Raw genomic sequence first — 144179 nt, forward strand, 5'->3', positions numbered from 1 at the left:
TAACCAAATTCTATTTTGAAAAGGACTGTGCTGAAATCTATGTATAGGTGACTGTCACGTATATTTTCATTTACATATTCCAAGAGCGAATACTGCTTTGCTAAGAAAGCTTTTGAGATTCAAAGCTTTAGGTCTCTCTCTTAGAGTTAGAGGTTGTGTCTTCATCCACAAATCCAAAACAACCAAAGCCTATTGTTCCTGTAAAGGATATCACATAGAAGAAACGTTCCAAAGGTTCTGGGATAACTACTGCGGTAGCGGACATAGTACATGGGATTGTTAGTTGCAAAGGTTGCTTTGACATTGTGTAATTTCTCGTTATTCTATTGTGAATAATTTCTTAGGTTTGGCTGCACCAGAGAGCTTTTACTTTTAGAGAGTTATCTAAAAAGTTTTCTCTTTGTAATCAAATATTTGTGTCTCCTTGATTTACAGCTTTTATATATATTTAATGAATTGTTGCATGCTTAATAGTTTTAACTTCCGTATATTGTTGGTGAACACCTATTCAACCCCATTCTAGGTGTAGATCGGAGTTTATTAGGTTTCTGAGAGACTATTCCCCAAAAAGAGAAAACGAAAAGACAAACTTATTTTTTGTTGGGAATGAGTGACGCTGGTCTCTCTCTTTTTCTCTTTCACTATCAAGCCTCTTTTCTTTACTCTCTTGTTTCGACTCCTTCAAAACCAAGAAGAAAAGACGTGTGTGCTATCCTTAGATTCTCTTCTCTTGTATCTATTGTGATCCCACTAGCTCATTACAGATAGAAGGGTGAACCCACAACTCAATAAATTCAAGCAAACTGATAAGTTATAAATTGAGAACTCTTTTGTATTGAAAAATATCTCATTACAAGTGTTTACTAAACAACCACATATGCAAGTTTTACACAAAGGAGTTTTAATCAACTTATAGCTATTTCATAAACCATGTGATAGACAAATTGATACATAGTAATAAAATAGAATAATCTTTCTTTGTATTTTCTTACTACATAATTAATTCCACATTTCATAATATGAAAACAGTAATTTAAATCATAACGTTGCATATTATGTTTTAAACACATAGCATTGCAAAGCACACCGAAACATATCAATGAATTTACACTCTCACTTATCTTTAGCGGTTTCTTAAGCGATACCCCCTAAGTCCTAACCAATAGAGGTTATTAATAATTTATTAGCTTCAAGGTGGTAAGTGTGTAGCCTCGCTTAACTCTTAGGTTGTTAGACAACGTTATTTCTCCCTTCCTATCATCGGAGTGTCGGACGTATAATCTCTCCTAATCGTTAAGCTTTCACATGCAATCATACAAAAAAACATTATATTTTTCTCATAATATTTTCCTCTTCACAAATCACATTGTTCTTCCAAAATTCAGCCAATTTTCATAAATCTGTTTCTTTGAGAACACATTTTCGTTTAACACGTGTAAAATATCTAAAAAATACATTCACGCCTGTAATCAAAAGAACAAAGCTCAAGGAAAATATACAGAATGTGCTTTTGTAAAATAATGCAAGACCAGTTGCATTTACAGTTTGAGCTTATATTTTCATAAACAAATTTCACAACCCCGTACACTTTCTGCATAAATATTGTATCTGTACATTAGACTCTACACTCTACTTTGACTCTTAAATTATTTTTTAAATTCTATTGTTCTTTCAAACTTCATTTTTATACTTTTGTTGTCTTGTTGGCAGCATGTTCGAACTACGTATACTTTCCCTAAACATTGGTTACGCTACTCCCTAAACATTGGTTATGCTACTGTACTACATAGTACATTGGGTAGTGCTTAGAGCATGTTTGAAGAAGTTGCGTTTAAAAAATAGAGCTTTTAAATCAAAATAAGCTTTTGGGCAAAATCTTTATTTTTAAACTTTTGCCAAAAATGTTTTTTTTTTTTTTACTATTTTTAGGCTTTTTGATCTTTAAAAGTGCTTTTTAATTTTTTTTACCAAACGAGTGTTTTTTTCTTCAAACGGACTTTTTGAGTGTTAAAAGTACTTTTAGGCTCTTCAAATGCAATCTCAAACAGCCCTCTAGCATTAGCAGCAAACGTCCAACAATTTTTTAAAAATTTAAGAAATCATACTACTTTTTACTTTCCTACCCAAATATACATCACAATAAATTTTCCATATATTATTAAAATAATATTTTTAACTTTTTATTTTCCATATATTTCAGAAAAATCTTTTTTTTTTTTTTTTTTTTTTTTTTGACATGGCCGCACAAGAGGGGGAGGGGGATTCGAACTAGTGACCTCCGCTTCATTAAGCGTGGTCCAAACCGATTGAACTACCTCTGGGGACAGAAAAATGGTTTTTATTTAGTCTCTTAATATCTCTTTCTCTCGTCCCTGTCTTCTCTCGTCTCTATATCTCTCTCGCTCAATCTCTCTCTCGCCTGGCAAATTTGAGCTGCTCTCATAAAAAAGCCTCACCATATAAAATGCCAGATCTGAACAAACATGCTCCATTTATTTATTTATTTTTGTAGTTTTTCTGACATTTTTCCTAGGTTTGGCTCTTAGCTTCTTTATCCATTAGTTTTAACATAAAATAATTTCGATCACCTAAAAGTAACCCTAAACTTTTGTCAATAACACAAAAGTACTCTAATAAATTCAAAAAAAAAAAAAAAAAAAAAAGGAATTCTTTTTAAATTCACACCCTAAAAAAATTTGTTTTATTTGTTTTATTTGATTTTATTAAGAATATTTTCATCATTAAGAAGACATTGTCATTTATTGGTAATTTGAGAGAACAATGTCACAATTGAATTATGAAAAATATTGTCAATTGTGTGGTAATTTGAAGAACTTTCCAAAAAAAAAAGAAATGAGGATACATAGGATACTTATAGTTTTTTAAAAAATAATATTTTAATAGTATAAGAAAAGATTAAAAAAAAAGTTATTATGAAGTGTATTTGGATAGAAAAGATAAAAGGAAGATGGTAAGAATGCTTTGACGAAATGGACTGTCATTCATTAATATTTGTGCACTGTGTACAAGAAAGATTATCAAAACCACTTGAAATCAAGGATGTTAAGAGTATTTTAAGATTCTTGGTTCATTTTCCCTACCCAAAGTCTAAATAGCACTCTCATTTTCCCTACCCATAATCCTATAGAGTCTAACTAGCACTCTCATTTTCACTACCCATAATCATAGGGCAACTCTAAATAGCAATCTCATTGTCCCTACCCATAATCATAGGGCAACTCTAAATAGCAATCTCATTGTCCCTACCCATAATCATAGTCTAAATAGCACTCTCATTTTCCCTACCCACAATCATAGAGAGTCTAAAGAGCAATCTCATTTTCCCTACCCATAATTCATAGAGTCTAAATAGCAAACTCCTTTTCCCTACCCATAATCATAGAGAAAGTCTAAATAGCACTCTCATTTTCCCTGCCCATAATCATAGAGAGAGTCTAAATAGCACTCTCATTTTCCCTACCCATAATCATAGAGAGAGTCTAAATAGCAATCTCACTGTCCCTACCCATAATCATAGAGAGAGAGTCTAAATAGCACTCTCATTTTCCCTACCCATAATCATAGAGAAAGTCTAAATAGCATTCTCCTATCCCATCACCATCTCAGCATGCTATCTCAACATCTATCATTAGATCAATCTTAATTAAAAAGGGTCGATCTTAATTAAAAAGAAAAAAAGAGTAGAATTGAAGTATGCTATATAGAATGCCTCAATCATATTCTCCTCTCAGGATTTTTTCTTTTCTTTTTTTCCTGCGCAGCTTCTTTCCAAATCACTTCTGTTTATACCATACCAAAAGAGAAGAAAAATGAAGGATAATGACACAAAACTAATGAGAAAAAGACAAGAGAGAACCAGCTTTGGCATGCTATTACTCATAATGAGTAATGCTAGAAATCACTCGTGTCCTTTTCTCACTCTAAGAATGATGTGGCTTCTAAAATTACCATTGGACTTGTTATTAATTATGATTGAATTTTGATCAAATGGTAATTTTAAAAACTACCTCATTCTTGGAGTGATGCAAGAAAAACATAAGAATGACTTCTACAATTACTCATAATTCAGCCCTCAAGACCTAGTGAACCACAAAAATACACGTAGCTTTCCTCAAAATCAAAACATGCTTACCTGTGCAAATGTTGAGGGAAGGGAGGGCTCCAGCCAGACCAGATATAACAGCAACATTTCCCACACAACAACAAAGATCATAACATTACATCATCGCTTCGCTAATAAAACAAGTTTGTCTGGAAAACGACAGGTTTTGATTAAACTTTACTACGAAACAGGGTTAAGATAACCTCACGAGGGACCCCCATTAGATTTCTGTGACTGCGTGATGGACCATATTTGCTCATATGCTTCAGAACTGGCATGAGCATAATCTGACATGGCACGAAAGAGCTCAGGTAAACGAGATTTGAGACTGCCCAGTGACTTCTCTCTCACCTGAATACAATGTTTCTGGTGAGCTTCCTCTTCCTCTTCCAATCTCTTCTTTAAGCTGTCAATAGCAAATTGCTTCTCTGACATGGGATCCTTGGGATTTGCATCTTCACCCCTTTCAGCTTCTATTTCCTCTGGCCCCCTCCGCTGCATATACTTTTGGTACCAGTCCTCAAATGCTTGTTTTTTGCGGTAGTACTCCTTCCTGGTCTCCTCGTACTTCTCTTTTAGCTTCATCTCTTCCTCCTGTTGAATTATTATGGTTTTTATCACAGCACCAAAGGAGGAAATTGCAGATTTCACAAGCTCATCTGGAAGCTTTTCAAGATGGTTGTGCCACGATTGGAGGAGGGCTTGGATTGGAGGATGCTGGGCTCTAGGTGGGGATGAGATTTTCTCCTTTAAGGTGCTTTCAATGGGGATGAGATTTAATTTCAACCAACTGTGAAGAGCTCGGATGTATTGTTTTTGATGGGTCACCAGCTTTTCAAATTCTGAATGCCATTCTTGGACAACATTCCAGAGTTGGACAGTGCGGTCATGGTGGTGTTTCGTTGTTTCCTTGGAAGTATCTACAATGTCAAGGGCTTTGAGGTCTATAACAAGTCTCAGCTGATCGTCATGATGCAGGCGCATGCTTTCCCACATTTTGGCCATCCTGTGGAGCAGATATCATATTTATGCCCATCATCCAAGTTGCTTTAAGGGAACAATTTTGTATATTGATAATGCCATAATTTTTGACAGGAGGAATGGAAAGGTTAAACACCAAACAAAAAAAACCAAAAACTAGTAAAACTAATCCTTTGGGCTGCATTTTTTGATGGACTAAATACAAAAGATATAATGCACAAGTTTTATACATAAAGCATAGCATGCAATTGAAGAGGATGGCAAAATATGGCACCGCAGCATACATGACCTTTTCCAGTTAGCAACATGAGAATCAATTGGAAGATAGACCTAATGCAGCCCAGAGCACATTTCATGATATATTAAACATAAAAAAATCATGGGTTATCTCAACACAGTACTGCCACGGCGAATTAGCATTAGTTGTCATTAAATGGTGACAAGACAACCTCAAATGGACATTAAAAAATTTATAAGAAATAGATTTAATAAATAAGCATAGGTAGTCTGAGTTGAAAACAGCCACCTCAAATAACTAATTCCCTCCCATTTGAGTTCAAACCTTGACAATAATGGAAGGGACTTGAAACACACCTTTACCACTTAAAACATCATTAAATCCATCACAAGACTATACTTTCTTATGCTATATCAAACAAAAAGCCAAGTGTACCCATGACAGTGAGCCCAACCAGACCATAAAAAAGCCTTTAAACTGACCCCGAGAGTTGAAATACAACCAAGCCAGTTTGGTGTGACTAATGAAGAGGGGAAATGTAAGCTCAAAAAATGGTCCTTTGGAATATAATTAAGGAAACACAGAAAGAAATGTTTCTAGAACACAGCATTACAACATTGATACAAAACTAAAGAGCAGACAGAGCAGAGCATATATGTGTGAGTGTGTGTCTGCCTGTGTGTGTATATATATATATACAGTGTTGAATACCTTGAGTAGAAACAGAGCACATCTAATCTATTGGTGGCAAAAGAGAGAAGACCTGGTCGATGTCAAATGGTATTGAGTCTATTGACACTGAACCAAAAAAAAAATCTGGCTTATGACTTCACATTTCAACAAGCTTAACTAAGAAAAAAGACAATGAGGCAACCAAACAGGAGTTTTGGGGGTGTTCTTGGTCAAAAAAGCAGGAAGTGCATAATGGTAAAGAGAGAACTTCTGAGTCCACTTAACAAAGATCTTGGGTACTGCAAAAAGCTAATGAACCATAATTCAGAAGTGCAAAAGCAACCACACTAGAAAATATGGTGGCCTCTTTTGGCATTCTTAGACCTTAATTTGCCACACAAAAGCTGGAGGCAGGCCCCTGATGTGAAACCAAACACATCATAAAGATAAAAGAGAGGTTCGGCAAGGATAATTTTGCGAGGAAAATTAAATCGAGTACAGCATTATAGAGATTTCTCAGTAACTTTTTGCTAATAAAAACTTACCCCTCAACAAGAGCAACAAGTTTTGGGTACAACTGCTCATCACGTAGGCGATTTACTTCCAAAACCGTTGAATCCATTGACTGCATGTCGACTATATATCTCGTATGCAAATGACTTACAGCTGCTTTTGTTTTTTCCAAGGATTCAGGACTCAAACTTCGTTTCTTCTGCCTGTTCAGCAGAGCAACCTTCCTTTGATACTCAAGCTTCATTAGCTCACCTTGCTGTCAGCATGATGCAAATATCAATTAGATTCAGCATAGGTAATAACTTTTCAACATAAAAATACCCATGAAACCACAATTACCGGCTAAGCACAGTTATGTATCAGAAAAAAAATAAAAAATAAAATAAAATAATAATAATAAAAGGAAAAATCTAACTCTGCTTCACAATTAATCATACAAAGAAGCTGAAAATTTTCATGCCCATGATTATCACAAACAGATTTTATTTATTCACATGCTAATAAAAACAATTCAAACCTGCACAAGACTCACCCACCCACCCTTTCCCCCCACCCCAGAACTTGTAGTAGCTCAACATACCTTGACTTCTTCATAAAGCTTCTTTTCCCAGGCTAACAGCTTATCCAAAATAGTGGCATGAGTTTCGTATTCTTCTGAATCAAAGTCATCCTTCCCACCCTCACCATTGGATACACCTCTGAACGACTTATTCCAGGTGATAACGCGCATGACCCTTGCAGAATGATCAATGTGTCCTGCAAAATCCTTAGAGCATATTAGTTTGTTCATTTGTGCAGCATTTAGAAAACAATAGGAAAAAAGAAACCATTGCTACAAATAACAGTTTGAATGAAATAAATCCAGAATTTGGCCAAGCGGATCCACCATCCATCCAGTTGCTTGGACTGGGAATTTTGTGATCATCACACAATAACAAAAGGTATGGTAAGATATCTGTAACTCAAGACTGGTAAAAACTTTGAAACTCACAAGGGCACCATTAGAGGAAAGTCTTGAACTTTTCCTACTTTTGAAAAGAAAAAAGCAACAAAAGATCTGAGATTGATGTGGGATCCAATAAAAAGTTATCATCTAAATATTGTAAACACGTCATGCGAACATGGAATGAGATCTTACTTCAACGAATTACTGAATTGGGCAGATCGATGTATGATAAAAGAAAATTGAAGCTTTGTATGCAATTTCAACAATTAATTAATTGGGTATGACAGAAAAACCTCGAGTATGACACACAACATAAAGAATCGCAAAAAACAAAACACATCCCACATGAATGATTCTCAGTTTCTTCGCTAACCAAAAACTTTGAAATGTAACACAATTAATTGTTAACCATAAAAAACAACAAAGAATTACCCCGATTATCAGCGAAATTGGAGTGGTAATGCAAGCGAGTTGCCTCCAGCATCTTGGAGACCTCTTGGGCGCTCTGGTAGGCCTTGAGGAAATGATCATCAAGCTCACCCAATATCTTCAATAAACTCACACTCCCCACCGCCTTCGCCATTCTCCTCATCTCCGGCGGCGCCGTGTTGGCGTGCTCTATCTGCTTCTCCGGCGTCTTCGGCTCCACCGCATCTCTAAAATCAACCCCATTAGCCTCCACCGCATCTCTAAAATCAACCCCATTAGGCTCCACATTTTTGGGTTGTCCGCCAAATGCCACACCTTCGCTCACATTCTCAGCCTCAACGTTCTCGCCTAGAGATGGCCCAGGGGCCATACCCTCCTCCACCATAAAGAAGTAGTCCCAGGCCATGCCCTTTGACTCCGGCATCGGTGGGACCGCCTTCATGTCCGGTGTCAGTGGGGGGTCTACTTCTCCGACACCATTTCTTGTACCACCCTTTGCAATAATACCGTTCTTTTCCTCCATTCCAACATTGCCCTCATTGTCTTCTTCCTCGTCTTCTTCGCCTTCTACTACATCATCATCTTCTTCTTCTTCCGCAATGGCAATGGCCCTGACCTTTCGGGGCTTCGTGGGCATGGCGGGCATGCTGGTGGCGCGCTTAATGGGGATGGGGCTCGGCGAGAAGTTCGGGAGCGGCGGCGGCGGCGGAAGATTTTCCATGTGCGGCGGAGGCGGCGGAGGCGGTTGAGCGGCGGTCGGGTCCGCCGGAGGCTGGTGGTGGTGTTGGTGGGGCTCTTCGGCCTCGCCATGACCATAGTCGCTGAGCGCGGCGCCGGTGTTCTTTAAGCCCACGGCGTAGCCGGAATGGCCAGCGGAGAAGGCGTTGCGGGCTATTACGGCGTCTTTGATGAGGTTCTTGCGTTCCTTGCACCGCGACACCGACTCCTCGTTCTCTATTCTAGACTGTGCGCAACCCATTTCTTCTGGGTCTTTTTGTTGGGACCGTATACTTTACTCTTAAGAGCGAGAGAGAGATTCAGATGTGGAAACTTGGGTGCTTTGAGGTTTCGAAACAGCTAAAATGGTGGCTTTGTGAGAGAATCATGCATGTTAGTTGGGTACAGAGAGAGAGTGAGGTTTACAGAGCAATGAGAGCGTGAAGAGAGAGAGAGAGAAGGATATACTGCCAAGTTTTGCGCAGGGATGGAGGCAGAGAGCGCAGAGGGGATGTTTGTGTACTCGCTGAGAGTATGGGAACCAGACCCTACTCGCTGGATTTGATTCCGAAGTGTCCTAATCAAGATTTTTAAAATAATAACGGTCACATTTTTTAAGGTGAGAAAACGATGTCGTCCTTTCCGATCGTTTGAGATTACCATATATTTAACCACAAATTAAACGGTGGTAATTCCTGTACATGGCATGGAATTTACCACTGGCTGTGGCTGAGAAGTGAGAACTGAGAAGGTGAAAAAATCATTTACTCCTGCTTTCTATGAGAACAATTAGGCCCTGTTTGGCAAGACCTCTTTATTATTCATTTAAAAAATTTAGCTCTCAATATTTTTATTTTTTACATCACATTAAGCACTTTTTATTTTATTTAAATAAAAAAATTAGTACAAAATAAATTTTTTTTTATTTTTTTATGCCAAACATTTTTACCTTTTTTTTTTTTTGGTACCAATCAATTTTTACTACAATTGTTATATTCAACACCAAACCGAGCCTAGAAGGATGGAGTAATGGAATACTCCATAACGGCGTTAATAAACAGTAATCAACAAGATAGTGATGATTATATTAGAGTCAAGTTAGGTACAGCAAAGTGGACGGCACTCAAATCAAAGTGCACGAATTTGAAAATTTGATGGTCATTTCCGCATATCACCATGCACTCACTTTTCTATTTTAATTACTATTCCAAAACTCCATGCTTTTCACTTAATTTTTTCTATTTATTTTTTATTTTATCTCATTTTTATATATATCTCCCCGAACATAAAAGGTTTAAGAGCTTTTACTTGGAGCTGATTACTCTAATTTAAAAGTCTAAATTAATAGAGTTAGGTCCACCTATAAATATTATGTACTTTTTTTTTTTTTTTTTTTTTTTTTTTGGAAAACTTCACTTTCACCCCCAGAACTTCTACCTGATTTTACAAACCCCTGAACTTTAAAATCTTTCATTTTGGACCCCTAAATTTCTAATTACTCTCAATTAGAACCTTTCCGTTAATTTTAGCCATTAAAAATACAAAAAAAAAGACCAAAATGTCTTTGATTTTCTTTTTTAAAAAAAAATAAAAAAACGTTTTGAAAGTTAAAATTTTATACAAAAGTCAGGGGTATAAACGTCATGTAACGTTTAAAATTTGACGGAGTGGTCCACATTAAGAGTAATTAAAAGTTCAGGGGTTTAAAATGAAAGGTTTGGAAGTTCAGGTGGAGTTTGTAAAATGGAGTGGAAATCTAGGGGGCCAAAGTGAAGTTTCCCCTTTTTTTTTTACTATCTCAATATAAGACACGACACTCATAACACTGTGAAGCTTCACAACGAGTATCAAATTTCAAGACTAGCCATCCAAATCTTATTTGGCATCTAGATCTTGCTCATCATCCAGATCTCGCTAGACAATAAAGCTCGATCAAAGACAGATTTAGGGGGAGATCGACAGTAGTCTTGATCCCCCCAAATTACAAGAAAAAAAAAATTAATGCAAAAAATAAATAAATAAATAAAAATTAAAGTATTTTTTGTCAATTAATTTCTTTTAAATTCAAAGCTAGTTCTGTCCTTGAGCTCGACGTCGGTGGTTGTTGTTCTCATCTTTCACCTAGTCCATCATATTGCAAAGGAGATAGAGAAGGAATAAAAAATTATTATTATTTTTTTTTTTAACAAATGCTATAATAATCAACAAAAATTGTTAAGTAGTGGGATATGTAAAGTTGCATTGGATAGCCAAATGAAGGTGTTTTTTTGGTGATTTTTTTCTATATAGCAAAGCTAAATAAAATGAAAAATATTAATTTGTTAAATGGGATATGAATGCTATATATAATCATTGAAAGTGTACGTGCTTGGTAAAAGTGGTGAAGCATTGCTCTTTCTCGCACGGATTCAATCAAAGCGAATGACAACTCGCATGCTGTGAGGTCCCCTTCATTCGCTTGCTCAATCTTGCATTCATGCAATTTTTCGGGTCAAAAATTATTGTGAAGGCCCACCCGGAATTAATACAAAGGCACTCCGAAGATATGGAATTAGGATTATCTCATGATTAAATAAATTACAAAATATTCAGTTAATTATATTAAATGAATATTTTTGTTATTTTAAAAAGTAAAATAACAAAAATATCCTTCAAATATAACGAACTGAACATCATGTTCAGAGGATTGATGTCTTATTATATATATACAATATTAAATATATTGAATGGGTATTTTTATCATTTTAAAAAAAGTAAAAAGACAAAAATACCCTTCAAATATATCGAACTGAACATTCTGTCCCAAGGATTGATGTCTTATTATATATATACAATATTAAATAATCTAACTTTTTTTATGAATTTCGTATACAAAATGTGCAACCGATAAGTATCACATATATTTAATATTATGATATATAAATCTGAAACGTGTGATGCAACCGAAATACATTTTATAATTTATCTAATATCATCATACATAATTAAAAATAATTTAAATTCTATACTTATTTGATGAAATGAGATACCTTAATATTCTATATTCACTTGTTCAACTAATGTTGAGATAAGCTGATAGTGAGTGGTTTAGGGTTAATTAGAAAAAACAAAAACAAAAAACAAAAAAAGAGTGGTTGAGTAAGCCAAATAACAAAACCTATGTACGTCAACTTTGGGCCAAGAGTCAATGGTGCATATTTCAAATGCTTAAGTTTAAGTAGGACTTTTGTTGGTTCTCATTTTATCTTAAAATGAAATATAATTTTTAAAATTACTATTACATTAAAATTTATTAGTGATTTATTTCAAATTTAGAATCGATTCATCATAAATTCAATGGTAATTTTAAAAGTTACATGAGTTTTAGGATACCCATTACTCCAAGTCTAATGGGGGTCAACTTTATTATTATTATTATTATTATTATTAGAAGAAGAAACTACATTTTGCCTCTATGAACTATAACGTCTTGACACTTTCTTTCATGAATTGCTAATTGTACTACTTTGCTCCCATGAACTACCATTTTTGTGTTCAAAACCCTCTTCCGTCAGTCAAAGCCGTTAACTCAAACGGTCAACCCGTCACTTTGCTTCACTTTGCCCCCATGAACTACAACGCATTGTTACTTTGCCCCTATGAACTACAACGCATTGTCACTTTGACTGTCTTAGTTATCAGTTTTAACTGATGAAAGGGGATTTTGAGCACAAAATAGTAGTTCATGGGGGCAAAGTAGTACAATTGACAGTTCATAGGAGAAAGGTACCAAGGCGTTGTAGTTCATGAGGGCAAAAGGTAATTTCTCCTTATTGTTATTATGATTTCCCAAGTTCTATTTGGGATTTTGAGACTAAAATTTTTGATTAATTCTGTTTTTTTTTTTTTTTTCACCCATGCTTTTTGAATGTATATATTTTTGGTCGTTTTAAAATACCTTTCCATTTTTTTTTAATAAATATATTTCAATTTGAGTATGTTAGTATATAAGTTTTGGACAGTTGAAACTTGAAAAGCTTTAGGAAGTAGAAAGAGTATACCAAGAAATTTGTTGAGAATATTGCATTCCACCTACATCTTGGACACTTAGCAAATTAAAATGACAAAATGATAATTATAATTCTTCAAAAAAAAAAAAAGAACATTTATTTATCATTTAGGGTTGTTGAGTTTAGGTAGGACATTGTTATCATGTATTGGATTCCTTTATAAAAACCATACATTCATTAAATAAAGATGATTGATGTTTCCATTGCTATTTCATCTTGCATGAGAAACTTTGGTTTTCCTTCTTTCCAAAATTTAACCTACCAACATAGGTCCTACAACTTCTAATAGCTCATTTGACTAGCCAAAATAATCCAAATATTATTTGAACTAATTAAAAATGTTAAGCCAAAATAATCCAAATATTATTTGAACTAGTTAAAAATGTTAAGCTGCATCCGGCTTAGCAAATTGGAGAAATGTTTGGTGAGTTGCTAATATGGTGAGCCATGTTCACTCACCAAATGTGAAAAATTAAAAATCTCTAACATCCTCTCACTTCCCAAAGATTAATAAAGAAATCATTAAAAAAATAATTTTTAAATGAAATATAAAAAGTTAATAGCTAAAATAGAAAGTTGGATATAAGTGCTTTGAAAAAGTTGGTAGAAATATGATTTTCTAACTAAAGTGGAGAGTAAATTTTCGGACCCAAATGTAAATGCTCTTTTCTAAATACATACCAAAAAGGAAATTCAAATACAAGCAAAACATGAAAATGTTAATCTCTATTTTATTTTTTTTTTAGCAAATTTCTTCTTTATTGATAATAGGTAGATCAAAGAATCAAACAGGAGCAGTTTGCTCCCTGATTACAATACCATAGATACAATTTGGAATTTCTCCAATCCAAACCCTATCCATGACATACTTGGTGGCTTCTCTAGCCAAACTATGAGCTGCTGAATTTGCGCCCCTTTTGACATGTTCAATTCTGCATGATTTTAGCAAACACATACGTTCTTGAATACCATTTACAATATGCCCAAAATTGCTCCAATTTTGTTTCTTCACTCTAACTGTGTTAACAATTTGCAGGGCATCTCCCTCCACAATAACATCATAAAATCTCATCTCCCTACTAAATTCCACCGCATGTAAGGTTGCTAGAGCTTCCGCAACAGTAAGTTCAACCAGATAATTTTTTGTCGTGCTACATGCGGCTAGAATGCTGCCATCATGGTCTCGTACAATAATCCCAATACCAATTCTTCTAAGTCCCTTATCCATGGCAACATCCCAATTAATCTTAAACATACCTATGGGAGGTCACTTCCAAAGAATGAATGTGCCAATTTGAGGAATGCCCTACACTTCATGTTCCTTCTCGTTTACCCTCCGAAAATCATCAAGAGAGATTGTAGCATCATGGAATACCTGGTTTGGGTGAAGGAATTCCCCTCCATGCACTACATTATTCCTTCGAAACCATATTTTTCTAGCTATTACCGCCATGAGCTCAATTTCTGCCCCTTCACATCTTGCCATCATCACCTCTACCACATGAAAAAAAATCAATCCATTTATCAATGCCTTTTTGCAATTTGTTTGGACCACAACTCCACACATCCTGAGCAGATGGACAACTCCATAGGATGTGTTTTGTTGTTTCTTCCTCCCTTCCACAAATTAGATCTTAGATGTACCACACCTATATAGAAAAGAAGAAGAAAAAGTGGAATTTGGATGGACTTTATGTTTAGTCGGAGAGTAGGGAAAAAGATAGGAAAATAATTGGGGTTACACTCTCCAATTTGGATTAAAGAATTAGGAGAGATGATACCATAGCCCCTCAAAACACATTTTCAATTCCCTAAAATTGGAAGAACTTGGAATGAGTACCAAATAACTATAGTTTGGACTTTTCCCTTTTACTTTAATAATCAAATAAACTTTAAGGAAAAGGAATAGGTATTGGTATGGGTATGGGTATTCCATTAGGAAAATGAATAGGCATTACTGGGAATAGAAGAGATTGGAATGAAATAATTAATAATTATTCAAATTCTTTAGTTTGGTAGCAACACATATTTCATAATTGGGATTAGCCTAAAATTACTAAAAAGTCCATTTGATTTCTAATTTTTCTAAAACTCAAATTAAAAATAAATAAATAAAAACAGGGTTGAATGTGCGATGGCAATGGGTGGCCAGCCACCCACAGCATGCAATGGGGATGGCCGCGCCACCCCCAAAGGACCTCATTGTGGCCCTCTGGGGGTGGTGCGGCCACCCCCGATTCCCATCAGGGGTGGCCGCAACCACTCTTGGAGACCAAACAAAAATAGGGTTGAACGTGCGGTGGTAATGGGTGGCCGGCCACCCACAGCATGCACTAGGGGTGTAATATCCGGATATTTTTCTTATTTTATCTTATAAATAAATTCAAGTGTTACGCTGAAATAATCTCATACAGCGGAAAAACTGTAATTATCAATACAAAACAATACTGTTAAAATACTTTTCTTTATACAAAAAATACCCAAAGCTATGTCGTACAAGGCATTTATACAAATCTATCCGACTGTCTAACTCTAGACAAACTTCACCAACTTGAAATCTCTGTACCACTCAAATATGAATCTCTAATCACAACTGCATAATTACCTTAATTTTTTCATTCCTGCAAGCAGTACAAAAACTGTGAAATAGTGAGTCAATTGATTCCCGATAATATAAATTATTGTTAATGCATTTATATCAAAAGCCAGACATTTTACAAAACAACAAAGATTTGTATTATTGAATATCAATATCACTTTCAGTAGGTAAGAATACTTACAGTGGGTTACAGGAATGAATCATCGAAAGTAATTATTTGTCGAAACTCATTCTGCTGCAATTGATCATTACCCACAAATTTCCAAAATACTGACTCTCTCTCTCTCTCTCGCCCAACCTCTCTTTCTTGCCTTCTCTCCCTCAATCTCCTTCTTTGATTATCTCAATCTCTCTATGTGGTTATAAAGGAAAAGAAAGATAAAAATATTGAAAGTGAATAGGGAGTTGTACGTGTGTGAGTGGAGGAAGGTTAAAAGAGAGAGAAAAAAAATAGGAAGTGGGTTGGATTTCACTCCAATTTATTAAAAACAAATCTAATAAAATCCTAACTTCCATTAATAACTTGAATCCAACCAATATCACTCAAAACACATTAAATCAATCATCAATTATCATAATCATACCCCAAATTATCATCATATCTCATAAATCACCCAATAAAATGATCAAGATATAATCTCTCATACAAAATCAAAAATCATGATATAATAACCTCAAATCAATATTCATAAGATCTAATAAATTTCTCAAGAATAAATATCATTACCTCATATCATTAAATAAATATCTCCAAAATAAGACTTTTAAATTCTGGGGCGCTATAGTCTTCCCTCCTTAAAGGAATTTCGTCCTCGAAATTAAAGCTCATAAATTTTCATATATCTTCAAATTGAGCGACCCAATTAAAACAAATCACGCTTAAACCATAACTTATCCAATTCACCATATAACTTTAAAATTCAATCCGTTCATAAAATAAATATCATAACATGTTCTATACCCAGGCGATATGAGACGCCACAAGCACTCTTCTTGGGCACCAATGTCACCGTTGGCAATCCTCAAGAAATTTTTTCATTCTCGGCTTTTAACATTTGGCCCTTATAAATTTTATAAATCTCTTGGCGTCTTAACTGATACCCTTATAATATAACCCACTTTTGGCATCCCAATGCATGTCCACTAATGACCCTCATAGGCTTGTGCACGTTTCCACCATCCTAGGCTAGGTAATGCTCTAATACCATTTATAACATCTCGATATTTCTCTTCTTTTATCTTGTAAATAAATTCGAGTGTTACACTGAAATAATCTCACATAGTGGAAAAACTGTAATTATCAATACAAAACAATACTATTAAAATACTTTTCTTTATACAAAAAATACCCAAAGCTATGTCATACAAGGCATTTATACAAACCTATCCGACTGTCTAACTCTAGACAAACTTCACCAACTTGAAATCTCTGTACCACTCAAATATGAATCTCTAATCACAATTGCATAATTACCTTAATTTTTTTCATTCCTGCAAGCACTACAAAAACTGTGAAGTAGCGAGTCAATTGATTCCCGATAATATAAATCATTATTAAAGTATTTATATCAAAGGCCAGACATTGTATAAAACAACAAAGATCTATATTATTAAATATCAATATCACTCTCAGTAGGTAAGAATACTTACAATGGGTTACAGGAATGAATCATCAAAAGTAATTATTTGTCAAAACTCATTTTGTTACGATTGATCATTACCCACAAATTTCCAAAATATTGACTCTCTCTCTCTCTCTCTCTCTCTCTCTCTCTCGCCCAAACTCTCTTTCTTGCCTTCTCTCCCTCAATCTCTTTCTTTGATTATCTCAATCTCTCTATGTGGTTATAAAGGAAAAGAAAGATAAAAATATTGAAAGCAGATAGGGAGTTGTACGTGTGTGAGTGGAGGAAGGTTAAAAGAGAGAAAAAATAGGAAGTGGGTTGGATTTCACTCCAATTTATTAAAAACAAATCTAATAAAATCCTAACTTCCATTAATAACTTGAATCCAACCAATATCACTCAAAACACATTAAATCAATCATCAATTATCATAATCATACCCCAAATTATCATCATACCTCATAAATCACCCAATAAAATGATCAAGATATAATCTCTCAAACAAAATCAAAAATCATGATATAATAACCTCAAATCAATATTCATTCCTATAATATTCATAAGATCTAATAAATTTCTCAAGAATAAATATCATTACCTAATATCATGAAGTAAATATTTTCAAAATAAGACTTTTAAATTCCGGAGGGGTGGCCGCACCACCCCCAGAGGACCTAGCCGTGGCCCTCTGGGGGTGGTGCGGCTACCCCCGGTAAGAATCAGGGGTGGCTGCAACCACTCTCGAAGACCTCCGGGGGTGGTCACGGCCACCCCCAAGGGCCGTTGGGGTTGGCCGCGATCACCCTAGAATCTCACCAGGGGTGGTCTTGGCCACCCCTGATGGCCTTGGGGTGGCGCAGAGGGCCTCACCGGTCCACTGCGAGGCCCTCCAAGGGCGGCAGCAAGGCCTTCTGTGGGTGGCTGGCCACTCATTGTGGTGGTCGGCCATTGACATTTTTTTTTATATTATTATTTTTTTTAATTTTAAGTTTGAGAGGAAAAAAAATGATTTTTTTTTTGGAAAATCTTGTCCTTGCACTTAGGAATAGCTATTCCTTACCAAACAAAAAAATGACTATTCCATAGGAATAGCCATTCCATTACAAAGGTCTATTCCACGAATCAAACGGGCCCTAACTATTTATAAAAGGACCTTATACTTATCTTTCTCTATTTTCCTCTTCCACTCCCCCTTCTCCTTTCATTTGCCTTCAAACTATCAATTAGTGTTCACTGCTTATTACAAATGTAACACCCCGCTTAATTAAGTGTGAATTATTTTAAAATAATTATCAATTTACAACTTATAGGAAATTTCTTGTTTAAAATATTTTAAAAAGTATTTAAGAGTCAATTTCTTTAAAAGTATAAACACAAATGAACCCAAGATCAAGTGTCCTATAAAAATGTGTTAATCGGCTTTATAGTTTTTAGGGTTCTTTGAGCACCGAATGCTAATGCTAGCATCGATCAGTCAATTAAAACCCTAAGACGACGAACGTTTGACTTGAAGAATGAACATTCGATAGGTAGTCACATGCAAAATAAAATTAGAAATCCATTTTGTTGCAAGTGTGTTTGTCATTACAGTTTCGCATATCAAAAGTACGATTTTAAACCAAATCCCAAAAAATAGATTATTGAGAGTGCATTTTTTAAAAATTACAATTTGAAAATGTAGAAAAATCTACATTTTTAAATCATAGGTAATAGAGCATGTTTAAGAAAACGCACAATTTTAAAAGTTAAGTTGTGATTTTAAAAGCTAAAACGCAATTTATTCAAACTCTTAATTGCGTTTTTAAAATTACTCATTTTGCAATCACTGTACTTTGCTTACAACTGTTTTAAGCAACATACTCAAGCTCAAACAAATTTCCTTCCCTAAAAATAAACCAAGGTAGAGCTTTCCTAAGGGTCCAAGAATTGCTTCTCTTCATTGTCTCTTCCAAATTTTTTTTTATCTTCACGAGTCTTTCTTTCTCTCTCAACCAAATCTTCTTTGTCACATCCACTGAATTCGGAGTTGGTGACGAGCATCAATGGGTTGTTCCAAATACAACCAAAACAAGAATAAAAAGCCCGTTTGAGTCTACGATTTTTTATTTATTTTAAATTGTTAATACTGAAAAAAAAAACAAAAACAAAAAAAAAGTTCCGAAATTATGTTTGGGTGATTTAGAGATAGAAAACAAAATTGAGAAAACATTTTTGGAAAGGCAAATTATAGTTTTAAAAAATTGAACTTATTTCAAATTCATGTTCGGATGAAAGTGATTTTTTTATGGTTTTTGTCCCCTTCTCCTTCATGATGGCTTTATCTCGTTTCTTCCTCCCTGTCTTCATTCTTCCTCACGAGAGAGATGGTGAGAAAAAGAGAGTAAATCCAAAACCTAAGTCCGTTGTGACCTCATTGAGATTGGGCTCCACCTCAACGGTCGGGTCTTGTAGATCCAAAACCCAAGTCCTAGAATCAATGGTAAGCTCTTATGTATAAATCCACTGTTGAGACTGATTTTCTTAGGGTGTTATTTTTGTGGTGATTTAGTGCTTAGAGTTAGGGTTTGAATTTGTGGGTTTCAATTGGTAGTTGATTTCATGCGGAAGTTTATACCGATTGGGTGTTTCGGTTGGTTGAGGATGGCCTAATGGGGGGGTTTTCATCCCCTTGAATGGTCGAATAGATAGATTGTGATTTGTTTAGGTTTGGGTCTTAATTACCAAACCCTCCAAATTCCAAGAAAAAAAAAAAAAATGAGTGTACACATGACATTCAAGAAAAATTGAGAAGAATTGAAAAAACTTCTGTGCATCCAAACAAGCATCTTAATTCTTACATGTACCACGCCAATATAGGAAGACAAAAAAAGGGGGTATTAATGTACTTTGTATTTAGGCTCTGTAAAATGGTTTTCGTCGGAAAATATTTTCAAGAAAGCCATTTTTCCTGAAAATATTTTATGTCGAAAACATTTTACAATGTTTACCTTGCACACGAAAAATAATTTTTTTAATATCTTTTTTTATATATATTTTTTCCAATAAGGTCCCCGCCGGAACCTACATGGGACTTCAAATTTATTTAACTCGAAAGTGCACGAATCAATTGTAGTTTAATGGATTGCAAGTGCGAGGTCGATCCCACAGAGAATTGTATTTTTAAAAGAGCAATTTATATCTAAACTAATTAAATCATAATCTAGTTCCAAAAGGGTTTTGATTTTTGAGTTTTGAAAATTAAAGGTTAAACATAAACTAAATAAAATAAGTAAATCTAAGGATAAAGGTACTAAGGTTTGGAAATTCACACTCACCAAATCATAACAACATACTTTATGTTCATCAATATTAATCCGAAGTTCTCACAAATTAAATCATAGATATGTTTTACTATGCTTCAAAGAATTAATCAAAATCATCTCATGTATCCATTCATTGACCAAATCACAAAAGGAATCCAAATTCAATTGAAACACCAGATATATCCGTAGAACAAATCACAAGGGATATCCAATTTTTATGAGTTAAAAGTCAAGCAATCAATCATATGAAATTATCTTAAATCATCACATGTATCCTTGAATCACAAAAGATATCCAAGAATCACTCCATACAATTGATTAAAAGTAAAACAATTGAAATATAAAACCAAATAAAATCATAATAATAAAAACTTACATAAAAGTGATTTTGTTCTTTATCGGTGAGGCTCCATCCTCAACTTTAGTTGGGAATTTAGCTCCACATAAAAATAAAATCTAAACCTAAACCTAAACCAAAAGAAAAAACTAAACTAAAGAGAAAAGCTCTAGAACTTTGCTATCTGGGATTGTGTCCCCTTTCTTAAATGCAAAGAAGTCTATTTATATGATTAGGAAAGTCCTAAAAACCTTATTAAACCTAAATAATTCGGAGGTCTGTCTCCCAGTCAAAATAGAAGTCTGAAATCGGAATAGGATTCGACCAGATTTGTATCCTTTAATTACGGGGCGATGTTGGCATAGAAACCTTCCGAATTAGGAAAATCCTATTTCAGAACAAATTGTAGTATTTTGAGTTAGCTTTCCAATGACATTTGAATCACTTCAATCCGATATTTGAACAAAAAGTTACGGTCAAAATACTCAGACATATACCGAATCTGAATTTGAATCCGATCTAAAATCTTTTCCAATCTGATCTTTTATCCAATTTAATCTGATTTAACCATTTTCTTGGATTTGATTAGACTTAACCACATCATCTAGGTCTTCTCAAAGTATGCTTTCTTTCAAATTTTGCATTTTTTCCTTTAAAACTGTAGTTTTTCTTCAACGACCTACAAAACACTAAAAACGCAAAACTAACACAAAATATTAAATAACGACACAACTAAAGGATTAACTAATGTAAATAAAGGGGTCCAAATATGCAATATTTGGCACTTATCACTTGTTCGAGACTCCGCAGCAACCTGCTCGGGACCCCTTGAAACTTAATCGGGACTTGTTCGGGACTTGCTCGGGACTTAATCGGGACCCGCCCGGGACTTGCCTACGACTTTACCGGGACCTGACCGGGACTTGCTCCGAATCTGCTCGGGACTTGACCGGGACCCCATTGGAACTTAACTAGGGCCCACCCAGGACCCCACCGGGACTTAACTAGAACCCACTGAGACTTGACCAGTACTTGCCCAGGACTTGCTTGGGACCTCGCCGAGACCTGCCCGGGACTTGACCGGGACCCGACCGGGCAAGTCCCGAGTGAGTCTTGGGTAGGTCCGATCAAGTCTCGAGCAAGTCCTGGCGGGGTCCTAAGCAAGTCCCGGGTTGGTCTCGGTCAAGTCTTGGCGGTTCCCGAGCAGGTTCGATCAAGTCCCGAGCGGGTCTCAGTCAAGTCCATAGCAGGTTCCAGGCTGGTCCCACCGAGGTCCCAGGCAAGTCCCAAGCGGGTCCCGCCAAGGTCCCGAGCAAGTCTCGGGTAGGTCCCGGGCATGTCTTGAGCAGGTCTCGGTCAAGTCCCGGTTAGGTCCCAGGCAGGTTCGGTCAAGTCCCGAGCGGGTCTCGATCAAGTCCAAGGCAGGTCCCAGGCGGGTCCCGCCAAGGTCCCGATCAAGTCCAGAGCAAGTCCAGGGCGGGTCCCGGTCAAGTCCCGAGTGGGTCTCAGTCAAGTCTCGAGCAAGTCCCTGGCGAGTCCCGATCAAGTCACGGGCAAGTCCTAGGCGGGTCCCAGTCAAGTCTCGAGAGGGTCCCGATCAAGTCCCGATTGGGTCCCAGTCAAGTCCCGAGCGGGCCCCGATCAAGTCCCAGGTGGGTCCCGATCAAGTCCCGGCGAGGTTCTAGGCAGGTCTTGGTAGGGTCCATCGATTTAAGAATGAGATGCTCGTAATCGGAAAATAGTTTACAGTTTTCTAAACCATAAACCATTTTCGAAAATTAAAGAAGAATTTTCGGTCAAAAGAAAAATATTTTCGGTTGACCACTATTTTACGTCGAAATAAACACCGTAAAATGCAAAAATCATTTTCTGAAAACCATTTTACGTCAAAGTAAACAAAGCCTAAGTCGGAGAGGAGAGGAAATTATAGGAAAATAATTTGCGTTACACTCCCCAATTTGGGTTAAAGAATTTAGAAAGATGATACCATAGTTCCTCAATACGCATTTTCAATTTCCCTAAAATTGGAAGAATTTGGAATGAATACCGCTATAATTTCCCTAATTGTGATATGACTTTTAAAATTATCGTAAAAACTTTTTCGCCTCATATGTATTAACTGGCAGAGTTTCATTACTCTCGGGCAGCAACTGATTGATGAACTCTAGGAAAGCCGAGAAAATCGAGTTACTAAGTCCACCAACGCACTTCAAGTTGTACAGGTGAATAGTCGCACTTAGTTTGCTATGTTTTGTCCCAGTATGAAGTGGTTTCTCCGCCTTTTTAAAAAGGTTGTAGTACTTTAGTGCGTCGCCTTCAGCGGCTTCTTCGGTTACAATTTCCTCACCCCCTTGCACCACGGCTTGAGGCTCACAATTGTCTTCCCTGACTACTTCGTGCATGCCGAATAAATCACGCAACATTCTGTGCATGTCTCCACCCTGATTTGCGCTTGCACCCGCATCTGAGGCCGGGCGATTGGAATTAGACCCGGTATGAAGACCCTGTACATGCTTCTCACCGTGATAGAACCAAAGTGTGTATTTCGGCATCATTCATTTTCCCCCTGTCAAGTGGTCGAATACGAAACCCGGCAGGTGGCGCCGGTTATTTCGACAAACCTTACAAGGGCAATAAATGAATCCATTAGGGGTTCTACAGTTACTAACTGCAAACTCCACAAACAATCTACACTCGTCTCTGTATTCCCTCGTACCCCTAGACTTTGTCATCCAACTCTTGTCCATTTTTATCTACGTACATAAATTAGGAATAAATATATAAGACTTAAAAATTGTATACCTAATTTCAAGCACATGCATGTATATAAACATAGACCAAAACCTAAATATTTGAACCACATTAAAAATATAAACCTATATATTCTCATATAGGTTTAAATTGTTTATGTCCAAAAATATATACATATTCATGCGTATCTACATTCATCCGTACCAAAGGGTGTATTTATAACCCTTATCTATTATAATTAATCTAGAAAAACCAATAAAAAAAAAATACTTGATCCAAATTTAAGTATTTTCTTTGGTGGAAACCCTAAACAAATTAATTCTAGCTAGGTTATTTTATAAGGTTGTTCTAGTACATCTACCGAGCTAGGTTCATTATGAGGACCCTAAATACAATAAATATAGCTTAAATGTCGTTAGACTTTGGCATTAATTAGTAGGTGATGACATGCATGGGTCATACAACTCTTTTGTTCGGTGTATTTATTTATTTTTTATATAATATATATAAAGGTTAAAAGAATTTTGAGTGTCTTGCAAATATGGTAAATGTTTTCATAATATATATTTTTGGTCCGAACGTTTCTTGGGTTATTGACATATTAGATTAATTTCTTTCATATTAATCACAATTTTAACAAAATTCCAACTAGTTTTTAGGTAATATTAATTTTAATGCGTTATATTTCAACTTGAACAAGCTTATAAGTTCTTCAAACTAACCAAAACTTTAATCCATTTTGTATGGTTTTTTTTGTTGGAAAAAATAATATATGTGAGATAGAATGAAGTAAGAATCGAATTGAATATATTTTGCAAGTGTTTTAGGTTATGTGTTTAATTATGATAAAATTTGTTAAAAAAACTCAAAACAAAAGTGTGAAAAAAAAAAAAAAATAGTCTAAAAAACAAAGTCATGACTTTTTACTTATTCATTTGAAGTCTCTCTAAGTTTGACAAGGTTTACACTAAGGTTGCCACGCCACCACTAAGGTTGCGTGGTGGTTTTCTCTCTAAGTTGCCACGCCACCGCTCCACACCACACCCCTATCCATCACGACAACCTATCGGATCTTCCCACCACATGCTAAATGAAAATGATGCAAAAACCAACTTGATTATTTTTGACCTTCCGTGTCTGTCTGCGTCCTTAATCTTTACAAGTTTTTGTTTAGAGTTGGGCCCCACAAAGAGTAGAGATGTATTCATTTGGTGGGGGTGGATTGGACACATTGAGACATTTATTGTCTATGGACCCCAAAATTAGCTCACAACTAATACTCCCATCACATTTAAACTTTTGATTGTTTCTTTCTCTACAACACATTCTTCTCGTTTATAAAGGAGAATGATTCTCTCCCGTTCAAATGAATGGGAGGTGATCTAATTAAGGCAAAATTATTATTTTACATTTTAAAATAAAACTAATTGAATTTTCTTTGATTCATTTGAATTGGAGATAATTCAAATTCGTTTATAAAAGGAGGAGAGATAACAGAGAACACCTCATTATATGTTCACATTGCATAAGAGTTGCTTCTATGGGATTGTGACAGAAATTCACCTTTTTATGCCATTTAATGAGAGATTGATACCTTAGCTTAGTAGTACTTAAGAAAATAAAAGAAAAAAAAAAAAAAAAACCACATTCGGGATCACATCCGGTTATGTGAAGTGGGATTTTTTTAATTTTTAGAAGATTTAGATGTGATCGTGTGTGTTTGTTTTATTTTCTTTTATTGGAGGACACAAAATGATGGGTTTGTGCCTATTCTCAACTTTTAATTTTGGTGACTGAAAATGGATTATATAGAGGGAATTAGATTTGGTGGGATAGGAATATAGGATAATGGACTAGATCAAAGGCTAAGAGATTGTAATCTCCAAATCAAATTGAAGCCCATTAATGATGGGCTAATGAAAAGAAAGGAAAGATAGGCCCATCCAACCCATTTTTTAAAATTTGTTAAATAGACTGAGATATTGAATGAGGAATTACTAATCAAGTGATTTAAATTTCAAAACCTTATATAGCCTTATAAGTGATGTCCAAGATTTTTTTATTGAGTGGGACCAAAGCAGGAATGAGAAACATATTAAGTTTTAAATTTTAATTAATATATATAAAAAATAAAATTAACATTTATTCATTGAGAAAAAAACACATTTATTCGTTAATAATTATTTTAGGGAAAATATATTTTAACCCACCGAATTAGTATCAATTTTGTAATTATGTCTTCAAACTTTAAAAAGTGATATTAAGACCCCATATATTACCATTGCGTGTCAAATTAATCACTTTTGCATTTTTCTTCTCAAAATGCCCTTGAAGTTATTAAAAAAATAAAATTAAAAATTATATAAAAATAACCGTTTGGAAAAAAATAAAAATAAAGAGCTAATATGAAAAGGGCCACACCTTTTTGGTATTTTCAGTTTGTTTTGTTCAATTTTTTTTAATAATATTATTTTGTTCAGATGGTTATTTTGCCAACTCTTTTTCCCGTTAAATCCATGTAATTCGGATTGAATCCTCGTGTGTGAATTTATAACTTACAAATTAATCCATAACGTTTATGGTTAAAAGAATATTAAAAAACACATTAACTTTGAATATTAATTAAACAAAGACTTAAATTAAATCTCTATAAATATTATATGTCACCACGCACTACACGTACTTAATTAGAAGGTCAAACGATATTGAAATGAATGATAGATTAAAATTGACGTAATGTGTTATAAATTCCTTACTAATAAGCCAACCTTTTCATTTAAACAAACCTACCAAAAAAAAAAAAAACAGAGCCACATTTAAAAAGCAATTATATTTTCAAACAAAAACCTACCTAGCATGAGAAACATCATTTTGCATGCATGTGCATATCCAACGTACAATAAGTAATTAATTAATAGATATTCCAAAAAAGAAAAAAAAATTTCACCTCAATTAGATGCTCACAAATACTCAATCCCGTACATTATTGAAACATCATGCGAATATATAACAAAATAAAACATAAAATTGATAAAACAACACAATGTATATATATATATATATATATATATATATATATATATATATATATACGTGCAGGAGAGATGGAGGAGATTGGCGGAGCAGATTCGGCCGGAGAATCGCCGGAGACGGCAACGGCGAAGTGGAGGTGGCCGCCAGAGATGGGGAGTGAGCTAGCTAGAGAGAGTGGTACGTACTGCGCGCCAGCAGAGAGATAGAGCTGATCACAGAGAAAATGAAGGAGAAGCTAGAAGAAAATGAGGAAGAGTGAGGGAGGAGATAGAAGAAAATGAAGAAGAAAAAATTGTAGGGCTGGCGGGAGAGAAGAGACGAGTGATGAAGCAGGGGAGAGAGGGAAAATAAAAAAAAATAAAAAATAAAAAAGAAATATCAGGGGTAGGTGCGTGCGATGGGACGGCCAGCAGGCGCTGGCCTTCCCAAGGCACGCTCCTGACGTGCCTATGTGGCACGTCAGGAATATATATATATATATATATATATATATATATATATATATATATATATATCATGCATATATGCATGTTTACATGTTTATATAGTATTAATTATATTAATACTAATATAATTAATGTTTTTCTGTTTTGTATTTCATTTGAGTTCCCGTGTATTTGGTTTTATTTGGTGTACGTGAAGAGTGCAGTTAATCTTACAAACAACAATTTCATTTTAACGTGCATGGCTCAAACCTAAATGATATATAGTGTGCATGGTTTATATATATATGTGTCAAAACTTTAATATCATCGATCACCAATATTGTTACTTTAATTATTTTAATTAATGAGATACCAAATTTGGTATCTCATAATTAAAGTACTGGTGTTTGTTTTTTAAAAATTAATTTTATTGAATGTTAATTAGGATCGATCATATTGTACAATATTAAATTAACCTGATAATGTTGGGATCATATATATTATATATTACTTATATATATAAAATGTAAATATATATTATAGTTAGTGACGTGCTAAAGTGACACGTCAATAGTTAATGACGTGTCACTTTGACGCGTCACTAACTGTTGACGTGGTATACTGACACGTCAAAAATTTACTGACGTGTCAGTATAACCCGTCATTATTTACTGACATGTCAGTATTTGACACGTCAGTAAATAATTAATCAATTAGTTATTAATTTTTAAATGATGTCAAATTAAATTGGGTTCAAATTTACTGACGTGTCAGTATTTGACACGTCAGTAAATAATTAATCAATTAGTTATTAATTTTAAATGATGTCAAATTAAATTGGGTTCAAATTTACTGACGTATCAAGTATGACACGTCAGGAAATACAACACGTCAGTAAATGTTGACATGCAACTTTTAACACGTCAGCAAATAATTTGTTGACGTGCCAAAAGTGGCACGTCAGCATATACTGACGTGGCAAAAAAATAATACTGTTTGCCACGTGAAAAAATGGCCTTTTTTTTGTAGTGACCTATATATATCAAAATTAAACCCACGCAATTTGATTAGAACACGGTTGCTACATAAGACCAAAAGCCAAAATGAAATAAATAATATGATATAAAATAAATAAACAAGAAAACGGCTCTTGTTGTCCGATAAAGAAATGAAAACCCATTCTCAACTCTCATTTCACTAGACCGATGTAATAGTGCTCAACGGCCCAAGCTTGAATCAAGCTTCATTAAAAAAATGCATAAAAATCCAAGAGCCAATAAGCATTGCTACATCAGTCCAGTAGGATGAGAGTGAGATGAACACCGAGTATTTAGAATTACTCCTAAAAAGTTGACCCATATTTTCATTCGTGAAAAATGGAGGCGGCTGGTAATGGGTGGTGTGAGGGCAGTATGGTAAAGTGCAATAAGAAGTAATGCAGTAAACCTGATTGCCGAACGTATTTATACAATTGCTAAGATATGATCATTTTACACTGTCCATGATGCACATAGTATAGAAAGTGGTGAACCAGCTGGCTTCAAAAACGCTCTTCAAATTCCCAACAAGCCAGAACGACCCTCAACTATAATATTTACATACGCTCAAAATTTGCCTGAATCCTGATAAACAGGAAACCTGCTTCATTTATATCTACTCCATCTTCTTCCTGCCAAAAATAAAAAATAAAAACAGGCAGAGCTTTCACCATGTTAAATTACACCAAATGGCTAAGCTGTGATCAATTTTTTTTTTTTTTTTTTAATCCTCGAGGAGCTGATGAATGATGAGGATAAATACGCAACTCAAAAGGGATCAAAGTTTGAAAGAAGGAAAAGGGTGGAAATAATTACTGATATATACTAGTCAGACCGTAGGAACCCTCTGGTTTGATGCATCTGGTAACCATCAAGGCATGAACACAAAGGCCATTGTTTGCGGTGCCTCAGGAAGAGGAGATTCAGAATGCATTAACAAAAAACGGAGGTACTGTACAGAAGAACAAGAGCCAATAAATCCAAGTAAGGAACAATTACAGAAACTTTTAAGATGTTCGGAAGAAAGGTCCTTTTTTGTGTTGGAAGTGCTTACCAGGAAGAGGACGTGCAGAAAGCCACTAGCGCCATTTGGACTTGAAGCTGCAGTTAAGTTTTTTCAACTCCTCCCCTTGTCGCTAAAGAAATACAACATACCCAGTTAAAGAACAACAAAGGAAATAGTATATACTGCCGAATGCAAACTCCAATACATTACTAAAATTGGAGAATTATAGATCAGTTGAGACCTTATATAACTTTTTCCATGAGAGTTCTGATCTTTCTTGCAGTAAGCACCATTCCATGGCCATCTCATATTCAATTGTGTTAGACTGAGAACAATGTGAAGTAGATACAGCTTCTCTCTGAGCAATAAAACCACCCAAACACATAAATAAGGGGCAATGCAACAGAGAATGGAACCTCAGAGTCAAAGTTGTGTGTGTGTGTGTGAGAGAGAGAGAGAGAGAGTAAAAGTTGCACCATTCCCCGAGCCATCTGATGTCTAACTTTATCAATAACATAATGGCCAAAAAAAGTTGGTTTCTTTTCTGGGAAGCAAGGAGTTCCAATACTTCCAACGAGAGGCCTGCAAATTATTGAGAAGGTAATGAGAATGGAAATCAATGAGCAAGCATTCTCTATGCATAAAAAGCTATAGTTTCAGATACAATATTGAGAGACTTGATAGAGCAAGACTCAGGGAGGCTAGCCTTGCCTCCTAGTTGTATAATAGTAATTTACAAATTTAAGACACTTGACTAACATTGAGTGGAATAACCTAATGTCATCTAGACTTGAACTACTTTATCTTGGAAGACCAATGTTCATCCCCCACCCCCCTTTTTTTTTTTCCTGATAAGTAGAAAATTAGCAGACGTAACATACAGGCCACACAGTCGATTAAAAAAGAACAAGGTTTCATCCATTTCGCAAATAGCACAGATGGCTAGCTAGAGCTGACATGTCCTTCAATGATGAGAAAATGATCCTCAAATTCCACGCAAGCTAATGATTTTTCATTAGAAAAACCAAAGCCAGTAATAATTCTATTGAAATCCATATTCTGAAATCAAGAAATTAATTTCAAAGGCCCAAGGTAAAAAAAAAAAAAAAAAGGACCGGTTCACAGAAAACGGGCTAGTGAGATCAAATTCAAGTGGAAATATGAGCACAATGGAAAGGTGAATAAAAATAGCAACATGCAAATTTCCGGTATTCCAACCTCTGACCTGACGCCAAACCAGTTCTGACCCACCCATGTCGACTTCCAACAGGGCAGAGGCTGGATCAGATTTAAGTTCGATTTCCAACAAAAGCCAGATTCAGCAACGGAAAGTCTAAGATATCCAACCCAACCTTTTTTTTTTAACAAATAATAAAAACGATGTTCTTTTGATTGTTATAATAAGATTTTTTTTCCAAGACAAAAAGACATTATTTGAATATCTATATATACACACAGTCGATGCACCTTTGCCTTCTATCTCACCTCAATCTGAATCTTCTCTCTTAGCCACTCAAAATCTCAGTGTCTGATCTCCTCTCTCAATCTCTCAGAAAGCACATTTTCCCCTTAATATCACTGTTCTCCTTGTCGCCTTTGTTCTCCATTTTTAGTATCACCACCATAGAAGAACAGATTTTCCTCAAAGATGAAGACTCTGTTCGTCTTCGAAGAGAAAGATCTATTCTTCATCGTCTTCATTAGGAGTCATTCAGTCAAAAACAAGTTCATATTCATTATTCTTCATCTTCGAAGACCATTTATGACAATTCCGACTTACTACAACTCCAAAATTTCAGTGGCGGGGTCAAACCAAAATCACCACCATTGGAGGTGGAGTCAAAAAATTTCCAACTCTCCCAACTCTGGCAGCGACAGAAGCCAGAAGAGTAGTTTCCAACTCCGACAGAGTTGGTGCACAGCCCTAAATAAAGGTTGTAGAAGACCTGATAACGATGAGCTAACTAAAATGAATCCCCACAGAAAAGGAGACAACCTTGAATTTCTTCTTCTTCTTTTTTTCCGTTATTTCTTTTATAACTTAGCTTAGTTGAACAAAATGCTAAGTATAAGCTAAAAGCTATGAGTCAACTCACGGAGCAAAAGGTTCAAATTCCAACATGTTTTGGAGGGCCAATCCCACTGCAAGAATTTCAACAATTACACAGGTATTGTTTGTGCAAGAACCCACAATGACCTCAGGACTGCCTTCCAAGCAAGAGTTCTACAAGAAAGGGGATTAAAAGGGCTCATCGGTGGAATCCGGTGAGGCCACTCCAATGCTCAACTTAGCAAAGGTATGAAAAGAGAGAATTCTAACACTGTTTGGCTAAAGGTTGGATTGCATACCTAATAGTCGCTCCTGAGCTCCTTATATAGGTCGGTGTACCTATAGGGATTTGAGGGGCTTCCTGCCAAAAGTTGGTTTCCTAAAGTGGAGATTCTCCCCTCAATTCGTTAGAGGGGTAATCATGGCATGAGCGTTTAGTTAGCTAAGTTGGCCAAGGGGGGATTGTCTATCTAATTGCATCCTTTTGGTGAGGGTGTGCCCACATTTTGACGATTAACTGAGCTCATGAGCCGTCGATTTGGTGATCCGCTGGGCCCTCTAGCTGTCCTTTGCCTTGCTGGGAGTCAACTGAGACTTTTGAGGGTTAGGCCCTCTTAAGGTATGTTAGTATCTAGGCCCCCCAGTAGCTCCCTAATTCCCTTAGATAATTAGTGTACAAATCAATCCTTGGGAATTTGAGGTGAATGCCCTTGAGCTTGCCACAAAGGTTTTTTAGGGCCTGCTAGTAACTGCTTGTATCTAAACCCTCCAGTAGCCCTCCAATTCCCTTGGATGATTAGTATGGGCGACGAAGTGGCCTCACCGGATTACACCAATGAGCCCTTCTAAGCTCCATTCTTTCTTGTAGAGCTCCATCCTAAAAGGCGGTCCGCAGGTCATTGTGGGTTCTGCACCAACAGTTGGTGCCGACGGTGGGAATTCCAACTTTCCTTTATTGTGAATTTCAAATTTCGACAACAAAAGGCTTCATGTCGTTAACCAGGTTGAGGGAGTCACTAGTTGAACACCAAAACCTCTGCCTTTGCTGAAATAGCAGGCAATTCTTCTAGGAATCCACTGGTTTCTTCCCAAACAAACTCCCATTCCTTCTCTTTCCCACCACTAGTAAACCCAATTGGAGATCAACAGATCAATCCCCAGAATGACTCCCAAACAAGCCCACGATCATTTTCCTCTTCGCATCATATGAGTCCATTTGCTGGTTTGTACCAACAACAATTCACCTCCCTTTAAGATCAATTAGCCCATCTTGCCCGGAGCATGAATTTTCTTGTTCAACAAACCGCAATCTAACCCATGATCCAGAGTTAAGACACCACCACGAAACCTCCCCACTCAAAAACCTAGCAACCAAAAACACAATCCCACCACTTCACCATTCACAAGACAACCACCGTGAAAAGCCCTTCCATGGTGAATGGCCTCCTCACAACAATGACCAAGAAGCCGATGGGGAGGAAGTAGGCAATGCCAAGATTGAGCCGACAGTACGTCAATCCAGGGTGGCTGAAGATCAATCTGAGGGCCCTCAAATGAATGCATGCATTAGAGATCTACAAGCTAAGTATGACACTTTGGTGAAGCACTTGTAAGGCCACAACTCCTCCACTTTCAACGACAAGGAGTTTCGAGAAACTGACCTCCCATTAACAAAGGCGGTCATGGAGCTCCCCTTTCCAAAGAAATTTAAGGTACCAGTAATTGACCCAAAAGAAGAATCCAAAGACCTGGCAAACCATGTTGAAACATGTAAAACCCTTATGGCCTTGAGGGGAGGGTCGTATCAAATCAGGTGTAGGGCCTTCCCAGTGACTCCAGAGGCAGTTTTAAACTCAGTATGTAGGAGGCCATCAACAAGGGAGATTAGCAACATATCTCCTTACATTGAAACAGGGAGACTTGGAATCCCCCAAGTATTATCTTGCACATTTTAACCGAGAAAAACTCAGTCAATGACTGGGGGGTGCGTATGGAATCAACCTTTATGAGGGAGCTTCCTCGAAGACCACCAAGGAGCCAAATAAAGTATGGAATCAACCTCCCAAACCAAGCCAAAATAGGAAACTGAAGGCCAGCCAGCAAGGGGTCCTCTAAGATACAAACCTTGTCATCAACACCTAGCTCTCCCTTAATTTTTGACAGAGCCCTCAACAGTCTTTGATCACCAAGTGCCCCCGCAAAAATAAGCCACCACATCAACTGTAGAACTCTACTCACCACCTTGTGAAACAATTGTCTAAGCCAGAGGATCGAACATCACTATCAGCTATAGGCAATGAAGAAAACTAGACAAAGGTCTTCCAAGCTTACCACCGCCTCAAACTAACTACAGGAGAGAAGGAAAGAAAACAAAATTACATAAATAATTTTTTTTTACTAAAAATTTTAAGCCCCTAAAAGAAAAAAGAAAAAAAAAAAGAGGAATGTTCAGGACCCGCTTTTTATATATGCAAGGCACGCAAATCAAAAAAGCATCCCCCACCAAACATTTTTGAAATTCGAAAAGTTGTCCTCGAAACTCATGCTAGATCAATAGGTATCAACCTTAGGAGAAGATAGTGTGCCCTTCGATTCCCAACAATACGAACATTATGGCACTGCCTAACATAATTAGTTGTCACCTCAACACTCGCCAACTCTGAAAAAGGTTGGTGGCCCTTACAAAATGCTCATCAACCGAGAGCCCGACTTTGTCTAAGGCACCGGGCCTCATTATTGGTACTCAAACAGGCGACCTTCGACCTCTCGTATCCTCAAGACTCCTTGGTGAACCTTAATCCAACCCATCACTATCCTCCAACGAGTCTACCCGTTCTTCCACAGATGGTTTTGATTCAAAGGAACAACTAGCCAACCTGTTGAATGGCTCAGTGGTCAAAGGAACCACTTCACAGGGAAGCTCTGACAAGCTTAACTCTTTGAACAGTGATGGCATGTCATTCCCTAAGATAGAATAGCTACGTTCTACCTCACAATTCGATTCCTATACCTCTTTTCAGATGCTCAGATCTTCAAAATCCAACCCCCGACAAGCCCCCCTAGGAGGTCTTAGAAGAGGTCTATATGCCGCCCCCACTCTCCTCATATGAGGTTTGCAGTTGTTGGCACTTTCCTCATTTGACAGAACCACAACCGGTTTGGCCTTGAGACGAGTGGCAAACCTGGTGGATTTTACCATGGGCACCTCATTAAGTGTCCGGTTTACAAAGGCCCTATCGGCTCCTTTGTCTCTTCTTTGTTGGGGTAACTACCCCCTAACCTCCCTCGGCCGAGATGTCGACACCCTCTTTTAAGGGCAAATTGAAGACCTACTTGCCTTCCCAACCATCAATGCACCCTACGAAGGGTGGAATGTATGCCTACCTCCCTAGTCATCAATGCTCCATCCACGGGTAGCTTTCTCTTCCCGGCATGCTTCCTAGCCTGTCTGCGACTCAAGCAAACCGACAGGGTAAAGCATTGGTTGTGCCATAAAAGAAAGGCTTACCCACTGTCTCTCCAGCCCTGCGTTCCCACAAGGCCTTCTCTTCCTCCGTGGACTCGTCAAAACCACAATACGATAATGACTACTCCAAGTGCCACAATGGTAAGACCCAATTGGGATTAGTCCAGTTGTTTCTTTTAACTTCTCTCTTTTGCCCATCCAAGAGCCTACTCTACTCGTCGTCGGGCATCAGCAAAAAGGCAAGGACATTCGGCATAATGCCCCAATGCCAGTTGACAGGAACCTAAGCGGCACAGTCAACAATATCTTCAATGAAGCATTCCTAGCCCTAACAAGACATGAAAATTTGTCTCCCAATGCTTCAAGCTCGACTAATCCTTGGAGATGTTGACAAGTTTTCGCTTGTATCGCGAGTGAAAACCACACGATCCCCCATTGCAGCGATGGGAAATGGACATAAGAATTTGTCAGCCATCAACTGAGGGTGGCCAACATTCTTGAAAGTTTCGGCCATAATGCAATTAGCATATAGCATCATATATATGCTAAACAATAGCCAGGTTAAGCCTCGCTAGCACCTCCCTGGCAGTGCGTGGGAAAAGAAGGCAGAGGCCCACCTTGAAGTGATCATGTCGGTGCAACTAAACAGGAGCCAGGTTAAGCCTCGCTAGCACCTCCCTGGCAGTGCATGGGAAAAGAAGGCAGAGGCCCGCCTTGAAGTGATCCTCACTAAGGCATATTTTCAAGGAGTCATTAGCCACCATGGCCCCTTCAATCTTAGTAGAGCTCGCAATTCAAGTGTGTCCCGCATGCAAAAAGTCCGTCAAAGATCTGCCAAGCGTTTGGGAGTGGAATGTGAATACCACACACCAACAAAACCAATCATGTGAAGAAACCTCAACGAACTGAGCAAGTGTTTGAGCAATTACAACTAATAAACGACCATCACAATATATGAAAACAAGAAAATTACTCTAAGAAACAGTGTGGTGCTAAAAATAGCAACCAATGACCAGAACGAAGAGAAAGAAAGATATACGTGGTGAGAACACCAAAAAGAAGGAGAAATTGCAAAATAATAAGCAACAGAGAAGAGGGCAGAACATCCAAAACTCCCTTATAAAAACTCTTGAAAACGCCAAACACCCCCTTGAAAAGCCCAACCCTCAAAAGGCCCAACTGACTCGCAGCAAGGCAAAGCAACTAGTCCTTGAGGTCCCGACAGATCACCATACCGATGGTCCATAAGCCCAACTAACCATCAAAATCGGAGCGCACCCTCACCAAAAGGATGCCATCAAATAGACAATCCCCCCTCTATCAACTCAGCTAACTAAACACCCACATCGTGACGACCCCTCTAAGGAATTAAGGGAATCTCCACGTCAAGAAACCAACTTTTGGCAGGAGCCCCTCAAAACCCTAAAGGGACACCAACTAATATAAAGAGCCCGAAAACACCAATCAGGTATGCAATCCAATCCTTAGCCAAACACTATTAAATTACCTCGTTTCATACCTCTGCTAACTTGGGCGTCGTAGTGGCCTCACCGAATTCCATTAGTGAGCCCTTCTAACCCCCTTTATTTCTTGTAGAGCTACTCCCTAAAAGGCGGTCTAGAGGTCACTCTAGGTCTTTGCAACAAGAAGTACCAAATACTAGGTGAATGAGATAATATCATATCCATGTTGATCAGCAACAAGATAATCCACATTTATAATTTTCAGCATATTACACGGATACCAAATACTAGATGATAAACTAATATCATATCCATGAATGTCAATAGCAAGGTGGCCTATAGATGGGGAAACATAAAAAGCAACCATGCCACAATGATAAAGGCTAGCAGGCCAAGAAGTGCATTCATCACAAGATGATATGAGGTTGCCAGAAACAAGACCAGAGAAACTACCACCAAACGGGGAGTACCACCAAAAGAACTACCTCCTCCCCCCACGACATTATTATCTCCACTCAGAGATTCAGGCCCAATGCTATCCTTGAAGATAGACATTGGTCATTGAGGAGATGGTAAGTTTACCAAAGTAGTCGCACGTAAAGTTAGCCATAGGTGTTAAATTACCACTTGTCCCAAAAGCTTAAGCTGATAGGAAGAGGTAAATTTAATCACTTAATCAATACTTTAACACTCTCACTCACGTCTAGGCTTAAACTCCATTTTTAATAGGTGAGGTCCAACGCATGGAATATTTTATTTAAATGGGGGGTGATTTGTTGGAGTTAATATTCGATCTCAGGACCTTTGACTCTGATACCATGTTAAACTACCACATATCCAAAAAGCTTAAGCTGATAGGAAGAGGTAAATTTAATTACTTAATCAATACTTTAACAGTGGCACTTCTAAAATTCATTAAGTTCTCATCAAGGGAGGTCATAGAAGAAATTAAAAAATAATAATAATAGGATTGATACCAATACAAGAGATGTTTACTTCATGCTTCACAAAAACATCTTGTGACAAAGGAATATGGAAAAGGAGGAGTCTTGTTGTTGACACCAATTAGTTGATATAAGGCATTAATGATTCATTGGAGTTACATAAGTACCTCCCATTTGATAGTAATAGGCAGCCCTCATCTAACCTTCTAACAACCGTCTCTGCCGCTTCCCTTGTTTTGAATATAACAAAAGCTTGACCTACAACCCCAACAAACTACCATATCATGATTGAGTTATAGACAATCTGACAATGTCATTTCATTTGTTGGCTATGTCTATTAAACTTTTCAAAATTGTTAAAAGAAAAAATTATTTGAAAACATTTAACAAAACAATTCACTTTTCAAAACACAAAATACTTTTCCAAAAACATAACACAACACAATTTTTAGAACACTCGATTAAAAAAAAAATTGAGAAAACAGGTTCTTAATTTTTTTGTAGGGGTAGGCTAACTTTTTCTAGGCTCAGCCGCACAGCCATCCCAACCAAATAGGAGTAGCACCCCAACCATATAGGAGTGGCCGCGCAGCCACCCCAACCATTTAGCCGCGCAGCCATCCCAGCTGGATAGAAGTGGCCGCACGGCAACTCCATCACATCAAAGGTGGCTACGTGACCACCCCAATAGGACAAAGGGTCGTGAGACCACACCATCAGTTCAGATGTGGCCGCACAACCACCCCCTCTCCTCCATCAAGGCTGACCATGCAACCACCTCTTCTCTTCCTTTGGGGTGGCTGTGCATGGCCACCTCTCTTTTTTCATACGTAAAAAGTCAACCTCCACACCTGAAAAGATAACCATGTTTTTTTCTCAAAATAAATACATCCGGTGTTTGTTTCTTTGAAAACACAGAGCACTTTCCAAAAAGTTTACCAAACAATTTTCTTCTGTGGACTCCATAGAAAATGCTTTTCAAATGTGTACCCTATCGAAAACAATTCTCAACTTTCTATCATATCAAAAACAGTTTCAAATCAAAACATAAAATACAACTTTCAAAAGCAGTCATTATCTTTCTTCATACCATAGTGAGGGCTAGAAATTGAAGTCCGCTGAATCATCTTTGCTGTGCAACTTTCCTTGAAGCCATGCCAAACAATATCCTGGTAAATAGTTTAATCTATTATTGAGATAAGATAACACATTCTCAAAATGGAGGAAAAAGAAAAACAGCAGCAATGTAAGACGTGCCCACCTTAACTAAAAAGACGGAACAACTACAAAAACACAACACAACAATTTATTTTGCTTAAACATATATGACCGAGGAAATGAAAGAAGTCTCTTGCAAAGAAAGAGACTTGCATTAGAAGGTGTATATTTCTTTTTCCTATGATTACAGTACCAAGAAGATATAACCTATAAAAAACCAAAGTTCCAGAATGAGTGGTACCTCCACTTCTGCCGAAGTATACACTGGATCCAAATTTTGAAGAAGAACTAGTGTTCCTTGCTCATTAGCAGTTTTCATTCTTTCTTCCCAGGGCTGATGATGTATTAGAAAATTCATAGATTAGTCTAAACTGTCTCACTCAAGATTTAATTAAGGTCATCCATGTCACCGCTTCAGATTCTAATGCTTACTAAATCCTGTTTCTCTGCTCAACGTCAGAGAGATATGGAATTATGACAATGAAACCAACATGTCTACAACAAATATGAAATTTATTGAGCTTCATGAGCAAAACTATTAAGTAAATGAAATTTGAGAACAAGCAATTTGAAGGAAAAAGAATAACTTACAAGTCCCCTAAACCATTTGCTTCTATCCTGCCAAAATGTAGGAAATGACAATTGTAAGAACTGGATCTCATCTTGAATAGAACTTTCATGTAAAGAACAACAAAGCAAGCACTTAAAGGACATCCATAAGCACATCCCTAGACAAACTATAATGGCATAAATAATATTGCCTGAAGCACTCAATCGCTATAGGCAAGACCCATGTATTTGCTGAACAGGAAAGCGCACACGAAAAAAAATAAATTATATATGATGAAGACGATTCAAGTGATAGGTTCCTAAAGAGCTTATCAATCAAAACATCCAGTAGGGAAATAGAATCTATCCATCCTAGGATCCTATTAAAACAAATATTTTACATGAGAAAGTGATGCAACTTACTGCATCTGGTCTTCGGGTAACTTCCATTATTTGGTAAACCATTTTTTTGTCCACATCTGGAAACTGTCTTGGAGATGCTTTAAACAACTTCCCATTAGAATGTTTTGTCTTCTCATCAGGCACCTTAAAAGGGCTTTTTCCAGCCCCTTGAGAATCCAGTCTGGGTTCATCTTCAGAAGTAGTTAAAGTTGCTAATGCCTTTGGATCTTTACCATCCAAACCAACACTTAACTTCAGCGCATTCTTCTCATTCTTTTCATCAGATGCTTTAATAGAACTATCAAATTTTGCCTTCTTAGCTGGCCTATCCTCCAGATCAACACAATCCTTAGCAGATTTTACTTTCTCCTCCAAAACTACCTTACCAATTGTGCCCCGTCTCACAGGAATATTACCAACTTTACCCTCGCGCTTGACAGAATCATCTGCAGACCTTGATGCAGTATTGTCACTGGGATCCTGTCTATTGTTAGTTTTAGAACTTTCTGACTCTACAACTATCCTAGAAGCAGGATGCTCTCTAAGTGAAGATTTCTGTTTATCAAGAAAAGCTTTTGAGCCTGTATTTTTTGTAACTTTAGACCTTGATTTGGTCTGGTCAGTGAAGATATTCTCCATTTCATCGTTACTTAGAGGCAATTCACCTATTTCTACACCTACGCTAGAAGCAGGGTTCTCTCTAAGTGAAGCCCTCTGTTTAACCAATGAAGCATTTGAATCAGCATGTTCTTTCCGTACAGTATCAACAGAAATTCCATTTGTCAATAGAGTTGTGTGCTCTTTAGATGGGTTTCTCTTGGAAGGAACCTCTGTTTCATTACTTGCTACAGCATTTCCACCAACTCCTTTCTTGTCTGAATCAAGATTCAGAACAATACCGGGCTTTTGAAGACCTGGTCTATTAAACAAACATTTAACTGCAGAAATACAAGCCAATGAACAAATAAGAGGTTGGTTCAACCATAGAACAACAAACAACTAATTTGAAACTACAAGGACTGTCAAGGAATTAAAAGAAAAAATTATATAGCAAACAAAGAAGCAAGCAAGCAAACAAAGAAAAAGTTATACCTTCAATCCCAGCTACTTTTTCTTCTATTGTATCCAGGACTTTCAAGTCCTTAACGTCAAAGGCACGGTAAAATATAAAGTCAGCTTTTTGAAGTTCTTCATATGAAGGTTGTGGATTTCTACTGTCCTTTGATGTGCAAACAACCTTGCATTTTCCAGCAATTGCTTCCTGATTTATGGTATAAACAATTAGTAATAGCTGATTCACTTCAACTGTAACATGCTAGTCACCTCCAAGGCACTATATATATATATATATATATATATATATATATATATATATATATATATATATATTCATGTCATTAGCTTCTATACATTGTCATACCCAATGTCAAATTATAAATACATGTTAAAAATTTAAATAGTTTTTAATTTAATTGAAATGTCACGACACATCGGAAAAAACAAAAATTAACTGCAGAGACATACGAGACCTTGCCCAAAAACTTCTCCGATAAAGAAAGAAGAGTTTCAATTAATATAGAAACCAACCTTTTCTAAAATAACACTAGAACCAGCTATGTCGTAGAAGTGCTAAAGGCAATAGAGAGCGGATAAACAGGAAAAAGGGATATAAATGCTAAGATCTTTCCATAATTCAATTACCAAAGGATTCATATTTGCAAGGCCTGCACCTTCGCCAGATGCCAAAAATAATTCATCTTCGGCTGTGTCTACAACCACCCCAGGATACTTTAGCACCTCGCAAGGGCGGAAAAACCATAGAACCTTCACTCTCTTTTTCTTGTCAGGAGTCTCCATTATTTTTACAAGTTTACCAATATGAGGTTCAGGTTCGCCATCAACCCACAAATAAACACAATCATAAAGTTCATACTCCACACCATCATAAGTAAAAGATTGATAAAACTGGAAATCTTTCTTTTTCCCACCAACTCCTTTCTTTATACCCCACTTAAATTCAAGGTCCTCCTCGCCTCCGTCTGCTTCCACCATACTCTTATAACAGGCCTCTTTCCAAGAAGAGTGATAAAAATACCTGAGAGAAAGCAATAAATTCTTTCATTTGGAGTACACTACATTCCAAAAAAAATTCAAACTATTAAACCAAAAATATTAAACATAAACTAAATGCAAATACCTAGATGCAAATAGTCATAATTGTTCCAGCTTAACTCTAAAACCAAATCAGAAATCACTTGAATAGAAATATCATTTCTATCCAGGAGTTAATAAATCTAAACTCCCACAAAAATAATTAAATCTTCACAATTCATTTGCACAGAATTCATTAAAAAAAGAACCGTTGAATTGTCTCCCTTTTAATCCATAGGTTTTTCAATGTACTAGATTCCAACAAAACAAACAGAGCTCCTATACAAATGGGTATTTGTCGTACATTATAAACTATTGCTTAAATTTTGAGGAAGACACCAACCGGGATATAATAACCATAGCATCAAAAGTAAACCAAAAAACCCCCTCAAAATCTAATTTGACCGCAGAGCATTGCTGCATCAAATTTTTCGAACAAAGAAAACATGCATTTCCCGTGAGTTTAAACCGCCTTGCAGTAGATAAAAATAATGTATTCCTTCGGTAAAATTCCTGAGGAGCTTCATTCCATTGAAACGAATACAAACCCTGATTTCCTAGGCAAACCTCCTCATAGAGAAATATACAAAACCCACAAATTATCACACAAGCCCAGAATATTTATAATGCGAACCATACTTCCATATCCTTAAGTGAATGATAAATCCAGGAAACAAATTTTCCAAGAAAATCTTCAAATCCAGGTGAAAAAAGAGGACATTTTTTCCGCAAAACTGTTGAAAATAAAAAAGTAAAAAATAAACATCCACAAAGCCTGGCACAAAATGGTTCAAAAAAATATGAATATGGTAAACCCCAAGAAAAATGAACCACCCGTAAGATTTGAACAATTATCCTCAAAACAAATAACGCCTTGGCGAACCCTAGAACAGCGAACGAAGAGCAATGCCAGTGCAGAAGGGCACTGAAAACAGACGATCGAAGAGAGAATTTTGGGGGAAAACTTACTGTTTTGGGAGAGTGCAGAGTGCTTTCCTTCTTCCACTGAACCCCAAAAACCCTAGCGATGGCAAGCGGCTGGATTTTTCTCCGGAGCTTTTGGTGACGTTCTTTCTATTTGATTTTGTCAAGTTTGCCCACCTTCTCTCCCCCAATGCTTTGGGAAATCACGACGCCCTTCTACTCTCTCGCATCAATATTCGTGCTTTTCGACAACTTCGAAGCGCGACATAGAAATTATGATAAACCCGACGGTTAGTTATAGTGAACAATTTCTCAAAAAAAAAAAAAAAAAAAAAGTTATAGTGAACAAATATTTTTAAAAAAAAAAAAAGTGAAAAGGAAAAAATTATTTCTCCACTGTAATTAAAAATTAATTTGCGTTTTTAAATCAAATCATAATTTTGAAGTGTTTGAGATTGTTATTTTAAAAACGTAAATTTTAAAATCGTGAAAAAATTCACGATTTTTATAAGCTGACTAGGAGGTACTTATTTGAAAATGTGCAAATCTAAACAAAAATTACCATTTCGCTTAAAACAATATTTGGCGCAATATTTACCTATTTGGTCATGAAACTGCAATTATATGCTAATGTTATCCAAACACTCAATTGATAAAAAAAAGTATTTCTTAACATGTTTTACCAAATGCCTATGCCATTTTAAAAAGTAGCGATTTCAAAAATGTAATTTTTAAAATCGCATTTACTGAAATCGCACTCCCCAAGAGACCCTAAGAGATGTTGTTCTGAAACTTCTAGTTTTGTATGTGAGAATAACTCCTTTCATTAGCTTTTTATTTTTATTTTTTTTAATCTGACAATAAAGTTAAATAAAATAAAATTAAAATATAATTTTTAACATTCGGATACAATGACAAGTCCTAATTTAGATTTTCATAACCATAATATTGAAAAGGTTTTAACTTTGCATTAATTACCAATATGAAGTATAACTGTTTCTTGAAAATTATAATTACGTAGAATTTTTAGATGTATTGTATTTGTATATATGTGAAAAGAATGATGACCAATAGGTGTTGAGTTTGGTTGGTATTTAAGACATTTTCTCATTTGATATAAATTTTCTACTTAGAAATACAAGTCAGATTCAAATTTGAGAAATTTTAATTAAAACAAAATGATTTTTTTTTTTTTTCAGAAAATTTCATGTACAACTGTTTTATGTAATCGGATAAAGTTTGAGTAATCGATTCCAGAAGCTGTGATATATATATATAAATGAAAGTAACCTTAAAAATATATATTCACCAAAGCATATAATTAAAAGCGATTCATAGTTTGGGGGTTTTGTACTTAAAAGACTTGTAAACCATCCCAGAGCATCATGTTGAATTTTTGTAGCTTAAAACTTCGAATTTCACCAAAGATTAAGGTAAGACTCAAGACCTTAGTTTTTGTCTAAAAATTGAGTTTGTGTTTTGAGTGTCTAATCCTAGAGATTATCTTTGGGTTAGTGCTATAAGTGGAGTAAAAAGAAAACCCTAAAACGCTATAGGTTACCTTGTGGAATGAGATATTTGGGTTGTTTAAGGCTATGTTTGGCAAAGAAGCGGACTTGAGGAAGTGCGCCGGAACTATAGCAGATTTGATTGATGTGAGAGAAAAAAGTACAAAAATTTTGTATAAAAAAGTGCAAAATTTTGTTTTTGTAGCAATTTTTTTATTTGAATAGTAATAAAAAATGATTGATGTGATATAAAAATAAAAATATTGAGATTGATTTCGAGAATAATTTTTTGGGATTTTAGGTCCGGTCCAGCCTACTCCTTTGCCAAACACAGCCTAAGTGTCTTTGTGAAGTTTGAGTTGTGTAAAGCATAGAATAAAGTCTAACTATGTATTTACCATGTAAATGCATAGGTACATTGCAAATGAGTCAAAGTTGTAAATGCATAGGTACATTGCAAGTGAGTCAAAGTTTATCAAGTGTACTAAGTGGATATTGTAGAGTCAGCAACAACCAAACATATAGCGAGAGAACGTACAGGGTACGTGGAGGAGCCAAAGATCATGGGGAACGGATCCTAGTGTGGATGTAATAGGCATTGATACTTACAAACTAGATTTGCGACAAGGGTGCACTTTGTTACTCCATAATGTCTTGTATGCTCTTGAAGTTCAGCGAAACCTGCTATCAGTTAATCAATTGCTTAGATTAGGGTTTGACATTGCTTTTAACAATATGGGTGTAAATATATTTTTAGATACACATGGTTTTATGGTTTGGACATCAATAATTTATATTATGATAATACAATTGCTTTGTTGACCTCTAGTGATAATGTTTATAATGATTCTATATTATGGCATGCTAGATTGGGCTATATAGGGTAAGATAAAATGAAAAGATTGGCTAGAGAAGGTCTTATAGACCCACTCGCTAAAACGTCATTGCCCACATGTGAACATTGTCTTATTCGAAAGTCAAAAAGAAAACCATTTGGAAAAGCCACTAGGGCATCTTTCCCATTGCAACTAATTCACTCAGACATTTGTGGCCCAATGAATATGAGGGCAAGGCATGGTGGTTCTTACTTCATTACATTTATTGATGATTATAAGCGATATGGTCATGTCTATTTAATCTCCCACAAGTCTGAAGCTTTGAATTGCATTAGGCGTTATATGATTTTGGTTAAGAACCAATTAGACAAGAGCATCAAAGCTCTTAGAACTGACCATGGACGCAAGTATCTATCTGAGCAATTTAAAGTGCTATGTGAAGGAAAAGAAATTAAAAGGTAGCTAACGATGCCTCGTACATCACAACAAAATGGTGTGACGGAAAGAAGAAATTGAACTCTGCTAGAAATGGTTAGGTCAATGATGGCGGAAGCAAACCTACCAATATCCTATTGGGGGGGATGCACTTATGACTTAGCCCTTATAATGTTCCGAGTATCGTATAAAGACACATTTCTTTCCTCTAGGGCCTAACTTCCCATACTTATGGGAAGTATCATGAACACAACTCGTCGAACCACATGGTCGTAAATTATTCAAATTTGGCTTTTCACTGATCCATAACTCGTATGGTGTGGAAGGTATTGATTTTGAGAGTACTTGATTAAGAATGTAGGTTCCCTAGAAGTTTCAAACATAAAACCTCATGTTTCAAAGGTGGAAAACACCATCAGGCGTGTTCAACCTTGAATCTCTTGTCTATAATGTTTACTGATAGTCTAAGCCTAAAAAAATGCTTTAATTCTCAGATTTACCAACCCATATAACAAGGAACTATTTAGAGCCTGTTTCATAAAGTTTTTGAAAAGAGTTCTTGAAAACGCTGAACTAAAAAGTGTTTTCGGCGAGGGGTGCATTTAAAGTGTTGTTTGTGGGTTCCACAAAAAAGTTTTGTTTCTTCTATTTTTTGAACACGCTTCTCAATTTTTTCCTTTTCAAACACACTACTCAGTTTTTATGCCTTTCAGAAAAACTTGTCAATTTCCTAAACTATTGGAGGCTGGCTTCATTAAGCAAATCAGCCACCAGGCAGATCAGTAGCCCCCATGGTGGTCGCCACACAAATCCAGTAGCTTCCACCCTTGGAGGCCAGCCTCCACTTAAAAAAAAAATTATATGTAACAAGGCAGCCTCCACACCTGAAAAATGAGCAGGTGTTTTCAAAACATTCCTATATAAAGGTGTGAGATGTTTTTTAGAAAGTGTTTTGGGATTCATTTTGAAAAGTGTGTAAGTGGTAAGGGCCACATATGAGTATCCATTTGGTATCTATTGTCTAAGTTTTTTCAATGTTTGAAAAGCGAAAACTAGGGGTGTCAAGACGGTTACGGTTGCCACATGAGTATTCATCTGGTATCTATTGTCTGAGTTTTTTCAGTGTTTGAAAAGCGAAAATTAGGGGTGTCAAGGCAGTTATGGTTAGCGGACTTTGGCAATAACCGCTAACCGTAACCGCCGTAGCAGTTAATAAATTTCACTAACCTCAACTGCTAACCGCTTAGCGGTTAACGGTTAGCGGTTAGTGAAATAGATAACCGCCCGCTAACCACTTTTTCAAAATTGGGCTTTTTTTTTGGCCTTTTAGCTTTCTTTAGAGCTTTTTGAGCTTTTTTAGGCTTTTTTTTACCCTCTTTTTTTTTTTTTTTGTTGGTATTTTTAGCGTCTTCTTGGGCCCAATTGCTATAACAATAGCCCATATTGAAAAATCAAAAATATTTGACCCAAAATTTACATTTACTTGTACTATAAAAAATTTCCTTAAATATTAAATCATAACCGGTTAACTTTTTTTTTTTTTTTTTTTTTAAAAAAAAACAACATATATAAAAAATTAAAAAATAAATAAAAAATAAAAAATTCAACACAACATGTAAAAAAAAAGTTCAGAATTCAGACAACTGTCACAACATATAATAATAATACATTAATACTTAAATTGTGTTTATAAGTAACACATTGGTCATTGTTTAATCCAATGTCAATTATTTAATTTGATATTATACGAATCATATTATCATTGATTAATAATATGATTCACTTGAAGTATTGAATAAAGTATTTGGATTGCCATTGAATAATATGATTAAGTATTGATGTTATACATTTATATTATTCATATGCATATGTAGACTTATATACACTTATAACATATATAGACTTATAAGTTTATAATATACATTAGAAATAAGTCTGTAGATATTTAATTGTTGTATTAGTATGAATTGGTATATTTATGAGTTATGTCATATTATATATGTATAATTTGTTATTATATAATCAAATGATTTGATGATCAATTGATCATGTGATATAATCATATAAATTATAGTGATAATATATTAATACTCAAATTGTGATTTAATTATTTTTTAAAAAAAATTGTGATTTAATGATCAAGTGATTATGTTATATGTATAAATATTTTTAAAATTATAATTATAAAAATATATTATATAAAAAGGCGGTTAGCGGTTACGGTAAACCCAATAACCACTAATCGCTAGGAGGTTATAACGGTTAGGTGGTTAGCGGTTAATACGGTTAAGCGGTTAAACGGTTAGCGGGCAGTTAAAAACCGCCTGCATTGACACCCTTAGCGAAAACACTTCTCAAAAAGTTCTCCAAACAAGGGCTTAGTACATGTTTTTTAATGTATTTTTTTGTTTTTTGTTTGAAAAAATATTATAATGTGACATATACGTGAATACTATTTGTGTTTTTATAAGTATTTAGTGTTTTGGATTGTTTGTTTAATGTATTTGTTTTGATGACAAAATACGAAAGACAAAAATAAAATAATAATAAAAAAATACCTAACCTTAGTTTCTATATTATCGCCTTTGGAAAACATAATACGAAAAAAAAAAAAAAAATGGAAAGAAAATTTTTGCTACACTATATTCAAAAGAAACATCTGAGATGGCTTACTCATTTTGTTCTTGTCAATTCTTCGCCTTCATTCAACCCTCTACGTCTTCCTCAACTTTGAACTGAAAATTCTTCTTGGTTTCATACTCTAAAAACACGAGGGTTGAATGAATCATTGAACCAGAGACCAATCAACAACGTTGTTACGGGAATTAAAAATCATTGAACAAATTAAGGGGGAACATTTAGTCTCTTGCTACGTGATAGAAAAGTAAACTCATGTTCTTCTGCTCTCAATGAATCCAAGTCAAGAAGAGTTCATTTCCCCACTGACAACCATTAAGATCAAAGTTCCACACGTTCTCTTATATCTTAAACATAAGAGGAATTATAAAGCCAATGAAACAAAACAAGAATAAGATCACTATTTTACTTTAAGTAAACTATTAGTTGTAAGATCCCAAAGAGCTATGTGTTATAAACTCTTGAGGAGATGAATTATACAAAAGGTTTAGCATGCATAAGACTGTAAAAGATAAAGCAGAGAATGCCATATGCAAATCAAATTTCACTTTGTTTAACCAATGGAACTTCCATGTGATAGTGCTCTAAAAAATATATACAATAGCAACAATGAATACAGTATTTGTTTAAAATGACATAAGAACTTATGTAACTCATATAACTTCAAAAGTGTTTCAAGCATGTCAAAATGCAAAAATAATATCAAATTCAAGAGTCCGTCTCCTTCTTTAATGAACTTCAAGGGCAAAAGTAATATGGATGCTAAGGCTCAACTGTGGAAACCTGTTGCCACTCCCCGTCGACTGCTTCCTTCCACAATGTCACATTGTGGTTTCCGTCAGCCACAGCCAATATGTTTCCCGTCAGTGACCAGGAGACCCTCCAGACAGGAGTCTTAAAATCATTCAAAACCTTGCCTTCCCATTGATCCCCCTCCTTGACCACAGTCCATATGATGACTTTGCCATCCTGTGAGGCACTTGCAATTGTAGATTTTGGAAGTCCCAAGTTGGGTGCCCAAGCAACATCACGAACCCAATCTGTATGCATCTGAAGAGCTGGAAAGCAATCCATCTTCCAACTCCCATTATAGAGCTTCCACACCTTCACAGTATTATCACAACCACCTGAGCAGAGCTTCTGAACAGGATCAAGCAAGCCAGAACCAACAAGAGCACCAGGCGCAGTTGAGGGAGCCCATGAAACAGAAGTGACACCAACTGGATGAGCTTGGTCAATCCTCGAGGTGTCCCAACCACCATCCGGTCTTGCAGTGAAAACTGAGATATTCCCATCAGAGGAACCACATGCTAAACAAAGACCCAGTTCATGAGGAGCCCAAGCAATAGAATTGACAGAGGACTTGTGGTCATCAAAGACGTGAGCTTGGGTCCACTCATTTGGATTACCCTCCTTCCATATTACCACGTGCCCGTCATAAGAACATGAAGCGAGCAAAGACCCAAATTTCGGGTGAGCCCAGACTACCTGCCAAACAGGTCCTTGGTGGCCAGTTAATGTCGCAAGAGGCTGAGAGGTTGTATTGCTCACCCCAACTATCTTAATGGAATGGTCTGACGAGGCCGTGGCAAGACGCTTACCATAGTAATCCATTGCCACATCGTGGATCACATCTTGGTGACCAGTTTCAATCTTTTGCGAAGGCATTTTTCCACAGTTAATATACTTTACCTACTGCTTCAAAACAAAAGGGTAACTCAAATTAAAACTGATATATCTTCCATTGGTTCGCAGAAAGATTCAAATCCTATTAATACGTGAGATGATCTATATGTTCTACCACACCCAATGTTTGCTTGCTAAGAAAGTGCAAGAAAATATAAGAAGTTAAATAAAGAAAACCTTAATTTGTACATTTTCTGCTGTTCTAATCTCAATAACAAAGAAGAAAAATCTTGGACAATCTAATAGCGTAACTTTCATTACTGACCAATTACTTGTAGCTACCAAACTATAGAAAATCTGAATCTAAAAGTTTCAGTTCCTCTACCATTCCTGGGCAACCAAACAAACACATCAAACGGCAAAACCCCAAACCACCCACCACCCAAGAAGAAACGGAGAAAAAAAAAACCCAAAAAAGAAAAGAAAAACCAACAAATCTTATCACCTCTGTTCGAGCTCGAGCTCATCTATTTTGGTCGAGCTCGAGCTCAAGCTCGATTAATTTTGGGATGTATATGTATTTGGCAAAAATGATTCATACCTAGAATTCAATATTATGTGAAAGACCAACACCAATCTGTTTAATAAGACGAAGATACTTTTCTGCTCTAATTTCATCAAACACAAACCATAATTCAGTAAAAAACAGAAACCCCAATACCTATCTATCCAAAAATATTTACACATTTTTCTGGGCAACCAAACAAACACATCAAACGGCAAAACCCCAAACCACCCACCACCCAAGAAGAAACGGAGAAAAAAAAAAAAAAAAACCCAAAAAAGAAAAGAAAAACCAACAAATCTTATCACCTCTGTTCGAGCTCGAGCTCGAGCTCAAGCTCGATTAATTTTGGGATGTATATCTACATGCATTTGGCAAAAATGATTCAATCCTAGAATTCAATATTATGTGAAAGACCAACACCATCTGTTTAATAAGACGAAGATACTTTTTTTGCTCTAATTTCATCAAACACAAACCCTAATTCATTAAAAAAAAAGAAACCCCAATACCTATCTATCCAAAAATATTTACACATTTTTCTGGGCAACCAAACAAACACATCAAACAGCAAAACCCCAAACCACCCACCACCCAAGAAGAAACGGAGAAAAAAAAAAAAACCCAAAAAGAAAAGAAAAACCAACAAATCTTATCACCTCTTCCGCCTCCGATCCGCGGCGTACTGCGAGAGTGAAACGACCTCCGAGAGCGGCGTGGACAGCGGGGTTGGCAGCGGCGAAACCGGGCACGAGCCGTTCAGCTTCAGCCAGGCGTCGAGGTGTGTGGTTGCTGCGGTGGTGGTGGTGGTTGCTGTTGGGGGCACTGGGGGAGTGGTGCGAGCGGCAACAGAGAGATGGGAGGCGAGGAGGATGTGGGAGATCTGTGGGAGGAGAGTCGAGAACGGAGAGATGATTTGGGTTCTCTAATTTGCAACAGTTGGATTTGAAAAAATAATTAAATTTTAAATATTAACGGTTGGATTCGTTTTACTAAAAGCTTATCCCATATTACTCGCAAACACTAAGCACTATTATCATATTACATATAGTATTATTTAGTTAGTAGTTAAAATGTTAATGCTTAACACGAGTCAAGTATATAGTGTCATTATTAATATATATTGTATCTTATATATAAATATTTATATACTTATATGATTGTATCATTATATGGGTCAATAATAATTTTTATATACTTATATTTTATGATCACGATTCATGACATATATATGATTTAAATTCAAATTGTTAAGTTTTTACTTACTACAAATTGTGATTATAATGTATAAATTATAAAAAATACATTAGTTACTTAATTATTAATCATTTAATTTTAATCTAATGATAAAGCTCAAACTCTAAGTTCTAAATTTCTCACAATCTAATAGTCATACATTCATACTTAAATTATATGAGCATATTATCTCACAATCTATATTAATACTATTTTAAATCTAAGATCATGTGATATACGTTTTCTAAGAATAAAGTATTTAATTATAATATATTGATTAAATAACACAATAACTTATATAGATATACCATATGATTATATATATATATATATATATATATATATATGAATATGTGTATATATATATATTGCTTGTGTCAGTTGTGTTCTTTCAGCTCGCAGATTTGGCATAAGGACGCTGTAGAGATATATATGAGTACGGTCATTTTCTGCTCAACTTGCCAACTTGGATTTTGACCTAATTTGATTTTCTTTTTAAGAGAAAAATGCAAAATTAATCCCTCTAATTTGGGGTTTAAAATGTGGCTAAATATTTCTTGTGACTCTGTGAGTAAGCAAAAAGAGAAATGATTAGTGTTAATAATTTGTTTATATTTTTTTATATTCTTCTATAAATTCAATAGATCAACCATTAGATTTGTAAAATCTATCATTGACTTATGTGAAAAAAAAAAAAAAAAAAAACCATAGATTATGTCATTAGAAAAGTTAACAAAATTCATTAAGAACATTAGCTATTGTGACAAATGTGTTTACAATAAAAACTTTTTTAAAAGAGAGAGAGAGAGAGATAAACTAAAAAATTAATGTTAAATTTTATTTAATTAATAGCTAAAAAATAAGGAAAAGGCATCTCTTAATTAATCTTTTCCTCTTATGCCTCAATATATATAAAGCCGACAGTTTAATATATATAATCCAATGGCTACTAAATCCTAACATGCCACCTTAAATTGTAAGATTAACCCAATTTACTTGGGTTGGATCTATATGTTTATTTGGTGATGCTTTGAAACACTAAATTAAAAAAAAAAATGATTTTTTTGAAAAAACGAAAAATTTTAATTTAAAAATAATATTAAAAAAAAACAATTTTTTTTAAACAAAATTTTTTTTTTTTTTTTTTAAAACAGAAAATTTTATTTTATTAAAAAAAAAAACTATTTTTTATTTAGTTTTAAAGAAACAAAAAATTTAATTTTATTAAACGAAAATTTTATTTTATTAAAGGAAAATTTTATTTTTTTTTAAATGTAAATTTTTATTTAAATAAAATTATAAAACAAAAATTTTCAATTTTTATAAAAAAAAAAATCGAAATTTTTATAATTTTTTTCTTATAAAATTGATTTTTTTAAAAAAAAAAAATTGGCCAACGTTTGGATTTTTTTTTTTTTTTTTTGTTAGTTGTAGGTGTTTTCTAGAAGTTTTAGTTTTTTTTTTCAAAAATTTTTTTTTTTACTAAGGGTAATTTCGTCATTGGGGGGAACATTGACAATTTTTGGTAGTTTGAGGGGACATTGTCACAATTAAAAGTTGTGGAGGGAGGACATTGTCAATTGAGTGGTAGTTTGAAGGAGATTATGTGAACTTTCCCCTTCTTTTTTAGCCGAAATTGACGTTGTTTTCGATTCTTAATGGATTTTCTTACATTCTTCATATGTATATTTCATTAATTAATGGAAATATATTTTGAGAAATGATTCAAAATAAAACTTAAAAAAGGGTGGCCATATTCCAATGAACCAATATTAGTTACGGGGTGGCTCAAACACCACCATATATGGTTAGAGTGGGTGGTCAAATCACCCATAATCCGGCCAGAAGGGATAGCTCGACCTCGACACCTTGTACATTGATCTCCATTTTTTTCTTTCTCTTTTTATATATATTTTTATATTTGTTAATAATTTTTATTATTGTAAATGATGAGCGTCAAAACATGTTTTTCCTTAAAAACATTTTTGGACGGTGGACCATTGAAGTTATATATATATATATATATATATATATATATATAGGCATGTATTTAACTAAAAATGTAATCATTAATAATTTCAAAGTACAATCAAAGAACCACCTGTCTTTGAGCCCTGTCAAGAAAATCCTGGACTCGTACAAAGCATCCTCACCACATATCAATAAATGACCATGATGATCATGAGACTAATTATTTATTAAAAACATGCATACAGCAACTTAAAGCATACAAAACAGTAGTACTACATCCATGCATCTTCCAATTAAATTGAAGTTAGAGGCTTATGCAATCAGTTGGCTTAAAGGACACAGTATTGGCCTCGGTGTCATAACCCACCAAGAAGTTCAATTGTGCCACGTTACCAAAGATGTAGATTCTTTCACTAGCAAGGAAAGCGAAGCACAAAAGTTCCTCGCTTACTCTCAAGAAGGTGTTCACCGGATTCAGCTTCACGTTGGTGTCCCCGAAATGCACTGTGATATTTGGAGCCCCTATATCATCCGACGCCGACTTGTAGCAAAGACTTAGCACTTGAATGGGATCGTCAACGCGTTCCAGATCAATCTCTTCTGCCACTGCCGCTTCAAACCTGGAGTAGAAATCTTCTGGAAATAGCGTTAATGTGGTGCCCGAATCAATTACAATGTTTCCCTCTGAGTCTCCGAAGGGGGAAGAATCGTCAAACTCCAATCTTTTATTGCTGACGCTCATTGCCTCCAGTGTTAGAAAGTAGAAATTCGTATCCGGCCCTTTTGGGCCCAAGCCAGTAGAAACGGCTCCAAGCCCAGAAACCACCGCATCACGACCAAAACTCAATTTGCTTCAGTTTTTGCCAAGGGAAGTTGTCGGCACCAAGCAGTAGGAAAACTTGCCACCTGTTATTTACAACAACATATAAATTAGACCATTAACTTCATGATCCCACTTTTCTTGTAAGTTTAAGCAAGTAGGAGTAAATTTAATTATTTAATCAACATTTTAACACATTTCCTTACGTGTGAAAGAGTTAGAAATAGGATCATCTCTATTTCATTTGAAATTGAGGGAATCTATTTAGTAGGGCCGGCAATTTTGACACGACCCGCGAACCCGACACGAACACGACACGAAAAAACAGGTATTGGGTTTGGGCTAATCGGGTTCGGGTCGTAATCGGGTCTACCCGATTAAGACCCGAAAATTTCGTGTCTGGCTGGTCGACCCGCCAGACCTCGTTTTTTTTTCTTTCTTTTTTTCTGCCTCGCGTCAGACGGCTCACCTCACGTTTTCATTTTTTTTTTTTTTTTTTTGCATTTCTTTTTAGTAGCACACTTTATTGACAATTTATACAATAATGGTAATTAAATCCATGTAGCAAGATTTACAAAACATGCCTACGGGCTATGGCTATATTATGGTACATGTATGTATGCAAGTTTTCTCTTTTCTCTTTTTTCAATCACACATGTGGAAGTAGAAGTTTCCGATTTAATTGGTAAAACAGATTCTATTTGATTCAATTTCTCTTCTACCAAAATTATCACTCTTTTTTCCTTTTTCTTTAATTGTTTTCTCCACCTTTTGTCTGAAGAAATTTTTGGAAATATTATTATTGGCACTCAATCCACAAGCAGATCTAATAACCAGTTAAGTACTACTGTGAGAAGATTTTCCGTACTCTTAAGGCCATTTGTGCCCAAACAGATGCATATATATCAAACTTAAAAGGAGTTAAGTACGAAATTACTAACAAAAGAGAAAGCCAACAAGAAAACTCCAAAGGAGTAATTCCATTCATCAAGCTGACAAGAAACTGTGATTTTCATTGTTTAAATTAATTTTTTAACACTTTTGTTACATGTGGGACTAAAGGGTGATGATTGAGAGCACACGGCGTGCATAGCACGCCTGTGCATTTTTTTTTTTTTAATTAAAAGAAAAAATTTTACACGCCGCGTGTTGTCTTCATTTACCCGGGACTAAATTATAAGTGGACTATTTTAATAAATGAACTTACTTGTTTTAACTTTTAACTTTATATGAAATTATGAGTTTAGTAATTTCTTTTGGAGTACAATTTGTCAATTACGGTCACTTTCCAATTTTTATTTTTTTTTCTTATCATTTATTAAAGCCTTTAATCTCTTATAACTCAATTTTTTGCATTGACTATATTGATGTATCAGTATTATTATTACAATTTTGAATTTTAATTTTTTTTTAAAAAAATTATAGTTTAGGGTAATCGGGTCATGTCTACACAATTAGACCCGGTTATTTTAAACGGGTAAAACAGGTCGTGTCGGGTTACCCGGTTATTTTCGTGTCATAATCATGTCAAACCCGATTACCAGTTTAGCTAAACGGGTCGTGTCTGGATATAGGCTAATCGTGTAACGGGTACCCGCGGGTCGTAATCGGGTCGTGTATGGGTACCCATTTTGCCACCCCTACTATTTAGTAATATTGTCTTAATATTAAAGTTGAAGGTAGTGCCGGCTCAATGCTTAGGCAAACTAGACAATTGCCTCAGGTCCCAAATAACTATAGCATAATTAAGTTTCCTTTTATTAAAAAAATAATAATAATTAGAGCCTCAATTATGATAAAAAGTTAGTCAATTGTCTTTAATTAAGGCCTCAATTATGGTAAAAAATTATTTATGACAAAAAAGTTAGTAATTGCTCTTTAATTAAGGCACCAATTACGGTAAACATAAATATAAATAATTAAATTTCAAGATATTAAGACTTTAAAGAAAATGAAAGAGAAAATTGGAAAGTTACATTAATTGCACTCTTAAAGCGGTTACTAAACTCATAGTTTCATCTTCACTTAAAACCAATATGGCTAAGTTCGTTCAATAAATAATTTTTAGAATAAAGTAACTTTTGTTTTTGCAAATTAGATTCTACATAAAAAAAAAAAAAAAAAAGAAAGAAAGAGAGAGAATTATATGTACGTAGCTCAACACAAAATATGACATCTCTTAAAATTAAATGTCTCCTAACAAAAATGAATTTTGCAAGTTATTTGGAAAAAAAAAAAATTAAGGGCAAAAGTTAAAAAGAAATGATTTAAAATTAAAGTTATTTAAATAAAAAAATGCCCTACTTAAATTAAAAAAAATACCCTACTTAAGTTTGTCACCTTAAGGCCTCAAAACTTATTAAGCCAGTTGAATGATGAAATTTATAATATTAATCTCATTTTACACTAAATGAATATTATACTTAAATCCCTATTTTTTTCGTAAACTTAAGTTGATAAAAAAAAATATGTAATTATTTAATTAACATTTTAACACTATTAGCTTACCAATGGAAGAACCCAGTTGGGAAACGGGGGAAAACTTCGCCGCGCCCAAAGCCGACGATGCCGGAGCCTTTGTTATTGAAGGTTCCGGCATTGTTGTGTCCACAGCCTACGACGATATTACGAAGAGACACGGGGACGCTTGCAGTCGATTCCAGCGTGAGAGTGTCAAAAGCAAGATCTCCCTGGCTGCATGAATTATCGCCATAAGACACTGAATATTTGCAAGAAGATGATGATGATAATGAGTCGCATGAGGTTCCTCACAAGGACTGGCATTCGCTTGCACTGCAAGAAACGTTTTTGTATGTTTTCGACTCGGCAAGGTCAAAAAGCGGGTCTGTTTGGTTGTAACAGTTGGTGCAAGGCTCGCACTGCAACCAAATGAGATCACTGCCGGTGTCAGTGACGCCGAGGACGGGGACCGGCGGCGTGCCGACAGAGTATTTCATGAGGTATTCGCCTCTGACTGCAACTATTTCTGATCGAGGTAATTCATTGGGAGAGAGTGAAGAAGAAGTTGGCTGGAAATGATTGACGCGGGTAATGGAACACCGCAAAGCGTTTGCTACGCACTGCAAAGGAGTCTCTGAAGGGTCGTAGAAGGGAGAGAGTGGGGAATTGCGGTGGATGAGATCCACGCTGAAGCCGCCATTAACAGCCTCCGCAGTGATAGATAAGCTGTAAAGAAGACAAATGGAGAAGGTAGTTACGATCGCAGCAGAAGCAAGAAGAGAGTGATGAGATGCCATGGCCGTTTTTGGAGAAACTATAGTAGGTGTAATTTAAAGGTAACGGTACTCTTGACCTACCGAAATTGTTTTTGCCAAAATTGACATTGTTTTCCATTCTTGAATGGATTTTCTTAGATTCTCCAATTATAAAATCTGATGATTTTTGTAAAAGTGTGATCTTGCATGTAGGACGGGCTTAATACAAAACCATTTTTGTTAGGAGACATTTAATTTCAACAGATGTCATATTTTACAAGAAACAAACTTAGCCAATATATTGGTATTAAGTTCGATGAAAGTGTCCCCAAGAGGTAGTTCAATTGGCTGGGACCACATTTAATGAAGTGGAGGTCACTAGTTCGAATCTCCCTCCCCCCCTCTTGTGTGGACATGTCCAAAAAAAGTTCGATGAAAGTATAAATTTAGTAACTGCTTTAGGAGTGAAATTAATAATGTAACTTTTCAATTTTCTCTTTTCTTTCCTTTACTTTGGGACTGGTCTAGTCCCAAAGTAATTATCAGTGAGTGGACTTTGCACAGTTGGTGAGAGTTTGTAGCAAAAGATATAGCTTTTGAGAGAGATGAATGTAGAAATGCCTGTGTGCTTTCACCTAACCTGTCCAACTTTGCAATTCTCATCACCTGAACGTAGAAATGCTTGTGTCAGTTGTGTGCTTTCAGGTCGCAGATTTGGCATAAGGACGCTGTATAGTGTAAAGATATGAGTACGGTCATTTTATGCTCAACTTGCCAACTTGGATTTTGACCTAATTTGATTTTCGTTTTAAGAGAAAAATGAAAAATTAATCCCTCTAATTTGGGGTTTAAAAGTGGCTAAATATTTCTTGTGACTATGTGAGTAAGCAAAAAGAGAAATGATTAGTGTCAATAATTTGTTTATATTTTTCTCATATTCTCTTACAAATTCAATAAATTAACCATTAAATTTGTGGAGTTTATCATTAATTTATGTAAAAAAAAAAAAAAAACCATAGACTTAAGAAAAGTTAACAGAATTCATTAAGAACTAAGAAGTAACATCCGCATTGATCATATGAGAATTCATGACCTTTTCCTCAAAAAAAATATTAGCTATTGTGACACATGTCGTTATAATAAAAAAATTAAAAATTAAAAAGAGAGAGATAAACTAAAAAATTAATATTAAATTTTATTTAATTAATATCTAAAAAATAAGGAAAAGGCATCTCTTAATTAATCTTTTCTTCTTATGCCTCAAAATATATCAACCTGACAGTTTAATATATATATGTAGTTGATCCAATGACTACTAAATCCTAACATGCTGTTACATGCCACCTTAAATTGTAAGATTAACCCAATTTACTTGGGTTGGATCTATATGTTTATTTGGTAATTAATGCAGTGAAACACTTTAACAGTAATCAAATTTTGATTGTATTAATTTCAGAGATTTGATTGCAATAAGATTTTATTGGTGCTCACGTATAGGAGAGCTTTGATCGTATTAATTTCAGAGATTTGATTGCAATAAGATTTTATTGGTGCTCACGTATAGGAGAGCTTTGATCGTATTAATTTCAGAGATTTGATTGCAATCAGATTTTAATGGTGATCAAATCTAATGATATTAATCTAAGAAAATTCTTAAGTAGTCAGGACATGTACTAGTGCGTAGATTCGAATCTCTGCAATGGAGAATTCCTACATATGCCTAATTAATATTAACGGATTCTCATTAATGCCTTGGTGGGCTTGGGTTAGACTATGGCTCAGTCGAATTTGAGGGAGCGTATGTGGTTCCACCGTTTAGGCTCCACAAGCAGCACCCAACGGGTAAATGCTATTATGGTCATGCACAGTTAGGATAGCCCTATAGCCACAATTAGTCTCTTCGGCCTACCCTTATTTCTCAAATAGGAAAGAAAATTTTCGATTTCTATATGCAAACTAAAAGGTGCTTATTTGAAAACGTGTGAATTTAAACCAAAATCATGATTTCGCATAACAAATATTTGATAAAAAATTATTTTTTAACATGTTTTACCAAATACCTTTGCGATTTTATAAAATAGCGATTTCAAAAATGCAATTTTTAAAATCACTTATTAAAATCGCAATCAAGGACTATAAAGGCTAAATCAATCTCTTTTGCCGCTGCCGATTCAAACTTGACTGATCAGCAGGATCAAAAAGCGGGTCTGTTTGGTTGTAATAGTCGCTACAAGGCTTGCACTGCACCCAAATTAGATCACTGCCGGTGACCGGTAACGGCGGCGTGCTGACGGAGTATTTCATGAGGTATTCGCCTTCTATTTGCAACTACTTCTGATCGAGGTTCATTGCGAGAGGGTGAAGAAGAAGTTGGATTAAAATGATTAGCATGGCTAATGGAACGGCGCAAAGTGTTTGCTATATGCGCTGTGAAGGAGTTTTTCAAGGGTTGTAGAAGGGAGAGTGTAGGGAATCGCGGTGGATGAGATCCACGCTGGAGCCCCCATTGAGAGCCTCGATCGGTGTCTATGAGAGAGAGAAGCTGGAAAGAAGAAAAATGGAGAAGGTTGTTACAATCGCAGCAGAAGAGAGAAGAGAGTGATGATGATGAGATGCCATATATACATGGCAGATTTTTGGAGAAACTGTACGTGGTGTGAAAGCGAAGGAAATATATCCATTATCCATGCATGTAAGCAAATATATAGTGATGCAAAAGTTAGAGGCAGCCGCGCGTGGTCGGTCGCCTACCCAAATTGTACGATTCCTTTTTCTTTTTTTTTAATATGTTCACACAAGGGAAGGGAGAAGGAGATTCGAAATTGACGTTGTTTTCAGCTCTTAATGAATTTTCTTACATTCTTCAGATATATATTTCATTAATGGAAATATATTTTGAGAAATTGTTAAAAATAAAACTTAAAAAGGGGTGGCCGAGTTATATATTCCCATGAACCAATATTAGTTATGGGGTGGCTCAAACACCACGATATATGCTCAGAGTGTGGTCAAATCACCCATAATCCGGCAAGACGGGATGGCTCGACCTTGACCATCTCTATTTTTTTTTTTTATATATATATATATTTTTATATTTGTTAATAATTTTTATTATTATAAATGATGAGCGTCAAAACATTTTTGAACGGTGGACCATTAATGAAAGTTTAATTTGCACATATATATCTCACATTAACCATCTATTTTTCATATATAATTACGAAAAGCTCTACCCAACGCAGTAAAAATTAATATCTATCAATTTTCGGTTATTAATTATGTTTACAAGTAAGAGAACAATTTTCCTTATATTTAGTGATGATGAAGTAAATTAGCTAGCAACAATATAATATATATAGTCATGTATTTAATTAAATGTAACCATTAATAATTTTAAAGTACAAATACAGAACCACCTATCTTACAAATTTCGGACCCGTATAAAGCGTCCCCTTCACACACATGCTGAGACTAATTATTTATTAAAAACATGTATATAGCAAACTCGTAAAACATATATACAAATTAAACAGTTAGAGGTTTGTGCAATTCGTTGGCTTAAATGACATAGTATTGGCCTCGGAGTCATAACCCACCAACTAGTTCAACTGCGCCACGTTACCAAAGATGTAGATTCTTTCACTAGCAACGAAAGCAAAGCACACAAGTTCCTTGCTTACTCTCAGGAAGGCGTTCACCGGATTCAGCTTCACGTCTGCGCCCCTGAAATGCGCCGTGATATTCGAAACCCCTATATCATCCGACGCCGACTTGTAGCAAAGACTTAGTATTTCATAGGGATCCTCAACGCGCACCAGATCAATCTCTTCTGCCACCGCCGCTTCAAACCTGGAGTAGAAATCTTATGGAAATAGCGTTAATGTGGTGCCCGAATCAATTATAATGTTTTCCTTTGAGTCTCCAAAGGGGGAATGAAAATTCTAAAACGACTCCAAACAACACCTATCCAAATGTCTAGGTGTTTCACAAAGATTATTCAGAAAAAGATCTAACCTAGCAGTTAAAAGATCAACCAAATATAGATATGAAATAAGCAATCAACAACACAGATATTTGGTTACGAAGAGGAAACCATTTAGAAAACTCTCTAAATGTAAAACCTCTTTGGGGCAGCCAAACTCAGGAAATCAATCTACTATAAGAAGAATAAGGAATACAAGAAGAATTACAAAACCTTTGACTCTTCCTTGCACACGACAAGTGACCCACTTGACTTCTACCTCAGTAGCCCTTTCCAGAACATCTGGCACAATTCTTCTAAAAGATTTCCTTTCACCGGAACTCCGATTGGCTTCACGTATTTTCTTTTCACAAATAAAACTTGAACAATATCTCTCACTCTAAGCACTCTAATTTTGCTATCCAAAATACGTACATATAAAATGGCAAATTAGTTTGCTTAAATAGAAAATAAAACATAATAAAGCAGCCATGTCCGGACAGGGATAATCAGGTGTCCAGACATGGCTAGGGTTACATGATCGTAACCACATGAGGTCCGGACACCCAAGTCATGTGTCCGGACATGCTATTCAAAAACTGGCTTTCTGGAAATGGGGTCCGGACCCAGCTTTTGGCGGTCCGGACCTCTCCTTCAAAACAATGTTTCTAGAAATGGGGTCCGGACCCTGCTTCTGGCGGTCCGGACCTCCCCCTCAGAATGTAGTTTCTGGAAATCAGGTCCGGACCTATCTTCTGGCGGTCCGGACCTACTCTCAAAAACAAACTTGCTGGTTTTTGTGTCCAGACCCAACTTTTGGCGGTCCGAACATGCTCTAGAATCTACTTCCTAAAATACTCATTTTCAACACCATACATGCAAACCGAATGTGCCAAAACCTAAACTAACAAACTCCCCCTTTGGCCATTCGGGAACAAAAATAATTGTAGTACATGAAAATGACACATCAAAATAGCTCCCCCTTTTTGTCTCGGAAGGACAAAGGAAGCACACAAAAAATCTAGAGTTTTAAACAAGCAACCAACAACCCATGAATTCTTAAGTAAGTAGAACCAGACAACACAAAAAAATTATTCTTGCCAGAAAGAAAAGCAAAACAAAACAGGAGGGAAAAATTATTCTTGCCAAAAGCTTTCCTTAAAAGACTTCACATCTTTCTCCAAATTCGTCAGGCGAGTGTTAATGGCTTCAATGCTTTGGCCTTGAGTTTGAAGTAAGTCAATTATTTTAGTTAATTGACTTGAAATATCTGATGATCCCGAGGAGGACGCAGCTGGAGAATCTTGAACAAGTGGAGGCGCATGCGCAGCTGGAGCGTGAAGCCTAAGTTGGGCATTTGACTTCATCACAGTTCCTTTGCCAAAGTAACCTTCAGGAGCTTCCATCTGTTCATTTGCAGCAATTTTTGGCAAAGTGGCGTGCAAAATCTTCGTAATGAGACCGCCATAAGGTAATGCAATAGAGTGATCTTCATGGAGCTCGATCATTGTCAATACTAGATGAGTGCATAAACAAAACTCAACACAGGTAATGATGCCATAAATCATCATTGCTCGTTCGATAGTCACATGACTATGTCGAGATATTGGCCAAATATTCTGCAGCACAATCCGAGTTAACAGCCTCTCTGGAGCCCGTACATAGCCAATCGGAATTTTGTTCAGGTCTTCATCCCATACAAGCTGTCGACTTGGATTAAGAACCGCCATGATTTCAACTTTTGTTGGTTGTGGATCATCTTCCAGAAATGGAAGCGGCTTCTCATTTGTCAATGGAATCCCAGTAACTTCACTGATCAGCTCAGTAGTGATATTGAGAGTTTTCCCAGAGACCTTGGTCTTGAATGATGGGGGACCAACCAAGTCAATATCGTCGATGTTGTAGTAGAATTCCCAAACTAACCGAGTGTAGGCATTAACAGGAATGAACAAGGAGGTCCATTGATTTGCCTGGAATATGTCATGAATGAATCGAAACGGTTCCACTCGAAGATCATTTTGCTCCACTCCACGCTCGATTACAATTTTGCGTGTCAAAATCTTATCTTGTAAGACTGATTTTTCTTCTCGAGTGCGCTTTCTCCTTGGTGTGGATTCCGAAATTGGATACACCATTTTCTACATTCACACCCCAAAGAAGGAAGTAAATGATAAAATAATAGCACAAATCACTAGAAGAAATTAGATTGAAAACAAATATTGATATGAAACATGTGATTCCAAAATTGAGATAGATGCAAACATATGTCATGTAAACATTCTGTCGAACATGTGATAGGCATTATGGGATTGAATAGAACATGAGGATAAAAAATGTATGAAAGCTTAAACTATCTTGCCTAGGAACATCCCAACCAATATCTAGAGATCAATAACAGTGAAATATAGCAATGGAATTGAAAAATTTGAGCAAAATTGAAGAACAGAATCTTTGAGACATTTTATCAAACACATTGTATGCAAGAACAATGTAGTCGTGAACAACACATGTTAAAATGAGGAACCCATTCCCAAATACATGATAGATTATGTATTGTGCAATACTGATAAGAACTAGATAGAAGGCACAATGGGAATCAAAGAATCAAGTAAACAGGCTATTCGGAATCGCAAGGCACAAGTAAACCCAAACAGTCACATATTGCGATTTGAAACCAAATTGAAAAATAATAATGGAAGAAAGCATACCTTGGATGATACCAAAGTGTTGAGCCTTTAAGAAATGAAATCACCGAGAAGGTAAGAGGAAAGAAAAAATGAAAAAAAAAAAAAAAAAAAATTGAGGGAAAATGGTTTCGGGCCGAGAGAGAGGAAGCATGAAACTGGAAAAAAAAAACTTTTCAGGGTTTTAAGAATAAAATCTCGCGATGGCCATGTCCGGACAGGTAAGTGATGTGTCCGGACACCCTCCCCCTCAAAAAAAAAAAAAAGAAAACTTTTTTTTAAAAAAAGAAACACACAACTTGTATAGATAACCAATAAATCATGCATGCCCTTAGGAAAATCTTAACAATCCGAAGTGATCAACAAACTATACTTACACCTTAAATGTACCATATGCATGACACAACCTTATTCTGTGAATGCAGTCAAGTAGGCAATAATCAGAAATCTCATGTGAATGTGTAGTGTGTGAAACCTCCCATTAAATAAGATTTCACCAGTGTAAAGGAAATCTAGGCAGACATTTGGTAAATGAAAGACAAATAGTCTGATTCAAGCCACAGTAAAACCTTATAATGTTAGGACCTAGATTCCTTCATCCGATACTCCCCCTGAGATTAATCATTCATTTTTACCATGTCCTTTAGTAATCATCTATTTCCGCAATGATTTGATCACTGATTCTTCTTTAGGGACATATAGAAGCAAAACTAAGTCATCTGAGCTTATTTTATGCCCCCCCTTTTTTTTTAATAAGAAAATGTTGAAATTTTTCAGGAGCTAGGTTCATCTAACGAGTTGGTCAAGTGGATAAAACTGACACTACCTATCTTCCAAAAAATGTTTGATCCAAATTCCCAAACACATAACAAAAATCTAAACCTAATGGGGGCAAAAAGTGCACAATTTTGAACATGAGAAAAACTGACTCTTACTCTTTTAACAGTTTTCAGAAGAACAAGGTATATCAGAAATAGATGGAGCAGTAGATGTAAATTGCAGATAGATTGACCCCACTCATATGTAAAATATTCATTTGAGCACAAGACATGAGAAACTGACAATCCAACAAATAAAAACGATCCCAAAAATAACAGAATCAATGAAAATAAAGACAAAGCAAACAAAAACAATCAAAAAGAAATAAAAATACTCTAGAACAGCTAGAGACAAATATCAATATGATCAATTTCTAGGCATGTTCTATGTACACAATCATGAGAGATCGCATACACCAATAGCATTCCTGAGATACTCAAACCTAGATCCATTTAGGGGTTTTGTAAACAGGTCAGCTAATTGGTGTTCAGTAGGCATAAATTCAAGAGATACCACCTGGGTCTCGACCAAGTCACGGATGAAATGATGACGAATGTCAATGTGTTTCGTGCGTGAATGTTGAACCGGATTCTTTGAGATGTTGATGGCACTCGTATTGTCACAGTAGACAATCATTTTTCCTTGGCAAATCCATAGTCCGCAAGAAGTTGCTTCATCCAGATGAGCTGTGTGCAGCAGCTCCCAGCAGCTATATATTCGGCCTCAGCAGTAGAGAGAGAGATGGAGTTTTGTTTCTTACTCATCCAGGCGACCAATTTTGTTCCCACATAAAAACATCCGCCTGATGTACTCTTTCGATCATCAGCATTACCAGCCCAGTCAGCATCAGAGTATCCTAGAAGTTCAAGATTTGTATTAGTAGAGAAATAAATTCCAAAATTGATTGTGCCATTGACATACCTGAGGATCCGTTTAACTGCTGTCAGATGAGATTCCTTTGGATTAGCTTGGAATCGAGCACATACACCCACACTGAAAGATATATCTGGTCGACTAGTTGTAAGATAAAGGAGACAACCTATCATGCTTCTGTATAAGGTTTGGTCAACGGATTTCCAAGCCACATCTGCACTCAGCTTAATACTCGTACTCATGGGTGTGCGAGCATGGCTTTTTCCATCCAACCCAAATCTCTTCACAAGATCTTTGGCATACTTTGGTTGAGATACAAAGATACCTTTGTTGGATTGTTGAACTTGAAAACCTAGAAAATAGGTCAATTCACCAATCATGCTCATTTCGAACTCTTGCTTCATTTATGTAGAAAACTGATGAGCCTGTGAGTCGACCGTAGAGCCAAAGATAATGTCATCTACATAAATTTGGACAATGAGGAGTTGATTGCCTTTCCTACAGATGAACAATGTACGGTCAGCCTGTCCTCGGATGAACCCATGTGCAAGAAGGTATGTTGTCAGACGTTCATACCAAGCTCTCGGAGCTTGTTTCAATCCATAAAGCGCATTTTTCAGCTTGTAAACATGATTTGGATAAGTTGGATCCTGAAACCCTTTTGGCTGAGCTACATATACTTCTTCTTGAAGAATGCCAGAAAAGCACTCTTGACGTCCATCTGATACAATTTGATCTAGAGATGACATGAGATGCTCAACAAAATTCTGATAGATTGCAATCTGGCTACCAGTGCGAACGTCTCATCAAAATCCACTCCTTCAACTTGAGTGTCTCCTTGAGCAACCAATCGAGCTTTGTTTCTTACCACTGTACCATGCTCGTTAGATTTATTCTTGAAGATCCATTTAGTGCCAATGATATTCTGATCTTTTGGTTTTGGAACCAAATTCCAAACATCATTCCTAACAAACTGATTGAGTTCATCATGCATAGCCGCAACCCAACTCTCATCTTCTAATGCCTCATTAACCTTCTTTGGCTCAAACTGAAAGAGCTAACAAGAATAAGTGACTTGATTGACCACCTTGTTTCGCAGTTGTAACCCTTCATTAACATTGCCCAGCAAATTTTCTCTAGGATGATTAAGTTTGACTCTGGAGAATGGTGCATGAGAGACCAAGTGTGGAACTGGTGAAGGAGTCATGCCTTCTGTATCTGAAGGTATTGATGTACGGACTGCTGAAACATTCGGACTAGGAGGTTCATGAGTTTTATCAGGCATATCAACTTGCTCCCCCTCAACCTGAGGTTCTTCTTCTGCAAAATGCTCCTTGGTAGTTTCATCATCAATGACAACATTTACTGATTCCATTACTGACTTGGTCATTTTGTTATACACAAGACTGGCTCGACTTATATTGGAATATCCAAGAAAAATTCCTTCGTCACTCTTTGCATTAAACTTCCCCAAGTTCTCCCTATCACGAAGAATGTAACATGTACTTCCGAACACCCGAAACTATTTGACAGTGGGTTTCTTGCCTCGCCATAGCTGATATGGTGTCTTAGTAGTTGTTGGTCTAAGAAAAACTCGATTAACAATATGACATGCCGTATGGATTGCTTTTGTAGCGCCCCAGAATTTTCAAAGTTATTTAAATAGATTATTTCGATAATGATGTTATTTTAATATCCATTGTAGCCAAGGATTTTAATCCTTGGGAAATTTATGGTGTTACAGAGAGTGGTAATTAGAGAATGGTAATTGGTGAAATAATATGATAGTAAATGGTAGGAAGAATTGTATGGGTATGTAGAATAGTAAAGGTAGAATAGTCAATGGTAGGTATAAGGAGGATAGAATTTTAAATAAGAAGGTAAAATAGTCAATGGTAGGTATAAGGAGGGTAGAATTTTAAATAAGAAGGTAAAATAGTTAATGGTAGGTATAAGGAGGGTAGAATTGTAAATAAGAATGTAGAATAGTCAATTGTAGGTATACTAAGTGGGTAGGTGGAGTAGTAAAATGAGGGTATAATTGTAAATTGAAGGTAGAATAGTATTTGGTTTTCTCCTATAAATAGAGCTCTTTCCCTTCACAATTTCACTACTCCTCTCCCATCTCTTGCACATATTCTTCCTTCTTCCGCTTTTTACTCGGTCTTTCTTCTTTCTAAGAGTGTTTACTCAGAACAGAGAGAGAAAGTGCGAGACAAAGCACTACAAGAAAGAAAGAACACAAGAGTAGCGGACTTTAGAAATTAGTTTCAAAAGATATACTAGTGGTGTTAGTCAGATTGGAACAACTAGATTCCTTCAAACCACTTTTAGCTTCAGTCTAGAGGTAAGTAAATTCACTACCCCTTCTAAAATTACTTCATGTCATGCTATTTATACATTTTTGTATCAAATTGTAAATGATTATTTTATTTACCTGTCATGGAGATATGTTGCATGCATGAAAGATTTCTACAAGAATTATTTAGAAAGTTTCTAATTCTTTAAATGCTTTCTAAGTACAACAAGTTTATATTTGGTAAAGTTTCTATTTTGAGAAAAGAAAGTTGAGAAATGATGATTATAAGAAAGAAGAATGATAATAAACTCTCTTACATGTTGCCCTAAGATGCATCAAAAGAAGTACAAAGAAAAGTACAAGATATGAGTTAAATGTTTATGAAATGAGGGCACATGTATGGAGGAGAGTATTTTTGGCCCCAAGATAAGTAAGGATGAGAGGAGTTTGGTACCGATACTCGGATGGAGGCGAAACCACTGAAGGAGGCTATGCCAGAAGGTGGTATTCCATCAACATGACCGTTGAGTGCACCAAGAAAAGAGTTAATTGACGATCGGGCACGGCTGAGGCCACAGTTCAATGTCATGGTTACAAGGACCCGCAACCCTCGTACACAGGGGTAACAGTGTACATGGGCCTTAATATGAGAAAATGATGATATGATTTCAAAAATGATATACTATGATGATTTATAATGATGATTTATAACGATGATATACTATGATGATTTGCAATGATGATTTATAATGATGCATTATGATGATGATTTATGACGATAATTTATTACTAGATGTAATAGTATGTATATGCTACGGGAGATGCAACCATACATACGTGTATTATTATGGTTGGATGTATATTTATTTGTGAAAATGATTTTCAAAACTGAGAACAATGAGTAAAACTATTTATGGTTGCGAATTTTACTTGTTGGGCCCATTTGGGCTCTTTCAGTTTTATTTATTGTTTTCAAGTAGAAAGGACGCTGGAATAGGAGGCCGGAATGGGGACGGGAATAATTATTAATTTTCAAAGTCTTTTCATATCACTTATTGTAATAATATGATATTCCGCAACTAAAGTTTAATGTTTTCTAATTTCGCTTGTAATAAAATCTCTTGAAGAATGTTTTATACATTTATCGTATCTTTTAAAATCAAGTACTCTGATAGACCTTATAGATCTTTGCAAAAAATTTCGTTGTAAAAGAAGAAAAGTGGCAAACTCAACCTTAACGGGCTGGGGATGTTACAGCTTCTCCCCAAAAATGTTGTGCCAAATCCTTAGCATGTATCATAACTCTAGCCATTTCTTGTATGACTTGATTTTTCCGTTCAACTACTCCATTTTGTTGAGGAGTTATGGGGGATGAGAATTCTTGTTTGATACCTTGCTGAGCACAATAATTTTCAAAACTTGAGTTCTCGAATTCTCTGCCATGATCGCTCCTGATTCGCTTGATGAGACAGTCTTGTTCATTTTGTATCTTATGAAACAAGATCTGAGCTTGTTCAAAGGCTTTAGATTTTTCTCTTAATAAAATTACCCATGTGTATCGAGAGAAGTCATCTACGATCAGCATAATGTATTTCTTGCCTCCCAAAATGGCTGTCCGTGTAGGGCCCATAAGATCCATGTGAAGAAGCTCTAAGTTTCGAGAGGTAACAATACTTGAGATCTTTTTGTGAGAAGTTCTAGTTTGTTTCCCCAATTGACATAGGCCACATTTTCCTTTATCAACCTGATGAATCTTAGGTAAATCAGCTATGGCTTCTGTCTTTGAAATTCTGACTATATCATGAAAATTTAGATGCCCCAACCGTTGATGCCACAATTCTCTAGTGTCCAGGGTTGCCTTATTGCATTTTATTGGAGAAGTTGAGGAGAGACAATAGCAGTTGTCAACAGTGCGCTCTCCTCCCATCAACCATTTTCCTTGAGAATCAAATATGCTGCATTCTTTCTTAGAAAACTGGACCACTAGATTATAATCACAAAATTGACTGATGCTCAATAAATTTGCCCGGAGTCCTTCAACATACAGCACTTCTTGTGGAGTAGGAGCACCGAAAGTTTCCACAATTCCTTGACCGATCACCTTTGATTTGCTGCCATCTACATAAATGATGCTTCCACCTCCTTTGCCTTCTTTAAGCTCTTTGAATAGAGACTTATCACCTGTCATATGTTTTGAAGAAGCACTATGCAGAAACCACAAACAAGAGCTAAGCACATTTAAGGCAATATGGGCAACAAGGCATAGATAATCTTTCTTTTTAACCCAGACCTGTTCCTTTTGAGGAGGAATTTGCACATTCTTGTCAATCAAATTAGACATATCTTTTATATCAACAGAATTTGACAAAACATCTAACTTCTCACTAATAAGTTTTACTTGAGCAGTTAAAACTTTTAGTTGATTCCCAATTCCAGGTTCATCTAGTCTAGGGATATTCTTCTGAGACCATGGTTGTTTAGCCCTAATTTGAGAACAGTTTGGTCGAGTATGACCTTCGACACCACAGTGAAAACAAGTAGGGATGAAGTTAGTCCTTACCAGAACTTTGAATTTCAACTTATTTTTCTTGGTCACATCTTCTGAACTTTCTTGAGGTAAGTAGGAATTCTCAATTGCCACATCTTTCATTTTAGGTTTCACAAACATGATCTTAGAAGTGGTTGCAACATTTGAAGAAGATGAATTAACATATTTATTAAAACCCAATCCAGTCCTATCATGTGAATGTTTCTGATTTCCTAACATTTGATTCAGTTTATCACTAGAAAATTTCTTTAAATGATCATTCGAATCATTCAAGTCCTTTTCCAGAGATTTCACTTTAGCAATCAGCATGAGGTTTTCAGAAGTCAAAGTGTTTCGAATAGCTAAACATTCATCCATAGATTTCATTAATCTTTCTTTCTCAAGTTCAGCTTCTTTCATATTTTTTAGATTTTTCCTATTCAGCTTGTTCAATTTATCACATTCCACAAACAAGTTATTATAAGCAGTTTGTAAATCTACCTCATCATCATATTCAATTTCAGATTCGTTTATCATATGAGGTGAGTTAACAGTCTTATAATAATTATCATAAGAAGTAGTAAAAGCTAAATAATTCACTCCTCCTTCAACTTCTTCTTCGGATTTTTCATCATCCGATTCATCACTCTAAGTGACATTGAAAGCTTTACCTTTTGACTTTTTCAGATTAGCACATTCATGACATTTTCGTTCACTAGTGAACTTATCCTTCTGATCAGTCTCTACGTTCTCACGTGAATTACTTATAAATTCACCTCTAGGTTTCACAGGAATTTTTTAGTCACGATTTTTAAACCTTCCATTCACGGGTCTAAAGAATTTTCTAAATTTTTTAGCAAACAAGGCAAATTCTTCATCATCCCCAGAATCTTCATCAGACGAACCACAAGAATTGACTTTAACATTTTTTGCTTTAAGAGCAATGTTTTTAGTTTTCTTGAGTTTTGGTAGAATTAGCTCAAAGGTCTGAAGGGAACCTACAAGTTCTTCTACTCTCATAGTATCTAAGTCCTTGCTCTGTTGTATAGCAGCAATTTGGGGAATAAACCTCTCAGGCAAAGATCTTAAGATTTTTTTCACCACTTTAGCATCATCCATTTTCTTTCCCAAATTAATGGTAGAGTTTCTAATGGCACTAAGTTTTGAATAGAATTCATCAAAAGTTTCATCTTCCTGCATTCTAATCTCCTCAAACTGAGAAACTAACATTTGAATTTTTGACCTTTTAACAACCTTAGTTCCTTCATGTGTGATTTCTAAAGTTTCCCAAGCTTCCTTAGCTATTTCACATCTAGAAATTCTAAAAAATTCCTCATTTGAAACAGAGATGTACAATGCATTTATAGCTTTGTCATTTACAGTAGCATTATTCTTTTCCTCTGTTGTCCATTCAGCTATTGCTTTGTCTGGACGTGTCCATCCAGATTCAACAATATGCCAAACATTAATGGATTTAAAGTATGCTCTCATACGAATTTTACAAAGCGTATAATTTGTTCCGTCAAAGACGGGAAGAGAATTAGGAGCAATAGTAAGAGACATTTGATATGGAGTCTTGGATCACACTCAGGAAAAATTCCTTCACAGAGTGAACCCGCTCTGATACCAATTGAAAATTCTAAAACGACTCCAAACAACACCTATCCAAATGTCTAGGTGTTTCACAAAGATTATTTAGAAAAAGATCTAACCTAGCAGTTAAAAGATCAACCAAATATAGATATGAAATAAGCAATCAACAACACAGATATTTGGTTACGAAGAGGAAACCATTTAGAGAACTCTCTAAATGTAAAACCACTCCGGGGCAGCTAAACCCAGGAAATCAATCCACTATAAGAAGAATAAGGAATACAAGAAGAATTACAAAACCTTTGACTCTTCCTTGCACACGACAAGTGACCCACTTGACTTCTACCTCAGTAACCCTTTCCAGAACATCTGGCACAATTCTTCTAAAAGATTTCCTTTCACCGGAACTCCGATTGGCTTCACGTATTTTCTTTTCACCAATAAAACTTGAACAATATCTCTCACTTTAAGCACTCAAATTTTGCTCTCCAAAATACGTACATATAAAATGGCAAATTAGTTTGCTTAAATAGAAAATAAAACATAATAAAGCAGCTATGTCCGAACAGGGATAATCAGGTGTCCAGACATGGCTAGGGTTACATGATCGTAACCACATGAGGTCCGGACACCCAAGTCATGTGTCCGGACATGCTATTCAAAAACTGGCTTTTTGGAAATGGGGTCCGGACCCAGCTTCTGGCGGTCCGGACCTCTCCTTCAAAACAATGTTTCTAGAAATGGGGTCCGGACCCTGCTTCTAGCGGTCCGGACCTCCCCCTCAGAATGTAGTTTCTGGAAATCAAGTCCGGACCTAGCTTCTGGCGGTCCGGACCTACTCTTAAAAACAAACTTGCTGGTTTTTGTGTCCGGACCCAGCTTCTGGCGGTCCGGACATGCGCTAGAATCTGCTTTCTAAAATACTCATTTTCAACACCGTACATGCAAACCGAATGTGCCAAAACCTAAACTAACAGGGAAGAATCGTCAAACTCCAATGTTTTATTTTTGACGCGTATTGCCTCCAATGTTAGAAAGTAGAAATGCATATCCGGCCTTTTTGGGCCCAAGCCAGTAGAAACGGCTCCAGACCCAGAAACCACCGCATCACTACCAAAACTCAATTTGCTTTTGGGAAGTTGTCGGCACCAAGCAGTAGGAAAACTTGCCTCCTGTTATTTACAGCATATATATAAATTAAACCATTAAATTCACGATCCCACTTTTCTCATAAGCTTAAGCTGGTAAGAGTAAATTTAATCATTTAATTAATATTTTAACATTTTTCCTTACGTGTAAGCTCAAACTCTCTTTTAATAGGATGGGTTCAACACGTGAAATGTTTAATTGAAATAAAAGGGTCAGAAATATAATCATCTGCATTTCATTTGAAATCGAGAGTATCCATTAGTAATATTGTCTTAGCATTAGAGTAGAAGGTAGTGTCGGCTCAATCCTTAGACAAATTAGGCAGCCTCATGCCCCAAATAACTATAGCATAATTATGTTTCCTTTTTTTAAAAAAAAAAAAAAAAAAAAAAATTAGAGCCTTAATTATGATAAAAAGTTAGTCAATTATCTTTAATTAAGGCTTCAATTATGGTAAAAAATTATTTATGACAAAAAAGTTAGTAACTACTCTTTAATTAAGGCCCCGATTACTGTAAATATGAATACAAGTAATTAAATTTCAAGATATTAAGACTTTAAAGGAATTGAAGGAGAAAATTGGAAAGTTACATTAATTGCACTCTTAAAACGGTTGCTAAACTCATAGTTTCATCTTCACTTAAAACCAATATATTGCTAATTAAGTTCGTTCATTAAATAATTTTTAGAATAAAGTAAATTTCGTTTTTGTAAATTAAATTCTACATATGTAGCTCAACACAAAATATGACATCTGTTAAAATTAAATGTCTCCTAACACTACAAAAAAAAAAAAATCTATTTCTGACATGGCTACAGTACACAATTTTTTGCCATGTCACTAATTACTGACGTGACAAAAAAATATTTTTCTAATGTGGCCAAAAATACCACTTTAGAAATTTCTAACATGTTCTGACGTGGTATTTTAACACGTCAGAAATTTTTGACGTGTGTAAATAGCATGTCAGAAATTTCTGACTTGTTAAATGTTGTCACGTCACTAAAAAAATGAGCGAAATATTCAACTTTTTCCCTTTTCTTATATATTATTTATTCTTTTCCTTTAATTTCTTTTATTTCCCCACACTCTCTCTCTCCTCTCTCAATCTCCCTCTTCTTTTTGCACAGCAGCTCCCTCTAGAGGGAAGAAGAAAAAGAAAAGGTAAAGAGAAAAAGAAGAGAAGCCGAAGAAGAAGAAAAAGAAAAGGAGAAGAGAAGCAAAAAAAAAAAAAAGAGAAGAGAAGATAAGAAGATTTTTTGGGTTTTTGAAGTTTTGTTGGGTTTGACGTTTGGGTTTTTGATTTTTCAGGTTGATTTTTTGATTTTTTGATTTAGGTTTTTGATTTTTTGAAGATTTTTTGGGTTTGAGTTTTTGAAAATTAATGGAGAAAAGAAGAGAGAGAGAGTATGAGGAAATGGAGAAAAGAAGAGAGGGAGAGTTGGAGAAACGAAATTGGTGAAAAAAAAATTAAAAAAAATTATTTTAATTGAAAAATAATTTAAACTGAGTCAAAGTACTTATGTGAGGTTGACATTCTGCCAAACGATTTTAATTAGAAGATTCCCCATTGTTCAGATTGCCTATACTAACCTAACCACCCATGCCTATGGCTATGATGATAAATGGGTTCAAATTCCTTTTTCTTTTTTTGTTTTTTTCTTTTTTGAAAGCAAAGCAAATGCGAGAGAGTTGGCTTGAGAGTTGAGATTCACTTATTCAAATAATTAGAAAAAAAAAAAAAAGTTGTTTAAACAGTCCAAAATTTTTTTGATCACCCATGCAACTTAAAAATCTTTAATTTAAAACTTTTAAGAAGGGTATTGAATCCTTTATCGGAAAAATTCCGTTTGAAGATGAAGACTCATCCCTTAAAGACAGACTTTCAAGAATTTTCAGTCGACATGTTATGTCGCTTTGGAAAGTTGCGACATAATCGTGAATGCATTACAGTTAGTAAGGGTTTAACATATTTATGAAAAATTAAATTCATGAGGGATTCAGGATGTTTAATCCGATGTGACCAAATGAGTCGATCTGATATGTTTAATCCGATGTGACCAAATGAGTCTAAGGCATAACGAGACCTTATTTTGTTTTTAGGGATGTTATGCTAGTCTCTAATAAGACTTAGTGTAATGCTCCCAATCTTTCTGCAGGTGTGCTCAACGGTCACACAACCTATTTGCAAGTATGAATAATGCCAGAGATTGATAAGAAAGACGAAACAATATGAGAGATGTACGGTTAGCCCATGCTCACTATGTGTAATGGGAGATGTTAGTAATTGGAACTCCATATACCCACAGTAGAGTTGGTCCACATAAAACCAAGAGTTGTATCTCTTGAAATTAGTAACTTCCATAATCAAGAGTTATATCTCTTGGCTGGTTATAAATAACCCATGAGATGGAAGTTAAAACATTAGATTATTCATTCAATCATTTTAGAATTAGAAATTATCAATCTCTCTTAATTCTCTCTTGTATTCTCCTTCAAGTAGCATTTAGGTTGTGTGGGCATATGTGTTTTGTTCTTGTAATAAAACACTACCGTTGAATTATTTCAAATCTGTACGTGAGAGGCATCACTATACATTGTAAAACACTTACTAAAAATCCTTATTTGTGAGTTCTAGAAGAAAGTTACACACCTAACTCTATGTTTTTGTTTATGTTTTTCCAGCAAAAACAAAACTGAAATTTACATTGCATCTTCAAGCATTGGGCACATTTTCCTTTCTCTCAATTATATGGTCTCTAAACCCCTGCAATCACATTGTAGACATGATTAGTGTACTTGAATCCACACAACAAAAACTAGTGAAATTCACCGCTAAGCATATTTCAGCTAAAAGGAAGAGCCTTTACCTTAGCGTTTGAAAGCCAGATAGTTTGGGCAATTTCTTAACCAGTGGCCTGCTTTGCCACAATGGTAACAATTTCCTTTGAATTTATATTTTGCTACTTTGTTTCCCACTTTATTCACTCCAATAGCAACTTGCTTGCCATCTCGTTTGTTTCCCATTTTCTTTTTCCCCCCTTTCAACTTAGAAGAAGCTTGAGCCACGTGCATACTAGCCTCATCTTTCAGGTTCTCGTCCGCTGCAATTATCACATCCGCCAATTCAGACAAAGTGCAAGTATTTTTGTTCTTGGAAACACCAAGTCTATATATTTTTGTAGTCGAGGTTGACTTTTTCTAGGATCAATCGCACGGCAACCCCAGCCAGATAGAAATAGTCGTACAGCCACCCCAACAAGATAGAGGTGCCTGCACAGCCACTCCAGGTTAAAAGTTGCTACGCAACCACCTTAACAGAACAAAGGGTCGTGTGAACCAGCCCATCAGATCAAAGGCAGCCACCCCATCAGGTCAAAGGCAGCCACGCAGCCACCCCCTCTCCTCTATTAAAGGCAGTCGTGCGGCCAGCCATTCTCCTATTTGGGGTGGGCGTGCGGCCACCTTAGGTCAAAACACTTATAAAAATTTTACAAAACAATTTTCTTATGTGGACTCCACAGAAAAACACTTTTCAAATGTAAACCCCATCGAAAACAATTCTCAACTTTAAGTCATATCAAAAACAATTTCAACTCAAAACACAAAATACAGTTTTCAAAATCATTAACAAACATAGTCGTTATCTTTCTTACCGTGAGTGCTAGAAATTGAAGACCGCTGCATCATCTTTGCTGTGCAACTTTTCTGGAAGGCATTCCAAGCACTATCCTGGTAAATAGTTTAAGTATTATTCAGATAGGATAATACATTTTCAAGATAGAGTAAAAAGAAAAACAACAGCAATTTATGAAGTTGGCCACCTTAACTAAAAGATGGAAAAATTAAAAAAACACAGACAATTTATTTTGCTTAAAATATATTTTTGATAAGTAAATTTATTTTGCTTAAAATATATGACCAAGAAAAAGAAAGAAGTCTCTCAGTCTCTTGTAAAGAAAGAGACTTGCATTAGAAGGTGTATATTTCTTTTTCCTACATTAATTACAGTGCCAAGCACAGAATGAAGACCTAACCTATAAAAAACCAAAGCTCCAGAATGAGTCGTACCACCACTTCAGCTGAAGTATACACCGGATTCAAATTTTGAAGAACTAGTGTTCCTTGCTCATTAGCAGTGTTCATTCTTCCTTCCCAGGGCTTACGATGTGTTAGAAAATTCATAGATTAGTCTAAACTTTCTCACTCTAGATTCAATTAATGTCATCCATGTCACGGCTTCAGATTCTAATGCTTACTAAATCCTGTTTCTCTGCTCCTTGTCAGAGAGAGGGATATGGAATTATGACAATGAAACCAACATGTCACGGCTTCAGATTCTAATGCTTACTAAATCCTGTTTCTCTGCTCCTTGTCAGAGAGAGGGGTATGGAATTATGACAATGAAACCAACGTGTCTACAACAAATATGAAATTTATTGAGATTCATGAGCAAAACTATTAAGTAAATGAAATTTGAGAATATGCAATTGGAGGGAAAAATAATAACTAACTTAAGTCCCCTAAACCATTTGCTTCTATCCTGTCAACATGTAGGAACCAAGAATTGTCAGAACTGGATCTCATCTTGAATAGAACTTTCACACAAAGAACGACAAAGCAGGCACTAAAGGACATCCATAAGCACATCCCTTGACAAACTATAATGGCATAAATAATATTGCCTGAAGCATCCAAAGGCTATGGGCAAGACCCATGTATTTACTGAACTCCTAAGCACACAAAAAATTTGTATATATGAAGAAGACGATTCAAGTGATATAACCTTATCCCTAAATAGCTTATCAATCAAAACATCTAGTAGGAAAATAGAATCTATCCAACCTACGATCCTATTAAAGAAAATACTTACCACATCTGTTCTTCGGGCAACTTCCATTATTTGGTGATCCATTTTTTTGTCCACATCTGGAGACTGTCTTTGAGATGCTTCAAGCAACTTCCCATTAGAATGTTTTGTTTTCTCATCAGGCACCTCCTTAGAAGGCCCTTTTTCAGCCCCTTGAGAATCCTCTGCAAGCTTAAGTGTAGGCTTCTCTTCAGAAGCAGCTATGGTTGCTAAAGCCTTTGGATCATTACCATCCAAATCAACACTTAACTTCTGCATATTCTTCTCATTCTTATCATCAGATACTTTAATAGAACCTTCAATTTTTGCCTTCTTAGCTGGCCTATCATCCAGATCACCACAATCCTTAGCAGATTTTGCTTTTTCCTCAAGAGAAGCTTTTGAGTCTGTATTTTCTCTAACTTCAGACCTTGATTTGGTGTGGTCAACGGAGACATTCTCCATTTCATCGTTATTCAGAGGCATTTCACCTATTTCTACACCTACACTATATGCAGGGTTTTCTCTAAGTGAAGCTTTCCGTTTAACCAATGAAGCATTTGAATCAGCGTGTTCTTTCCCTAGAGTATCAACAGAAATTCTATTGGTCGATAGAGTTGTGTGCTCTTTAGATGGGTTTCTCTTGGAAGGAACCTCTGTTTCATTACCTGCTACAGCATTTCCACCAACTCCTTTCTTGTCAGAATCAAGATTCAGAACACCGGGCTTCTGAAGACCCGGTCTATTAAACATACATTTAACTGCAAAAATACAAACCAATGAACAAATAAGAGGCTGGTTGAACCATAGAACAATAAACAGCTAATTTGAAACTACAGGGACTGTCGAGGAATTAAAAGGAAAAAATAAATAACAAAGAAAGAAAGAAAGAAAAAGTTATACCTTCAATCCCAGCTACTTTTTCTTCTATTTTATCCAGGATTTTCAAGTCTTTAACGTCAAAGCCACGGTAAAATATAAAGTCAGCCTTTTGAAGTTCTTCATCTGAGGGTTGTGGATTTCTACTGTCCTTTGATGTGCAAACAACGTTGCATTTTCCAGCAATCGCTTCCTGATTTATCGTATAAACTATTAGGAATAGCTGATTCACTTCAACTGAATACAATCCAACGCACTAAATATGTCATTGCCTTCTAAGCATTGTAATACCAAATGTCAAATTATAAATACATGTTAAAAATTCAAATAGTTTTTAATTTAGTTGAAATGTGACGACACATCAGAAAAACGAAAAATTAACTGCAGAGACATACGAGATTAACAAATTACTAATGAGTTAAGCTGCTAGTAAATCCACCTTCCCCAAAAGCTTCTCCGTTAATTAAAGAAGAATATCAGTTAATATAGAAGCCAACCGTTTTTCTAAAATAACACTAGAATCAGCTATGTCATAGAAGAGCTAAAGGCAATAGAGAGTGAATATGCTGGAAAAAAGAGAGATAAATGCTAAGATCTTTCCAGAATTCAATTACCAAAGGATTCATATTTGCAAGGCCTGCACCTTCGCCAGAAGCCAAAAATAATTCATTTTCGGCTGTATCTACAACCACTCCAGGATACTTAAGCATCTCGCAAGGGCGGAAAAACCATAGAACCTTCACTGTCTTTTTCTTGAGAGGATTCTCCAATATTTTTATAAGTTTACCAATATGAGGTTCAGATTCCCCAGCAGCCAACAAATAAACACAATCATAAAGTTCATACTCCACACCATCATAGGTAAAAGATTGATAAAACTGAAAATCTTTCTTTTTCCCACCAACTCCTTTCTTTTTACCCCACTTAAATTCAAGGTCCTCCTCGACTCTGTCTGCTTCCACCATACTCTTATGCCAGGCCTCTTTCCAAGCAGAGTGATAAAATTACCTGAGAGAAAACAAGAATTTCTTTCATTTGAAGTACACTACATTCAAATAAAAAAAAATCCACATGGAGCAAAATATTAAACAGACACTAAATGAAAATGCATATATGCAAATAGTCCAAATTGTTCAAGCTTAACTCTATAATCACAAATCACTTGAATAGAAATATCATTTCTACCCAGGTGTTAACAAATCTAAATTCCCACAAAGATAATAAATCTTCCCAAGTCATGTGGGCAGAATTCATAAAAATTAAAAAATAATAAAAATAAAAATGAACAATCCGAAAGATTTTCACGAAGAACAATTTTCCTCAAAACAGACAACTTCTTCGCGAACCCTAGAATAGCGTACGAAGAGCAATGCCAGGGCCCAGGACAGAAGAGCACGGAAAACAGAAGATCGAAGGCATTGAAGAGAGAATTTGGAGGGAAAACTTACAGTAAGTTTTGGGAGAGTGAAGAGTGATTTCCTTTCTTCCACTGAACCCGCAAACCCTAGCGATGGGAATCGCGCGTTTTGGAGATGCTTTCTTTTGGGAGAGAAAATATAGAAAGATTATCGAAAAGACCAGGAACGCTTTCAAGGTTTGGTTTTTCTTGAATAGGTCGGTGGTAGTTTCTCTTCCCAACAGGGTTTAATTCAGAAAATCTCAGCCCTTGAACCGACTCTACGTCAATCCCGACTTGTACTAGGGGTCTAGGACTAGGACTTCTCTGTTATATTAGTTGACTTCTTGATTTTTTTTTTTTAAAAAAAAAAAAAATCACTTAACATCTCTAAACTGCCAATATTTTAAAAAAATCCCTTCAATTTTTTTTTAAAAAAACTCTCAATTTTACATTATATGCTTTCAATTTAATGCAATGTATCACATCCTCTGATTTTATACATTAAAAGTAATAAAATAATTTTTATGCTCATGACTTTTTTTATAAAATTTTAAATTTATCATTAATTTTTTTTAAAATAAAAATAAAAATTGAATGGTAATTTGGTATTTTTAATCATTTAGTTAACAGCTGAATTTGACGGAGTGGGTCAATTGAATCAAATTGAAAGTTCAAGGGTTAAATTAAGAGTTTTTAAAATTTAGGAGATTTTCTCAAAACGCATGATATTTCAGGAGTTTAAAGTAAAGTTTTGCAACAAAAAAAAAAGAGTTGTCTTCTTTTTTATTTATTTTTCATTAGCGTACCCTGTATTAATTTGGACACTCCACAATCATGAAAAACGAATTGACCCTTGAGCTCGACACGAAATTATAGAATTTGTTAAGCATGTGGGTGGGTGCATTTTGGGGAACGAATAAGATTAAGTGATTACATGCTGGTCACGTGATCACATTTTCGGCTAAGAAGATGGCAGCAACTAATGGATAGGCTGAATTGAAAAAAATTTAAACTTTGGTGGAGTGCATTGTAAAAATTAAAACATTACGGGTCGGATTGAAAATTTGCTCAAATTTTTAGGGGTAGAATGTACTTTTTCTCTATGATTTAAATTTGGTGCATCTAACAGTGTACATGATATTTCTCAAACTCCCAACCTGGTTGACAATGTCCCTCTAAACTATCAAAAATTGTCAATATCTCCCAAAACTAACAAAAAGAAAAAAATGATCCTAATTTTTTTCAATAAGATGAGGGCTTCATTGGAGAGAGAGAGAGAAAGAAATGAAAGGAGAAGGAAGAAAAAAAATTAAAGAAAGAAAGAGGAAGAAAGAGGGATTGAGATCCCCTCCAATTACTCAAAATTAGAGATTCTCACGTTACGAAATCGTGGCCCTTCATTTTAAATCCAATGGTCTATAAAATACCAGCTACTTTTGTATAACTAAGACATTAAATTTTAATTTTAAGCTAATTTTTGTTTTATCGAGGTTTAAATGATATTATAGACAATTGAATTTAAAATGAAGGGTCACAATTTCATAACATAAGAATATCTAATTTTGAGTAATTTGAGGGAATCTCAATCCAAGAAAGAGAGCATTAAATTGCATTAAAAAAATAAATGCATTCGTGAACTGTTCATGCCCCATGTTGTGGTGCAATGTTCACAAATGACTTAAAAATGCCTTTTGCATTTTTTTTACATAACCGGATGGAGGGGATTTTTTTTATGAATTTGGTTAGCCATTTTAGATAAAAATGAAGAATGATTAAGCCATTGTGGATGCTCTAAACATGCATTATATTTGAGTTAGTTAAAATACACCCATAAGCATTCACAATAGAGGAGCCAAATTTTTATGCAAAATAACTCATTAAAACTCACTTTATCTAGTTTAGTTAATGAATTTTTAAAAACCCTACATCCGATTAACTATATTTTTATTTATATCATTTAAATATTATTTTTTTATTCTTTATTGGGAAAAAGAGTGAAAAGTTTTAGGAAAAAGAGAAAACATGTGAAAGAAACAATAAAAAATAAAATTACTCACTTTAAAAGTGTTGCTATATTTAGTTTTTTTTTTAATTTTTAATTTTTAATTTTTTATTTGTGCTCTTCCAGTCAAATATTCATTTTGCATTTTTTTGGCTAATCCATGCAATATAAGAGCATTTCCAATGGAGGAGCTAAATTTGTATGCAAAATGACTCCTCAAAACTCACTTTATCAAATTTAGCTAATTGATTTTTAAATGTCTCTTACATCTAATTAACTATATTTTATCTATGCCATTTAAATATTATTTTTTTATATTTTTTTATAAGGATTGTATTTTTTCCTAAATATCCTATTTTTCAACTTTTTGGGAAAAAAAAATGTGGAGAGAGAAATAGTATGAGAGAATTTTGGAAAAAGAGAGATGTGAAAGAGAAATAGCAAGAGAAAATTTTGGGAAAAGAGAAAACATGTGTGAGAAACAATAAAAAAATGAAATGGCTCATGAGAAAAGTGCAGTTATATCTAACATTTTTTTTTTTTGCTAATCTAATAAAATATCTATTTTGTATTTTTTTTTTGGCTGATCTAATGTGAAGGTCTTTTTACAAATCTGATTACCCATTTTAGATAAAAATATAATTTGGCTCCTCTATTAAGAATGTTCTAAAGAGTTTTTTATAAATTTAATTAATCATTTTAGATAAAAATAATATTTAACTCTTTCATTGTGAATACTCTCGGCTACAATGATTCGTTGTAGCAAAATGTAAGAATATTGCCAATCATTGTAGCGAAATGTAAGAAACTTTTTAAATGAAAATCAATCTTACCTTTTGGTTTTTTATTGTCCATCACCTAAACATATTTATTGTTTAACTTCCTCTCTCCACCCCTCTCACTCCTTCCCAGTCACTCTTTTTCCCTCTTCGTCGCTCCCTTGTCTTGGCAATCACCTAGGGATTCCCATGTGGACATCCAAGGCAAACGTCCCTATGAGTTCTTAGCTCGTGAAGTTTTCAAAAGAAAAATATAAAAAAGCACTCTAAACTAGCGACAGTTTGTGATAAGAAAAATGTTAAAGGTTTAATTATTCTGCCCAACTTTATGCTGTCTTTTGCCTTATTTTTAATTTAAAAGATAACAAAATTAAAAAGGTTTCGGAAGTAATAATTTTTATTTTGGTTATTCTTTTTTTTGGTATTTGTTTTAAAAAATAAAAACAGTATTTTGCTTCAGAAATTTTTTTCCTTATTTTTTAATTTAAAAAATAACAAAATAAAAAATTTAAAAAGTTTCTGAATGAATAATTTTTATTTTGATCCTTCTTTTATTTAGTATTTTTTTTAAAAAAATAAAAATACAATTTTAATTTTTCAAAAAAAATACAAAATAAAAGAAGGATCAAAATAAAAAATTATTGCTTCAAAAAAAATTTAAAATTTTGTTATTTTTTTAAATTAAAAAATAAGAAAAAAATTAGCCACAAGTTGGGGTTGTATCATTCCTCTTGTGATAAAGCTCGAGTCCTGCTATGCAGCTGCCAAATTTTGGCAACCTAGCGTATGACAAATATGAAAATAATAATAATAAAAAAAAATTGTTTTTTTTTTTTGTTAAATTTTTATGAGTTAATATTTAGTTTTTAATGCCTCAAAACTTATTTTTTGATTTAAAACTAAAACCTAGGGGTGAAAGGTTAACCCTTTAAGGATGGTATCACCTAAAAGGAATTTATCATCCTAAATTTGATGCTAATACCTCAAATTTAGTGATAATACCTCAAATTTGGATTCCCCTTTAATATCTCTTTTTTTCAATTTTTATTTTTTATTTTTAAAAAAGGTCAGATGTCTAACGCTTGGCTGCCAAAAATCTCTATTCATAAAGCTCAACAATGTTCAAAAGGTGTTAAAGTAGTCCATCAAACTATCAAAGTGTGTAAAAAAAGGCCACATTTTTTTTTTATATTCCTATAATACCTTTATTCTTTTAAAAACTAAAATAAAAAATTAATAAAGTAAAAAAAATAAAAAACTATAAAATTAATTATTTAAAATAAATAAATAAATAAATATATATATAAAAGGAAAGGCGTGAATGCCAATCGAGCCAACCACATGGTTTGATTTTGCATTTATCCATATTTTTTTACACCGCATGAACGATTTGTAATTTAAGCCAACTATAGTGACTAATATTTTATTTATTCGAAAAAAAAAATGTATTTATTCACCCCTTGGGTTTTTTTTCTTTCCTTTTTTTGTTTAAAAAATAATTTAGTTTATTTTTCATTTTATTTAGTTTTTAAAAGAGTAGGGGTATTATAGGAATATAAAAAAATATGTGGCATTTTTTACGTACTTTGGTTATTTGATGGGCTCCTTTAGTACCTTTTGAACATTGTGGAACTCTATCGCAAACCGCTGTTAGTTTGTGGGACTTTTTTTATATTTTTTCCTTTTACTTATTTGTTGAAATTGGTTTTTTTTTTTTTTTTTTGAGAAAAATATAAAAAAGCTCTCTGAACTAACAACCATTTTTAAAATATCCTTATAAAGTTTAAAGTGTGTTAAAGTGATACATCAAACTACTAAAGTATGTCAAAAATGCCACTTTTTTATTATATTCCTATAATACCCTTATTCTCTTAAAAAATGAAATAAAATAAAAAACTAAAATATTAATTTTTTAAAATAAAAGAAAAAAGGAAAGTGTGGCTGCTGACCACGTCTGATTTTGCATTTATCCATATTTTTTATATGGTACGAGCGATTTGTAATTTAGGCCAACTACAATGACTAATTTTTTATTTATCTGAAAAAAAAAAAAAAAAAAAAAAAAAAAAAAACTTTGTTTTTTTCTTCATTTATCCACCCCTTAGTTTTTTTTTTTTTTTTTGAAAAATAGTTTTGTTTTTTATTTTATTAATTTTTTATTTTAGTTTTAAGAGAATAAGGGTATTATAGGAATATAATAAAAAAGTGACATTTTTGGCACAATTTGGTAGTTTGATGTATCACTTTAGCATACTTTAAACTTCATGAGTTTTTTTTTTTTTTAAATGACTGCTATCTGAGGGGACTTTTTATTTTTATTTTATATATATATTTTCTCTTGTTTTTTTGTTTTTAATGTTTCTTTGTGAATTTGAATGGCTTTTCATTATTGGGTTGTTGTGAATTTTGGAAAAAATATAAAAATGCCCCCACACTGATAGTCGTTTGCGAATTGGCCCCACAATGTTCAAAATGTATTAAAGTAGCCCAATAAAGTATCGACATGTGTCAAAGTGGCCACTTCGTTAGTTAGCCCTGTTCGTTTGGATGGAAAATCGATCACGTGCCGTCCACGTGGGTTTTTTTGACTTGAACTTCGTAAAATGCCCTTATGGGAAACTTTAAAAACTCCTCACCCATCCCATTGACTCGCGTAAAACTTAACCCATCTAATTACCAAAACGATGTCATTTGGGTTGGGAAAATACCCTAAGTGTTGTCCCTATCCTCACGCCTCAGTTGACCAACCCAAGAATTTTGCGACCCATTCTTTGAGTAAATTGTACCTCTCAAAACCATTTGAAGATTGTGGTCATTCCTTCCGGCTCGTCAACGATGGAGAAGGTTTCAAGTGACATCGTGGACGATGAAGTCAATGTCTACCAGTAGGTGGGAAGTTCGCAGTCTTGTGCGTACAAAATACATATGCGAAATTGAATCACCAATGATGATTTCATGGACAAAGGAAAATCTTGGTAGAAGATTTATTGGATGCGGTAAATACAAGGTACAAAAAGCATAAAACAAATCATCTTATTTAATTATGGAATTAGGGATTTCAAAATTAGTAATCTTGCAGTTACGATTTCTGTGCGGATTAATTTATATGGTTGTTATGAGGTAGAAGGGGGGGATTTAGGGTTTGCCTGAAAATTGTGAATTTCGAGTTTTGTCAAAATTATATAAACATGTTTTTCTGTTTTATTGCAAAATTTGTAGTATATGTAATACATTGACATCATTGGAATTGGTTGTTGTACGATAGTGGGTTCCATGTTGTTGATTTAGGGTTTGCCTAAAAATTATGGATTACGGGTTTTGTTAAAATTATATAAACATGGAACTCAAATTATTGCAAAATTTGTAGTATATTTAATACATTGACATAGTTGGAATTGGTTGATGTGAGATAGCGGGTTCCATGCTATTGATTTAGGGTTTCCCTGAAAATTGTAGATTTCGGGATTTGTCAAAATTATATGTAAATACTTGTGTTTTAGTGCAAAATTTGTAGTATATTTAATATATTGACATAATTGGTTACTAATTCTCCTTTGTGAATTATGCAGAAAGAAAGTGATCATGGTTGTGATTATTTATCTGGGTTGACAAAGAAGCTATGCTCCTTGTATCACAGTTCAATCCCCGAATAGTTGATCAGAAGAAGGGTTTTGAAATTGAACTGGCCAAATTGACGCTACAAATTGATTTTGAAAAGTGCAAAAACATTAACATGGAAAAAAAAAAAACTTAAGGATGTCATTGGTCACTTGTTTGATTTTAGCATTTTTGTTGTTGTGTTAGTGATAGGGAGAAACATCATTGCATTATTGGTAGGACAATGTTGCTGCGAAAGGGAGAAATATTATTAGTTTAAGGACTTTTCTATTTGGAAAAAATATAAAAAAACATCATAAACTAACAACCGTTTGCGATAGAGCCCCATAATGTTCAAAATGTACTAAAGTAACCCATAAAATTACCAAAATGTATCAAAAATGCCTCTTATTTTTTTATATTCCCATAATACCCCTATTCTTTTAAAAATTAAAATAATAAAATAATTATAAAAAAAAAAACCAAAAAATTTTTAAAAGGAAAAAAAAAAGGGCGAATAAATACAAAATAAAATGTTTTTTTGGAATAAATAAATAATTAGTCACTGTAGTTGGGGGTTTTTTTATAATTTTTTTTCATTTATTTTACTTTTTAAAAGAATATGGGTATTATAGGAATATAAAAAAGTGACATTTTTGCTACATTTTGGTAATTTAATGGGCTCCTTTAGTATCTTTTGAACATTGTGGGGCTATATCGCAAACAGCTGTTAGTTTGTGGAGCTTTTTTATATTTTTCCCTTTTTATTTAGTGGTTTGTCTTAAAGTGCAAACCATGTTGCCTAAAAGTCCTTTATCTAATGTGCTATTGTTGTGCTATTAATGAAGCACATATTGTAATGTAAATTTGGTTGAACTTTTCTTGTTATTGTAGCTATTAATTTATGGACTTTTTATTCAGTGGCTTGTCTTAAATTTGAATTTGAATTCGTCAATATGGTATCAAAGATCTTGATATTTGACAACTTACCAATTCCACATTCATATAACAATTTGTAACACAATTTAAGCAAAACTCATCATACCCAAGGTCACATATTTAACAACTTATTTTGACAACTTCCACAAAATGGGAGTATGCATCAATACTCATAACCAAAACCATCATAACAATACCTACCTTTATATTTGACAACTTTGTTCACTTCTAACCATACCTTTATATTTAACAGTTTTCCATAAATGTCATAACAATACACATAATGTTGTTTCAAATTAAATGTCACATAATGTTGTCTTCACCCTAAATGCAAAGACAATGTACATAATATTGTTTTCACCTTAAATACAAAGTTTAAACATAATCTTGTTTTTTCCCTAATACATAGGCATAACCATTAAGACTTGAACAAAATTATCAAAAGCATATTGTAATGCCCCGTAGAAATCAATCAACTGGTAATTGACTCAATGGTTCGTCTCCCAGCCTACATCCCTAACGAGACAAGACTCAGGGATCTTAACCTCTCCTAAATGAGAGAGTAAAGTGGAAGAATTTTAAACTATACGAATAGAAAGCAATAACTATAAGCCATAAGTACAATCACCAGAGTAAAGATAAATCATCATAACATAAATAGATCTCCTGAATGTATTGGTCGAAGACCAATCATCAAAATAAACATATTACAGACCCAGAAGATAAATGTCTTGTAGTAAAGTAATAAGATCAACACCTAATTTTAAGTAATGCCAAAGAGATGACAATCTCTATCATATCCGCCAGTGTGGTTCCTCCATCATCCCACATGGACTTCAGTCACATTGGATCCAAATCTTAAAAAACAACTCTAATCAAATCCTGAGTAATCACCCAAGTCCGGTCCATAGGCATCATTTTCTAAGCTAGCTAAATCGCGCAATTTGTACGTCATGGGAGAAAAATAAGAAGGGGGTAAGTCCAAGGACTTAGTGAGAGTTAATGCACATAATACCCATACCATTTTAGTAATGACCCCTGTTTGGTAAAGAATGCAACATTTTAGATAGATAGTCCATGGATGCAATATAGATATAATACATGCTATAATTATGAGTAACAGTGATAGTTCAACAGTATGGTCTACTCGATATATTACCCTTTTCTCAGCAGGGTTGGCACTGTCCCGAGGGACCTATAATACAATGCTGGTGCCTTGACCATTGTACGCTATCATTCATAACACTAGCAGCCTGGCCGAGTCCGACCTCGGGTGGCCCACACTACTAATGATGTACGTCCTGTAGTGACCATTCGTTAAGGCTGTACCAGTCACAAAACAACTGTTGGATCCAATGCCCATATGTCAACACACACATTTGACCATAAAGTTAACATGTATAGTAAGGTCATGGCTGTTATCCTGCATATGCCGTTGTACTATGTCATACGATGCAATTAATCTTTTTCGTATTTTACATATATGCTTTTACAAGTCTTAATGTCATTATCTTGTTAAGTAGCACATTTTCACAAATGATAGAGTTCATGTGCAACAAAGTGTATATCGTGAGGGTTGTAAATATGCATGTTTTGGTACTTCAAATAGTTGTGCATTGCGGAAAAATAAATGACAAGTATTATGTGAGTTAAAACTCACCTGGGTGGTGTAAATTCTCCGAATATCTCTCCAAAAGATTCGAGTTCTCCAAATTGTGGGGCTAACTCGCAAACGGCTGTTAGTTTGGAGGGCCTTTTTATATTTTTCTAGTAAATTTATTTGGATGGCTTTGTGAATTTTCCATAAATTTGATATTTTCCGGAATATAGGATTTTAACACTCTTCGAGTCGTATTCTCAACTATTTCTTATGCTTTAATTTTGGGGAGGCCAAGTTTCGGGTTTAATGGATTTTGTCCACAAGAGTATGCGAGCGTGGTCAAAGCTGAGGTATCTATGGATGTTGAGGAAGATGTCTCAGCAATGGGGGGAGATTCAAGAATTGTTGTAGGAAATGAAGAAGAGAGGAGGCATGTGGGTTTGTAGTGTTGGTCCTTGGCCATGAATCTTTCTTCTTGTTTTGATTCTCGAAACTTTGCTGCAGTAGGAGCTCCATTGTTTATGATATATGCCCAAGTTGAGACTTTGGGATCCCAATTCGAATGTGAGTTGGCAAGTGTGGCCTAAACTCAGGCATAATCACATGAGGTTCTTCTACCTCATGATCATCGGAGTTGTGTTGGTTAGGATCTTCGGGCTGGCGTGGAGGGATAGTTTGGTTGTTCACTGTGTCGTGAATGTTTCCAAGAAGGCCTTGGGATCTCGTTCTTCCTGCCATTTGTGACTTTGTTGTGTTTTGAACTTCTGGATCATTGGTTTGATCCTCATTTCCCATTGACAATTGTCACTCTTGGAAGCAATTAGGATCCAAAACCCTGCTAAGATAAAAGAGAGATTAGTACTGGAAGGCGTCGAAATAGGGGGTGTGGTGGCTGAGGATTGAATTGACCGAGATTGAGAGGAAGCTCTTTGATAGCCTTCTCGACTCTCTTCACCACTTCGATCTAAGCAATCAGCTCCGGGTCGCCGTTGACTGGGTTCGTAACAAGGTCCATGCTTTCAAGCTCTTTAACACTGTTTGTTTTTATTTTAAAGCTGGAAATGGAAGAATAGAAGAACGTCGTGAATATTGTTGAAATTTTAGTGTTTGGGTTTGAATTTGTTTGCAGCTTTTAGGAAAAGACTTATAAGACATTGGCATCGCGTTGGACAATATGATATGGAGTGAATTTGTTGAGAAGGTGACAAAGTACATGTTGTGGGGAAGAAGTGCAAGGGACTGTTTGGCATTGGACAATTACTAAGATTTGATTGATGTGAGAAAAAAGTAAGAATGTTTGATACGTAAAAGTAAAATAAAGTTTTTTAGTATTTTTTTATTTAAATAATAGTAAGAAATGATTAATGTGATGTAAAAAGTAAGAATGCTAGAGTTGATTTGAGATGAATAGTATGATGACCTTTTTTTGGCCATTGGCAAATATATCTAAAGGGTTGCGTGAGTGATTTTTTTAAAATTAATTTTATAAGTTTTTAATTTTTTTAGTTTTATATATTTTTTTATTAAGAGTGACACGTGTTATCATTTAATTGGTGCTGACATGGCACACTAACAGAATCTGTTAAGTGTTTTGACGAAATTTGAATGTAGGGACTGAATTGTGATTTTGGCATACTCTGAGGATTTTTAAATTATTTTTTATTCATAGGGAATACTTTTTAATTTAGGCCAACTAGGGAGACTGACTTTACATTTATTTCAAAATTTAAAAAATTGGGAAATTATCCTTTCCCCTCATGAACTACTACGTGATGACCATTTCCCCCATCAATCACCAACTTTACGGCCCCGTTTGGTTTGCGGAATAGACCATTGGATTGGACTAGCTAACACTAGGTATAGCTAGTCTTTTGTTTGGTAATACTCTAATCCTGAGAATAGTCTATTCCCATGGGACAGCTAATCCCATACGCACAGGCTTAGCTAAGCCACTAAAAAATGAGTGGCTTAGCTAATCCTTTCCTGTGGGATTAAATTAATTGTGTAAATTGTCAAAAAAAACCCTACTTGTGGGATGAAATTTCGTTCTCTCTCTCTCTCTCTCTCTCTCTCTATATATATATATATATCTTTGTTTTTCTTTTCTTCGTTTCTATATTTCATTCTCCCTTTCTATTTTCTCTATGATTCTTCTGGTACAGTTTTTTTGCAAGTACAAACGATTTTTTTTTTCTCTATGCCGTCTCCCTTCTCTGTACCTTTTCTCAGTTATTTATTTATTTTTTTAATTTTTAATTTTTAATTTCTTTTTATTCGTTGTACATTCTCCAACTATATTTTTTTTTGATTTCAAGATTGAGTTTGATTCTATTTTCTCCAACTATATTTTTTTATATAAATAATTTTGTAGTGTAATTGCAAAAAAAAAAAAAAAAGGCCACATACTTGACATAATTAAGAACAAAAAAGAAAAAGAAATTATAGTAAAGTTGTTTATGTTTTTTTTTTTTTTTAAAAAAGAATGAAAGTCCTTAATAATATAAATTGTAGTTGTATTATAAGGGTATTTTAGGAAATTTGATCACAATATTATTCCATTCACCAACATATTGCATTGTATCAAACGAATGAATATGATTAGCTAGTCTATTCCAGCGTTACAACCAAATAAAAGAATATGAATAGCTAATCTATTCCACACTCTTCTATTTCCAGTAGTAGCTAATCCTTTTCCAATGGACTAGACATTCCGCGAACCAAACGAGGCCATTACGACCCTATCAAACTACCATTTTGTTACCAAAAATCTCCCTCCGTCAGTTAAGGTCGTTAAGTCGGATGGTCAACCCTGTGAACAGTGTTGTAAACAGTACGATTGACCGTCCAACTTAACGGTCTTGACTGACGAAATGAGAGTTTTGGTAACAAAATGGTAGTTTGATGAGGTCGTAATGTAAAGTTGGTAGTTGATAGGGGAAATGGTCATCGTGTAGTAGGTCATGAGAAAAAGGATAATTTCCCTTTAAAAGATTAAGCGATGTTTTCTATTTTTTTAGGAATTTGATTGACATTTTACATAGAAATGCAATATGAATGACCCAAATTGGGCATCAAGAAAATAAAGAAAGGAAAATGGTAACCATTAAAAAATTTTGGAAATTTTCAATCTCCACGTGAGGCCGCCTCTAGAAAAGACACTTTTTCTCTGTGCATCCGGATCGACTTGGCGCTAGCGCATGAGCATTCAAATTGGCTCGTCGACGTCGTATATGAGGCTCCGAGAGCACGCAGCAAAGAGATAGCAGGATTTTGCGGAACGCTCCGAAGCTTTCTGTCTTCGGTCATGGCGTCTGGTTCGCCACGGACGCGCATCGATGAGGTCCATTTCTGATCCGATCTCACTGTTTCAAAACTAGCCTCAACGGTCGTCTTGATGCACATTCTGTATCATCTAATACTTTTTTTTTTTTTCTGGGTTTAATTCGTAGTCGAAGACAACGAGAACGAAGAATAGGTTGTTTTCGAATTAAATGGTTGCATAAATAAATTTGATAAAATTGGAAAGGCTGCGAAATTTCGTCTGGTTGCTGAGAAAACTGTGCGAGAAAGAAACGAATATGGTGTGATTTAATTATGAATGCTTTTCCTTTTCGTTTCCACACTTTCTTACTAACCAAACGGTGTTCCTTTTTGTTTTCCTAGTTTCTTTGTAACCAAAAGCGGCGTAGTACTTCGTGGAAAGAATAAAATTGGAAAAAAAATTCTGGCTTTCAAATTGGGTTTGCTCTAAATTAGTAGTTTAACTACAAATTACGTTATTGAGGTAATGCCCGGTTTAATGTAACTTGTGGGTTGCTGCCCAATTTTGTGGTTGGTGTTACGGTGTGCAGTTCTTTGTTTCGAAGAAAAGGAAACGCATATCACCTGGTCTCAAGTCTGGGAGAAGCAAAATTGCTGTAAAAACTACCGTGGAAGGGTCTCCGAGTGCCAAAGGTACTCTGGACAATTGCTTGGTGACTTCAGATGATGATAAGAACTCGGCTAAGCCATCATATTCAGCTGGTGATTCTGGGCAAGATGCAGTTAAAAGGAAGTTGGCATTGGAGATTAATAATTCTTCCAAAGATGAACTTAAGTGGCCCTCGTTTTCAGAACAACTGGACTCTCAAACTTCTGAAGCAGTTGAAGCGGCTCAGAAGGAAGCATCTTTGGGATTATCTGGTATGGGTGGTGTTGCTGCAAGAGATTTTGTAAAGGGTTGCTCAACTTCTGAACAGGGTGTTGATAACTCAGAGCTCAAAAAGTTTGCTACTGACTTTTTGTCTTTATATTGTAGGTACTGTGCTATGAATTTTGGGAACCATTTTTTGTGTGCATCTTATAGATATCTGGCTTAGCATTTTTTGCCTACTTTAGAATTGTTCTTTCCACTAGTGGCATTTGGGATGAACTAGAAGTTGTGGTGCTGTTCCTTTATTTTCTATTTTTTGTTTTCTGATATTTACATTTCTGATCCTCCAAAATTTGCAGTGACTTTCAATCAAGTACAAATTCACAGTCAGAGCCGAAAGTGAATGACCAAAAGAGAAATCGTAGCCCCTCGTGCCTAGACGGGAAGGATAAAGCATGCAAGATGAGGCATTGCAATACTAACCAATCACATTTAGAAGGTGAAGTTACTGGCTCTAACAAGAAGGATCCAGAGGACATGCAGTCTGGTTTTATTGATAAATCCATGGTATCTGTTTTTAGATCTTCGAGGGAGGTAAGGTCAAGTTTAAACAACTCAGTTATGAATCTTGTAACCAGATTTTGATGGTGCACATAATCTAATATTTATGTCCATTATTGTTTTCCATGGGCAGGTTACTGATGGTAATGGTCCTATTGAGCTTCAACCATGCTTGAAAAAATGCGGCAATACTCCTAAATCATCTGTAAATATGACAGAATTCTGTACACCGGGTTCTTTGGCTGTTAAGGCATGTGTTTGTGAAACCCCCAAGTCAAGGCATGGAAGCTCCATATTTTCACCAGGAGAAGCTTTTTGGAATGAAGCAATTCAACTTGCTGATGGTCTGTGTGTTCCAATGGTTAACTTTTCTGCTCAGGCTACTGAACAAACTAATATTGTGAAGACCCAATTTCATATCATGAATTCATGCAATTTCAGAAATGGAGTCGGTCATAACAAGTCAAAGGAAACATTGGATGAGGGTGAGAATAGAGCCCGACAAATGGAACCAAGTGTGAAGCATACAAAAGATCTGGACAAAGAAGTATCCTTGCTTCCTGTTAAGCATTTGGACTTCTCATGTGAGGACAAAAATCTGGATGAAAGTACCCCACCCTGTCGTGCTGTTGATGATTCAGAATGTGCTACTCATAGAGGTGGCGACCAATCTGAATGTGGTGCTGTAGATCACAAAGGGATAGAAACTAGTAATATATTAATTCGATGTGGGAAAGCTCAGACAGATGAAGAGATACATGTGGTACAGGGGATGACTTCTGTTCTTTCAGTAACCAAGGGGAAAGTGGATATATCGTGTCTAGAAACTGATTGCATGACATCTAATTCACCAGTTAATGAAATCAAGAATTCAATTCTTAAACAGGAATCTGATGAAGCAAGTACCCCTTCAAGTTTTGTGCTGCTTGAAGATCGTTTAGATCTAAACCGTTGGCTTCCATCTGAAATATGCAGTATCTATAGAAAGAGAGGAATTTTGAAATTGTATCCTTGGCAGGTAACTTTAATCTTTTGATGAAGCCATGGCTCTGATTGCTATTAAATAAAATGATTTTGCAATTGATATGAAATTATTTCTGGTTTTAAATGGTTGCTGCAAGTGGTCAACTTGGACGTAACATATGATTAGTTTTTTCTTCTGCCTTGAGCTAATATATGTCTCTTATTGTTGCATCTCTTTTTGTGCTTTTCAATTGATTTTACCATTTATGTGATTTAGTATCATGTTGTAAGTTTAAAGCTATGTAGCAAGGGTACTTCTATATGGGAGCTCATCTTCTGTGTATCAGATATAGACACTTCTTCGATACTCCCCAATACTTATATGATATTTAAAAATTTAAAATTTAAAATTTGGATGAGTATTTGATACTTTTTGGATACTTTTGACACTTATTAGATTCACCTTTAATGTTATGATACATCAATTACCACTCTTATATTAAATAGGTGTTGCAATTGTATGTGAAAACATAAGAAGGATTTATGACCTAGGTTTACACTAGTGTTTGACTTACAAATGCTTGTGTTGTTAAACTTTTATAAGTTGCAACTATAGATCATTTAACAATAGACTACTCCTTTTGTCCCGGTTTACGTATCGTGCTTTCCTTTTTGGAATGTACCAAAAAACATGCCCACTTTCTATAAGTGGAAATTCTTACTTTTTCAATTTGTATTATACCACCAAGCCTTGAGGTCAGGTTATGACTCAAACCATCTTGAGGGAGCGCTTATGAATTCCCCATTTACGGACCTGTATAGGCCCATCCTAATTGGTGCTCCAACGGGTAAAGTACTATTATGGTTACACTTAGGTAGAGATTTCAATCTTTGGTTGCACCCCTTACCCTTTATCCCTAAAAAAAAGTCATACTATTTCAAACTAGCGCATATAAATTGAGACAAAAGAGATTATGGGTATGTTTGTTAATGTGTTTTGGGGGTATTTTTTGTTTTTGGTTTGAAAAGTGTTCTGATTGACATAAAAGTGAATACAGTTTTTTGTGTTTTGATGAGTATTTTGTGTTTTTGGTTGTTTGTTAATGTCTTTGACTTGAATATAGAAAACAAAGTTGTTAGCAAACATGGTCATGTATTTTTTTTTTTGATAAATAATCGACAAATATCATTAAAAGTGTAAGGCACCTTAAGTACACAAGAAGTATACAAAAGGAACACTTAGCAAAAAGAAGCAAAAAGAACAAGGAAAACCCAATCAAAGAAACCCGCAAAAGCCCATAAGGAGAAAACTACAACGAAACTACAAGAAAACCCCCATAAACTGCACACTGTGCAAAGCACAATTCTTCCCCTCAATCAACCCTCTCACAAACCAGGAGCGCAACCTAGGCTTCAACATAACACTGAAAGAACACTCTTGCTTTTACCATGGCTTGAGCAATCACCTCTTGCATCAAAGTTCAAGGAGCATTCCAAATTTCTTAGCTCCCTACTACCTTTCATACCACGTCTAGAAGGAGTAGCCAAAGCTTCATGATGGTGTTCCTCTCCAAGAACATGGCCTATGTATTTCATATTTGCAGTATCCCCGGTTTATATAACCTATTTTTTTCAGTATTGATTGTACTGATGTATATGTATCATATGGGATTAAAATTAGGTACCTGTATCCCTGCTTCCTAGGTTTAAAATATAACCTACATACTTTTCCATTTTTCAGGTTGAGTGCCTTCAGATGGATGGTGTTTTACAGAGAAGAAATCTAGTATATTGTGCATCTACAAGGTATTTTCCCTTGTATTTGGAATTCATCTTAAATTTTCTATCATACAATCCTCTCTTAATACTTGTGGATACCTTTTTTTTTTTTTTTTTTTTTTTTTTGGTTTTTAAATTCTTTTTCTTATTCTTATAGTTCTTCAAACCTATGTGAATAAATCAATATAGATGCAACTCCTTGTATGCCCCACGCAATTAGATATTGAGAAATCACAGCTAGCTAAGAAAGTTTTATGTAGAAATCATTGGTGATTCTCTCTTTTCTGTGTTCTTGATTGGGCCAATAAGCAATTTAAAGCTTCTAGCCATAATTTTTATTTCGTTAACATATACTTGATTATTTCTTAATGCATTTGAGTGTGTTTATGTTACTTTTTTTATGTTATAATTACAATTTTGTTTTTGATTCAAATATACTTTTCACTTCCGATTGCTAGTTTTTTTTTTTTTTTTTTTGTTAAACCTTGTATCATTGGCAGTTTTAATCCATATCTACCAGAAATTTATGCTCTTATTACAAGCTTTTGTTTTTCTTTTTGTGTCTTTGTTTTTTTTTTTAGATTTTTATATTTGGTATACTGAGGATGCATGTGTTGTTTAACATTGCTTCCTCTGCCACAGTGCTGGTAAAAGTTTTGTTGCTGAAATATTAATGTTGCGGCGGGTCATATCTACTGGAAAAATAGCACTACTTGTGCTTCCTTATGTATCAATCTGTACAGAAAAGGTGCTTTACTTTTTTTATTTATTTTTATTGAAATTGAATCAAGCAGATATTAATTACAGTTTCCTTAATTTATATGTATTTCTTGTCTCTGTCCTATTGGGTGCAGGCAGAACATTTGGAGGTTCTTCTTGAACCACTTGGCAAGCATGTTCGTAGTTATTATGGAAACCAAGGTGGTGGAACACTTCCTAAAGATACTTCTGTCGCTGTCTGCACAATAGAGAAGGCGAACTCTTTAATAAACAGATTGCTTGAAGAGGGTCGTCTGTCTGAAATTGGAATTATTGTGATAGATGAACTACACATGGTATTTTAGTCAGAGCTTGTGGTGGGGTTTTTAATTGACAATTTTTTTTTTTTTTTTTTAAAGATGTGTTGCAAGTTTTACTTTATTTTTTATTTTTACTTTATTTTGTCTCCCAAAGGCCTTTTTCCGTTTAGTTTTTCTGTTTTAGGCTTTAGGGTTTTGCTCTTTGATTGAATTACATGGTAGGTTCTCATGCATATATTCATTAACAGGTTGGTGATCCAAGAAGGGGTTATCTTTTGGAACTTATCTTGACAAAGCTTCGCTATGCAGCTGGTGAAGGCAATTCAGAGTCAAGTAGTGGAGAAAGTTCGGGTACGAGCAGTGGTAAGGCTGACCCTGCTCATGGTCTGCAAATTGTTGGAATGAGTGCTACCATGCCAAATGTGGCAGCAGTTGCTGATTGGCTTCAAGTAAGTGGAACTATAAACCATTACTCATATTATAGTCGTTCGCTTTAATCTAAAGATCTGCTAGTGGCCAAAGAGCTCTTGCTCAAATTGCAACCTCCTTCCCTTGTAGAACAGGATGGAGGATGAAGTTGTGGAATCAAGATCCATCTGATGTGTATAGATTACCCCAAAAAAAAAAAAAAAATAGAAAAACAAAAGAGGGAAAGTGTAAAGATCTGCAAGTGCCACCATTCTTACATAAAAAGGGCGTAATGCCTGAGAAGCGTCCCAAATGCCACCTAATTGTGCTTATGTGGACATATCACTAGCCTAATACTGGTCTGGAATACAGAGGCTAAGAGCTAAAAATGGGCAATGATTTAACAATAGGCTTGAAAATTGGTCCATAGAAGCTTGACTAATATGTTACTCATTTCATTAATTATCTTAGTCCTTTTTTGTATAACCATTGTGAGCATTTAGTCCTCTCTCCTTTTCATTTATAGGCTTAAGAGTGATTGACAATTAGCTGAGTGCATAGAAGCTTACTCTAGGGTACTGTGCTTTAAATCGGACTAAAACTTATTAGCATGAGGATGTCAATGTTGTTGATTTTGACTTTCATGAAACCAAGAGTTTGTTTTGTGTGGAAGGAAATTTTGGACGCAAGTGACTCAATTTCTGGACACCTCTATCATCATTACATTTTAGGCTTTACAATGTGTTGGGAAGACCCTGCAGTTGAAAGGTTTTCTTTTAAGGTTTTCAGTTATATGTTGCCTTTAGGTTAAAAAACAGTAGGTGAGAGAAACAAACTGCCATAGGAAGCGTTGATCATGAGGTGTCTATATAGTTTCCAGCTTGCATCTATAGTTCATTTACTTTTGTTGAAATGTTTTTTCCTTCTATTTATATCAATGTTCTTGCTAGTTAAAGGTGATTAAATTATTGTGGCATCTACTTTTTACATCTTGCCTTGGGGAATGATACTAAACATTGCCAAGTAGTTGCTGTAGCATTCTTGTGTGGTTGTTTAACCTAAGATCTATTTTTCCTAACTCTGCATGCAGGCGGCATTATACCAGACAGATTTTCGACCAGTTCCATTAGAAGAATATATTAAAGTTGGTAACACTATTTATAACAAAAAAATGGACATTGTGAGAACAATCTCTAAACAATATGATCTTGGTGGTAAAGATCCAGATCATATTGTCGAACTATGTAATGAGGTAGGGACCTCTTATGATGCAAGGCTGTTTTTGGGTATTATCCTTGAATTTGAACAATTATAAGCCAAGGGAATGTATTTCAGGTTGTTCAAGAGGGTCATTCAGTGTTGATATTTTGCTCTAGTCGAAAAGGGTGTGAATCAACTGCAAGGCATGTTTCAAAGTTCCTCAGAAGATTTTCTGTTAATGTTCATAATGATGAAAGTGAGTTCGTTGATATTACTTCAGCTATTGACGCCTTGCGAAGGTGTCCTGCTGGACTGGATCCTATATTAGAAGAAACTGTGCCTTCTGGTGTTGCCTATCACCATGCTGGCCTCACGGTATTTATTTGTTTCTTTATTTATCTATCTTGTTGGGGTTATTTATTTCATTTTCCCGTGGTTTGTTCTTGCTTGCTTTCTTAATCTTTTGATTGTCTTGAAGTATTTTCTATTGTTGACTTATTGACTGTTGATACTTGTGAGACTTCCTTACTTCTAAAAGTTTGGCTGTTCATTTATTTTTTCTGTAGGTTGAGGAAAGAGAGATTGTTGAAACCTGCTATCGCAGGGGCCTTGTACGTGTCTTAACTGCTACATCTACCTTAGCCGCTGGGGTTAACCTGCCAGCTAGAAGGGTTATTTTTCGACAACCCAGGATTGGTCGTGATTTTATTGATGGAACAAGGTACAGACAGATGGCTGGTCGGGCTGGTCGGACTGGAATAGATACACAAGGGGAAAGTGTACGTTTAGTTACTTAGTTCCTTTTTTTATTTTTTTATAATTTTAGTCAGGGTACCTCTTATATCCGTGTCTTCTGGGATGATTGCTAATTGATCATGTTATTTTTAGTTTTTAATGTCAAATTAATGCTTTTTATTATCTTTATTTCCTATTATATATAAAATCTCTCTCTCTCTCTAGTTTTTTATATTTTATGTTTGGTGTATTTCATTGAGGAAATAAGTCACTGCTATTATATTAATTTGTTGATTTTTTTCATAATTATTTTACCTAACCAGGTATTAATTTGCAAACCGGAAGAGATCAAAAGAATTATGGGCCTTCTTAATGAAAGCTGTCCACCTTTGCATTCTTGTCTATCTGAAGATATTAATGGAATGACTCATGCTATTTTAGAAGTTGTGGCTGGCGGAATTGTCCAAACTACTGGTGATATTAATCGATATGTTAGGTGTACTCTTCTGAATTCCACCAAACCATTTCAAGATGTGGTGAAATCAGCCCAGGAATCTCTTCGATGGTTGTGCCACGGAAAATTTCTCGAATGGAATGAAGATACTAAGTTATACAGTAGCACACCATTTGGACGTGCAGCTTTTGGCAGTTCTCTCAGCCCAGAAGAATCACTTGTAAAAGATTGCACCTTCTATTTTTATTATAATATATTCAATTTCCTAACCTGTTGTTTTACTGTGCAAGACGTAAGCAATCTTGGTTTGAGTAGTTGAAAAACAATTTGTTGTTGAGATTGACTATAAACTTTTGTTTGGTTTCCCAGATTGTTTTGGATGATCTTTCAAGGGCAAGAGAAGGATTTGTGCTTGCATCTGATTTGCATTTAGTTTATCTAGTAACACCAATTAACGTTGATGTTGAGCCAGATTGGGAACTGTACTACGAAAGGTTCATGGAATTACCTGCTCTTGACCAGGTAACTCTGCTTAATATAGTGGCTTCTGTGATTCCAAATGAGCATTATTAACCACTCTTTCTTGCTTTATCTTTGGATCTTCTGCTTCTTATTGAATACTGCCTTCTGCAATTCTGAATGAGTACTTCATTATGAACCAACCTTTTGTGGTTAATATTTTGGAATATTATTAGAGATTGTTTGGAGTTCCATTGGTTGCTTTGTGAGAGAAGGGATGCTTCCTAACATCTCTTGGGGGCAAGGCTCGAGTTCTACTATGATTTTGTTTTATGCTTCCATTTTTAGCATTATAGAAAGCTGACCTCAAGGGCCGATTGGCGTCATGAATGCCATTAGGATTTTGAAACTCTGATCTTTTTAAATGAATTTCTCTTGGCACATTAAAAAAATTGTTGATATTTTTAGGAGCAGTTGTAGATTTACCAAATGGTAGAAATAAATATGAAGTAGGTTTCTTTCTTCATTAATTCATGTTCATGTTTGTACCTCATTGATATTGAAATTGAACTAATAACTTTTACTAAATTTTAATGTGATTTATTCCCTACCTATAATTTTCATTTTTTCATTCAAAAGTTATAATTAATAATCATGTGTATGCAGTTCTCTGTGGATCTTAATATTTTGAATCAATTTCTTTCCTTTCCCTAATGCGTAAAATGCAGTCAGTTGGCAACCGAGTTGGAGTAGTAGAACCGTTTCTGATGCGCATGGCACATGGAGCACCTATGCGCGCTTCAAACCAGTCAAGGGACAATATGAAGGGGTTGCATGGCAAATGTGAAAACCGACTTGGGATCAGAAACAGTACTATGCTGTCAGATGATCAAAAACTTCGAGTGTGTAAACGTTTCAATGTTGCACTCATCTTATCAAGACTAGTGCAGGTGTCTTTCTAATATATTTCTTAATTTTGCTCAATCTTTGTACATAACCAACCACAATATTATGTATTGCATGCTTTTTTATTTATTGAATATCCTCAATGTGAATGAGACTTGGGGTAACTTGCAATCCTATCTTCTGGTCTATCTTCCCAGCTTTTATATGGATTGCGTGTCTATTGGTTTCACCACCTAGATATGACTCCAATTCCTCTTTATAAGGGGGCTTTGTTCATACATGATTTGTTTTTGTTTTTTTTTTTTGCGTTCCCTACCTTGCTTACATTTTCTCAAATCCGGGATGAAGGAAGTTCCTGTGGCTGAGGTTTGTGAAGCTTTTAAAGTGGCTAGAGGAATGGTTCAAGCCTTGCAAGAGAATGCTGGAAGGTTTGCATCTATGGTTTCTGTGTTCTGTGAAAGGCTTGGGTGGCATGATCTCGAAGGTTTAGTTGCCAAATTCCAAAATCGCGTTTCATTCGGAGTGAGAGCAGAAATTGTAGAGCTTACTACTATTCCATATGTTAAGGTACTTCTATTAGTGAATGTCGTTCCGTTGATGTCTTGAGGAGAACCTCACCAGTGGCTTCTGTAATAATCTGGGATGGGTTGTTTCCTTTATTTGGCCTCTGGAGCTTTCTGTAAGTAATGAAGGATTGACTGTTTCTATCATTTGACTTTAGGGTTCTCGAGCAAGAGCACTCTACAAAGCTGGCTTGCGTACACCTCTCGCAATTGCAGAAGCTTCCGTTCCTGAAATTGTCAAAGCTCTTTTTGAATCTTCTTCATGGGCTGGACAAGGTGATACTTCAGAGATTTTTCGTATATGACTTTGGTTAATATTTATAATTACAAGTGATGCATGAGAATATCTTTGTTCTCTCCTGAATTTCAATCAGCCACAAACAAATTCCCATATAAAAAAAGTTTTACAACCTATTTAAGTACTCACAAATCCTTTGTAGACTCAAAACTGTAAAAAAGGTTACTTTCATGATTATTGTCAGCCTTTTTCACATGTCGAAAGCAAGTATAATCTTGGTATTCTACCATGACAACGGTCTTACATGCTGTTGCACTTTTAAGTCTTTCTTTGAAGGAATAGATGATTTAGACTCCCCACATTTCTTACACAAACAGCACCACTAGACCACAATAATGTTCCTTTTCCATAAATTATCCAAAGCTCAGATTTTCTCTAATGCTAAAGTCCACACAAAGAACACCATTCTCGAGGCTCCAAGGAATGTAATAAGTAAAAAGACGGTACGCAAGATTTTTGTTGACGAATTTTTGAAGAACTCGTCAAAAGAAAAACACTCCAGGAGCAATCAGCCACAAACAAATTCCCATATAAAAAAAGTTTTACAACCTATTTAAGTACTCACAAATCCTTTGTAGACTCAAAGCTTGGCATGTAATCCCACAAGTGACACACTTGATCTCCGCTCCAAAGTGGCTCCAGAACTTTGGCTTTCTTCTATAGTGACCTTCCATGAACAAACTCATTCAATCTTCGAAACTCCAGCTCATATGAACTCACTTGCCAAACCCCAACTATTAGAAGAGGATTTAAAATTTTATTGTGGTTTGGGAACAAGGAGAGAAGCAAGAATGAAAGTTTAGGCTCAAGAAGAAAATAAGCTTTCTCTTTAGAGTTTCAAGATTACCTCTCCTTACCTCAAAAGTTGTGCAATACTTGTTTATTTGGGTAGGGCAACATATGGTCATTAAATAGGGAATCCAATTTAAAAAGAATTCAATTTTTGTAAACTTGCTTGAGCGGCTGACACGTGATGGTCGAGCAAAGATTCTGTTTTTGTCTGGTGTAACCTCTGAACTTGCACAGTCGAGTGTGACTCGAGTGAGTCTTCATAATGTGCAAGTCTGAACCCAATTTTGAATCGGACTAAACTCTAACTCAACCACTATTCAATTAAATCCCAATTGACCCATATTTTGACACTTGGATTTGCCAATTCGAATACAAAACCTAACAAGGTCAACATTTGCGAAAATGTTTTTTATGGGTCCACTTAAGAAAATTATTGGAATGGGTTGTGTTTTCAAAGAAACGAATACTAAATATGCTTATTATGAAAAAAAAAATAAAAAAAAGAGAGCGCTTGAGTGGCCACCCTCAGTGGAGGATGCCACCCCTATCCGGCTGGGGTGGCCGAGTAGCCACCCCTCTCCTCCATTGGGGGTGGCTTTGCGACTACCTCTCTCTCTCTCTCTCTCTCTCTCTCATAATTTAGAAATAATAAGTTAGTCCATTCACCTGAAAAATTGAGCACTTGTTTTCTCAAAATATTCCTATGAAAAGGTGTGAAGAGATTTCTAAAAAGTGTGTCGTGTTTTGTTTTTTGAAAATGTGTTTTGTGTTTTGAAAAGTGAATTGCTTGTTAAATGGTTTTTAGAGAAGTGTGTTTTTAGGTTTGAAAAGAGAAAAGACTTTTTGAAACTGTTTCCAAACATAGCCATAAATGCTCTCTGTGTTTTTGGCTCCACAGCTGTTTGTACTATAGTTGTTTCTGTTCCCAGTATGATTAAATATTTTCAAGTAGATGCCTTTTGTAATGCATGGGTTATTAGTGCTGGTAGATTTTATGCTTTATGAGACTGCATGCTGTTATCCTTCATTTCCTGCTTCCAGTTAAGTTTGTTCTCATGTAATTGATCTTCGGTTGAAAATTATAATGCATTTATTACTGGTTTTTCATATCTTTTAATACTGGCAAGTGTGCAATATAACTGTTAGAAGGTTCGGCACAAAGACGCGTACAACTTGGAGTGGCCAAGAAGATAAAGAGTGGTGCACGCAAAATTGTTCTTGATAAAGCTGAAGAAGCAACGATTGTTGCCTTCTCAGCTTTTAAATCACTTGGATTCGATGTTCCACACTTTTCTCAACCCATACTGTCAACTGCCACTGGTGATCACGTCAGGAAAGGAGCTGCAACTATATCTTTTGGAGATGGCACTAGTAGTAGCTTTGTTAATGTAGAGCACGTGACGCCTGCTTCTACTAACCCATCCACTGATGAAAATGAGAGTTCTGATAAGGTTGCTTCAGAAAGTGAGGGAGAGAAGTTTATGAGAACACCAGATATGGTTTTAGTGGCTCCAGCAGAAGTAAACTCAACAACTGCAATGTACTGTAACTTTGGTGCTGTAAGTTCTGGGGTACTAGTTGAAGGGTCTGTAACCAGTAGTGCTGAGCTGAATGCTACTGTTGCTAATGCCAAAAGTGCAGATATGACTTGCACTATTCAGTTACAAAGACCTGGTGACGGAATTGGGTATCTTGATTGTGGAGTGCAGGAACCACACAACAGGCAAAATTTGTGTGTTGTCAATAAGGAAAGTGCTTGTGCGAAAGGCCCTATCAATGCAATTCATACGCCTGGCGGATTTGATTCCTTCTTGGACCTCTGGGAGACTGCACCGGAATTCTATTTTGATGTCCATTACAACAAACGATTGGAAGTAAACGCTGTTGCCCCCTTTGAAATACACGGCATGGCCATTTGTTGGGAAAGTTCTCCTGTCTACTATGTCAATCTTCCCAAGGATCTACTGTGGTCTGACAACAGAAGAGATGATTACTTGTCCTTGTGTACATCTGGTGATAAGAGTACTTCACCTCATGAGCATTGGCTGGAGATAGTTCGAAAAAGATGGAATAGGATTGGTAAAATGCTAGGGAAAAGAAATGTTAGAAAATTTACTTGGAACCTAAAAGTTCAGATTCAGGTTCTTAAAAGTCCTGCAGTTTCAGTTAAGAAATTTGGTTTAGATCTTGCTGGGAAAAATTTAGGTCTTGAACTCATAGACAACTCATACTCACTGTTGTCTCCAGTTCATATAAAAGATGGAATTGACATGTGCATTGTGGCATGGATTCTTTGGCCTGATGAGGAGAGAAGCTCTAACCCAAACCTGGAGAAGGTAATTAGGAGAATCTTATTGACCAGTTTGGTGTTAATATCTAGCATGTGTAGTGTGTTTTTGAAACAGATGGGGTTTTTAATTATTACAATGCTGAAAATTATGGCAAAATGACTTCTAAAGTTTTTGAAATCTTGTCATTTAGTTAATAGTATTATGGTGTTCTGCATTTCTCAAACTGCCTTATGATGCTATACTAATGCTTAAAATAGGAAGTTAAGAAACGGTTATCCAGCGAGGCTGCGGCAACTGCTAATCAGAGTGGCAGGTGGAAGAATCAGATGCGAAGAGCTGCACATAACGGGTGCTGCCGCCGGGTTGCACAAACACGAGCCTTATGTTCTGTACTCTGGAAGTTGCTTATTTCTGAAGAGCTTATTGAAGCCCTTATGAATATAGAAATCCCATTGGTAAGTTATCTTACGCTCTCTACGATAAAATTCTAGAGTTGTATGATCTGGGGCATTCAGACTTTCTGATGGCTCCATCTTATGTATACATGGAAATGGAGGGGATAATGAGAAAAATTTTGGAGCATGTCAATAGCGCCATTCCTCTTTTTCTTCCTTCTTTATATTTTCAATCTATTTTTTTCTTCCTTGATGAATCTCTTGAGCATGACTTCTCTTCTTCCCCTTTTTCCATTTATTTTTTGGCCTTTTTAAAATCTCTTAAGCATGGCTTCTCTTTTGGTCGTGTTCTTCTTTCCCTTTAATATATATTTGTTTGATTCTTTTTCAGCCCTGACAAATATCTTAAGTGTGAAAACCTGCCTTGGCCATGTAGGGTTTGGGATTCAGAAGAAAGTCCCTGTTCTTCCAAACCATTGACCCAATATTTAGAAATGATGCACTTTTCAACTGGTTGGATGCTTAAAGCATTTTAAAATTCATATGCTTGTATATATGTGTTAGGTTAATGTTCTTGCCGACATGGAGCTTTGGGGAATAGGTGTCGACATGGAAGGATGCCTTCAGGCACGTAATGTGTTGGGGAAAAAGCTTAGACATCTTGAGAAGGAAGCTCATAAGCTGGCTGGCATGACATTTTCATTATATACGGCAGCAGATATTGCAAATGTGCTGTATGGACACTTGAAGCTGCCCATACCAGAGGGGTATGACAAGGGAAAGCAACATCCAAGTACTGACAAGCATTGCTTGGATATATTAAGGTATTGAGAGAGATTTCTTGTGCTTGTTATAGATCATTACTCATCTTAAAGTGAATTCATATGCTTGTTGGATCATTCAATATTTTATGCTCCCTCGATCTTGTATACTGATCAACACAAAAATGGTAAAAAGAGCCTCCATCTTATAGAGATTTTCCTCTTGGAAGAAGAAAACATTTTAAGGAGATAGTTTTTACTTCACATTTCCAATATTACACTTTTGTTTCTTTCGAATTGTTGAATTAAAGTGATTCCTAAAACAGTGAAAGTGGCCCTTTTGCGTAGCGTGGTAATTTCGATAATTGATTTTTTTGAAATGGAGAAACATTATGGGACTACCCAAAAATGGGAAGTAAAATCTATATAGGGTGGAGGCTGTATACCAAGTAACTATTTGAAGTCTCTGCGGCAAAGTTCATGTTTACTTGTGATAGTGTAAGTTAACTTTTCTGATGAGCAGTCTTTCACGTGTCAATGTGTATTTGGAAAATGCTTACATCAGCTATACTAAACAACCACGTCATTGTTCGTAATGATGCGTATGAATTTTAATTGTACATGTTTTATTATTATTTAGGATATACATGATTTGAATTCCTAGTGGTCCAGATCTTCCACCCTATGTTATAATCTTTTGGTAAAGTAGGGTATCTTCCTAAGGCCACGGTATCTCCAGAATGGCATGGTATCTTGAGAAGGCCACAAGCTTGAAGTTATTAATACAGTAGACTTTTTGGTCAATTGTTTGCCTTAAAATATGCTTGAGTATTACTCTGTTGAAGCGGTTTCTAGGAACAGCAGGTATAGCTGCATTTTTCAAGGAAGTCAAATTCATTAGATTTCTGTAAAAACCTTTTTTCTTGACAATTTCCCTGGAATATGTGCAATTATTTTGGGCATGTATATTGTTTCTCTTCCTTCAATTAAAAATAAGAAAGTTTTTCCTTATGTTGCAAAGTTTGGTTTTGCAAGGATAGTAAAGAAAACTAACAGCAATTATCAGATTGTAAATTATTAGTTGAAGGAAAAGATTTGTAAAACAGTTACGGCTATGCTATGCTGTATAAAAAATGTTACGGAATAAAGCAACAACAGACTCAAAAGTTAGATGTAGCAAAATTGGGGAGGTTGAGACAGTTGAGTGTTAATATCATTGAAAGTGAGAGAAGTGAATGTGTCCTATAAATGATAGATGTGGCAGCAAACAATAAGAGGGAATGCTTTCTAAGATGTTTTCCATGTGCAAGGAATAACTTTCAGTACAACAATACTGTGTATTGAGGATAACTTCTATAAGGAGCTGATGTAAAGTAGCTCCTTTGTGCCCACCAAAAGGAATCTGCCACATATGATTATTGCACCAAATCAAATAAGCGCCAAAACGCTAGATTATATAGGTTTTATCATTTTTTTTTCTAAGATTGTGCAGGGGGCTGGGTGGCCGCAACCAACCCAGTCCATCTGGGCGTGGCTGCGCGACCACCTCCGCCATTTGGGGTGGCTCACTGGCTAACCCAGCCCCTCTACACAATCTTAAAAAAAAAAAAAAAAAAAAATTGAAAAAAACCTATATGAATCTAGTGTTTTGGTGCTTATTTGATTTGGTGCAATAATCCTATGTGGCAGATTCCTATTGGTAGGCACAAAGGAGTTGGTTTACACCAGCTCCTTATAGAAGTTATCCTCCTGAGTATTTCATTGAGTGGAAGGCATCCAAAAGTCAAAGAGGAAATTTGAAAAGAGTGCAGGTTGTAGCTGAGAAACGATATGATTGCCTAGGAGACAAAAACTCATATGGTTAGCCCCAAGTCCTTGGGATGAAGACTTTGTTAAAGTTAGATTTAGGTCATAGAAGTCCAAGTCCTTTAGTCCTTCCTCATGGTTGGTCCAACAAGCACGGATAATTGTTGAAACTAATATCTTCCCTAAAGATTTTAATTCTTAAATGGATTAGGTTGCAGTGCAGTTGTTGAAGTTGTATTATCTTCTTTTAAGTCTTTCAAACTTTTTGCTGCTTTATATAATGCATTGCTGTGCTTGTTGATGTGGAAAAGGTTATGGCTGATGTAAAGAAAAAAAAAAAATTACCAGTGAATATATCATTCAGGTTTGTGTGTTCAGGTGCATGCTCATTATGCCAGTTAATGCCTTTTGCTTTTAAGTTAGCCCACAATGTTTATGGAAGCAATCCCTCGAATCCCCTCCACCTCTCCCCCTCCTTTCCATTTGTATTAAAAGCGGAAAAGACCCTTCCTCTTCCTAGTTTCCCCCTATGTATTGCTTAGAAAAACAAAAGCAAGTCCATTTGATAGCTGGCTTTAAAGTAATTTTTTTCCTTGTCCGATAATTTTCGCATTCTAAGATGGAGTAGATATAACTGAGAAAGCACATACCGGAGCCTTATGATCTACAATATATGGTTTTTTTGGATTCTATAATTACCACTCTGCCTGCAAGTCATAAACCTCTTTATTTCTGTATATTGTTGTGTGCATTGCATTCTGCATAGTTTTTCCTCGGTCATTCTCATATTTTCCAAGCTACTGCATACTAACTGTATTTGGTTTCATTTCAGGCATGAGCATCCTATTATTCCAGTCATTAAAGAACACCGTACATTGGCAAAGCTCCTGAACTGCACGTTGGGATCAATTTGTTCACTGGCTAGGCTATCAATGCGGACACAGAAGTACACACTTCATGGTCATTGGCTCCAAACGTCAACGGCAACTGGTCGGCTTTCAATGGAGGAACCTAATCTTCAGGTTTGATTTCTTCTCTTGTCATATTTATCTTTTTTCATGCTAAAGTTGAATTCAAATATTAGTGTAATGAACTATTATTATTATCTATTATTTTCGTCATCATTATTTTTTGAGTTATGCAGTGTGTTGAGCATGAGGTTGACTTCAAAATGAACAAGGACAAAAACTGTGGTGATGCTAATGCTGATCATTACAAAATTAATGCTCGTGATTTCTTTGTTCCTACACAGGTATAAGCATTTATGATTGGATACATACCAAAATGCTCCTCAAATAATTTATTTTTGATAAGTAACTCAAATAAATTTTGGATTGAATAAGCCAAAGAGTGTTTCTGTAATTGATAACCTGGAAACAAATCCTTCACCAAAGAGCCTGATCATTAGCTTCTTATCCAGAGCCATGAAAATGATGATGCAAGCTGGACAAAAGTGCACCATTATCACCTTCTCTCGCTCGCTCTCTCTCTGTTTTTTTTTCCTTCCCACTGTGGCTCTCTACCTGGGAGAGTAAGCTAGACTTCCCTTATTGCCTGTACTATAGCGACCAAGCTTTTTTGCCAAGGGATAGTGTAGAAAAGCAAGATTTGTGTTTGTCGTTGAATTTGGAATCTAGTTGATCTTTCCGTTACACAATATATTGATGACCATTGCTTTGTAGGAATTTCCTAAACCAGGATTTCTTTAATTTATCTGAGTCATTTATGTTTTCCTTTAATGATTCCACCCAATATATGGAAGAGACAGAGGTTGATAGCATTTTTGATTTTTTTTTTCCTTTTTAGTAACTATAGGATGAAGATTAGTGCCTAAGGCATAAATTCACCAAAGTTCCATCCAGTTTCTCCGTGAATGAGACTGAAACATTTAGCTGAAGTTGCATTTCCAAAAGCAAGCAGCTTAAGTGAGGCTGTAAGAGGGGGAGGGAAGGTAGTGTTAGCCTGGGAGCTTAGGTGAGGAAGGAAGGGACATTATAGCATGAAGGATTTGTCTTTTTATTTTTTTATTTATTTTTTCTATTTGTTTTTATTATTTGTTTTTAATTTTTTAATTTTTACTGTATTGGAAGTTGCTTTATTGTATACATTATTGCAGCTGAGTTGAAGTTGGAGCTTATAGCATGAAGGATATTTCCTTTGGGCTTTTCAGATGCATATGTTTTTGTGGTTCATATTAGGGCAACTATTATTTTGGGGATCTTTTTATTTATTTTTATTGTACAGTAAATTGCTCTACTGTATGCATTACAACTTAGATCACTAGCAATAGATACCCTAAAGCCTCATTTTTTTACTATATATAGGGAAAACCTAAAAAAAAAAAAAAAACCACAAATAGCAACATGCAGCAGATACCCTATAGCTTTTCTAAACCATTGGGTAGCACTGTAGCTATCCAATACTTTATTACATTTGATAAAAAATCGTTCTCTCTCTTCTCATACCTCCCTACACATGCAATCCCTTATTCTCTTTCGTTCAAGCAGATTCCCCCTTCCCCCTTTCCCCTTCCCATTTGGTGGAAAAAAAAGATTGCCTGAGGTGGAGTCACTGGAGGTGGAGCGGCCGGGGGAGAAGTTACAGGAGGAGGTGAGGCAGGAGGCGGAGAGCTGAGTGGCAATTGAGAGCAGCGAGGATGATAAGAGATTGGGGCTGGGAGTTGTGCGATCAGGGAGGAGGTAGTTGGGGTTCTGCGGTTGCCGGCCTTAGCGCGGCTGCTCGACCATTGCACGGGATGCCCGTCAGGTCATGGTGAATTTCTACATAGAGAGAGATAGAGATACAGGAAGAAAGAGTGAGGGAGGAGGTTTTGGTGATGGTGTGGGGCGGTGGCTACCGCGACTACCATGGGTGGCCTTTGTTGGCCGTCTTGGACGGTCGTGTGGCACCTAGTGGTTTGGCTGTAAGTGACCCAAAACTCATGTTGGGTTATTGAATGATTTTTATTTGGTGTTGATTTGGATTTGTTGGAGTCTTTGAATTTGGTTTTTGGATCTTTTGATTCGGCTGTAGCTTCGGTTGATGGTTGTGGGTGTTTTTGTTTGGAATGGAGTGGTGTTCAGATGAGAAGAATAAGAATGATATATATATATATATATATATATATATATATATATATATATAATGAAAAAGTATAGAAATAATATTTGTGTATTTGAATAGGAAGCAAAACGTAGTTTAGTTTCCTAAATTTAAGAAAAATTAAAGGGAAGCTGTTGTTAGAACGTTTCCTAAATTTAAGAAAAATTAAAGGGAAGCTGTTGTTAGAACATCTAGTCATTGGCTTTAGCAGGGGATGTCCTTGGTAGTCTTTCTGATGGCATGCATGGCTCAAGTGGCATTAAATGTCACTTGCTACTGTGCTAGAAGGAATATGGCACCCCCACATTTATTGGTTCCGATATGGTTCTTCTAGAAATATGGCTGACAACATTGGGATTGGGATTTGACTCATACGGTGCTTCGGGGGCTTACCGATTTTCCCACAGTCGTGGAGTTGACATTATAGAGCCTATTTGGATCTTAGGTGATTAGGGAGAGGACCATTATTGCATGAAGGGTTTGTCCTTTAGAATTTTCGGACACATTTGATTTTGCAGGTTTTAGAAATGAAACAGTTATTTATGGGGAATTTTTTGTTTCTATTTATTTACTTTTACTCTATTGGAAGTTGCTCTATAGTATACATTATTTTCTCTATTTGTTTTCGGGTTGGAGAAAGCGATTTTTTTTTTTTTTTTGTTGGAGTGGAGGGGATTTCTAACTGCTAAAGTCAATGTTATATTCTGGTTGAGTCAATTCCTAATTTTATTGCAGGACAACTGGTTATTGTTAGCAGCCGATTATTCTCAAATAGAGCTGAGGCTGATGGCACATTTTTCTAAAGACTCCTCATTAATTAAACTTCTCAGTACGCGTCATGGTGATGTTTTTACTATGATAGCTGCAAGATGGACTGGGAAACCAGATGATTGTGTTGACTCGAATGAACGAGACCAGACCAAGAGGCTAGTGTATGGCATTCTTTATGGAATGGGTGCAAACACCCTTGCAGAACAACTACGTTGCAGCTCGGATGAAGCCGCAGAAAAAATCCGAAGCTTCAAAAGCTCTTTTCCTGGTGTTGCTTCTTGGCTGCATGAAGCCATTGCATCTTGCCGTCAGAAAGGGTGAGGATATTTTATAGTTATCTTCTTGAACATTGTCATTTACCACTCTCTCTCAAAAATGGATAGATGTCATGCAAGCAATGGAGTGTGGGAATTTAGAAGTCTCTTTTTTTGTTTTTCACTTAGGGACTATCCAATCTCTTATTCTCTCTTGAGATCTTTTTGTTCACTACTCTTTTCCTTCTTTTAAATCAATGATTTTGAAAGGATCAAAAGGATCGATACCTTATTTTAATCTCTTATTTATCAAACAGTAACAAAGGTTCTTTTGTTTATCATTTGCCTTGTAGCTGACATAACTGTTTTGTCTAATGGTGCACTTTTTTCAAAATTATCATTCTTTTTGCATTACAGAAGCTGTTACTCATCTAAGTCCACTTGTGATCTAGATATGTAGAAACCCTCAAGGGAAGAAAGCGTTTTTTGTCAAAAATTAAATTTGGGAACAGTAAGGAAAGATCAAAAGCCCAGAGACAAGCTGTGAATTCTATTTGTCAGGTAAAACTCTTTTCCTTTGTGATGAGGGTGGGTATGGTTGTTCAAATGTAGCATAGAGTTCCAATATTAATGTATTGATATTTGCTCTTTTATAGGGATCTGCTGCTGACATTATTAAGATTGCAATGATAAATATTTACTCTGTGATTGTCGAAGGAGTTGATAGGCCAGATTGTAGTTCACTTGTGACAAAATTTCAAATGCTCAAAGGTCGCTGCCGAATCATATTGCAGGTCACTTGGGAAAACTGCTTATTTTTTCATTCTCCAATTTTTTTTATTCTTTCATCCTTTCAAGCTCAAATGCCATAATTTATGAATACTTAAATAAAAAATAAATATGGAAGTTTATCCTTTGAGCTTTGTTAATGTAGTGGGCTTTTTCTCTTATGGTGCAATATGTGTTGCGTGAAAATTGATGGATGCTCTGTGATTGTTATCCAGGTACATGATGAATTAGTACTGGAAGTTGATCCTTCCTTGATAAAGGAAGCTGCATTATTGTTGCAAATGAGCATGGAAAATGCAGCCTTGCTTCTTGGTATATGTTTAGTATTTATAGTTCACATTCTTTATATTCTGAGAGTTTGCACTTTCTGTATTTTATCTCATTATTTGTTTTTCAGTTCCTTTGCATGTCAAACTGAAAGTGGGAAAAACGTGGGGTTCTTTGGAACCTTTCCAAGCTATTGGGCCTGAATCGTAAATTAGTGGGGAGTTGTTTTATTCTAGGCAAAGGAAAAAAAGAAGTGTTCCATGATACTGAACAGTGATGATAGATGGAAGTTTAAAGCAGTCTATGTAAGTTTTGATTACTGAGTTAACTGCCAAACTGTACTTAAAATTATGTAGCGACGCGTTATGCCCTCAGATGTTCTGATGTCAAATTGAACTTTTTCAGGGAAGCAGTCTTATCTGTTCAGCTTATGCAATGCATTCCATGTGGAAGCGGAGTTAGGATTGCATCAATTGAGTTAACAATTTTGCAATTATTATTGCCTTTGGTCGAAGATTTGCTTTGAAAGAAGAAATTTGAGAGGCTTGACCGTCACTTGTCCCTAGTAGACAGGCTAATGAGCCCATTCTCTCATTAAATACTGCATCAGTTAGTGCATTTCTACAATGGCATCCATAAATTACCTTTATTTGCTATGGAAATCTGCATCTAGAAATACTGCAGAGGCAAAATGGGTGTCAGGGAGTTAAGGGACCCCATTCCAACTCAAACGAGGGCTAGGCAAAACATTAAAGATAATTTGAATCCCTTTTACCTGTGGGAAGGCAGAGGTTGATTCCTTGGATGGCAACAAAAGATCATTTGCTTACTGGGGAGATTTGGGATATATAGCTACCCATATGTCTTTTGTTCTTTGTTCACAATCACGTGGAGCTCTTAAGGCATCTTCTCTTTCTCTTGGATTGCTCATAGTCTGTAAATATTTGGAGCCAAATCCTCTGCATAAAATGGCTGGTGAGAACTGAGAAGGATTGTTGGCAGTTGGATTCAGCTGTGAGACACATATTAGAGGTAATCTGCCCTCATTATTCACAGGAGTTTTTGATTTTCCTGGCAATCGAGGCTTGTAAGCATCGGCAAAAAGTTTTGTATTGTTTCTGTTGAATGAGTTATTTTCAGAACGGCTGTATTTTTCATTCTCTGTTTTGCTAACAAAACTTCTAATGTCTCTGGGTGCAAACATTTGCTGTTCATCTAAACGGGCTTTAAAGATGTATTCTCTGGGTACAAAACTGCTAAGCTTACAAAATATTTTAGAAGAAAAATTCTTCTAAGTGATGTGGCACGACATAATCGAGAAGGAGATGAATTCAAATTTTGAGAAACTCAATAATGTTATGCCATGTCACTTTATAAGAATTTTTTTTCTTCTTTTTTTTGGTTGTAAAATATTTTGTAAGCCTAGCATTTCTCTTTTGTAATAACATTAGTGTCATAACTTGCCAACTTTGTGAATAGTTTATACTACATTACTACATTTATTATTTTCCTTTTTTTTTTTTTTTTTTTTCTTCGAGTTTTCAAAGATTGATTACTTAAAAGAATTGAAAAGTTAAAATGGAATTGTCAGGTTAAATTACTTTTTTTTTTTTTTTTTTTTAAATTTATTTTTAGTTTTTATGTAATTTGATGGTGTACAAGTATACATTTAAGTATTTAACTTTTGAGGAGTGCTATACAAACTCTTTAGCGCTTATGTTCATTCACTAACAAATGAAAGTACACTTAGCAGTCAATGATGATTTTTATTGTCATATCAGAGTTTTTAAATTTAGGCGCATGCATGGCATATCTCTAAACTTTCTTTTACTCTAAGATCCATAATGAGTCATATGTCATACTTGTTTATTTCCTCGACTCCTTAACTCATTCACTCACGTGTATTCTCTCTCTTGCCACACCTAACCCCCTTAAATACTGTGGCCGCCATTGTCGTGTTGATATTTCATTTCGAAATATTTGTCCCGACTAAAATTGGGTAAGTAGTCTCGAATGTTGAAATTGTCTTTTTGCACCCTCTTTTCCTCCCATAAAATTTTTTACCCCCAAAAGTTTATTCTTTCTTCTCTTTTCTCCAAGGTCCATAGGCCTTCCATTTAGAAGATGATTCACAGTGTGTTCTATATGTTCGTTTTTGAGATTGAGGGGCACGATGGAATCACCGAGTTGTTGAAGATATTAAGGTGTAATTAAAGGGTTTGTTTTTTTTTTCTAAAGCAAATACAAGGGAAGGGAGATAAGGGAGGAGGGAAACATATCAAAGAAAAAACTGAAAAAAAAAAGAAAAAGAAAAGGAATGGGGCAGCTAACAAAGACCCAAAAACAACTAGTATAACACAATAAAAACTTAAGAACTATTAGGAATTGGCTAAATGAATGACTCAGTCCAAAGAATTGATAAGGTGGCTTGAAAGGTTGAAATGGCGATTTGTAGGGGTAATCTCGTAAAAACACCTACTACAGTAACAAGCAAACTTTGAAACTACAGTAGAGAAGAGAACACTAGTAGTAGATGAATTGAAGCTGTTGAAGTAGAGCACCACCGAGAAAGAAACCTGATAATGTAGGTGCACAGGACACCACATCTAAATCTGCAACTGAATCTGGAGGTATCCATATACAATAGAGGGGTACATACTATGGAGATCTAGGCGTGCGGGTGCAAGGGAGCCAAAGGTCTAAGTATCTCAAACCAGAATATATGAAATATTTGCGGGCCGAAATGGCTCTGCTCAATATGTTTAAGGAAATATTTAATACTGTTAGGTGATTTACATCCAATGACAGAAAAGTCATTTCACCTATTAATCTATTCTTGATCCAAATCAACTCCTTCTAACGAGATAGGCCAAAAATATCACTGAGGCCTCGGCAAAAAAAAAAAAAAAAAAAAAAAAATTCTATTTGTAACTTTTAATTGTTAAGTTGTTGAAGTGGCACCTTCCATGAAAGTACCCAGTCTGTTTATAAAAGTTATTTAGCAAATTTTATAGTGTTTGTAAAATGAAAATATAAATGAGGTGCCAAATTATAGGTGGCAGAACTCAATTGGAGGTGAGCGGCTCCCAATGCAGCATGGCATGTGTGGTGTGAAAGCCTCCTTAGGTTCTAAGCCGCCACAGTTTTTTTACAAGACACTACATTCTACCGTCCGCTATTTTTTTAGGAAAATGTTAGGTTTTTTTTTCGAGTGATACGTGGGTATTATTTTTTAAAAATCTAGTGAGAGCAGTAAGAGCCAAGTTTTTTATTTTTACTTATTTAGAAAATAATATCCACCTAGAATCAGAGAATATTAGGAGAATGAGAGCGTCTTCTATGTGGTCTTGGCACAAAATGGGGCTTTTGTGCGCACTACTCAGAGTGAGACACCCCATTAATTCAAGAAAAATGCATGATAGCAAAACATAGTTAATCCTTTCATGCACTTATTGAGCCACTGCCAGCCTTTGTCTGCCCCGCTACCGGATCTCTTTCCCTCTCTCTCTCTCTCTCTCCGCCGAGGGTGGCTTGCGCGGCCTCCCTTAGGCCATTTGGGGTGGCGCAGGCCACCCTAGATGGACTGGGGTGGCCGCGCAAGCCACCCCAAGGCCATCTGGGGTGGCGCGCAGCAGCCCCTTGGCCCGGGAGGCCACTGGGGCTGGCTTGCAGGCCACCTCCATTGGCTGAGGATGGCGGCGAACTGCCCCCACCTCCCTCTGCCACCCTCTACATTTATTTATTTTTTTTTAAATTTAATAAAACTTGATATATTTAGGTGTGGTTGTGTGTTTTTTCTCAGAGTGTTCCGGCTGATACGGCAACCACTGAATGGTGAGCACAAAACAGGAGTTTTGTGTATTGACCACATTGAAGTTATTCTCCTGGGAGAATACTAACATTCCCTATTTTTATAATGACTTTCAACTTCATTTTCCTCATATCTCTACAGTGTCATTAATAATGAGAAATCCTACACTTTCTTTAATGCGACACTAAAAATTATCATTAAATGAAAAATTTAACAATTTTTAATGTCACGTCAAATTGTATTCATTTAAGTGTGAGCGTGAGTGTGTATGTAGCATTTCTCTTAATTGGAAATGGAACTGTGTAGCAAAATGCGGTGTATCCTATGAATGATAAATCAGTCTCCCAAATCGCCCAGGATGTTGCTTAGTTGAACAAATGATCCAAACATAATATGATATACAACCAGCAGTCATTCGACAGTAGAACTGCAACTACAAATGAAACTTTTAGGGAGAGTACAAAGTGCAATAGAGATTTCTATTTATTTATTTTTTATTTTTTATTTTTTGCTCACAGTGAAGAGAGAAAAAGATGAAGACAATGAGATTTTGAAGGACTAAAGAAATATATGGATGTTGGAGTTTGTTTGCTGTAGAGAAGTTGATCGCGAGGGATATATATGTTAAAGTTAAGGGACCATATTTGTTGTACCATTAATGACATGGAGTTGATTGTATCAACCAACCATATTGTAATTTAGTGGTCGTTATCACTTCACATCACAATTTTTTTTTAAAAAAATAGTAGATTTTTAAATTGGGCTATTTTGCTTTTTTATGCATAAAAATATTTGAAAAATACTACTTATTAAAATTGTGGTATGCACTCTCTATATTGTAAAAAAGGTTTAAGCAAAAAATTGTCTTTTTATTTTAACATGCTGCATTTTGAATAGGTAGCATTTTAAGTATTTCGATACCTAAAAAGAATTTTAAAGAAATTGTAAGGAATCTTGATCCCAAACTATCAATCCATTGTTAATGTCCCCCATACTATTAATTGTGCCAATATTCCCCCTAAATTACCAACAAATGTTAATGTCTCGCTTAAGACCAGCCAAAACACAAAAATGCCCTACAAAAGTTTAAAATTGACAAAATAAACTTTTATTATTTTTTTTTTAAAAATATTTTTAAAATAACCAAAAATTAAAAAACTATCCTTATAAATTGTTTTTTTTTTCCCTTTCTTATAATTTTTTTACTTGTTTCTATTTTTTTTAAATTAAAAATTAAATTAATTTTTTAAAATATCCTTATAAATCGGATTTTTTTTTCGTTTTTAATTTTTTTTTTCTATATTTTATTATAAAAATAAGAAATATCCTTAAAAATTGGTTTTTATTTCTTACGTTTTAGTTTTTATTTTTTTTTAATTTTTTTGTTCATGTTTAGGACAATAATTTAAAGAGTTTTTTTTTTTTTTTTAATTTGAAGACGGTCTAAGTTGATTGATCCTGTTACAATGTTAGCGACCAGGGTTACTATATATACCTGTTAAATTACTACTTTTTCCAAAATATTAAGCTGATATAAAATAAATAAATTTAATTATTAAATCAATACTTTAAAACTCTCCCTCGTGTGTGGGTCCAAACTCAATTTTTATAGATGAAATATTTAATTTAAACGGAAGTTAATTGACCGAATCAGGGTTTGAATACAAAATATTTGGCTCTGATAACATTAAATTACTACTTGTCTCAAAAGCTTAAGCTGCTAGGAAAGAAAAATTATAATCGCACTCCTCCTCACGTGTACACTCAACCTTAATTTTTAATAAATTTGACTCTAATATCATGTTAAATAAGGAACTAGAGGTTAATTACAAAATAGAAGCAAAATTGTCATTTCACTTTTTTTGGACAAATTTGCCCCTCCTTTTTAAGGAATCAGCACCTCTCCTGGAAAGGATTCGATTTTGTTATTACTTATCTAAAAAATTTAAACTAATAAAAAAAATATAAATTTAATTATTTAATCAATAGTTCAAAAATATTAACGTTGTAACACTCGGAGCATATCCAACAAATGCTCTAAATGACCATTTATACTTAAATATAAGTATTATGAGTTATTATTCTCATCCGGCAGGCATTTCAAAATATAAATCTTGCTAAAATTTCTTCAAATAAACTTTCATATTTGAAAGTTTATTGTAGCACCTTGCAAGATTTTTTTTTTTTCCTCATTTCTCTCTCACTCAAAGTAAGGATAAAAAAACAACATTTAAAAAAAATAGTGAGTTAAATAAATATTTTTGTTAAAGATTGTAGTAAAATATTAGAAACTAAAATTGAAAGACTTATATTTTAAATAGCTAAAATAACTATCATTACTGGACTCGTTGATACGTAAGTCTTATTAGCCAGAGAGGAGAAACAGAAGATTCACCACTGGAGAAAGAAAATGGCGTAATAAAGCCTAAGGATGTATTTATTAACGAATAACGACTAAAATATACGTCGTCGTACACAAGTACATATATAGAATATTATTTAATTAAACATGTAGTGAAGCAAAATGCAGCGGGATTTATATGGAAAGTACATATATAATATAATATCGTTAATTTCAAACACAAGAGACGATCTAGTTCTTCGTCCACACAATATGATCCTCAGGAAGGAAATGGCACACCGGAACACTCCCCGGCTTCACCTTCAGCACTTGGAAAGCCAAATGATTCGGGTTCCACGCTGACGTGTCGGTATGGCAGATCGCCACCGCTTTAGCTTTGCTCCCGTCGGCCCCCTCCAGCGGCACAACATAAGCCCTCGTCGTCTCCGTCGAGTGGCAGTAAAACACCGCATATGCGTAGCTTTGCTTGTGGCACACAACAGCTTTCTTTCCTCCCATCTTCTTCAACCCTGGAGCTATGGTGTATTTCTGCAACTGGGTCTCTTTTCCCACCTCTGTGGAGATTGCGTTCACGTCTTTTCCGAGCTTTGAAGTGCTGAAATCCACCATTGATTCTAACGATGTTGCGCAGTACTTTTCCTCCCCTCTAATGCCCGGTTCTTCGCATTCTTTGATTGTTTGCTCCATTAGCTCAGCTTCCGTTGAACCGGGTTTCACAGAAAACCGGTTCAGAATTTCTGGCATCTTGTTGGATGAGAAGGGTATTGATTCTGAAACACGTCGGGGCAAAAACGCCGCCGTCTCTGAGCTTTTGGTGAAGTGCAGGTTCATTTCTGCGCCGGGATGCATGCTCTTTTCCAGGAAGAAAAGAGCTACGTTGGGGTTATCATGGAGTTGATCCTCCGTGGCAGCATAATGATAAACGAAGGACGAACCTGGATTTACCTGTCAGAATTTAAAAATCAAATGTTTAAATTTATATTTTTATAAATTTAAAATTTTGAAATAAGTGATTATTTAATATACTATTAAAATAGAAATCTTTCTCCCCTATGTATCTAGTATTTTTATAATATCTTTTAAGAGAAACTATATATTACGCGTTTTGAGAAGATTCTAATATTTCAAAAACTATTAATTTTACTTATGAACTTTTAATTTGATGCAATAATAATATATTCCATCTGTCAATTTTCATCTTTTAACTTTAACAAAATCCGACAAAAATACCAAATATCTTTGATTTTCGTTTTTATTTTTAAATAAAATAAAAACAATTGGGTTACAAAGAGTAAATTTAAAATTTTATAAATAAATTCAGGAGTATAAAGGTCATTTAATTATGTTTAATATTAAGTAAAATTGAGAGTTTTTAAAATTTAGAAAGGTCTACTAATAATTGAGGATCTAGGTGAAGTTTTTTATTTTTTTATTTTATTTGTTTTAGACAGCAATTAAATGAAATGATTAAATTTATTTATTATTATAAATTAAAATTTTTAAGATAAACGATGATTTAATCGTACGTTGACAATCACAGGCTTCTTTCCCTTGTCGCCTGTGTGCACAGATACTCCTCCTTTGCCAACACCGACACTGGTGCCCCCGGGCTTTCCTTTTCCAGTATCAACTCCGACTCCACCCTTCCCTACATTAACGGAAGTGCCGCCAGGCTTCCCTTTTCCGGCGTCAACATGAACGCCGCCCTTCCCCACATCAACGGAAGTGCTCTTCCCGTCTATCAGATCTGCAACGTTAACAACATGAAAATCAGAAGCCAAAACAAAATGCTCATTCAACTTCCATAATATCATTTCATCGAAAAAAGATTTAAAGGGTCCTCTCAGATTCCATAAACGAACCTTCGTGTAGAAGATCACTAACAGATTTAGGCATCGGAGTGTTTGGCAGAACAGATTTCCAGTATTCTTCAGGAGCCAGAGCAGCATGGCTCGTCACCAGTGCAAGCTGCAAAATATACAAATTCTCGTTAGAAAATAAGCATGGAAATTAATCAAAAAGAAGGAAAGAAAGAAAGATTGCAAAGCTTACAGCAAGAAAAGCGAAAATACGCAGGAGATGGATCTCCATAATTAAGCTGTGGATTAAAACAGAGGATTAGAACAGAAATGTAGAGATAATTTGTGTACAAAAGAGAGAAGGCTTGTTGGGAATTTATAAAGGGGGCTTCATTAATTGCTTCAACTGCCAGAGGCTCACTTACTTTGAATATGTTGGATCATGGGCCAGCTATGTTGGGCCCGGTAAAATAATTTATCAGCTCATCACTAAAGCTAAGTCATTTTTATTGTTCACTATTTTTATATTCGGTAAATTTATATATTTACCTTAGCTAAGTTCACAATGCTCGGTTATAAGACTCGGTATGCCGAGTCTTACGTGGACTACCGAGTGTTACTCTCGGAATATTGTATATATATGCATGATATTTTTTATCCTTCTTTAAATATAAAATATTGTTTGACACATGGACCCTCGGTAAAGTTCACAGTGTCAAATGAACAGTTGCAACCTGGTGCCTATAAAAGGGGGGTCCCTTCTCAGATTTTGGTAACTTCTTATTCCCTCTCCTTAACTGAATATCACTGATCATTTTTATCTTCAAAGTTATATTTTCTCTTAAACACTGTGACTAACTTAGGCATCGAAGCTATCCCCTACCGGATAACGCCGGAAGCTTTGATCCTTTTCTTTTGATATTTCTCAGCAAAGCAATCCCAGCAGATACCAGATATTTATGGGGTCCATCCCACGTCATCATTCGGAAAACTGTCTAAACAGTTTGGCGCCGTCTGTGGGAATCGATTTTATCGGTCCTTACTAATCTCGAAAATTCCGACATGGTGAATACACCTCCACATCCTAACACACCCCCACACCCTAATACACCTCCGCACCCCGTCCCAAATGTTCAAACCGATGTTCCTGGAACGTCGCACGAACTAAATCCTCAAACAGTTTTGTTGGAAAGTTTTTTGAAGCGGATAACTGAGTCCATTGAAGCTATGAGAAAACAGAATGAAGAGATCGTCTCGAGGTTACCTCCTAGAGAAGATCTAGTACAAAAAGGAAGGCAAGAGAAATGCTCGGGGAGCCACCACCATTAACCCAACAACAATCAACTCGACAAGACGCTGAAAGTTCAATACAAGGAAGTCATCGTAATGCCTGAACCAAGGAGAGCTCTCACCAACAAGGGTTCGTCAATGATGCACATCTTGGTGGGAAATCACACCGTGGTGAATCCAGTCACAGCAAAACCCGTCATTCCAAGTGTAGCCATTCTCATCATGGTCGGTCACATCACATCAAAACCGGGAAGGTTGTTACAAATAAAGATGTTGAAGATCTTAAAGAGAAATACGAGAAGATGGTGTTCTTGATTGAAAATGGTGAAAATCGGTCTGCCGTCGAGGATCTTATGCAGCACACCAATTTACCTTTTACTGACCGGGTAATGAGATTTCCTCTGCCTAGTAAGTTTAAGGTCCCTCGGGTTGACGAGTATGATGGAAGTGGAGATCTATCCGACCATATGGAGAGTTTCTGAGCTCGTATCATTCTACATGAAACTCCAGACGAGATAGCTTGCCGAGCTTTCCCTTTAACTCTAAAGGGAGTTGCCAAAGAATGGTTTGGAGGCTTGAGTCCCAAGTCTGTGGATAGTTTTGATTATCTCGGACAGCAATTTCTAGGACAATTCCTTGCCGTTCGGAGAAGGAAGAAAAACCCAGCATATCTATTATCTCTTGTGCAAGGGAAAAATGAGTCTTTGAAAGATTATATGTTGCAGTTCAATCGGGAGAAGTTAACAGTAGAAAGTCTGAATGAACAGACCATTCTTTCGGCATTAATGCACGGTATAAAGACTGATGGGCCTTTGATGGTTGAATTAGCTCGGAAGCCGAAATCAAGAACTCTGAGACAATTTACCAACAAAGCTGAAGAGTTCATTAATCAATAAGAGACTATTTCAGCTTTGATGAAATCCAAAGCCAGTGAGAGTAAGCTCGTTTCTGACTCGGTTATAACAAAGCTGAGAACATTTGGTGAGAAAAAGAAAAGGGATCGTCAGAATATGAAGACTTTGGAAAAGAAGATTGAGCTACCACCTAGGCCGAGCCAGCATCAACAATATGTGGGATGGACACCTCTAAATACAACCGTTTATAAGGTGTTCATGGAAGTGAGAAAGGATCCGAGCTTCAGATGGCCGGGGAAGATGAAAGCTCTTCCCCAAAATCGCAACACTCAAAAGTTTTGTGAATATCATAACGACCATGGGCATCAAACCGAGGATTGTATCAGTCTTCGGTTCGAAATTGAAAAGTTCCTAAGAAATGGAAAGTTATTAAACTTCCTAACTGAAGAAAAAGGCAAAGGGAAAGATCCTCAGGAAGGTCAGGGTCAACGATCGGGACGGAGCAATGACCGATCACGCAATCAGAGGCCAAGATGTGATGAGCTGAGGATATCTCAGAACAAACAACAAGGTCCTTAGAACCAAACTATAGTTGGAGAAATCCGGACAATTTCAGGAGGCTTGCCTGGCGGAGGAGAATCAAGTTCGGCTAGAAAGGCCTACGTCAAGCAAGCGAGAATGCAAGAAGTCTTTTTGCTTGAGAAACCCTCCAAAGTATAGAAACAGGAACCGAGCATTCTAACGTTTTCAGAGGAAGATGCAAAAGAAATTTCAATGCCATATGATGATGCGTTGGTAATAACTTTAACGTGGCTAATGATGCTGTTCACCGAATTTTGGTAGATAATGGAAGTTTGGTTGATATTCTATATTCGATAGTCGTTCAACAATTGGGCATTGGCCGAGAGAAGTTGAAGCCCTTCTTATCACCATTGGTAGGGTTTGCAGGGGAGCGTGTTCAACCCATTGGAATGATTTCTCTTCCGGTCACAGCAGGAACCGCCCCTAAACAATCCACTATCATGGTTGATTTTTTGGTAATTGACCGATCGTCAGCATACAATGTGATCGTCGGTCGTCTGGTTTTGAATCAATTGAAAGCTGTAACTTCTACCTATCATTTAAAGATGAAATTTTCGATAGTTGAAGGAGTCGGCAAGGTTAAAGGTGACTAGGTTGTCGCCAGAAAGTGTTATAATACATCTTTGAAGAAATGCCCAAAATCAGCATTGTTAGCGATTAGCAATTGTGTGATGATAGGAAGATTCAGTTGAAGAAGGAACTAGTCGAGCCATTGGTTGATATATTGATAGCCGAAGGAAAGTTTGTTAAGATCGGATCTCAATTAACTTCAGAAGTTAGAAAGGTTCTTGTTCGTTTTCTTTAGGAAAACCTAGAAGTCTTTGCTTGGTCCCCTGAGGACATGCCGGGGATTGATCCTAAAGACATTTGTTCACCACCTGAATGTTAACCCAGAAGTAAAGCCGGTAAAACAAAAGCGAAGAAAATTTGCTCCTGAGAGGAATATGGCAATTGCCGCGGAGGTAGACAAATTGTTCAAAGCTCAGTTTATTGAAGAAGTATATTATTCCGCCTGGTTAGCCAACGTGGTGATGGTTAAGAAGTCTTCTGGCAGATGGAGGATGTGTGTAGACTTCACTAATCTTAACAAGGCTTGCCCGAAGGACAGTTTTCCACTACCTCATATTAGTTCATTGGTTGACTCGACAGCCAGTTATGAGTTGCTGAGCTTCATGGATGCATTTTATGGTTATAATAAAATCTTCATGCATCCATCGGATCAGGATAAAACAGCATTCATCACAGACCGAGGCTTATACTGCTACAAGGTCATGCCTTTTGGTTTAAAAAATGCCTTTCGGTTTCCTGAGCACCGCTCGGTGAAGTATCACTAAGGCGCTTTTACCAAGGAAAAGTTCGGAGATATAGCTGAACAAAGCGCTTTCCGAACTTAAACCTCTATCCAAAGGTTACCCTTCGGTGAAACATAGCCAGAGAATCTCCCGAACTAAGTTTGGTAAAATTTCACTAAGGCGCTTTCCCAAAGAAGAATTCGGACATATCGTCACACAAGGTGGTTTTTCCGAACTTAAAAACCTTTGCTCCAAAGGTTCCACCTCAGAGAAATATAGCCGGAGAATTTCCCGAACTTAGTTCAGTGACAAATCGCTAAGGCGCTTTCCCGAGGAAGAAGTTCATAAGTATAATCAAAACAAAGCATTATCTTAGCTTAAACCTTTACCTTAGAGGTTGGCCCTCCCATAGCAAAATGCTCAACTATTGCATTCCAAACTAAATATGCTAACAACTGAGCATTCTCGATACAACGTGCGGTTCATCCAAAAATTTCAAACATTACGTAACACACTCACACAACAATTTGGGCTCAAGTACATTATTTAGAACTTAGGTTCTCGGAGATAAAGGAGCCTGAGACGCTCATAAATGGTTCAAAATTTTTACACTCCATACAGATTCCCATTATTATAAATTAAAATTTATAATTAAAGGGAATCAGGGGGGGGGGGGGGGGGTATACATAGCATGAATTACCAAAATTGATATACAGAATTGATATGAGTGGATATGTAGAATCGATATCTCTATTGAATAAACAAATTTTTTTTTCTTTTTCTATTCATTGATCAAAAAACAATTAGGTACAAAGACTACTCCATTTCAAACAAGACTGGTATAATCAGGGTATCAAGGAGCTTCATCTGGTGAATGGTCCCATTCTTCATCAGATACATTCACCGACTTTTCCGAATCTCAGATGAGGATCCTTCAGCTCCAGGATGTTCGGCGACAGTAGAAGAAGTCACAGTCTGATACCGAGCAAATGGGTTGAAACCAAAGACTGTGATGCCTTTACAGTCGGGCATCTACACTCGACCGACCACGGAAATTTTTGAAATGGCCTCTTCAGTAAGGGGGATGTCTCCAGGTTTGATTGTATCAAGGTCGACACCCATGGGTGTATTTTTTGACCAACCCCGGAAAGTCTCGAAGCCTGAGATAAAACCTATACCCCAACCATAATCCCGACCCCAGGAAGCAAAAGAAAGTTGCTTGTAGAAACTCCGAGCATTATCGTTCTATATGGCAACTTGCTCTTTAGCTCGAGAGAATTTCCCCTTAAAACTTGCAGTTTTCTTCTCAGCAGCCTTAAGCTTCTCCTGAGTTGATTTCCGTTTCTTCTCAATAGCCAGAAGTTGCTCCTCAGTCATCTTTAGTTTTCCCTCAGCCACCTCGACTCTGGTACACTGGGAAGCTGAGTATTTTTGAGCCTCCTCAAGTTCTTCAGAAACCAAGTTAATACGAGACTCGGTAGCTCGGCATCAGCATGTTTCTCTTTGAGCAGAGTGGCTTCATCTTCCAGGGTGGAATAGTCAGTCAGCAACCTCTGACCTTTAGCTTTTTCAGTAGCCAACTCAGCTTCCAGCTCCTGAATCCTAAAATTAGCTTGGATACGCTAAGCTTCCAACCCGATGATTTGCTCTTTGGATTGAAGGAGTTCATTCCCTTGCCGAGAGCACAACTCCTACAGTTGGTTTACTTCAGCTTCAGCATCTGCAAGTTTCTTCTTGGTATCCTCGATTTCCCGAGCCGAACTCTTGGCAGACCTTCTGAAATGAAGGTAATAGTTCATACTGTGCAACGATCTCTGCAAACGAAAAGAAGTTTATTAGAACAAAAACCTTACCAAAAAAAAAAAAAAAAAAAACAACACAAAAACACAGAGGAGCACTTACTTCAAGCTGGTGGTACAGCATGTGCTCCATCACCTCCTTCGGAAATTGGGCACTTATGTCCATTGTATTGTTGGCCTGGATCAGACCAGCTAAGAGAGTGAAAGGATTCCCGAGCCAGTTATCACCTAAACGAGAAAGGGGCTCTCCAAAGGTCCAAGTGATCGGATCGGGTGTGCGCTCTGCGGAGGAATCAGCTGCTCGCCGAGCCTCAGTGGGATTCTCCATGGGAACACTCGGTGGTTCCCCTCTCGGTAGCTGAGATGACTCTCCAAGGTAGGCTGATTCCCCACCAGCTGGGAAGTTGGAATCGGCTCCCGCAACTCCACTAGCAGCAGCTACAGTTTCGGCATCCGATTGCTCAACATCTTCAGGCATGCCAACCACCTCTTCAGCAACTATATGTTCAGCAACTATGGGCTTTGTGGTTGTTTGTACATCGTCAGCAGGCTCGGTGACCAAGGGTTCAGCAATCATAGGCTCCTCGGCAGCATGGGTTCCAGCAGCTGCGGTTTTTGTATGTACATATTCGGGTTGCATGGATGAGCTCCTAGCCTCGGTTTGACCAGGGTAAACCACGGTGAGCGGCGGTATTATTGGCATCCTTGAGGCGAGCTCCCTGAGAATATCACCGACGTCTACTGGATCCTCCTCCAAAGAAACAAAAGCACTTTGGTGTGCGGCTTTAGTAGGAGTTGAAGGAAGGGGAACCGCCGAGATTGGTTCGACTTCTAAAGCCTTGGAGGAGGGAGGTCCGGGCCTCACTGGTGTGTGAGAGGACGACGGGGGGGTCGGTTTGCAAGAAGAACATCTCGGGCTAATGTATCTTGTTCGCCTAGGAATTCTTTGACACCCCTAAGAACCGAGGAATATGCTCTGACATAAGGAGCGGGCACTTCAACCTCAGAATGTGTCCTTACTCCGAATGCCCCTGAATCACTTTTGATGCCGGTTCTTTCTTCTTCAAGAAGAGTGTCCGGTACTGTCCCTGTTACTTCAGGAAACGAGTGTGCTTGAGTTTCTTTGGCCTCCAAATCAACAATTGACCGTGTTTCCTGCGAGCTACCCTCGGTATTCTTCTTCTTCTCCAAAGAAGGAATCTCAGGGTCTTCAGGCTCATCAGCGATCGCCAAAGAGACTCTGGCAGCAACTGGAAGTCTTTCCAAAGGTTTCTTTGAGAAAGCCTCTTCGGCTTTCCTTTTTCCTTTACCCTTAGAAGGCTGCTTCTCTGCTCTGGTGGTTCTTCTTCTTGGAAGCTCGGCAGGTTGAGCAATCGGCCTTCTCTGCACCACAGCAGGTGGTATTCTCGGTGGAGCAACTTCCACCACCCTCGCAGGCGTAGGGGTCCATAGGTACATAACCTTATTTTCCTCGGTCATGAGGGCGTCGTAATCCACCTCTAGTGGATGAAGTTCTGCATACCGAAGAACGTCTCTCACTCGCTGCGCCTCTTCCCTGTTTAAGCTCGGTTCTTGTTGACCTGGAAGCATACATGAAGATCAGCTTTGCTGCAAAAAGAAGAAACCATAAAAAGCAAAACTAAGCTCGGTGTGTACCTCGAATCGATGGGGCGATGGTTTTCCGAGGGACACTCGGATCCCTGATTACTTCTGAAGGTGCAAACTCCCAGTCACTTCGAACAAAGAAAAATTCGTCTTTCCACCCTTTGTTGCTTGTATATGTGGATCTGAAGGTGAGGAGTTTTAACTTCTTCCTAGTTTGGAAGGTGAAAAGAAATTCGGTTTGGGGGCATTTGGTTAATCGGTAGACCTTTAAAAACTCCACCACTATAAAAGGGGATACTCTGCCCCAAGAACCTTTGGCCAAACGATCATACAGGCAAAAAAGGTTCTCCACCCATTCGGTAATAGCTGATGAGGAGCTATCCGAATGTGACTCAGCAGCTCCCTGACTATCCTTATGAACGGAAGTCTCAAACCTACCCGAAACATCTCTAGGTAAACGCAGACTTCGTTACTATTGGCATCCACCACAGCTCCAACATTGTCGTCATCAAAGCGTAATTGAACCGAATTAGTGAAGTGACAAATTTCACGAACCTCTTGCTCATCTTCCCCCGATAGTTTAGACTCCCATGTGATTGGGTGTAAAGCACCCAACGCACTAGAGACATCCTCGATTCTGCGACTCATTAGATGTTGATGTTCGGGGGCTAGTTGGCGAGGAATTGAAGTCAGACCCTGCTAAATTAGAAGGTGGGAAATACTCAAACAGAGATGACCTACCGAGGGTTCAATTAAGGGGAGAAGAAAATCCAAGTAATGAAGTATCGGGCAGTTGGGGTGAACAAAAGGCTCGGCTGAAGGGACAGACTCAACCGAGGTTCTGAAGTACACAACCCTTAAGAAGTAATACTCGGTAGAATGGTTTGAGTGAAAAAGGCCAGTTTTGAAAGAAAAAGAGAGATCGACAAAAGCTCAGAAGGTGCAACGATGGCTTCTAAATGGAAAACAGTGGAGAACAAATAAAGGGGAAGAAGAGTTTTAAAGGTTTTCGGAAGGGAAAACCAGAGCGGCGCAATTAAGACCCTAGGGACTAGGGTTCAGCAAGAGGCGCCTTTTCTTTCTTACTCTCCATGCAGGGACTGACACGTGGCTACCTTAAGTTTTAACCGCAGGAAACTCAACGCATGGCTCTCAAGGTAAATTATTAAAACGTTCCAACCATTATCTTTTGAAAATTCAAATTTCAAAATTTTAAAATTCAAGAGCCAATTCACTTTATTTTACCAAAGACAATACCGAACTTATAAAACAGCTGACCCATTCTCTGAAATATGAAATTTCCTTTGTCTGTCAGACTAGGAAATTGGGGGGTAACTGTTGGATCATGGGCCAGCTATGTTGGGCCCGGTAAAATAATTTATCAGCCCATCACTAAAGCTCGGTCATTTTTACTGTTCACTATTTTTATATTCGGTAAATTTATATATTTACCTGAGCTAAGTGCACAACGCTTGGTTATAAGACTCGGTATGCCGAGTCTTACGTGGACTACCGAGTGTTACTCTCGGAATATTGTATATATATGCATGATATTTTTTATCCTTCTTTAAATATAAAATATTGTTTGACATGTGGACCCTCGGTAAAGTCCACAGTGTCAAATGAACAGTTGCAACCTGGTGCCTATAAAAGGGGGGGTCCCTTCTCAGATTTTGGTAACTTTTGATTCCCTCTCCTTAACTGAATATCCCTAATCATCTTTATCTTCAAAGTTATATTTTCTCTTAAACACTGTGACTAATTTAGGCATCAGAGCTATCCCTTGCCGGACAACGCCGGCAGCTTTGATCCTTTTCTTTTGATATTTCTCAGCCAAGCAATCCTAAGAGATACCAGATATTTACGGGATCCATCCCACGTCATCATTCGAAAATCTGTCTAAACAGAAGACATTAATGGCAGCTGGGACAGGTGGAGAGGAGAGATGCTGGGGTGGGCAGGTCAGGCTGCGGCAGAGACAAGACAAGGGAAAAATCAGATTTGCATTGTTCATTGTGTGACGGAAAACATGGAAAAAGTGTTCACTCACACTGAGGAGAAGAAGGAGATATGGACATAAAAACCAAATTAAACAACTACCAAAATTTATGAGGGTTTAGTGGGAGTTGGGAGTCGTCATCTTTCATAATAAGGTTATAGCAAATGTTGACCTCAAGGGGTTGGGACAATAATGGTACGTGCATTTTATACTTATAGCTACTACCATTACAAGTAGATTAATTAACCCTACAAACTCATTTTTATCATATTGTTGTTATTATCTGCCGACGAAGCAGTTCTAAACAATCTTTAGATCAATTAAGAGTTAATTGAAATTGTTACGTCAGTATTAATATGGAATGAGAAACGCTATACTTCTTCTTCCTTTTTTTTTTTTTTTTTTTCCAAAATATGGTTCTTAAATAATGTGTCGCAATTCTATGAATTCGTAACACATTTTCTAAAATAATGGATTACATAAGAATATTGTGACACATTTTTTGGGACCATATTTTGGAGAAAATTTTTTGAAAAGTGTAGCACTTCTTTATAATTATCTCATAATGCTGATGTAAGACTTTCTATTAATCCTTAAATCAATATATATATATATATATATATATATATATATATATAAGGTTTTAACACGTTTTTGTACCATGTGATTTACCTACTTTATTCTCACTTAGATTTTATTTTGTATCACAGAAGATACATCACTTATGGCTAAAGACAAAGATAGTACTTTCATCTAACTTTCGTAAAAAAATTGACAAAAGTTCATGTCAACCCAATACGAAGCTGACATGTGGCAATGAGTAATATTAAAAATAAAAAAAAAATATAAAAACTAAAACAAAAGAGCTCCCTCAAAAAGCAAAATGGGGTGACTGAAACCACCCTATTGGCCAATGTTGCCACATCTCAATATTGTTAAATAAAATGCATTTTCTAGCATTTCTCTTAAATGTATATGGCAGGCGGGCGGGTGGGGGCCTTTCAATTGATTTTGATCATACGTTTTGTTATCACCATCAACAATCTTACGAGTGACATGACATAAAATTCTCAAACTCTAAAATAGCACAACAAAACAAAATCAAGTGGGATATTTCCTACAACAAATATTGTTCCCCCATTTTTGAAGTTCATCTTCTCGTGTACTGTCTAAAGGTGGGGATCGAACGTGAATCATCATTTAGTTGAAGATAACATTAAATTGAGAGGTTTTTTCATTCACACCTAAAGCTACGTAAGGAGAAAGAAAGTTTCCGAAATAAATGAATCAATAATTCATGGGAACATAATTAATATTACTATACTTTAGCTTCTCATGCTCTGAATGGCGAATGCATGTTGGTTGAAGACTTGAAGTTGGACTTTACGCTTCCCTTTCTTCTTAAGTTTGCAAGGGAAGTAAATGAGCCATAAAGAGGCTAGCTAGGGACTATCATCATCCCAGCACCCAGCATGCACGTTAGCCTCCTTTTTTTTTTTTTTTTTTTTTTTTTTTTTTTTTTTTAAAAAAAAAAACATTTACATAATATGAATTTTCAAAACTAAACAAAATTTAAAAATCTAGTTTGACACAAATTACCTAGCATTATATATATAGGACAGAAATTTCCTCCAAACTGATTTGGAGGAAATATCCTTCAACCCACATAAAATGGTGCAAAGTGTCTAAGCATTTAATATGTACATTAAATATTAAAGCTCATTATATATATGGACAGAAATTTCCTTCGAAATAGGATTTTTTTCAGTCTATTTTGAACCGGAAAATATCTAGTTAATGATTAGGATCTCTTTAATTGACGCCATAAATATGATATCTGTCTCATTAATAAAAAAAATAATAAAATATTATATATTTAAAAACAATTATAAAAAATTAAGGGGTGGCTGGCCATCCCAATATTGGGGGTTCGGGGTGGCCGGACCACCCTAGTTGGGGCTGGGGGTGGCTTCGGTCACCCCAGACCCCCTTGGGGGTGGTTCGGCCACCCAAGGGCCAAACAATTTTTTTTTTTTTTCTTTTTAGTTTGGGTTTGGCCGGCCATTGGGATGGCTCCCAAGCCACCCCTAGCTAAAATGGGGTGGTCCGGCCACCCCCTATGGCCAAGATGGGGTGGCCAACCACCCCTTATTTTTTTAAATTTTTTTTTTTTGTAGTGGGACATGTGTTCTGTTTTTGACTGTAGGATTTCTAAGAAGAAATCCCAGCCATGAATTAGATATTCTCCAATCCATTATGGATTGGAGATGATCTTATTCCATTTCATCCAAACCGGTTTGGAGGAAATATCCTTCAACCTACATAAAATGGGAACAGGATCCTCTCCAGTCCATTATGGACTGGAGAATATCCAGTTTATGGCTAGAATTTCATCTCAGAAATGCTATGGCCACAAATAGGACACACATCTCATCAATAAAAATAATAATAAAATATTATTTTAAATTAAAAAAAATTTAATAAAAAAATTAAGAAAAAAAAAAAAAAAAGATAAAGAAAAGAAGGGGGTGGCTGGCCACCATAGCCACCCCCATTTTGGGTAGGGGGTGGCTCAAGCCACCCCCAATGGCCGGCCAGGGGGTGGCCGAACCACCCCCATGGCCTATGGGGCTGGGGTGGCCGAATCCACCCCTTGCCCCAAAGGGGGTGGCCGAGCCACCCCCAAGGCTCTTGGGGGTGGTTCGGCCACCCCCTTTTGCAAAAAGGGGGTGGCCGAACCACCCCCATAGGCCATGGGGGTGGTTCGGCCACCCCCTGGCCGGCCATTGGGGGTGGCTTGAGCCACCCCCTATGGTGGCCAGCCACCCCCTTCTTTTCTTTTTCTTTTTCTTTTTTCTTTCTTAATTTCTTTCTTAAATTTTTTTAATTTAAAATAATATTTTATTATTATTTTTATTGATGGGATGTGTGTCCTATTTGTGGCCATAGGATTTATGAGATAAAATCTTAGCCATGAACTGGATATTCTCCAGTCCATAATGAACTGGAGAGGATCCTGTTCCCATAAAATGGTGCCAAGTGTCTAAGCATTTAATATGCACATTAAATATTAAAGGTCATTAATAACAGTTTACTGACTAAGGAAGAAAGAAAAAAAAAGAGAGAAGAGAACAAGACGGACCTGCGAGCGCATATTCCCTAAGCACCCATTGGTGACATGTTAGTTATCCCCACGTCACCAATGGAGTGATGTGTTAAGGGTACACACGTCACCCATGGAGTGACGTGTTAAGATGCCACACGTCGCCCCTATCAAGGGGGTGATGTGTCACGTTTACACGTCACCAATTAGTGGCGTGGTAATTTGCCCACATCACTAATTGGTGACTTGTTCACATTGACACGTCACCAATTAATTTTTAATTTTTATATATATATATATATATATCTCGCTTGTCACCGAAGGAATTTTTTATTAGTTTTTAAATTAGTGACTCATGAATATATAGTGGTGACATGTTAAAAAAGTGTCTACTGTAGACACGCCACTAATCCTGTGATTTTTTGTATTGATGACACATAATATGTTCGTGATTCTGTTCGTAAACAAAGCTTTTTAATGTTAAAAATAATTTTTCTTTTTCCATTTCAAAAATGCATTTTGACAATTTTTATAATGAAAAAAACTTAAATAAATACATTTAAAATTTTTGACCAAACATGTCAACTTTTTATAAATTAAAAGTAGTTTTTAAACTTTTTAACACAATTTCAAACAGACTCACAATCAACCCAAGCCTCAAATACTGCAGCGGTGCCGGAAAGAAAGTAGGAAAAGTCTTAATTGTTTTCTTCTATGTGACATTGAATAAGATGGTGTCCTTTTCACTATTTACTGTCCATATTAGATTTGATGTACTTTGGTGAACTTGAATTCCTGATCACATAAATGAAAGAACAAATTTCATTGTTTTATGGTGTATGTAAAATTTCAGGAGGCTGAACAATGGGGCCACTTAATATTATAGTGTTGATTGTAAGTGGTATCTGCCTGCCTTATCTCATTCATCAACAATTAACACCAATCAACCTCCTAATTAGCTACAAATAAATAAATAAAATAAAACACCTATCAACTTCCTCATCAACAAATAACACCCACTAAAGGAGCTATCAAAAGGGACCATTTGCTATACTCACTACAAAAAAAAAAAAAAAAAAAAAAAGAAGAAAAAATCTCAATTAGTAGCGTTTGGAATAGGGTTACTTTTGGAAAATGTTACTAATTTGAGGCATTTACTGTTCAAACATCTCTATTCAAAAAATAGGGACGTGTAAATAGTGTTACTGTTCACACGTCCATATTTACGCATGAATAGGGACGTTTGAACAGTAACATACTATTCTCACGTTTTTTTTGAGTATTTTTTTTTGTTCTTTTTTTTTTTGGAGTTAAAACGCTCATTATTCTCAAGTACTATAGTACTTCCGTTGAAAATCCGTCTATAAAATTAACGGAAGCTCACGTCAACCTAATAAAAAACTGACACATAGCCATATGTCATATTAAAAATTAAAGAACTCATTAACAATTTAAAAAAAATAAAAAACTAAGAACTAAAAATATTAGAATAATTAAAAAGCTTTTCTTAAAAAAAAGGAAGGTAAGCCACCCTTTAAGCAAAATGGGATAGGGTGACCCACCATCTCCTTGAGCAAAATAGGATGGCTGGCCACGGAGGTGAGTAGAGACGCCTCATATGGCAAGTCAACTTTGAGTGTGATTCAGTTACCCTCAAATGGCCACCTCCCAATGCCCCCTTAGGGTTGGTTTGGCATGAATAAATTTCGGCCCCCCTACAGCAGGCCACAAAGATAGTTCTGCCACCCACTAAGTGGCCAATCCGAAATTTTTAAATTTTTTTTGGCCTTTTGTCCTTTCCCTACCGATTAGGGAACATGATCCTCTTCAGTTTATTTGAACTGAAGTGGAATATTTCCTAAAATAGCACAACAAAACAAAATCAAGTGGGATATTTCCTACAACAAATATTGTTCCCCCATTTTTGAAGTTCATCTTCTGGTGTACTGTCTAAAGGTGGGGATCGAACGTGAATCATCATTAGTTGAAGATAACATTAAATTGAGTGGTTTTTTCGTTCACACCTAAAGCTACGTAAGGAGAAAGAAAGTTTCCGAAATAAATGAATCAATAATTCATGGGAACATAATTGATATTACTATACTTTTGCTTCTCATGCTCTGAATGCATGTTGGTTGAAGACTTGAAGTTGGACTTCACGCTTCCCTTTCTTCTCAAGTTTGCTAGGGAAGTAAATGAGCCACAAAGAGGCTCCTAGCTACGGACTATCATCATCCAGCACCCAGCATGCACGTACGTTTTTTTTTTTTTTTTTTTTTTTTTTTTTTTTTTTTAATTTTTAAAATTACATAATATGAATTTTCAAACCTAAACAAAATTTAAAAATCTAGTTTGATACTAATTACCTAGCATTATATATATATAGGACATAAATTTCCTCCAAACCAGTTTGGAGGAAATATCCTTCAATTCACATAAAATGGTGCCAAGTGTCTAAGCATTTAGTATGCACATTAAATATTAAAGCTCATTATATATATATGGACAGAAATTTCCTCCGGAACAGGATTCTCTCCAGTCTATTTTAGACTGGAGAATATTCAGTTAATGGTCAGGATCTATTTAACTAAGGCCATAAATAGGACATTTGTTTCATTAATAAAAAAAAAAAAATATATATATCATACATTTAAAAAAAATTATAAAAAATTAAGGGGTGGCTGGCCATTCCAATATTGGGGGTACGGGGTGGCCGGACCACCCTAGTTGGGGTTGGGGGTGGCTTTGGCCACCCTAGACCCCCTTGGGGGTGGTCTGGCCACCAAAGGGCCAAACAATTTTTTTTTTAGTTTGGCTTTAGGGGGTGGCCGGACCACATCCGGCCACCCTTGTCCGGCCAGTGGTGTGGCTCTCAAGCCACATCTAGCTAAAATGGGGTGGTCTAGCCACCCCCTATGGCCAAGATGGGGTGGCCAACCACCCCACCCCTTATTTTTTTTTAAATCTTTTAATTTTTTTTTTTTTTTTTGTAGTGTGATAGGTGTCCTATTTTTGGCTGTAGGATTTCTAAGAAGAAATCCCAGCCATGAACTGGATATTCTCCAATTCATTATGGATTGGAGAGGATCCTATTCCATTTCGTCCAAACTGGTTTGGAGGAAATATCCTTCAACCCACATAAAATGGTGCCAAGTGTCTAAGCATTTAATATGCACATTAAATATTAAAGGTCATTAGTAGCAGTTTACTAACTAAGGTTAAGCTTTTTTTTAGGTAAAGTCCACTTAACCCCCTCAAACTACCACTCCAATAATAATCTACATTCCAAACTATCAATTGTGACAATTTACCCCCCAAACTACCAAAACAATGACAATGTATTCCCCAGCCATGAACTGGATATTCTCCAATTCATTATGGATTGGAGATGATCCTATTCCATTTCGTCCAAACTGGTTTGGAGGAAATATCCTTCAACCCACATAAAATGGTGCCAAGTGTCTAAGCATTTAATATGCACATTGAATATTAAAGGTCATTAGTAGCAGTTTACTAACTAAGGTTAAGCTTTTTTTTTAGGTAAAGTCCACTTAACCCCCTCAAACTACCACTCCAATGACAATCTACCTTCCAAACTATCAATTGCGACAATTTACCCCCCAAACTACCAAAACAATGACAAGCCCCCCCAAAATACTAGCAAAGTGACAAAATGACCCCAATATAATTTTCAATAAGACAAAAATACCTTTAAAATTTTGATTTTGATTTTTTTTTAGTATTTTTGTTTTTATTTTAGTAAGGGTAATTTTGTCATTTTGTTAAAAGTAGGGGTACATTGTCATTGTTTTGGTAGTTAAGGGGGTAAATTGTCGCAATTAGTAGTTTGAAGGGTAAATTGTCATTAGAGTGGTAGTTTGTAGGGGGTTTAAGTGGACTTTACCATTTTTTTTTTGATTAAACATGAGACTAATGTTTTGTTTTTTCACCAAGGTTAGAATTAACGTTAAAAACTGAAGACCTAACGTTATATATATATATATATATATATATATATATATATATATATATATATATATATATATATATATTTGAGGGGGGTTAAGTGGACTTTACTATTTTTTTTTTTTGATTAAATATGATACTAACTTTTTGTTTTTTCACCAAGGTTAGAATTAACGTTAAAAACTGAAGACCTAACGTTATATATATATATATATATATATATATATATATATATATATATATATATATATATCCTAAATTTTGGTTTTATCGGTGATAATATTAGAAAATTTGTTAGCAAATTGAATTGCTCTATCAATGGGACGAATTTGCCTTTCAGAAATATCAAAACCAAGGAATCTAATCTTGGTATGGAAAAGTTTTAATCTTTTTAGCGGAGACAACAAGTCCATTGTGTTTAACAGTTTCTAGAAACGAGTTCAAGTGTTTCCAGTGTTCATCAATAGATTTTGAATGTATATATATATATTCACACTTCAATTGTTAAAGAGATTAAGACTCATGTTAAAACTCTACCCTGCATAATATTTTCTGTCATTTTAATTATTGCGCTTCCACCCCCTCCTTGGTATTAAAGCCATAAGAGTTGCGATCTTTTGCTTACTGTCTATCTTCTCTTCCCTCTACTTTAATTATATATATATAAAAGTTGCATTCTAAGGACCCACACGTGACACATTGAAATGACTAAGTGGAATAATTTGAGTGGGTTGTAGGAAGTCAAAATCCGTTAAAAATAAAAGTGATGTAAAACAAGAAAAATTGAAGTGTAAAAAATAAAAAATAAAAATACAACAACGTTAGATTAAAAGACAAGAAAAAAAACAAAAGGAAAAAAAATATAAAAAATTGAAAATGTTAGATAACTCTCTGTTAATGGGACAAGTGAATAGATATTAAAATTAATCAAAATACTATCCAAAACACGAAGACTTAATTGTTAAAATATCAAGAAGAATACTTTAATATGATAGCAGTTTTCATGTATATGCCAAAAAATCCCTTCTTCTCCTAAAGCAACAGTCTTTTAGCCGCATATGCAGAGAACTTGAGAAACAGAGAATGGAAGAAAAGGTATTCTTCTAATATGACTCATCAACTTCACCTTATTTAGGTTTACTAAAATTTTCTAACCTTGTTTAGATGTGATTTTTTTTTTCTTCTAAGCCAACGTTAGCTCTTTACCTTTTTTTTTTTTTTTTTTTTTGGGTTTCTTTATTTTTATTTTTTTATTTATTTTTATCTAATTTGACGTTACGTCTTCAATTTTTAACGTTAATTCTAACCTTGGTGAAAAAACAAAATGTTAGTGTCATGTTTAACCAAAAGAAAAAAGAAAGAAGGTTAAGCTTAGTTAGTAAACTGTTATGAATGACCTTTAATATTTAATGTGCATATTAAATGCTTAGACACTTGACACCATTTTATGTGGGTTGAAGGATATTTCCTCCAAATCGGTTTAGAGGAAATTTCTGTCTATATATTTTGCATGCATGTTCATATATAACAATCCCACCACCAAATTAAAAAATGAAAATAAAAATCATATATTTCGAACAAACAAATAAATAAATTAACAAACATAAATATACACACTTTAAATAAATATATGTGTGTGTGTATATATATATATATATATACACATATATATGTTAACTCCAGAAAACAGAATTGTAAAACAAGTATATTTTCAGATGTTATCTTTAGTAAAATCTTTAAGTTTTATGGGATGTACGCTTTGTGCCGTCAATGTGCTGTCAGTGCAGTTAGGCCGGGTAGGCTTGTAAGTTGGGAGGACACACAGTAGGACACACAAATAGCTATTCCAGAACACTTAAAGACCCGTTAAAGAGAAGCATTTGGAAGTAGAAAGTCTTCAATTTTGTTGTCTTGTTCTTAACAAATATCTTGAATTATGTCTAGATTGTTTAGATCCACATCTTCTATGAGCTCTAGATCTAGTTTACCTTCTTTACCTGATATAGTTAATGAAGAAGAATATAACATTCCTGAAGAAAATATAGATTCACATGATTGGAACATACCCAAGGTCCCAACCAAAGAAATTTATAAATCAAGTTTTTCACCATTGTCTTTTAGCAATGATTACAACGTAAAAACAGTTAAACAAGTTTATGCTTTAAATAAACATCATAGTACATGTCAATTACTTTCTAAAGAAGTAATTAAAAAACTTAGAGAAAAGAAAATGAATTTCCTTCATGTAGGATTAATCCAAGTTGCTGTAAAACTCCTAGTTCGTCTAAGAATTAATGCCTCTGTACTTTTGTGTTTAAGAGATGCAAGACATAAAGATTACAACACTAACATGTTAGGAGTCGTTGAATTTAGTCTTCATAAAGGACCAATTCATTTCGACTATTTCTCTGACTTCACTTTAAGTTTAAGTGATCCACAGATTTTAAAAGCTTTAACTTTGAACATTAAAATAGCAGGTTATGATATGTTAGAAGGAAGCCAACCTTTAGCATTAATTTACAGATTTTATTATAAATCAATGAAAACAAATCTTAATGTGCATGCTCTTGTTAAAAGTCCCAAAGATAAAACTTTACTTATACAGACACATTCTTGTGATGCAAATGTTAGAGTACCAAAATCAGTAGTTTGGTCTGAAGTAGAACTTCCATCAGAATGGTTATTAGAAAATGAAAACATTCCAACAAAAACAGAAAATACATTGATCTAAATTGTTTACAACAATAATTAGATGGTACTGTTAGGTTAAGTTTTGATAGACTAAGACTCAGCAAACCACCCTTCATGATAAAAGAAACAGCTTTCCGAGATACACCAACAAGCCATAGAAATCCACAAGATACAAGCCGTAGAAATTCTACCCCTTCCTCCGTTAATATTGAACTTTTAAGAAGAGATAAAAATTTAAAGTTAAAATGTATAAAAATAGAATTTGTAATAAGCTCCCCATGTTATACAGCTAATCAATAAAATTTTGAAGAAGAAGGACCAAATTCCTCAACACAAACAGATATAGAAGAACCTCCTTTACATCCACAATTAATGACTATAAGTAAACCATTTACTTTAGACCTCCAACTCTTAATAAAAAACTATAATTCTACCAAGAATACAGAAAAAAGAGAAAAATATAAGTTAAAATATACAAAAGAACAAAAAATGAAAATCTTTACAGAATGGGAAAAATTTATGAATGAACATAAGTTACATATAAAATTCTTTGACTTTATAAAAATTTATGAAAATAAAAAATTAAACATGTTAACCCAGTGGGAAAAAGAAGATAAAACAATAATAGAAGCAAGTCACCCTCCAAAAGAACCGATCTTTGTAAACTTTAAAGGATCAAAAATTTTAGCCTCCCCTTTTAAAACTTCCAAAGATGACGAAAACATAAAAAAGATAATGGAACAAAACAATTACACAAACCAAAGCCTCATAACCATAGGAAAACAGTTAGACCGAATAGAAAACAGAATTACACCCCCAACTAAAACTCAAACTGAAAAGAGAAAACCCCATTACGAACAACCCCTCTTAAAAATTTCACAACCCAAGATGTTATACTTAAAGGATAAAGACAAAACCTGTCTTGAAATGGTCAATTATATGCTAAAACAACTTGAAAATGTCAAAAATAACGCGTTAAAACAACTTGAAAATGTCAAAAGTGAAGCCTCCCCCTCTAAAACTGTCCAAGTCATTAAAAAAGGCAAACAAATAATTACATATGAAACAACAAGTGAAGCACAAAGTTCAGAATCTGAACAAACTACAGATCAAGAAATACAACAAATTGAACAGCAATTCAGTGAATTCCAAATTAATAGAATGAGTAGACCAACGCCTAACGCCCTCACTTGGTACACTAGACCTACACCACCAGATATTCAATATGAAGAACGAAATGTTTTTAACCAATTCTTAGTCTCTACTGACAAGATTTATGAATGGAATATTGACGGTTTGTCTGAACAAGAAATTTTAAATAAACTACAGCACATGTCAATGGTCACTAATAACCTCACAAATTTAGAAAAAACTAATGCAGAAATTGTAGAGATTTTAACATTAGGATTTACAGGAACACTAAAAGCTTGGTGGGAAAAATATCTAACGGAAGCAGATCGTACTGAAATAAAATATGCAGTTCAAAAAGATGAAGAATGAATCCCAATTTATGATGAAGCACATAACAGAGGAATCCCAGATAGAATTAATGTTTTAATTTACACCATAATGAAACATTTTACAGGAATCCCAAGTAATGTTACATCCAGAATTCATGACCAACTAAGTAACCTTAGGTGTCCAACCTTAAGTGATTTTAGATGGTATAAAGATGTTTTTATATCAAGAGTAATGTTAAGAGATGACTATAAAAATGCATTCTGGAAAGAAAAATTTATCAATGGTTTACCCAATCTATTTGCCCATAAAATCGGTGAAGAATTAAGTAACAAAACTGGAATGATAGAATATGATAAGCTTACCTACGGAGACATATTAAGTACAATAAGTAAAATAGGATTAAAAATGTGTATAGATATGAAGATAAATAAAAACTTGAACAAAGAAAAAAGAGAAGCAAAATATGAAATGAGAAATTTTTGTGAACAATATGGCTTACCTCCTATACCACCCACTAGAAGAAAACATAAGGATAAATATGCAAAAACTAGAAAGCCCTACAAAAAAGGTTATAGAAGCAACAAAAACTTTGAACCAAATCAATATTACAAGAAAAATAAAACAACAAGAAAATATTACAAAAAACCAAAAAACACAAAATATGACAAAAAGAAAGTAAAATGCTTCAAATGTGGAAAAACAGGCCATTACAAAAATGAGTACAAAGTAAAAGATAAAATCAATCAATTAAAAATTTCCAACAAAGAAAAAGAAGATTTGTATAAAATCTTAGAACTCAGAAATTCAGATTCTAGTGATAATGAAGATGAAATCTTTAGCACCTCAACAGATTATGAATCAAGTCAAAATTCTAGTAATTCAGAGGTAGAACTAGGTTGCAAAGATTCATGTTGTAAAACAAAACTTAAGATAAATGTACTAATGAAACATGAAGAAATGCTAATTGATTTGATAGAAGGAATAGAAGACCCAGAAACTAAAGCCAAATACCTTAAAAAATTCAAGAGTAATTTAATAAAGAATGAAACAAAAAATGGACCAACAAAAATTACAGAACCACAAATTAGTATTGATAAAATCCTCAACATATTTAAATCAAAACAAAGGGAAGTAACCCTCCAAGACTTACAGTATGAAGTCAATCAAATCAAAATAGAAATAAAAGATTTAGAAGCCAAAAACAAAGAATTAGAACAAGAAGTAATGATTTTAAAGATTGATAAAATTTTTTCTGAACAAAGTCAATCTGAGAGTGAACAAGAATCAGAAGACGAAAAATCTACAAAATCTTCAACCAAAAGTTTAATCGTCAAAGACACTATAGATGAAAAATACTTAAACATAATTGATAGAATCATTTTCCAAAAATGGCACTCTAGAATAACAATAATTATTAATGGTGAATTCGAATTTGAAGTTATAGCTTTAATCGATTCAAGTGCAGATTTAAACTGTATTCAAGAAGGAATGGTACCTACTAAATACTATTTAAAAACTACAGAACATTCATCATCAGCCAATGGCAGTGAAATGTAGATAGATTACAAGTTGCCTAAAGCACGTGTCTGTCAAGATGATGTTTGTTTCAAAACTTCATTTGTCTTAATAAAAAACATGCCTGATTCAAAAGTCATATTAGAAAATCCCTTTTTATGTCTTTTGTATCCCTTTACTGCAGACCACAAAGGAATTACCACAGAAGTCTTAGGAGAGGAAGTAAAATTTAAATTCTTCAAAAGGCCACATATTAAAGATCTCAATATCTTAAAAGAAGTTTCAATTTTTAAAACAATTATCATCTTACAGAGTAAGAGCAAGCATTTGAACTCCCTTAAAGAGGAAATTAAACATAAAAGAATAGAAGAACAACTATCAAGTGACATTCGTTTCCAGAAAATTGAAAGATTCAAAGAGAAAATACAAAATGAAGTTTGTTTTGATCTCCCCAATGCCTTTTGGCATAGAAAAAAGCATATTGTAAAACTTCCGTATGTAAAAGATTTCAGTGAAAGAAATATTCCTACTAAAGCTACGCCAATCCAAAGGAATAAAGATTTAATGGAACTTTGTAAAATTGAAATTAAAGAATT

The 144179-nt window shown here is 35.6% G+C and overlaps 7 protein-coding genes and 2 pseudogenes across 16 annotated transcripts; 1 reads left to right on the forward strand and 8 right to left on the reverse strand.

Moving 5' to 3' along the window:
- Positions 1 to 4209: 4209 nt before the first annotated feature.
- LOC132189784 (DNA ligase (DUF630 and DUF632)) lies at positions 4210 to 9086 on the reverse strand. Its single transcript, XM_059604573.2, has 4 exons — positions 7906 to 9086; positions 7108 to 7283; positions 6560 to 6783; positions 4210 to 5129 (listed from the first exon to the last, which is right to left on the reverse strand). The coding sequence occupies exons 1-4, from the start codon at positions 8879 to 8881 to the stop codon at positions 4328 to 4330; spliced, it is 2178 nt and encodes a 725-aa protein (XP_059460556.2). The 5' UTR covers positions 8882 to 9086; the 3' UTR covers positions 4210 to 4327.
- A 4366-nt stretch (positions 9087 to 13452) lies between these two features.
- LOC148583659 (uncharacterized) lies at positions 13453 to 13896 on the reverse strand. The gene has a single exon (XM_088510735.1). The coding sequence runs from the start codon at positions 13894 to 13896 to the stop codon at positions 13453 to 13455; it is 444 nt and encodes a 147-aa protein (XP_088366861.1).
- Positions 13897 to 28176: 14280 nt separating this feature from the next.
- Positions 28177 to 42201, reverse strand: LOC132189992 (protein ANTI-SILENCING 1). 4 transcript variants are annotated; one of them, XM_088519374.1, is made up of 13 exons: positions 41996 to 42201; positions 40577 to 40970; positions 39968 to 40136; positions 38897 to 39813; positions 38516 to 38542; positions 38166 to 38258; positions 37797 to 37875; positions 36874 to 36964; positions 29260 to 29365; positions 29025 to 29141; positions 28832 to 28913; positions 28594 to 28729; positions 28177 to 28409 (listed from the first exon to the last, which is right to left on the reverse strand). In XM_088519374.1, the coding sequence occupies exons 2-11, from the start codon at positions 40925 to 40927 to the stop codon at positions 28857 to 28859; spliced, it is 2007 nt and encodes a 668-aa protein (XP_088375500.1). In that variant the 5' UTR covers positions 40928 to 40970; positions 41996 to 42201; the 3' UTR covers positions 28177 to 28409; positions 28594 to 28729; positions 28832 to 28856. The 4 variants fall into 4 exon arrangements, with proteins under 4 accessions (XP_088375500.1, XP_088375501.1, XP_088375503.1 ...); XM_088519375.1 differs by lacking the exons at positions 28177 to 28409; positions 28594 to 28729; positions 28832 to 28913; positions 36874 to 36964 and having other exon boundaries at positions 29050 to 29141; XM_088519376.1 differs by lacking the exons at positions 28177 to 28409; positions 28594 to 28729; positions 28832 to 28913; ... (1 more) ...; positions 29260 to 29365; positions 36874 to 36964 and adding exons at positions 36982 to 37557; positions 37646 to 37697.
- A 5696-nt stretch (positions 42202 to 47897) lies between these two features.
- LOC132189993 (protein transport protein SEC13 homolog B pseudogene) lies at positions 47898 to 50307 on the reverse strand (annotated as a pseudogene). Its single transcript, XR_015913067.1, has 2 exons — positions 50217 to 50307; positions 47898 to 49061 (listed from the first exon to the last, which is right to left on the reverse strand). The product of XR_015913067.1 is annotated as a protein transport protein SEC13 homolog B pseudogene (transcript).
- A 2761-nt stretch (positions 50308 to 53068) lies between these two features.
- LOC132190864 (aspartic proteinase CDR1-like) lies at positions 53069 to 56844 on the reverse strand (annotated as a pseudogene).
- A 3554-nt stretch (positions 56845 to 60398) lies between these two features.
- On the reverse strand, positions 60399 to 62895 carry LOC148583660 (uncharacterized). Its single transcript, XM_088510736.1, has 2 exons — positions 61907 to 62895; positions 60399 to 60648 (listed from the first exon to the last, which is right to left on the reverse strand). Exons 1-2 carry the CDS (start codon positions 62893 to 62895, stop codon positions 60399 to 60401), a joined length of 1239 nt encoding a protein of 412 aa, XP_088366862.1.
- A 12278-nt stretch (positions 62896 to 75173) lies between these two features.
- Positions 75174 to 80074, reverse strand: LOC132190865 (uncharacterized). The gene is made up of 7 exons (XM_088519378.1): positions 79882 to 80074; positions 79048 to 79441; positions 78458 to 78626; positions 77579 to 78315; positions 76362 to 76437; positions 75576 to 75809; positions 75174 to 75472 (listed from the first exon to the last, which is right to left on the reverse strand). Exons 2-6 carry the CDS (start codon positions 79396 to 79398, stop codon positions 75577 to 75579), a joined length of 1566 nt encoding a protein of 521 aa, XP_088375504.1. The 5' UTR covers positions 79399 to 79441; positions 79882 to 80074; the 3' UTR covers positions 75174 to 75472; position 75576.
- Positions 80075 to 91904: 11830 nt separating this feature from the next.
- LOC132190002 (MUS308 and mammalian DNA polymerase-like protein) lies at positions 91905 to 114796 on the forward strand. 6 transcript variants are annotated; one of them, XM_059604865.2, is made up of 27 exons: positions 91905 to 92089; positions 92601 to 93046; positions 93241 to 93475; positions 93576 to 94460; positions 96147 to 96211; positions 96827 to 96932; positions 97039 to 97239; positions 97452 to 97652; positions 98702 to 98863; positions 98947 to 99186; positions 99378 to 99590; positions 99870 to 100220; positions 100370 to 100522; positions 101188 to 101409; positions 101714 to 101932; positions 102087 to 102204; positions 104165 to 105354; positions 105567 to 105764; positions 106269 to 106528; positions 109104 to 109293; positions 109416 to 109523; positions 112109 to 112461; positions 112851 to 112959; positions 113055 to 113192; positions 113403 to 113499; positions 113585 to 113759; positions 113860 to 114796. In XM_059604865.2, the coding sequence occupies exons 1-26, from the start codon at positions 92054 to 92056 to the stop codon at positions 113662 to 113664; spliced, it is 6576 nt and encodes a 2191-aa protein (XP_059460848.2). In that variant the 5' UTR covers positions 91905 to 92053; the 3' UTR covers positions 113665 to 113759; positions 113860 to 114796. The 6 variants fall into 6 exon arrangements, with proteins under 6 accessions (XP_059460848.2, XP_059460849.2, XP_088366706.1 ...); XM_059604866.2 differs by having other exon boundaries at positions 104168 to 105354; XM_088510580.1 differs by lacking the exon at positions 98702 to 98863.
- A 4880-nt stretch (positions 114797 to 119676) lies between these two features.
- Positions 119677 to 121772, reverse strand: LOC132189728 (BURP domain-containing protein 3-like). Its single transcript, XM_059604505.2, has 4 exons — positions 121680 to 121772; positions 121490 to 121595; positions 121154 to 121374; positions 119677 to 120572 (listed from the first exon to the last, which is right to left on the reverse strand). The coding sequence occupies exons 1-4, from the start codon at positions 121716 to 121718 to the stop codon at positions 119859 to 119861; spliced, it is 1080 nt and encodes a 359-aa protein (XP_059460488.2). The 5' UTR covers positions 121719 to 121772; the 3' UTR covers positions 119677 to 119858.
- Positions 121773 to 144179: the final 22407 nt, after the last annotated feature.

This window comes from Corylus avellana, chromosome 9 (genome assembly GCF_965113065.1).
Source record: "Corylus avellana chromosome 9, dhCorAvel1.hap1.2, whole genome shotgun sequence".
Lineage (NCBI taxonomy): Eukaryota > Viridiplantae > Streptophyta > Magnoliopsida > Fagales > Betulaceae > Corylus > Corylus avellana.

Coding starts and splice junctions, on each gene's coding strand:
- LOC132189784 (XM_059604573.2), bottom strand. CDS start 8,881: ATGGGTTGCGCACAGTCTAGAATAGAGAACGAGGAGTCGGTGTCGCGG. Junction 7,284..7,905: donor CAATTTCGCTGATAATCGGG/GTAATTCTTTGT, acceptor AGGATTTTGCAG/GACACATTGATCATTCTGCA. Junction 6,784..7,107: donor AGCTTTATGAAGAAGTCAAG/GTATGTTGAGCT, acceptor TCATGCTGACAG/CAAGGTGAGCTAATGAAGCT.
- LOC148583659 (XM_088510735.1), bottom strand. CDS start 13,896: ATGGATAAGGGACTTAGAAGAATTGGTATTGGGATTATTGTACGAGAC.
- LOC132189992 (XM_088519374.1), bottom strand. CDS start 40,927: ATGGTGGAAGCAGACGGAGGCGAGGAGGACCTTGAATTTAAGTGGGGT. Junction 39,814..39,967: donor AAAAGTAGCTGGGATTGAAG/GTATAACTTTTT, acceptor GTATTTCTGCAG/TTAAATGTTTGTTTAATAGA. Junction 28,914..29,024: donor CATGGAAAAAGTTATATAAG/GTCTCAACTGAT, acceptor GTATTTCTTTAG/CGACAAGGGGAGGAGTTGAA.
- LOC148583660 (XM_088510736.1), bottom strand. CDS start 62,895: ATGGTGTATCCAATTTCGGAATCCACACCAAGGAGAAAGCGCACTCGA. Junction 60,649..61,906: donor TCTTTTAAGGAAAGCTTTTG/GCAAGAATAATT, acceptor TTTCTACTCCAG/GTTTGAAGCGGCGGTGGCAG.
- LOC132190865 (XM_088519378.1), bottom strand. CDS start 79,398: ATGGTGGAAGCAGACAGAGTCGAGGAGGACCTTGAATTTAAGTGGGGT. Junction 78,316..78,457: donor AAAAGTAGCTGGGATTGAAG/GTATAACTTTTT, acceptor GTATTTTTGCAG/TTAAATGTATGTTTAATAGA. Junction 75,810..76,361: donor TTCAATTTCTAGCACTCACG/GTAAGAAAGATA, acceptor TGATAATTGCAG/CGGACGAGAACCTGAAAGAT.
- LOC132190002 (XM_059604865.2), top strand. CDS start 92,054: ATGGCGTCTGGTTCGCCACGGACGCGCATCGATGAG. Junction 97,653..98,701: donor CAGTTGCTGATTGGCTTCAA/GTAAGTGGAACT, acceptor CTCTGCATGCAG/GCGGCATTATACCAGACAGA. Junction 109,294..109,415: donor TGGAGGAACCTAATCTTCAG/GTTTGATTTCTT, acceptor TGAGTTATGCAG/TGTGTTGAGCATGAGGTTGA.
- LOC132189728 (XM_059604505.2), bottom strand. CDS start 121,718: ATGGAGATCCATCTCCTGCGTATTTTCGCTTTTCTTGCT. Junction 121,596..121,679: donor GTATTTTCGCTTTTCTTGCT/GTAAGCTTTGCA, acceptor TATATTTTGCAG/CTTGCACTGGTGACGAGCCA. Junction 120,573..121,153: donor AGAAGCCTGTGATTGTCAAC/GTACGATTAAAT, acceptor AAATTCTGACAG/GTAAATCCAGGTTCGTCCTT.